At 37.0% G+C, this 144,179-nt stretch overlaps 1 protein-coding gene across 2 annotated transcripts; it reads left to right on the top strand.

The window, feature by feature from the left end:
* Window positions 1-88,805: 88,805 nt before the first annotated feature.
* Window positions 88,806-143,904, top strand: RFX3 (regulatory factor X3; the record flags this gene model as incomplete). 2 transcript variants are annotated; one of them, XM_080362668.1, is made up of 16 exons in its annotated part: window positions 88,806-88,930; window positions 96,955-97,052; window positions 108,723-108,981; window positions 118,122-118,196; window positions 123,008-123,189; window positions 123,725-123,844; window positions 130,017-130,138; window positions 131,364-131,476; window positions 132,282-132,397; window positions 132,887-133,041; window positions 137,373-137,470; window positions 137,771-137,920; window positions 139,467-139,675; window positions 140,638-140,791; window positions 142,801-142,843; window positions 143,666-143,904. In XM_080362668.1, 16 exons carry the CDS (start codon window positions 88,814-88,816, stop codon window positions 143,902-143,904), a joined length of 2,250 nt encoding a protein of 749 aa, XP_080218794.1. The 2 variants fall into 2 exon arrangements, with proteins under 2 accessions (XP_080218794.1, XP_080218795.1); XM_080362669.1 differs by having other exon boundaries at window positions 88,814-88,930; window positions 143,642-143,904.
* Between the last annotated feature and the right edge of the window lie 275 nt (window positions 143,905-144,179).

Genomic DNA, 144,179 nt, shown 5'->3' with positions numbered 1-144,179 from the left:
ATTATTTTTGGGAAGTGGAGATCAGGGCATGTCCCAGAAGACTGGAAAGAGGCTAATGTCAGCCCCATCTACAAGAAGAGCTTATAGGAGGATCCAGGAAGTTATAGGCGCATCAGTCTTACTTCAGTCTCTGGGAATGTTACAGAACAAATCCTCCTGGGGGCTACCATAAGTCAGACAAAGCACATGATTTGAAATAACCAGCACAGATTGACCAATGGTAAGTCGCACTTGACAAACCTGTTCACCTTCTATGACAAAGGAACCTGCTCAGTTGTTGTGAGGTGAGTGGTGGACGTTGTCTACCTGGATTTCTGCAAGGCTTTTGATGAGGTTTACCGCAGCCTTCTCCTAGAGTAACTGACGTGTTACAGTCTAGGCCAGTGGTCTCTGCAGTGCATGGGAAACTACATGACAGGCTATGGTGAATGGTTCCTTTTCAAAGTGGCAACCTGTCACAAGTGGAGTCCCCTACGGATCGATATTGGAGCCAATGCTGTTTGATATCTTCATAAGCGATCTGAATGATGGCATCAGGTATACCCTGATGAAGTTTGCCAATGACATCAAACTGAGTGGGGAAGTGGACACTTCAGAATGGAGAGACACCCTGCAGTATGACCTGGATAGGCCGGAAAAGTGGGCTAACAAGAATCTTATGAAGTTCAACAAGGACAAGTGTAAGGTCTTGAGGTGAAGGTCTTTTTACAAGGAGTCACATAGAAAAGGGGCAATGGGTATAAGTTCCTCCTGTGGAGATTCCAACTGGACACAAGAGGGAAATTTTTGACAATGGACAAGCAGCCATTGGAATAATCTCCCCAGGGAAGCAGTGTATTCCCCAGCACTGGACAGTTTAAAGATTTAGTTGGACAGGGTGCTTGACTAACTTGTCTAGACCGTGCTTTTGTCAAGGAAGATTGGATCAGATGATCCTCAAGTTGCCTTCCAACCTGGTATTCCATGATTCTAAGATTCTATGAAAATCAAAGCACAAGCCACTGCAGGCAATGCTTTCTAGCAGACTCTCAAAGGTGTAGGAAAGCAAAAGGGGAGAATGGCTAGGAGTTTGCTGTGAACTTCTTCAATGTATATCCTGCAACAGAGTCATTCTCCCAGCCTCCTCATTCCAAGCACCAGAGTAAGGCTGTCCAAGTCCCTTTTCCACGAGCAGAGCTGCCCGTCCAGAAGCAAAGCTCAGTGTCATGGGCAGAGGTGATGCTGACAGCCCTCTCCCTGCTCGGGCCTCCTTCTGGTGTCTCCACACCCAAACAGCCCCTGAGCCATTCTCTGACACTCCTCTACAATAGCAGCCCCGCTCTTCCAGCACCAAACCATGTGGTCATGGCTGGGAGGCAGGTAGGGGATTGCTGTTCTCTTCTGGGAAGAAGCTGCCTGCTTCCCAAAAGCCACTGCAGGGGAATGACACCCATCTGTTGATCTGCATGTCTTGGCTTGGTCTCTGTTGCAACAGCAAAGCACCAAACCCCAAGCAATCTGGGATTTCAGGGACTGCCTTTCAAGCAAAAGACATTTGTGCCATGGGGTGAAACACGCTACTTTCCCCCTCATTTTAACTATACCCATCCCAGGCTCCGATTTTTAAGCCTTTCCCCAGTCATATCAGCACGAGTGTTGCACATTTCCACAGCCCCCTAAACAGCATCCCCTCGTAACATCTGGGCAGCCCCATATACTCTTGCCTTGCATCCCACAAAGACCCCCAGCCCTGCTGGCAGAGACCCCTTGCAGCCTGCAAGGCCTCTGCGCAGCGTTTCTGCAGGTGATCCATCTCACCTTTGCAGAAAGGGACCTTGGGGCACTGAGGGACACCAAAATGCAAAACACACCAGTAGTGTGCCCTGGTGGCCAGAGAGCCAACAGTCTCCTGGGCTGCATTAGGAGGAGTGCTGCCAGCAGGTTGAGGGGAGGTGTTCCGTGCCCTCTGCTCAGAACTGGTGAGGCCACACCTGGAGTGTCCCGTTCTGGCCTTCCTAGTACAAGACAGACATGGAGCTACAGGATGGAGGCCATAGAAGTGCCACAAATGTGATCATAGCATCACAGAACCATTTTAGTTAGAAAAGACCTTTAAGATCATCAAGTTCAACTGTTAGCCTAACACTGGCAGTAAACTATGTCCCTAAGAACCTCATCTATGCATCTTTTAAACAACTCCAGGGATGGTGAGTTACCCATATCCCTGGGCAGCCTGTTCCAATGCCTGACAACCCCTTCTGTGAATAACATTTTCCTAATATCCGATCTAAACCTCCCCTGGTGCAACTTGAGGCCCTTTTCTCTTGTCCTATCACTTGCTATTTGAGAGAAGAGATCAACACCCTCTATGCTACAACCTCCTTTCAGGTGGTTGTAAAGAGTGATAAGGTCTCCCTCAGCCTCCTTTTCTCCAGACTAAATAACCTCAGTTTTCACAGCCACTTCTCAAAAGACTTGTGCTCCATATTATTCCCCAGATTCATTGCCCTTCTCTGAACTTGTCCTAGTCCAGTTGAAGGACTCACTTCAGTTCCACATGGAGCATGTCTCCTGTGAGGAAAGTTTGAGGGAGTCAAGACTGCTCAGCCTGAAGAAGAGAAGGCAGAAGGATTTCATCCGTATTTATAAATACCAGATACAGTGAGTAAAGAAGAGAGACTGCTCTCCATTGTGCTCAGTGACAGGCAGTGAACAGGAGGCAATGAGCACACTGTGAAATGCACAAAATTCCATTGAAGAAAACTGTTTTACTGTGAGGATGGTCTTAGAATGGTAAGAGAAAGTGTTGCATGAACTTCTATACATTTAATCATCATGTCTATCCCTCAGTATCATGAAGAAAATGACAAGCAGAAGGTAGGTCTTCTCTCTACAACGTCACTAGGTAGATGGTGGTGAGGTCTTACACTGTCAAAATAAGCCAGGAACCAAGTACCAGACATCTTACACTTCAAACAACAGCTTTGATGAAGTTATTACTAATTTGAGATTACCTATAATAAAATCTGAGTGAAAAATGCACTAAAACATAGAATGAAGCCAAATTACAGTTCTTAGATGGTGTGTTGGCTCTAAGCCAACATTACTGAAGCAATGCAACTAATCCTGTGTGGGACTCAGCACCAGTTCATGTCTTCACTCCTCAGATTCATGAGAAATTCACTCCCACAAAACTGCTTTCCAAAGTCATTTTAATGCTGCTCTGTCTCAGCAGAAAAGCTCTGTACATAACTTAAGATAGACAAGTAATAGAATTACTATTTTGTGCTTTAGGCACAGTGAAAAACAGTTTTGCCTTACAGTCAGGAACTCTTATGCAATAACATAATTAGGTATTATTTTCAACTTTAAAATAGCCACTGATCTCTGCATGAAGATTCAAACCTAATTTCCATCAAGTTAATTTTATGAAGCTTCAGAAGATTAAAAAAATCTTCAAAAATGCCCAGATATGTTTCTTATGGTTTTTTTTTGTTTGTTTTTAAATTGCAGTCCCCCCATGTAGTCACTAGATCAGGAGAAAGCATGAAAGATTAAGTGGCAGATGAGATAATAGACAGGATAATTACAGAGCATTAAAGCCTCAGATTTATTTTTAAGATGTTCAAGATCAATTTAGAAAAGCCCTTTGCCAACTTCTGTGACTCTAAAAAGAATTATCCTCACATATTGAACAATAATGTGACTAATGGTGTTAAACCTTCATCATTCCCTATTATAAAACAGTCTATACAATAACTGGCCACTGTTTCTCCAGCACAAAAAGAAGAAAACAAGGCTACAAGGGTTGTAGTGCAGCAAAACCTCAATATGCCACAAAAAGAGATTTGTCGTGCTCTGTTCTTTCGGTGTGGGAAGTGACAAGGGAGTCCTGAGTTTTCTCAACGAGCTAAGATGCAGAGGGAATTTAACCGCACTTCCCCCTGCAGGCTGCTCACAAGCTGCCATTTTGCTGCTGTGGCAGAAGAGAAGTGATGCTAACTCAGGGCGAGAGCTGCTGTGAGAGGCAGGTAGATACTTCTCGGAAATGGACCTGCACCAGTCTGATAAGGAGAAAAGCAAACATAAACATGTGTTGGAGAGTTTGCAGGCAAGTAAAGTATGTGGCTTCACAAAGAGACAGAAAACTGGCTTCTGTGTTGGCTTGGTTTTGAGTCTGTGGAGCTGTCTTGAGACTCCTCTGGTTTTGTTTCACCTTTCTAAGACAATTAATAAAGAAAAAACTGCTGCCTATTGTCAAAGCCATCTGCACACCTTCTGGTGCTATTACACTACTGAAATCATCACCTCTTTTCAAGAAGCTTCTAGACTCTTCTGTTTGGGAACTCTCCTCTATTCTTCGTATTTTTACAGAAAATTATAAGATAATCATCACTTTCCTCCCCTTACATTTTAAAAAAGAGTATACTTAAATTAGAACTTAAAAAAAATTAAAATAGATATATACACATGTATTTTAGGTATATACTTACATTTATTAGTATATACTACATTAGTATATACTACATTTATTAGTAGATATAATTATATATATGTGTGTGCATACATTACACAAAACTAGAATGCTTGTGCTTGACTAACCGCAATAGATTACAAAGTGTAGACAGCAGCACAACATATGAGGTGGTTTGTTTCCCTTCTCTTATTTGATGCCTGAAATAATGCCAATTAAAAATATTCGCATTTAATTGCATTTTTAAAACCGTGAATGACAAGGGACAATTCTACAGAGGTATTTGAAGATGTCCTTGGTTTCTATCACTACATTTGCAATGAAGATTAACCTTACATGTTTACTGAAAGTTCTTTCCTAGAACAAGGAAGTATGTGAAAATGTTTATTTGTATGGAGAAATAACAGACAACAAAGGCTACTACTGTGGGCAGATTAAAGGAAGGGGCTGAATTCCTGAGGGTGAACAAGTAAAACATAGGGGTTAAGATTGGGAGAAGCAATAAAAATGAAAATCAATATTTTATGGTTGGTGAAAGAGAGAGAAATTTCCAGTGTGGGAGGCTGCAGATAGGTGGTTAAACTGCAAGTTAGTGAAAGTGTGTTTGCCAAACACAAAATGCTGAAGAGGTATTAGTAGAGAGAAAACAGTGTTGACATAATTACAGTTGAAAATGAGGATGGCTCGGAGCCCCAAAAGACATTTCTTATCTATGCGGATCGATAAGAAAGGCCTTACCTCAGATATTATTCAGGAAGTATATACAAGAATTTGGGGATCTACACAGAAGACTATGTTGAAGATTATTATAGACCTTTATAGCAGTCAGTATGATCATTTGCTCTACAGTAATTAAAACAGGTATAAAGAAGGGCTTCTCTTCTGCAAAGCTGCAAAAACAGTAAAAAGAAATCAATTAGAATTACCATGGCAACAACCAGCAATCTTACGTGCAAAAATTAAAAAAAATAAAACAGGAAAACAAAACAGAAAATCAAATGAGAATTTAAACAATGATGGACTACACACTTCAGAGTGTGATTCTCAGTCACCTATTTCAAATATGACTTCAGATTAAACAAACTAATTTCATGTTCTTGGTAGTTTAAAGATTCTCAAGAAACTGAGGCCTGGTAAAGTTGGAGTACAAGAAGAAGCCACAAAATCTTATGTTTTTTAGAGGTGAGAAGAAGAGAGAACAGAAAAAAAGCTATTTTTACAAACCTATGTAGAAATAATTTTTACATGCTCGTTTTCTTGTCATGTCATAAAATAACCCACAGAAGATAAACTTAAGAGTTTTAGTCTTCATTATTTCTCTGTGCCGAATTCCCACCAACTTCAGGAATTGTTCAACAGCAAATGATGTAACTTTCCTGAGATTTTCTGAAATTGTTAAATCAAATTGCTGTGGCAAATAGACTGCTGTCCTCATTGTCATTACAGTCCCTAGCAACGGGTCCACACTTTGTTTTGGAGCAGTGTCTTCCAGGGCTCAGTGGACCCACAGTAACTTACTGTATCTCACACTGTGGCTTAGTAATAACACCACATAAGCCAACAGCAAAATTCAAGTTCTTAACTCTCTTATCAAGACAGAAGAGAGGCTGTCCAGAGGGACTTTAACAGGCTTGAGATGTGGGCCTGTGCAAACCCCATGAAGTTCAACAAGGCCAAGTGCAAGGTCCTGCATATAGGTTGGGGCAATCCCAAGCACAAATACAGGCTGGGTGGAGAATTGATTAAAAATATCCATGGAGAAGAGGACTTGGAGTATTGGTTGATGAGAAACCCACCATGACATGGCAATGTATGCTCACAGCGAACAAAGCCAACCATATCCTGGGCTTCATGAAAAGAAATACGACCAGCACGTGGAAGGAGGTGATTCTGCCCCTCTACTCTGCTCTCATGAAACCCCATCAGGAGTACTGCATCCAGCTCTGGGGCCCCCAAAATAAGAAGTACATGGAGCTGTTGGAGAGGGTCCAAAGGAGGCACAAAAATGAACACCTGGAACACCTCTCCTGTGAGGAAAGGCTCAAAGAGTTGGATTTATTCAGCCTGTAGAAGAAAAGGATCCAGGGAGTGGCCTCTCAGTACTTAAAGGGGGCCTATAAGAAAGATGGGGACAGACTTTTTACCAGGGCCTGTAGTGATAGGACAAGGGGTAATGGTTTTAAACTGAAAGCGGGTAGATTTAGATTCCATATAAGGAAGAAATTCTTCACTATGAGAGTGGTGATGCACTGGAACAGGCTGCCCAGAGAAGCTGTGAATGCTCCATCCCTGGCAGAGTTCAAGGCCAGGCTGGATGGGGCTCTGAGCAACCTGGTCTAGCAGAAGGTGTCCCTGCCTGTGGCAGGGGGGTTGGACCAGGTGATCTTTAAGGTCCTGTCCAACTCAAACCAATATAAGATTCTATGATTCTAAGAGGAAATAGTAACACTGCACAAGACGAGAAGGGGATAAAGAACTGGAAGAGATATAAGAGGCAGGAACCCAATGAGAAATTAATATGAAGGCATTCATTACATCTGATTTTTCTAAAATTAGTGTACCTCAGAAAGCATTTGTTAATATTCATATCCTTTATTCACATGACAGGAGATTTTTAGAGACCTGCAGGACAGTTTTCTGTTTTGATTGAAAACGAGTGACAAAATTTGATAAGCCTTGGTGAAAAATATTAATAAAAGATATAAAAACCGTATTTTGTTGAGCAGTGGTGCTAGCAGACTTTACACAAATGACTCTTCTAGGGAGAAGCTGTTTTTATTTTTTTTACCTTTAGCTCCATGTTTTTATATAATTTATAATCTTACACAATCTGTTTGTCTATCATCAAGGTCTGTCTTCTTTTCTGGCACCCACATTTAATCCCTGGTTTCTTGAGTTTGATCCATTCTGAAGTTATTCTGAACAGCAGCCTTGCGTCTGTGAAACTGCTTAAAAAATGTGAAAAAACCAGCAATGTTGTTTTATCCTTCTGAACATGAATGCTTTAATTCAGTTAATCAGTTGAATGCATTTATTGCACAGTGACACAACTTCATTACAGAGGAGTTTTAACATTATTGTGTTTAATCACCTGAAAAATAGTAGACAAAATTGTTTTGCCTTTGGGAGCTGCTGTATGTATCTTCCAAGGCTTTGTGCTTACAACACGTGTAGTCTGTGTCCTAGAAAACAGATGGAACCACATCTGCATAACAAACTGTAAGTACCGAGCGTTAAAGTTATGTTAACACATCCAACCTTGGACCATAATGAGTTCCTCTTGTGCTGAGCACTTGGTAAGTTGTATTCCAGCATGATGACGAACTAATGCACATAGAGCTACTCAGCAAACAAACATCAGCATTGGTGAACGAGAGTCCTGTGGCTCTGAGGCATAGAAACAGGATGTCTCTTTCAAACTTTGCTTTCAACAGCAGCATAGTTGAACCATTCTCATGCTAATCTGACAACACTTGCGATACTTCTCTGGTAGAAGTGCTGGCACATTTATCTCTTCCGTGCTGGAATTAGTACTCCTTCAACTGCCTCTGGAGAGCTATATGCACCCAAAACAAGCAGTGGCAGTGGCCTCTCTCAGGCAAGAGCTACCTATATATAGTCTCCAGCAGTGCTACCCTGGCAGGGCTGGGTCGCTATGACCCTGTTACTAGGAGGGTGAGACAGCCAGAAACAGGCACCCCCATATCCTGCCTGCTCACCCAGCATCTGCGTCACTCTTTCACTGTTGCCCTTCTCCTCTTCTCTCCCTGCCGCGCAGTGGGAGCAGCCAGGGATCCCAAGGATGGGGCGACAAGATGAAATTGTGCTGTTGATGGTGCCAGTTCTGACAGGTGACATTCCCTCTGCTCAGGGGTTCAGGTCACCAGCAGCATTTTCAGTGAAAATGAACGAGTCACTTCCTCCAGTGACACATACTCCAGTGGGCTGATGCTCAGCATAGAGTCCCCATCAGATTCCTGATTGCTGTAACCTGCTCTCTTAAACAGTTTTATTTCTGTTTAGTGAGTTATTACCTTTAATCTGTTTCCCTGGTCTCACAGTTGCTCTAAGTCTGCAAAGATTAGACGAGTTCCCTAAATCTAGCCTCCCAGTGTTTTATTTCTCCTCATCCCCTCTTTTTCCTCCCTCAGAAAATGCTTCAACTTTCAGTAACTGCAGACTTCAGATATCCCCAGCTAGACATGTGCTGCGCTCTGATTTCTCAGATATTGGCTGAAAATGTTCCTGTAGTAAGGACATCCGCTGATGGTGAAGCTCTCAGGCATCTGCCCTCAATCTGTAGGACAGTTTGCAGTTTTGATCTTTATGTATAGATCCAGTCTGAGAACTTTGTTTCTGCCTGGAACTGGGCATTATACTAGTGGAAGACATATTCATAGCTAGAGATTTTTTTTGGTGGTTTGTCAGGCACTATTGTTTTTCCAGCTAACATTTACACCACCATATTTGGCACTGGGATACTCCCTTGTTTCCACCTTTGCAGTTCTTCCTTTGAGCAAGCAAGGTTCTAACTATTGGAAGCTGAGATCAATACGTCACTACTAATTGCCTGTTTAAGCTGAATAGCCACTTATTGGATATTTTACGGACTGACCAGAGTAGACTTCATCACTAATGCTGGATAAACTTTTTTAATCTTTGTAAGTGGGAATCAGACTCTGAAAGAAAGATCCAATTACTGTAAGACACTGCACAGGGAAGAAAAAGCAGCAAGGCAAGCTTGGTTTGACTTAAAAGTTAAATTTTTTGAAGTGAGTGATTTAAGCCAAACTATACAAAATTCAGCAAAATCCGGGGGCACAGCTGTGTCATATAGATTTTTTGGGTTTTTTTAAGATTCAGGTAAGTATGTGTATTTGATATCTGTAACAGCAGCCCTCTTCCCTACCCTCCCCCAGGAAAAAAGTAGAATAAAGGTTGTATAAGTGCATTTTCTATCCACTCACTCAGTAGAAATCAGGTCAGCCCTATTTACAGCTACATTAGCATTCAGATCAAGCTCATTTAACTTTCATTCCCACCCAAACATCTTATTAGAGTGGTCCATCTAGGATCTTCACAGCACAACAGATTTTCTCATCCTTTCCACATTTGGCTGCTCAAGAGGTGTGTCAGCTCCTCTGACTTGCACTACAGGAGCCAGAAGCAGCACTCGCAAGCTTGTGGACCAAGTTGTGTGAGTCATCTGCATCCAAATCCTGAATCCACCTGAGCAGAGAGTTATCCTCCCCAATGGCATCGAGCATGCATATAGGTATCAGCCCCCAAAAGCCCTGATGGACCAAATGCAGTAATGTTGCATTGGAAATAACCATGAGAACTTTGCAGCTTCTGGAAAAAAATACTTTGAAAGGCGCAGCATCCACTAGATTCCAAAAATAAATGTTTAAGCACCTGCAACACCAAAAAATATTACTTGATCAGAAGTGAACAGATAGACATGTTATTTCAGGACAGAGCATGGTGAAACTCAAATCAATAGCTCATTTTAAACGCACTAAGGTACTGGTAGATCTCCTACTATTAGAAAGTTGTGTTTTAAGAAATTGTGAACCTACGGAATGGCTGAGTCCACCTAAGATAGAAAATATGGACCTCTAGCTTTAAAGCTTAGGAATGCCCTCTCAGTGTTTTTGGGAACAGCATTTCCACCGGGAAATGACTAGATGCCACCTCTGAGTAATTCCTCCACCCTTTAAAGAGCAGACAGAGAGAAATGTCAGTAGGTGGAGCTGCCTTTCCCGCAGCCGACAGAGAAGTTTCTCTGCAGAAAGAAGTTGCATTTGCAGATGCTCAGTCATCTCTTCACAGTCCCTGGCAGATGGTCCCGAAACAAAACATGAACATGCAAGAATGTGGCTTTTACATCATGGTACCGAAGTGCACAAGGCAGGAGAAGACAGAACACAGAATTGACAGTGTTTGTCAGCACAAGCTGTTTGTTTCTTCTTCTTCTTTTTTTTTTCCTTGTTTCTTTTTTTCCCTAGTCATGAGGAACGGTTTTATTTTAAAGCATTATGCTTAGCTCCAAAGCATTTTGTATGCAACAGTAAAGCACACTATTATTCGTGCATGGACTGGAGGTAGTGCTAATGTAAATATGTCTATTTTCATCGTCTTCAGTGCTGAGATGCATGAAGTACATCTTTGCAGATGACAATCAGGCTGACAGTTTTTTCTTTCATTATTGTTCTGCTGAAATAAATGTGCAGATCGTTTATTTATTACTAAAGAGTACTTCAGCTTAGTCTCTCAGCTTGAAGTTGTACAGCATATATAAGAAGGCTGTGATCAATCTATTGTGTTTATTTTAAAAGGGAGATTTATGAATCTGATTAACTGAAAGAATGCATCTGGTATGAAAAATGCTGAGAATCCTTCATATAATGTGAAGAATAATCATGGCAGGAATTTATGACACCTGTCTGAATAGCAGTTTATTTTATATGAAGAATGTTATGTCTGCTTTATTTCTGAGGTCCTGAATAATTATTGTAAACAAGCTTCTCTGACTACCATGTTCAAGTTTGGCTGAGTGACTACAGTTCATTTTTTTCACAAGTCAGGCCACATGCCAAAACTTTAATGTTAAAATGAGTAATTTTGGCTACGACTAAAGAGGTGATCTGGCTCTGGGAGTCATGAATATCGCTGTAAAATCAGCTCCTCTGAGTGCTTACAAGGCACATAGAATATACACCATCTTCTGATTTTATACATCTCCATATGGCCATCTCCAGCATCCTCATTTCTAATTGTTTCTCCAGTATGCCCATAAAATTCAGAGCAGTTGATGACCACATATTTGTCCATCTGATATGCCGTAAAAAGTTAGCCGGTCAAAATATTTGAAGATTTTCTATTGCTCCATGCAAAGTGTTTAATTGATGGCTATGGCAAGAAAAAAATATACAAAGCATGCTACTTAATTTCGCCATGCTGGTTATGCATGCAGTTCCTTTGGGCTCAAGTCCTCTGATACCTTTCTCAATCCACCATTTCCAAAATAACGAAGAAAGACACTTTTTAACGAGGACCTGGCATACACACCCATGTGACAAGAGGTGGTGCTTGGAAGCAGCTCTTATCAGTAAGGCTTTGTGGTGTTCAATAGACTGTGGACATGCAGGGTCCTCAGAGTGTCATTCAGCAGTTCATCTTCTTGGTCTTGGGAAATGTGGTAAGCCACCTTCCACATGTTCACTGCAACGAACACTAATGTGCAGCACTCTGCAGAGAATGGGAAATAGGAGGTGCCTGTGCTAGGCACTGCAGGACAGAATTGAACAGCACAACAGCCAGACAGGAACCTGAAGGTTCAGCGGTGTAGCGCATGACTGCAAGGCCATCTGGTAATACACCACCCATCCCCAAACTCTGGCCTTGTTAAGATCAGAAGGTGGGGACAACAATGAAACTCTGCAGCTTTGTTATTTTTTCCTATAGGTAGTCTTGGTGAAAGGAAATCCTGTGCTCCTGATCTACAGTTGCCTTTGCTGTCTCTTTTGATCATACCAGGTTTTGGTTTCTCTTATGAATGCTTCGGAGCTGGGGCACCTGCTTCTTTCAGCCAAGAGCCTCTAACTGGCGCTGACTTCACTAAACATCAAGATCAGCAGTTACATAGCTGATCATTCATTCCAGCCCATGAGGTAAAACTTCTATTTTTGTTTTGGTGGATACACCCAGAGTTGCACACTTCTCAGAAGTAACTTCGGGTCCACATTTAATCTCAATCCAACTAGTAGTTACTAGAAAAGTTTCAAGAGGCCAAGGTTACTGGTCAAGGCTACTCTTTGAGGCTTCTGGCTTAACACCTTCAGTTTGTTTGGATGGTTATTTAATTTACATGGATAGCCTGCAGCTAATACTTATTTTCAGTTCCAGGTGTTACTTGGCTATTGTTTAAACGTATCCCTGTGAACTGGGTATCCTGTGATAATGTCCTTGTAGCTATTAATCCAAACACTGGCAGCAATTTAAGAGAAAAACACAGAAGATATTTGTCTTCATCTCTCTCTCTCTTCTGCCAGGAAAAAGCTGAACCTGGCCCCACAGCTCACCAGCTGACATTAGGATCTTTGGGGGACATTGCCCAGTCATCTTTGTTATGCTGTGATAATACAAAGCCATGGGCTTTATCTAAGTTTCTGCCAAATAGCACCTTATTATTCATGACCAATCTCAAGAAAATAAAATTTGCAGGATGGGATCAGCACTGAGGAAGATTTCAGATAAAGAAAATTTACCAACTCCAAAAACATTTGTTGCAAGGACCAACATTGTACAAAATAACATTTTCATTCCCACTTAGATTTGATATTTTTATTTTAACAATTGGAAAAGCAGATGGGGAAATATGTGGAGCTCTTTATTCATCATTGTTCAATACCCAAGTCTCCCTTGTAGACCTGCTGCTTTGCCAAAAGTCAGTTTTAAATGCGTAAATTAAATGCTTCAGTTTTGTAATGATAAACTTCTGGGGAAAAAAAAAAAAGTGAAATTTCTTAATATCATGATTGATTTACCTTCCTTTCGTGAGAGTTTTAAGTATGATATGAAGACAGGATCAAAATCACTATACCATCATACTGGATAACTTCAACATTTTATGTTGAGATCACATATTTTTGAGCAGCAAAGACAGACAGAAGGCAATAGTCCCATGAGGTTTCAATTTTAGTTGGCTAGGTTAACTGCATTAACATAGAAGCCTAATTTCTGAACTTATTGTTATCTGTTTATGTTCCATGTTTTAACAAAAGCTCTACTACTACTTCTAAAGGTAAAGAGAACAGATAATGAGAGAAAATTAAAAAAAAGAAAAGAAAAAGAGAGAGCGCGATAAGGCGGATAGAAAAAAATAATGTTTACTCTTAATGAAAAATTGTTTAGCTTGAAGACCTAGAAAGCATTGTGCATTCCAACCTTAGCCATACTTTCCTTCTTTTATTTTATATTATAATATTTCATTTTATTTTATTTTACTCCCAATTCATTCATTAACATGTGTCAGGAATTTACTTTGTTCTAATGTTTTTTTACCTTCATTTTCTGAATCTTAATGTCCAACTCAAAAGACAGATAAAAATGTGAATTTCAGCCACTCAGTGTGAATATGATCTGTGAAAGGTTTGAATTATTTCAGTTGCTATGCGCAATACAGTAATTTTCATGAAGGCCTAGGCAGATTTCACCTAACCTGTAGCTGAGGAATAATTTGCACTAATGACAAGCTACTAGTTAATTTCTCAAAACAGTTTTAGCCTGTAGTTTGGCATATATAGATCCTCCCAAGCACTAAGGAATTTCCTTAAATTCCTATAATCTATTAATATGTTCTAAGGTGCCTTCTTTATTTACTGCATAGTATCTTTGGTAACTTGGGAAAGGGTGAAACGTTTCAATATCCTCATCACTGCTCTTCAGAGGTAAGAATAAAGCATGATAAGCAGAAATGAAAGAACAGAATTCACCTAAACAGCCAGATTCCAAGTGTACTCAGACTTAAATAATCCTTGTTCTGTAGACTATACTTCAGAAATTATACATGTATCAGTATATTTAATGCACAAGAGACTATCACTTTACCTTTAGGTCCTTTGGAACAAAGCTCAGAAGCATTATAATATCTTACATGTGAATCTAACCCACACGATTTGTTTGGGTCTTAAATATCAATTGTCTATAAATCTGCTGAGGATTTTTGCACTTCATTGTATTATCTTTTTGCAGACTTGCATGTGTTCAGTATGGCTTACTGTAAAAGGTAACTCTTTCCTGTATGTTAGAGAATAGGTTGCCTTATTGAATTATTTGGTACATCGCTTCTTGTAAAACTTGTTCAAAAACTGCTCACATAGAATTTGCTTAGCATAAGTAAGTTTGCATAGCACAACTTCTGCAAGTCGTGAACTTTTGATACTTTCTTCTTTGTTAAATATAAAAGGCCTCAGAGTCTTCAAGACAGAAGATAAGGGGAGATGTGTCCCTAGAGATAAATAAAGGAACAGAATGGCAGTGAAAAGAAGACAAAATAGAAGAATGTTTTGGTTTGTCAAGAGCTTACTTTTCTCTAGCTGCAGGTGAAAAATAGCAACTAGAGGTCAGGACTTCGACAGCATGCCTGATGAAAATGAAGAGATCCAATGAAGAATGGGGAGACCCCAGACTCTTTTGCAAGTGGCTCAGAGTGATGCATGAGGGGGTGGAGGGTATAATTGTCTACATTTTTTTCTGATGAGGATTCTTCTTCAGGAGGCAGCAGCTGAAGCTGCTCTATGCGGTATCTTGCAAATAAATTATTTATTTTTGAAGAATTTCTGAAACCCATGCCTGAGTCTTTGCTGCAGGAAACCTAGAGAAAAGGAACTTCCCTGACACATATTTAGGCTTGTTTGGGGATGGCTGTATGATGTAGGAATAACAGCTCTAACAATGTGCTATACTTCCAACACTGTTGATAAATTTGATACTATATATTTGGAGAATTGAAGATTACTATAAATACTTTGAGGAAAATTCTAAAATCAATTACAGGTGTCCAGGAATGAAAAGAGCTGTACTAGCTATACTTAATGACTGAGACTAAAATACAATCTAATTTACCTTTTTCACACAGGAGGGCTGGATCTTGCTCTGTTACAAACAAACCAGCAATTCCAAGACAAGGTGAAGATGCTATTCAGCCAAACAAGAAAGTTAGTAAAGATTAAAGGACATATATATTCATTTAAACTGGTGAAGTTCCCAGTGACTGGAAAAGGGGAAACATAACCCCAATTTTTAAAAAGAGAAAAATGGAAGACCCAGGGAACTACAGGCCAGTTGATCTCACCTCTGTGTTTGGCAAGATCGTGGAGCAGAACCTCCTGGAAACCGTGCTAAGGCACATAAAGGATGGGAAGGTGATTTAAGACAGCCAACATGGCTTCACTAAGGGTAAACTGACAAATTTGGTGGCCTTCTACGATGGGGTTACAGCATTGGTGGGTAAGGGAAGAGTGTCTGACATCATGTACCTGGATTTGTGCAAAGCATTTAATACGGTCCCACACAACATTCTGGTTTCTAAAATGGACAGACATAAATTTGGTAGGAAGACCACTTAGTGGATAAGGAATTAGCTGGACAGTCACACTCAGAGCTGTGGTCAACTCTATGTGTGGGTGGAGATCAGTCATGAGTGGGGTCCCTCAGCAGTGTGTGCTGGGACCAGTATTATTTAGCATCTTTGTCAGGGACAGGGAGAGCGGGATCAAGTGCACCCTCAACAAGTTCACAGATGATACCATGCTGAGTGGTGTAGCTGATACTCTAGAGGGAAGGGATGCCATCCAGAGGAACCTTGACAGGCTTGAGAAGTGGGCCCAATCAAACCTCATTAAGTTCAACAAGGTAAGGTCCCGCATGTGAGTTGGGTCTATCCCAAATATGGATACGTGCATTCAGCTCTAAGGCCTCCAGCATAAGAAGGACATGAACCTGGTGGAGCAGGTCCAGAGGAGGCCACCAAGATGATCAGGGGCTGAAGCACCTCTCCTATGAGGACAGGCTGAGAGAGTTGGGGTAGTTCAGCCTGGAGAATTTTCAGGAAGGCTCTGGTGTGACCTTATTGCAGCCTTTCAGTATGTAGAAAGAGCCTACAGGAAAGGCAGGGAGGGACCCTTTATCAGGGAGTGTAGTGGTAGGATGAGAAGTAATGGATTTAAACTGAGAGAGGGTAGACTTGCATTAGACATTAGGAAGAAATTCTTTACTGTGAGCATGGTGAGACACTGCCCAGAGAAGCTGTGGTTGCCCCATCCTTGGAAGTGTTCAAGGCCAGGTTGGATGGGGCTTTGAGCAACCTGGTCTACTGGAAGGTGTCTCTGCCCAAGGCAGTGGGGTTGAAACTAGGTGATCTTTAAGGTCCCTTCCAGCACAAACCATTCTGATTTGACAAGTGTGCAAGGAAAATGAATGGATTTTTGGATCAGTCCTAATTAAACATTTGTATAATTTTCATTTTTAAAAAAGGACTCAATCACACAGCTTAAAAAAATTTTGCAGGCTTAGTTCTGAAGCTGTGATTTAAAAAAAAAAATATATATTTTTTTTTTTTTTTCTTTAAACACAACAGTCATTCCAGTGGATTTAGTTGAACTGTTCTTGTTCTTTAAAATATGCTTGTTCGTGTTTTCGCAGGATTGATGACAGTTTCGTGATGGAGTTCTTCTGCCATGTGAGCTCACCAGGTGTGATGCCAGCTAGCTCACAGGTCTCTGTGTAAGACTGCAGAGGTCAGGCTCCCTGGTGACAGCTAGTGCTTAGTTCAACCAGTTTCCCACTCTCCATTTTAATATAAAATCATGGCCTTTACTCTCAAATACTGAACTAACATTCATTTTAATACTGTGAAGGAAATGAAATAATGTCTCTGCTAATTATTTCATTATTAATTTCACATCTGTGGCCAAACAGTTTCCTGGCACAGTAAATCCAATATTAACTGTAACACAGAAGTAATTGGGAAAGATCAGACTCGCCAGGACTCAAGGCCTCCTCTTTCACAGCCCCCATGGGAAACAGTAGGAGCTGGTTGGAGGAGGGATTTTGGCTGCCCCTTGGAAGCTTCTCAGCTTCTCCTATGCACTCAGGGCCAGCATGGACAGACCACAAAGGCTGTAAATTACAGCTTCATCTGCCCCCTTCTCCATGGTCTCTCAGGCCTCAACCTGAGTCCTTTGCTATGAAAAATTGAAATGCCAGTGAGAAATCTCATCATTTACCGAATTCTGACATGCTGTTTTTGCTGGTTGTGTTAAGATCTCTTCTACCTCTCTCCACCCTTCCTCACTCCTTCAGTAATTTCCTATAATTATCTCCTCTATTGCCACAGAAGGAGAAAAATAACCATGCTTAGTTTAAAATTTAAGGGAAATTTATATCTAATTAAATGTGTTTATTGCAAGGACAATAAAATGACAGTATTGCCAACGCTATGGAATTTTGCTTTATCTATCTCCCTTCTCATCTTTTGGTTATGATTTGCCTTGTCTAGATCTTTGTGCCAAAAGGATTCTTCTAAATGCTGTGAAAAAACTGCGGCTGCATCTTACTGCAGTAGCAGTTACAATCATGGTAGTAGGTTTTGTCCTAGTCACTCCAAAAATTCTTATTTGTTTCTTGGGAGCTAATGGCATTTAAACTAGTTAGGAGTGGAGAGTGGGCTCCAGAGCAGTCTGCTGAGCCCCAAGTCAGGCTCAGCTGATGAGACATTCCTTTTACACATCACAGCTGGTAATGGATGACACAGATCAAGTGCAAAGGTAAACCCTTAGTGAGCTCTAGCAGGGCTTCCTCTAGCATTAATTTATATAATCTTTCAGCATGTAGAAAACCCTTTGTAATTTTTTTATTTTCTGGACTATTTTCACTATTTCAATGTTGTCCTTAGGCCTACATAAATGCTCTCATTTGTCTCCTCCCTCAGTCAATTTACATAATCCTCTTTGAAAAGATATGGTTAAATGCTTCTTAGTTCCACCTTGGATTGAATTTAAAGTGCTTTTATTATTATTATAATGCACCAGGTTTGCACCTGGACAGGCTCCAGCTTTTTTCCAGGGCATTCTAGCTCTTTACCTCCATTCGTTCATTTATGCATTGCAACCCTAATGACAAACCTTGGTGCATGCACTTTGGATTTTAACAGGTAATTTTCACCAGTCTCCTTTTCCACCCTGCCCCCACAAATGTCCACACATTTGCATTACTGTCTGAAGGGCTGAAGTCAACTGAATGGACAAGTTTTCTACACATTTCTCCAAAAGTGAAAACATTTGGTTTTTTATTAAGTCATGCAAGCTAATACTGTTCAGCTGAGAATTCAGACTGCAAAAAAGCATGCAGGTTACATATATGAACTGAACTGAAAAAGATATCATTATCTATGCATTATATCAGCAGCTTTTGAACTTTATGTCCTGATATAGATCTTTTAGCTTAAAAGCAAAGCATTGCTTGTCCTGAACCAGATCATTTTCATATGGACACCTACATGCACTAAATCAGTGTAGAGTTGAATTTTCAGTAAACAGGCCATTTTAGAAGTTGATCCTAAGATGCTCACTACCATTTTTTGGTTTTAATGAAATGAGAACCATAATTACTAGCACGGGCTGTGATTTTGTGCACAAGGGAGGACAAGGGATATGAACAGCGCACTGTGAAATGCTTCTAAGAAACAGGAAGTGTGAGGAGCAAAAGAGATGTTGGAAAGTGTACACTGGAAGCCTAAAGTGAGATGAACAGATGAGTAAATGAGATACAGGAGCACGAAGAAGAAATGACTGCAATATTATTAGAGGCAACACCAAGTAAAATGTTGTAAGGGACTAATCATGTTTAGGAGGCTAGAAAGGCAGCTGAAAATTTTGTCTTGAAAAGGCTGAGAATTAAAAGAGTTGTCCTTCAGCAACATTAGGAATTATCTCACATGTATTTAAGGCTGTATTTCAGTCTTTAAAAGTTACTCCATTTTAGGGAGCGTGTGGCTCAGGAAGAATATTTGCAAAGGTAAACTGAAGCTGCACAAACATGGTCTCTAAAAATCCTAAAGATTTGAAACCCAGTATTTTTCAGGGGCGCTGATGAGTTATATTCACTCGCCTAGGTTGGCAATATTATTTTTTGAAATCAGCACCCACTAATGCCATTATAGGGACAAGTAGCGTGTAAAAGATCTGAAAAAGCATTTTCTTAGAATCTGTTTCTTTCATGTCACTTTGTCTCCGGAGTGACATGCTGTTACTTCTGTGAAAGTGGAAATATTACTACTAAATTAGTGTTCTCCTGTTGCAGACACCTTCTGGCTGGTTAACTTATTAAGAAAAACATGATGATACACTGTCATGCTGCTAAATATTTCTTCCTACATTAGCTTTCCAAAGGTAAAAAGAGATAAAATTGCTCTAGCAGCATCAGGACTACTGAAGCTTAATTTCTGTACTGGTTTGACCGAAAGTGAGTTAATTTTCTTCATGCAGTTAGAAACTTTTATTTTTCATAGCTAGCATGGTCATTGTTTAGATTTAGTTTGAGAATAATAAGATAGCATCCCTCGACAGAATTAATGTTTTTTCTGCAAGTAACTTTCCAGTGGTTTTGAGGTGGAACAAAGAGAACGTAAGAGCTTAGTTGTTGTTTGGGAGCTGAAGTCTTTCTGTCTCCAGGTGTGAGGAAGCGGGGCAGAGACGGGACAGATTTTGACTGCCATCCAGATTGATCAATGAGAATGTTCCATGCCATTAGCATCACGCTTCAAGTTTAATGGGTGTTGGGTTTTCTGGCTGGGAAGACCCACTCCACTTCTGTGGAGTTCTGATTGGGAGTTCCTTTAGTTTGACCTTTTGCCCTGTTGCTGTTTTGCAGAGGCCTCTGGGCCTTTCTGCCTCTTTTGGCTTTTTATCTCTCTTCACAGAATCCGCTGTTCAAGACCAGGGTGCTCTCTTTCTGTCTTCCTGGGACTGACTGCCCAGTGCAGATGGAGTGTCTGAGCAACTGCATTGAGTATCACTTATTTGATATGCTACTCCCATTTTATATACGTTAGTAATAGTAGTAGTGGTAGTATGTTAGTATTTTATTATTTTATTAAACTGTTTTTATTTCAATTAAAGAGTTTCTGTCTTTCAATTCTCTCCGCTATTTGAGTTGGGGGGAGGTGTGGGGAGTGAGCGAGCTGCTATAGTGGTTTTGATTGCTAGCTGGGGTTAAACCATGACAGTTTCCTACGTTGTTTTCCTGGAAGTCTTTTAAAATCTCTGCCACTAGTTATATTCACCTCATGAGGCTGGCATACATTTTTTTGATGCTGGCTCCTACAAGTGCTGCCATTAGGGGCAAACAGGTGGCTGGTAGGCTGTACAAACACTGACCTGCCAGGCAGCTGGTGCCTCGTGGCTGCTGGCCTTGCCAAATGGGAATGGTCAGGATTGAGTTTCCCTCAGTTTCTCCCAGTAAAGGGACACAGTAGAATCTGCACATCCATTTTCTGAAGCTATAAGACCCTTATCGAGCTACCCGTTTTAATTTGTTCCATCCTCTGTCATTTGATGTCGCTGATCCTGGATACTGTAGCAGTATTTTTTTGTCCAGCTGTAAACCAGGTGTTAATTACAGTTCATATATGTTCCCAGTAGCGTTTTTGCATGAAACTGATACCTTGGCAAAACTGCAACTATGATATCTCAAAATGCTTCCTTACACCCTCCCTGCATTTTCAGCACTAGCTGGTGTTCAGCACTACCATTTCCTTAATGCCTGTACAGTACTGATATTTGCTAGTTACATAAATCCAGCTATACATATAGATGGTGAAAATAACAGAAGATGCATCATTTCCTTCTTAGCCCACACAGAGAAATTACAATATGAGTTTTTGGTGAGGGGCAGAGGGGAAAGCTTTTCAATGTTTTATAAACAGCAGAGGCAGGACTGGCAAAAACCACCTGCGTCCTCAAGGACAGTTTTCCATGACTGAAGCTTCACATGCTATGGAAGCTTGATGCAGAAGGCTTTAAAGTTTTATGCCTAGTTTGCTTTGGACTGATCTAAGAACTCCAATTTTCTCATATTTGAAAATCAGCTCTCAGATCTCAGAACAACTTTGAGAGAGTATTAGAGCCCCCTGGGGAGGCTTAATGAAAGTGCTGAGCTGGCTGTTCTCCCTTTACTATTCCAACAACTACCGATTAGAGAAGGACTTGTGTGTCAGGTTGCAGTCACTGTCTGTAGAGATTTACTCACACAAATCCACCTTACAGAAAGAAAAAAAAAAAATAAAAAAAAAAAAAATCCAGGCTACTTGCAGCATTATGCATTCAAAATTTCACTGCAAGTTTTTTATTCTCCAGTACTACCAGACAGACACAATAAGGCAATGGAGGGGGCTAAGAGAATGGCGCTTTCCCTAAAATAGCAGTCTGCAGGGGTAGCAGCATGCTACCATCCACAGTCCAGCTGCTCAGCCCTGCAGCACCACAGGTATATTCCTCTTCTGCTTTCAATTATTTGTGATAGCTCTTAAATGCTACCCAGCCTCTGCCTTCCTGCACTGTAGTCACTCAGGCTTTAGTTGCCATTGTCAAAGGTTTCCTAAGAAGGCATAAACACATGCCAGTAAGGACAGAAAGCCAAGGAACACTGGAGAAAGTCAATGCCTGGCACATTCCCTTCTGCAATGCCTAAATACACCCGGAGCTGGCCCCAAGCCATTTGCTTCCTCTTGAAGCATAAAAACAAGCAAACACTGAAAAACCTCAGGCTCTCCCTTTAATCCTGTTCTCTTTTGGAGCAACAATTGCTGGGCTCTTCTTTCAGTAAAAGGACAGGAACCCCTACAGTGCTCACATGCACCTGCAAATGCTAGTTTTACCTCCTCTCTTGTTAAGTTCTTGCCCAGTCTCTGTGCTGCTTATGTGCTTCAGGGTTCACACCACATCTGTGTCTTATCTGTACACAGAGCCTTCCTCTCATAAAAAAGGCTCCATATTATGTAGTCACTTTTCAGATTCGGTTGTACTTTAATTATCAGTATAAACTGGAATTTTATTTGGTCTACAGTGAAAATATCATACTTTGAAATTAACTATGGTGCTAAGTAAACTAATAACTTCATAGATTTTCTAGGAATGAGGCCTTGAGACTTAATCAAAAGGACCAACACTGGAGAAATTACTTTTTACATTTTGATTAAATCTATTTGAACCAATACAAGGAAAATGAAATATATATTGAGGGAAGAATCCAATAGAATAACATTGCTTTTGCATCATATATTAAAATAAAAAATAGAATATGTGAAAAATTTATTTTCAGCTGAAATTGGCTGAAAAGGAATAATCTTGAGATCTCCAAGGAATTCATCCTACCTACAAGCCCCCCCAAAAAGAAGTGAGTGAGAAGGGAAAAATGGAAAGTAATTATAAAGGGAGCACTATTGTGTGAGAACTTGTAAAAATAAAACATTCTAGTATTGAAAACATGATGCTTTATAAGAAAGTACATAATAGAATTAAGGTATATTTAAGATATACTTCTACAGTACGTATAAGGTATATTTTTATGTACATTCTAGAATTCCACTATTAAGTATTTCCCTCAGCTACTGGGAAAGTACATAAACATGTAAACTAATTTTTTCTGAAATCAGCCTCCTGGCTCTTGGGGTTTGCAGACAAACAGAGAAATACATAGGATCATATGTGGGCATTTTAAAAACCAAAGAGACCCTAGCTGTCAATGAATCTACATGACAACAGAGTTATATCTAATGCTTATTCTTTTGACATTCCCTACTTAACCAAAAAAAAAAGTTGAAATAATATTAAAAAAATGAAGTCATGCTTGGAATTCCAGAAATACCTGAATCAAACTTCAATTTTAAACATAGATCTGTCTCAGTAGCTCATGTGTTATACCAAAATCTTTATATACAAAAGGTGGTGTTAGGGATACAGCAGCAACCCCACACTAGATCATTTATGATCACCATAATGATGTCGCTGTTCACATCAACAGCAACATGCAATGTCAGCATCCTGCAACTAAAGGTAACACACAGCATAGTTCCATGTACCAAAAGAGGCCAAGGGTAAGAAGCTTCAGTAAGTAAAACACCTGTCATAGGTAACAAAATTTGATTTTTTTTTTCCTTATTTATTGTCCTTGAAGTTACACATGCTACAAAATTATCTGACAAGATCCTCACCATTAGAAAGCATTAGACCTGCTGCTGATGAGGCAATTTGTTGCTTTAGGGCATATTCTCTCCATCCCCCTACAGGTCTCTTCATTCTGACCTGCAGAAACTCATATCTTAACGTCGCTTTTTCTCCCCTTCCCAGCATTTTGCTCTCCAACACCCAGTGAGTAACATGAGCAGGGGGAATCAGTCAAGTGCCTCATGGCTCTGCTGATCTATGTTGTCGCCTTGCAGGGATGAAAGACTTCAGTGCACAGCACTGTGGACTGTGCATAGGCTGGAAGCTGCATGAGTTTCAGCCTTCAGGAGGGACAGGGAATCCCTCCTGTGGCAACTAAATCTTCCTGTAAACTCTATTGGCGCTCCAAATGCAAGCTAACTCTAGATTCTGCATGCTCACTTTTGCAACACCTTTATACCTGTGTGGATCCAACTGCAAATGTCTTTCCTTCCACCACGACTCCCTTTCCATTGCCTAGACATGAGCTACCCACAATTTCAGCCAAATTCCTTCCCTTCTGTCCTCAGTGAGACCATGAATGTCCTGTAAAAGCTGAGGGGTTTTGGGCTGCATGATAAAATTCCTTCATGTCTCACTGCAGCCACTGAACACAACTCGCAGATTGTACGCTGTGAATGGCCATAGAGATGATAACAATGCCTGATCCTTGATATCATGAAACGCAAGAGACGAAGTTTGCCATGAAATGTCTGCTTTTCGGTAGTGCCTTATAAACCAGCGTAATAATTATCCAGTTACAGGAGAAGTTAAATATTATTACCAAGGTGCAGAATACAAGAATCCAGATTTCTTTATCTTCTCTTGTCTTAGTGCATGATCCTGGAAAAATCTCTGCACTTCCTCATGCTTCTGTTCTCCTGTTTTCAAAAACTGTGTTTGTTCTTCTTAGGATGATAACACTGTATTTGAATAGAGACTGAAGTTGGCAGTGAGCAACTTGCACAGTCTAGATCTTACTGTTCCCCCTACATCTTGCCAAAAATAAAAGATAAAACATGCTACAGTTACTTGAAATAACTTCTAATTCGTGATACATGTACTTAATCACGGTCATTTTAAAATGCGTTTATCTAAAATCTTAGATTAAATTCTGTAGAAGGGATGTCTATATTCAGAAATTATTCTCTTGTTTTTATTAAAAGCCATGGAAAGTAAGACTGCATTCTTATCACATTTATTGCATTTAATATCTTGTGAAATACGGTCCAAGTACTAAAGTGTAATAGGATTCAGATGATTCACAAAGATGAAGAATAAACCTCAGCCATCATGAAAGTGACAGTCACTTAATGCTCAGAAGCATTAATAGGCAGTAAATATAAGGCCTGAAACAAGAACTGGCGCTCAGTGAGAATGTTGGGACAGCTCACACAACCAGGGTGCTGCAATGGGCAGAAATAGGGCTTGAAAGAAGGACAGACTGGACAGGTCAGATAGGGACATCACCTTTTATGGGAGAGAGCAGTGGGCATGCATGGATCTCTACCTTGGGCTGGATGATGAGGTGGCTGGGAGCTGATGGGCAAGGACTAGTGGGCAGACCCTAATGTTAGGAAGCGTGTTTATGAAGGGTTAGGAAGATTGACACTGATGAGGGATGTGGGGAGAAAAAGAAAGCTTTCTATAGGTAAAGGAAGGAAAAGAAATACTGGGGAATATGTGGGCCCACGGTTGAATGGGTCAGGGATCTAGAACTAACAGACATGGGAATGGTCAAAGTAGTCAATGCCTTCCTCACTTCAGTCCTTAGAGATAAAGCAATCCCAGGTCACTAAGACCAGTGGGACAGACTAGGGCAAGGAATAATTAGCCTTAGTTGAGGAGGATCAGGTCACAGAACATTTAAACAGACTGGATACTCATATGTGCACAGGACCTGACCAGTTGCATCCACAAGTGCTGAGGGAGATGACCCGTGTCATTGTGATGCCATTCTTAAGTGTCTTTGGAAGGTCACTGCAAATGGAAGAGGCCCCTGAAATCTGGGGAAAAAGCAAATATCCAGCCTATCTTCAAGAAGGGCCCAAAGGAGGATCCAGAAAACTACAGACTGATCAACCCCACCTCAGTCTCAGAGAAGGTGACTGGGAGCAAATAATCCAGGACACCATTTCCAGATATTTTGAGGAAAAGGTGACTGGGAATAGTCAGCATGTATTTACGAAGGGCAAATCCTGTGTGACCAACCTGGTAACCTTCTATAATGAAATGACTGGCTTGGTGGACGAATGGGAAGTGGTAGTTGTTTATCTCCACTTCAGCAAGGGTTTTGACACTGTCATCTGTAAAATCCTCAGACAACCTGACGAAGCATGAACTTCAAAATGGAGGCTGATTGACCACTACCTGAACTGCCAAGCCCAAAGGGTTGTAGTCACTGGCACAAGGTGCAGCTGGCGTAGGGTCATCACTATGGGTATGCTACAAGGATTGAGACTGAGTCCCGTGCTGTTTAATAATTTTATCAATGGCCTAGAGATGGTGGGACAAGAGTGCAACCTCAGCAAATGTGCAGGTAATTCAAAACTGAGATGAGTGCTGATATTCAGAGGGACCTGGACAGGCTAGAGAAATGGGCCAACAAGAACATCATGATGTTGAAGAATAGAAAATGCCAAGTCCTGTACTTGGGGAGAAATAACCTCCCACACCAGCATAGGCTGAGGTCTGACCAGCTGTAAAGAAGCTTTGACAAGAAATGCCTGGAGGTCCTAGAATTTGAGTATGAGCCAGCGACGTGCCCTTGCAGTAAAGGCAAACAGCCTCCTGCATTAGGAAGAATGCTGTCACCAAGTGATGCAATGTCATTGTTCCTCTCTGCTCAGTGCTGGTGAGAGACATCTGGAGAACTGTGTGCACTCCTGGGCTCTCCAGTGCAACAGAAACACAGACATACAGTAGTGAGTCCAGCAAAGGACCACAAAGATGATTAAAAGACTGAGGCTTCTGTCATACAAGGAAAGGCTGAGGGAGCTGGGAGTCTTCAGTCTGGAAAAGAGAAAGCTCAGGGAGATATTATCACAGTATATAACTACCTTATGGGCAGACTAAAGAAGATGGACCCAGACTACACCCAGTGGACCCAGGGACAGGAGAAGCAGCAACAAGCACAAATCAAAATACACAAAATTCCATTTAAACATAAGAAGGAACTTTTTTTTTATTGTGAGGGTGGCTGAACACTGGAACAGGATACTCAGAGAAGCTGTGAAGTCTCTATCCCTGGAGATAATAAAACTTGAGTGGATACAGCCCTGAGCAGTCTCCTGTGGCTGTCCTGTTCTGGGCAGGGGTGGGACTGGGCACTGTCCAGAGGTGCCAGCCAGTCTGGATGCTTCTGCAGTTCTGTGGTTGGAATCTTGGTGAGACCCAATGTAGCACAGCACAGTCTCAGAACAAGAATTAGCCATGCTGTGCTACTGACAATGGGGTCTCAGCAAGGAGGAACAGCATCTGAAATCTGTGTTAGGAAATTACCAGCATCACGTGGTTTGAGCAAACTCAGACACCACTTGAGGAAAAAAAAGAAAAAGCCTAAAGAGGGATGAAACCAACATTTATTTCTGTCTCTGTTTTCTAATGGCAGTCTGAGCCACTTTTATTGACCATCCATGTTTTGGCTTGAGTTTTGGCTTTTGCCTTTCCTAGTTGCTGTGTCAGGGGACACAGTGCTGAGGTATCCCCTATGCCGGCTTGGCTGCTGAGCTGCCACGCGCCATTTCTGCCCTGCAGTTCTGTGGCCAGCAGCCTGGTGAGAGGGGTCTGCGCACCCAGGGTACCCCTGCTTACTGTGGTCCACAGGCACCCACATGGCTGGTCGCTTGCTGAGAAATTGCATGTGGTGCTCCCAGTGGGGAAGGAGTTCACACCCATGTTTTTCAAAGCACTGGAACCTGCTTCATCCCTAGGAGGATGAGCCAAGCTTATGGAGCAGGCTGCTGACCTGATTATGAGGCTCTTGGAAATCTTACTTCTTCTTGACTCCACCTGATTGAAAGAAGCACCAGGTTTGTTGCAGTTCAGCGGCCCAAGTCCCCTGATCAGCCTCTTGGGACAGCCCTTTCAGGCAGTCACAGCCCACCTTGTTTGACCACTGCTGCTGCAACAGACGTGTCTGCCCCCATATCACAGCCCTGCAGCCACCACCAATAGGCACAGCCAGCATCTTCACCTGCCTCACACCTCCATGAACAAAGACATGCTTGGTTTGCTGGGGTGCAGCTCAGAGCCAGCAAGGAGCTGCAAGCGCGCCACAAAGACTGATGTCATTGTGTCAGGCGCTGTGTGATAATCCAAGTATGTGCACAGCAGCCCACACGCCTGTGGTTTGCACACAAAGCAGTTGTGCCAGCTGTGAGGGCTGTGTAAGATCATCCTCCAGAAGGTTTCCCAGGACAGTGACAATGAGTTGAGGAACCCCATAGAGCCTCTGTCAAGTAAATGGGACTGTGCTTGTGCAGAACGGGCCATGCACTTTTGAGTCTTTTTACATGATTGTAATTTTGGATGCTGCCAAAAAGAAAAAATAAATCCCAAAATAGCCACAGATTTTAAGCTCTAGTATATAACAGGTTTTGACAGATTTGATTGTACCAATTAAGAAATAAATGAAAATACACATAAGAGGCTTGAATAAATGTTTTCTCTAGTCTCACTGTAATGGGGAAAAAAATGTCATGTGAAACCTTACATATTTATACCAAAAGCAGGCCACAATACCCTTTATTGTATATCACAACTCCCACTGAAAATTTGTTTTTCCATAGCATTGTATGTGTTTCGCTAACTGACTCAATATGTAAAGTATTATATCACAAACAAAATTGTATACAAATGTCAGGCCTTCCTGGACCCTGGACTGGTCTACTCTAGCCCAGCCTAGTGACGAAGTATCCCCATTTGACTACAGCAAAGAGGCCCAATCTATGTAAACAAGGGGATGATTTTGCTCATGATTGCATGCTGAATTTAAATTAAGATCTACTAGGCATATATTCTTGAGGGTCGATGGTTGTATTAGAGCAGCTCTCTATCAGATTTTTAAAATTCATTTACTAAATTAACCACCCATGGAGTAGGTAGCACATTTCTCACAGACAGTCGTGTTGTGTGTTGCATTCTCAACAAATATTCATTTACTACTTCAGCCACCTGAACTTTTTTTTTTCCTAGGGAGGGCAATGCTTACTTGGTCTTCACAGCTGTTACGAAGTCCAGCCACAATCTGGTGAAGGCAAGGACTTGCACTAACCCAGCAGGACATCAGGGTGCAGAAAGTGACAATTAATTACTTTATCCTTTGTCACTGTCTTGAGTGGATCGATTTAATCAGAACAGATCAAGGGGATAATTCCATCTAACCCACAGACTTTCATGCCATGGCCTTTGAGCACAAGGGAGAAATTTTAAAGCCTCATGTGTGGCCAGACAGTTGAACACCTTCCCTGGTGTCTGCACAAAAGACAGTGCTTAGACTCCGAAACCTCTGGCATTGCCACATCTGCAATGGTCATCAATTCAACATTGTTCTCTGACATCAGAAAGTCGGAGCAAAATTATTTTTGTAGAAATTGTTTAAATGACTGTCCTAACTCTGATTAAACAACTACAAACCCTGAATTCAGTAATAAAAGGGACTTCTTCCATGATTAGGGCTGGAGATTTCAGGCATTTTCCTAAGGAAAAGTGGATTCTCAGTGGCTGGTGTAATCTCAGATTTCATATGGCAACAAACAAATCTGTATGTGTTTATTTAAGATGCAATGTGGCTTAACAGATGCCTACTCACTGTTTTTTACATTTGTTACATCAGATACTGAAGAATGATTAATTTATTTTATACTGGATTTTTACTCATTATATAGGTAAAACTGTTCTAGGAATATATCTCAGTGTGATTTTTAAAATCATGACTGATACTTCTGGTTTATTACAAACTCAGTGTAACGAAACTGTGAGAGACTTTAAATACCAATTAACACATCCAGCTTCTAAATTAACTATGGATATGCCTACTACAGCATTTTATTTCATATCTGCAGTGCATTGTCAAGGGAAATGTCCTATCACTCCCACTTATCACGTTTGGATTCTCTTCATGATACAGTCTTGGTGCCTGCAGACATCCTATGCCTTTTCACAGTACCTTTCCAATGCAACCAAACTGTAAAATGCATTCTTTTCCTACAGTATCCAAAAGAACCATCACAAGCAGACAGAGAGTGTAGCCTCCATTTGTACACTAAATTGCCTGTCCCTTAACATCAACATCTACATACATCTTTTTTGCTTTCTCCCCCTTACTATGAGCACTCACAAGAATGGCAAAGACAGAAACCAATAGGACTGGAATTCAGAGAAAGTAAAAGGCTTGGTTCTTCATATAACAGTTGCTAGACAGTTGGCTCTTTCTGACAAAAGATGTTGCAAATGCAAAGCTCATACATGAGTTTAAGGGGACACTGGACAAATTATTGGAACCGATTCTCTGAAGGTTATAAAAAAGACATATCGGTCATGCAGGGTTCAGAAAATCCCTGAACTGAAAATGGTCCTAAGGTGGCAAAGTTAACAAACAATTGAAATCCAGGTACATGCTTGTTCTTGCACTTCTCTAGGCATAAACTCATACTAACTGGGCCAATAAGATTTATGAGATGTACCCATAGTCTTAATCAGTTTTCCTGTTCTCACACACTTTAATATTGTGTATTGCCTTTATACTGTTTCATAAGACATATAGATATGTGTTCTGTACAACACAGCTGATAAGAATGCCTTATTGTACGTTTCAGATATGCTACAAATAACAGACCATATCTGAAAACCATTTGGAAATGCCAACAACCTACAAAGTGGATTTAACAAAAAATGGGCTAAGTTGTGTGAAATTATTAGACAGACTAATTATGACCTCATAAGAAATACACAAAATCTATAACATTCTGTATTTTGGAAAAGTCCTGAGGCAGCATAATTTTCTTGAAGATCAAAAACTGAAAGCATTACATATCCAGTATCAGAAAAAAGAGTTCACAGGAATAGCCTTTCTTCCACTGTCATTCTCAACATAAAAAAATGAAGGATAAATTCCTGTATGTGAAACCAATTATCTTTCAGAGGTGTTAAATTTTTGATTCTGACAACAAAAACAATACTTTTCAAAGTATATGAGCAACTTCCATCCAACTCCATTTTCGTTCAGTGGTGAAAAACTTTGATTATATTTTTATTAAGAAGAGGGCATACTTTTTTTTTTTTTTAGATATACAGTACATTCTGCATCTAAATATGAAATACAAGGCTTTTAACAGTACAACCACTTTTAATCAATAGCTTTTTAATATTTCAATTCCACATATTTTTTAATACTGCCATTAATTACAGAAGTTCTGTGTTGTGACTGAACATTTATATTGATGATCTTGCAACGGGTAAGTGCTCGCAAGTTTAAAAAATATATAATTTCTTCACAAATTAAGATGAGATGTACATTGATAAAGATCAAATTGATAAAATATTGAGAGGAAAAATTGTAGAAACATATTTAAAATTATTTTGTATCTTTATTAAATTTCTTATGGTTGTGTATCATCTTACTGTTCCTGGGTACTGTTGCAGGTGTGAGCTCTTGAAACACCCAGAGGCTGAAGATCCCAGCAGAGCATCCCAAGATTAGGTTCCACAGTGAGTAGTAAGACATAGCTTCAGCTTTAGAAGTGCTGAGTTTTATTAATTCAAAATTGTTGCTATAGACCTAAAGCTTCACCAGTTAAGGTATTATTTTTATATACATATAGACTTTTCACTGTTTTTTTGTAAGTTGTTGCAGCCAGAATTGTTACATGCAGCCTTGAAAACCACAGTAAGTTTATTAATGTTTTGTAAATGCTTCAGTGGTTTGTAAGAACAATTTACATCTGTTCTTGTAGGGACAGGTGTAGTGGTGTGGCTGTAGAGTATGCAAGGCAAATGTCAGGTGCTTATAGCAACAGGCATGAGAAACATATCAACATTACCAACCCGCGTGTTGGTAACACTTGTGATACAGACCAGTACACTGGAACAGTAATGAATGAACTACGGGGTTTAGAGACTATTGGCAAGCATTACTGGCTACACATGCAGCAACAGCCTAGCACGGAGCTGCAGAGATACTTAGCAGGTCAGTGAAGAGCCGCAGGTGCGAATACAAAGCGGCAAGAGATGCACTGTAGCGGCCATGGGATGTGTGGGCATTGTACACATCCAGAACACCACCTGTGCCTCGGAGTCACAGGCCCCGAGCCCACACGTAGAACGGAGGCTCGACGGGCCAGGCAGCGAGCAGCTGTTTTCCGGCGCTGTCAGCACCGCTCGTCGGGCAGGGCCGGTCGCTTGGCAAGGCCAAGTGCACCCAGGGCACCTACCGCGCGCCCCGGGCCCCTGGCTCGGCCACAGCGTCTCCCAGCGCCGCCCGCCGGAGGGGCCGGGGAGGACGGGGCCACGCGGAGCCGCAGGCCCGGCTCCGCCGTTCCTCCCGCTTAAAATGGCGGCAGCCGGACAGCAGCACCAGCGCCGACGGCTCCTCGCTGCCATTTTCCGAGGGAAGGAGGCGTGGGGCTCCTGTGACAGGCTGCGCTGGAAGGGGGAGGGCGGCCGCCGACGGGCCCAACTTCCTGCTCGTCCCGCCCGGCGGCGGGGGCTGCGCGACCCCCGCAGCGGCCAGCGCGCCGCGGCCCGGCACCCTCCTCCCGCCCGCCGGAAGTGGCGTCAGGCGGCCGCGGGCACGGCCCAGGCAGCACCCGCGCGGCCACGCCCCTCGCGCGGGCCTCGCGCCGCCTCCCGCTCGCCCCGCCGCCCGTCCCGCCGCCTGCCCGCCGCCCCGCGTGCGCACGGACCCCCCGCGCGGCAGCGGGGCCCGGACGCCGCCCGGCCTGGCTGGAGGGGCCGCCCCCGCCCGCCCCGGCCTGTCCGTTAGGGCAGGCCCCGCCTCTTCCGGGCCTCTCAGGCTGGGCCGCCGCCTCCTCCTCCCTCGCTCGCTCTCCCTTTTGTGAGTTATAGCAACCGTTGCCTTGTGAATCAAGCGCCATAGTCACCGTAGTCCTGGCGACTGTTACCCATCAACAACAACCGCTCCTCTCCTGCTCCTCCTCCTCCTCCTGCTGCTGCTGTTCCTCACCCCCTTCCTCATCGTCACCCACAACAACAACAACAACAGCCACCTCCAGCAGCAACGACAGCGGGAACGCCGCCGCAGCCCGCCGCAGCCCAGGTGAATGTCCGTGTCGGGCGCACGCCAGCCCTCCCTCCGCTCTCCCTCCCCCTCCTCGCAGCATCCGGGCCGGGGCTGCTCCTCGGGGCTGCGCGCTTGGTTGCGGTGCAGCGGGGGGAACGTGGGTCGCCCTCCCGGCTCCCCCGCTTTCCCCCGCGCCTCCCCCACTTCGTCCCTCTTCCTCGTTCTTCTCCCTCCGGCTCCCTATCACCCCGGGCCCGCTGCCCGACACCCCCCCCGGGGGTGGTTTGCCGTTGGGTGGGGAGCGGCGTGCGGAACGGGGCGGTTGGGATGGGGGTGTCTGTTGGGCGGGGAGGGGAGCTGGCCGCGGTACGGAGTGAGGAGGAGGAGAGGCTTGGCGGTGATGGGGACGGCGGCACGCTTCTGGGACCTCCAGACAATCGCTTGAATGCGGTGGGTATGCATCTTCCTTGGACTCTCGTTTGCACGGATGAGGGAGTGTGGAAATCGGGGAGCGAGGCTCTGGCCGCAGTCTAAGGTTACTGACTTTAAACCCCCAAAAAACCGTGGGGGTGGGAGGGAAGATGCAGCCAGAGACGGGTCCTCTAGCCCACCGGGGAGCAGGGGGTGTTTTTCCCCTTTCACTTGTAGGGGCCTTGTTCTGATTTGATGTGACTGCTGAATGCTGCAGATATTTGTGAACTCGCTATGTCTTTTAATGATGCTCTCACCATGTTGATCATATCAGTCACATTTCTGTGCTTTAAATTTTTCTTTTATTCATAATTAATGTTGCTGGTTATTTTAGGGCAAGCTGTATTTTCTTTGTACTGTGAAGTGTTTTCTTGTTTACTCAATGCCTCCACCCGTACACACACAGAGTATCAGGGTTTTTTTCTTGCACTCCTTCTGCAGGGGGTTATTTTTTAAATGATGCTTTCACACTGCCAGTGTAGTATGGAACAGTGCATGTGTAGATCTAGTTTGTGCACAGTGAGTTATATTCATGTGGAGAGAATCCATTTCCGTTTCCTTAAACTCTCCACAATGAAGGAAATCCAAGACATGGACTGTCAGTTTGTGTGCTGAACACCGAAGAAAGGAGAAAAAAAGACATAGTATTAAAAAAAAAGTCTTTGTGATTTTGTTGTTACTACTATATTTTGAGAGTACATTTGGGAAAGAGAGAAGAGGCAGATCTTTACCTATCAAGGAGCTGTAGTAGAAATTTTATTATTAATGAGGATGTTTTGCATTTTTTTCGTCAAAAATGCTTGAGTTTTTTTCATATTTTTGTGATTGCTTATTATGATCTAAAGATTTGTGTTGTCAGCGGTGTCAAATCATACTTTATATACTTTTAAAATTCTTTCAGCTAAAGTGAATTTTTGGCATCTGTTATGGGAATGGAATTCTCTTTTAACTCTCCATATCCAGTTGCACTCTCCCTTTTTGACTTGTCAAACCATCTGTCATTGTGGCAAGCTTTTTTCTTTTTGAAGTGATGACTTATTTACTTTCTTATTGCCTTATTTATTAAAATAGTTAGGAAAAAGGATATTCTTATTTTTAATCTAAACCCTACATTTTAATGGTATATATGCTTTTTTATATCTGTAGAACCTGGTGTAAAATGCAGAGTTTCTCATTACAGTTTCAGCAACAATATATTTGTCTGTCTCACGCTGGAACTACCAATGAGTTTGACAGGGACAATTTTTCCAAGAGGCTGTCAACTACAAAATGTGCTAAGTGTGCACTGTTGATATTACTATTTCTTAAGCTACGGCATGTTGGCTTTGTTTTGTTTTGGTTTTGGTTTTTATTTTTTTTAATGTATATTTTACAGGCCAACAAAAACTTAGAAAATACATTATTTTGAATAATGACCAAAGGTCTCTACATTGTAATCTTTGAATGATTTTGCTCAAGATGAAACCACTGAGTGCTAATTTTCTAGGTCCTGCTGTCAAATAAGTTCTGAAGACATTAAGAATTTTCAGGGTGAGTTATAGTGCCATATCACTTACATGGCACATTTAAATCTTAATGTATTTGTTATTAGTTTTATTGAGTAGTTTATGAGATTCATTGGTTGTGAAATCATTGCTAGCATCTTCTGTTGTTGAAAAGAGAAGATGTCAGTTCTGCACCATGCCTTTCTTGAGTAGCCCTCTTACAGCAGGACAGAGTACTACTCGGGATTGAATCCTTCCTGGATGTTGAAATCTGTCTTTTCAGAACAGGTATCTTGACTCCTGGTAGCAAAGGAAAGTGTGTCCATAGGCTATGAGACAAACTCTCTGTTTTAACTGTGTGAGGAGAGCTACAGAAGTTTCTTAAAAATTGGATTAAAAGTACGTGATTCTGTCCAGAAACAAAGGCTGGTTTAGTACTATTTAGCCACATTTTATTTAGGCAATGACCGCAATTTGGAAAATAATAATGCGTCTGTAATCACCTCTTTTAATAATATTGACTGTACTGAGAAAAGTATTGACTCTTTATTCTCTCTGAAATACTGTAATGATCACAGATGAGATCTGGATTATGCATTCTGATTCCCTGATGCCTTCAGCTATCAAAATAGTTGGTGTTTGTGATGGTAACCAGTGTTTGAATGTGAGGTGGCTTGTGATTTTTTTTTTCATTCATTGGTTTTCATGACTTGGACTATGTAAATATCTGATTGTGTCTCAGCATACCCTAATAGGCCTTTCAACATCATATGCTCTGTTGTGGTGTTTGTGAACTCACCTAAATTGTGCTACTGTGGAGAAACCTATTCCAGAATGTAGTGTAGGTAAACGAAATGGGAATCAAAGGCACAACGCTGTTAAAGAGTTTAAAGTTCGTGTGCTTTATTTGATAATAGGTTCAGGTTTGTTAGCACTAACCCATTTCTTGTTCCTGTCTGGTAGAGTATGTTAATCGCAAAACTATCTACAGAAATAGATGTTACTGTTTCTTTTTGTTTACTAAACTCTACATTGAGAGGGAAAGCTGTTACTGTTTTCCTCTCTTTTTAGTTAAAATGTAAGCAAGTATCTAAAAGGCAACAATCTTTTATCATTGTAGTTCCTTTTGGTGTTCTAGCTAGTATTGCAGGTTTTCATGCTTTACTTTGTCCTCCTATGAAAGGCTTCCTTCACCCTAAAAATATTCCATATTAGTTGTATTTTTACCTGCAGTCTCCAAAAGCATATCAGCTGCAGATATTGTCATGTATAATACTTAAAAAAATGAGTAGGTTGTTAAAAATATAAGATACATGACTCCTGAAGCCTTTAAAAAAATGTTTTCACTTGAAATGACATGTGAATGCATCACAAATACAGACAGCTTAAAAAATAAGCTTTCAGTGGTACTGTAGTGTCCTTGTAGTTGGAGTTCCATTTCAAAATCAAACTTTGTCAAATTAACGTATTAGGATACCAAAAGCAGTATATTTTTAAATTATGAATGAAACTACTTACTTTTTTTACTAAAAATGAGGGCTGAAAAATTAATGAGGCTTTTAAAATGAATAGGCTAACATTTAAAATGATGTTTTTCTGTTAGCCACAAGTTTATTATTTATGTATTGCTGATAAAGTTGGTTGTCAATTGTAACTATATTTCTTTTTTCTCACAGATGCTATATGTACCTGTATTTTGGAAATATAAGGAGCAGTACATATATTGATTTGGCTAAATCTAGTTTGTTAGGGACAGATGGCTGATTTAAACAGGTGTCACTTTCATTTCTTGTGCATTGTGTTGAGACTTCCAGAGGTTTACAAAAGAGCTGCCTAAAGCAGGTGGTGAGCTCTGCTTCTGCCATTAGCAAAATGTACTTTTGTAGGCAATTATTTTCCCAGTGACTAGGTGCATTTTAATAGTTAACTTGTCATATCAGAGTTTGAAGTGTTCTATATAGTACAATCATGTTATTTTTTAATTCTTTTCTCATTGGACTTTTAAAAGAGATGTGACTGTTTGAGTGTAAAATTTAGTGCTTTATGACTGTGTGGTTAGCTATAATCCTAATAATTTTCATGCTCACCAAGAGAAGATACATTGCTTGATGAAATATTTTGTTTCACTAGATTACTTACCTTTATTTTTTTTCTTGAAGAATATTTAACTTAAGAATATTTTAATAAGAATAGCCTATTATTTATAACATGGAATTAATGTTTATTTTTAGTTAGTTTCTTTAAAATACAAAGAGGAAAGAAAATCCTAAAAATTCTGTCATTGAAATACATTGATAATGTATATAGGAGTTGTTTAAATCTTATTGAAATATTTCTACTTTTTTCTTCTTTTTTTTTTTTTTTTTTTTTTCCCCCTGTACATTGCAATATAGCAAACTTACTATTTTGGCAATATTTTGCTAAAAATGTTGAGATAAATGAGCTGCTCCATATCTGAGTATTTGTGTGTCTGTACACACATACACACTTAAAATATAATCTCTGAACATATAGTTACATGTAAATTGCGTAACTTATGTCTGTATAGCATATAGATGAAACAGTTTTTACTGACTGAAATGAACTTTTGCTGATCTGAAAAGCTAGGTGAACCTGAGAGATGCATGCATTTTGGAGTGGTGTTTATTGTATGTTACACATTCTAGGAGAGAAAAATATGCACCCCTCAGAATAACCCAAACCATCAAAAAACAAATAAAACCCACCAGTTTAAAAATTGTATCCTCTACATATATATGAGTACCACTATGTTTAATTCCAAGAATTTCTATATGGCTATACATGAACCCGACAGATTAGAAATTCATTCTTGTAAGTTCTGTAGTTTAATAATATCTATTATTTTGCCATACACTGTGAGATTAATACAGCAATGCTTTTTTCATGCGTATGGGTGGATAATAGTGTCTAGTTCAGTGTAGTTTCCTTTTGGAAGTATTTGCAAAGGTGGATGCCAGAATTGGGAGAGTATACCTAAATTGCTTGGTTTTGCACACTATCTTCGATTGCTTTTCCTGTTCCATTGTGGTAAGGTTTTTGTCTTTGGTCCTCTAACTATCCAATATAGTGGCACAAAATCAAGAGGTGATGGACTATATTATAAGTTGTATTTAATAAAGTATTTTCCTGTTTTACTATGTGCATTTTAATGAGACTTGAAAGTTTAAATTCTAGCAATTCAAACTTCCTTTGTAAATTCCTAACTTAGTTCTAACTCTACTTTTTAAAATTCTTACATGACATCCATAACAATACTATGGGAACACTAAAGATTGTATATTAATCACTAAATTTGAGTGTACTTGTAGCATTTGGAACTTTTGTTTGTGAATTACAAGAGAAAAAAATATCTAGCACTATTTTTAAAGGTCATTTCATCCACCCACGGACCCACTACATTGAGTATAGCTTATCTTCTTGGATATTCTCTGAGTAAATAATTTCTTTAGTTCTTTCATGTTGTTCTTATTGAAGTCTTATTTCAAATAAGTTTATACGGTCTTAAAGACAAGAACTGTGTCTTTAGATTGTGTTCAGGATTTGGATGCTACCACTACAACTTATGACTCAAAGCCAAGTAAATGGCTTCTCTCTTCTATTACTTCATAGTAATTAATCTGTGTTTTCTCTTACATACCACTTCAGGGATATTTTCTAAACACTTAGAGGTGTAGTTAAGTCATGTGACATTGCAAAGCAGAAACAGAAACAACCAAATCTGTTAGAAGGTACAGTATGTCACTTTGCAGGTATCATTGAGTCAGTTTATTCTACTTCAGTAAAGGTGTTCTCTTTTCTTGGCGGATTAATCATTTTTCTGTGTTGTTAACTATATTATCTTGAGAAGAATGAAAATGTTCAATACGAGCCAGAACTACTTACAACACAGTTCCTAAGGCTATAGATAGTTATTTATTATGTTTCTGTGGAGTTAAAATTAGAAGATACATTTTTATCTCCAACGAGTTAGTCCATGTCTGCTGAATTTTGATGCATTGTATAATGTTCCTGGAGTACCCTTGGTCTGATTTTCTTCCCCCTCCAGGATAGCTAAATTCTGGAAGGGAAGCAAGGGAAAGCAGTCTTGCTTATGTAGCTCCTTTAATCTGACAATTATATTGGGTGTTAATAGGCTATCTCAAGGGTTTACTTGCTAGTGGATTAGATGACCAGGATTGTGAATTTGAGCTAATGTCTTTTGGTGTGACCAACATTATCCACAAGACATTTACAGAAGTTGCTATTGATCTGTGTAGCCTCATCTAAGCAAGAAGAGATACTATCACCTGAGTGTTTTCTGCCTTATCCCTTGGTAGTGTTTTGGACTTTGAACAGCTGAGAGTGCAATTTGACAGTGCAAGTCTTTGATGACTGGAACTGCAAAAAGGAACTGGTATTTACTAAGGAGGACTAAATCTACTCATTATAGGTAGGTGAAAGCAAAAATAACAAAATAATTGTAGTTCTCTTACCATTGGAAGAAGTGGTAAATATCAGGATTTCTGTCTTATGTTAAAAGTCTCATAAATTGGAAGATTCACCTTCTATTTAACTGCTGCAAAATGTTTTCAGAATTCTCCACTAACTTCCTTTTTTCTAGTAAGATGTATGCTGTATTCCTACCTTTGTATTGTTCTGTAACTTGATGTAAGCAGGAGAGACAACAGAGTTACAGCTTTAGTGAAGGAAGAATGTTTCCCATGCCACATTGTTGTTGACAAGATGACCACTTCCTCCTGTACACTTTCATCCTACATTGATAAGGTGTAGTTTTTTCCATATGAAGGACATGTGGCTGTACACAAGGGGTTTGTAATTTGTATTTCTATTTAAGTTTTTACACAATATGTTTATTATTAGGATTCAATGTTAATTGCTTTGGGTCTCTTGGAGAATTTGGAAAGATACAGTAATGAAAATTTAGAACTACTCACCTTAAAAACCCATGCTTGCTTTTTAAAGTGCGTTTTAGGAAGAGTTGTTCCATAATCACCATTGTTAAACTAAATTTACTTAAAATTTCTGATTAAAAAGTAAAATAATTATCAGATCTTGCATTTTACAATTATTGAAAGTTAATGTTTAACTAAATATCTATAGCTCTACGGACCACTGTGCTCATTTATAAAATTAATATCGGATTTATGAATACTGTAGAGATTACTTCTGCAGAAATGTCTGGCTGTATTCAGAGTTACATTAGCCTTTGCTGGTGAGGAACAGTTGAACTATCTGCATAGTGGCTGACTTATCAAATTGTTAGACACGAAGTGGAATTGACATGCTACTTTGTTGAGCATGTTGTAGCTAAGGTAATGTCGACAGGTTTCTGTTTAGTATTTAGTTCGCTCCTATTTTATTTGGTCCACTCTTTGTTAAACCACTTAAACTGAGTTGCTGTTTGCAAGGTAGTTGATAAATAACTCTTCTATATGCATTTTATTATTTGCTATCAGATTTAGTGAATGGAAAAATGTACAATCCAGGATGTTTTAAACTTCTCAGAGTTGATGCTGGGAAATATTAGTAGCAGTTCCCTGTAACTTCTAGAAAGTTTACTCTTTGGACTTTTGGAAAGGTGCAAAAGCTCTTCTTTGAACTATACCATCCTTATGGTTGTTTTAGGGACTAGAACATGCTTAGCTTTAGAATGGAGATATGTTGTACAGAAATGTGGCTCCATTCCCTTATTTTGTGGAAATCCTTTCACATTCACATTCTGCTTTGAAGTGAGGCAAGTGTAAATGAGCTAAGATAAAAGCACAAATTGCCTCTCCTTAGCTTTCCAGGTGCTTCCTAACTGAAGGCTGTCCTACATTTCTCTGTTTTTCTACAACTGCTCTGAAACTTCTTTGTACCATAAGGAGCGTAGTCCTGACAGACTATTGCAAGGAACAATAGTGAGCAGGTAAATTCATAGAGGTTTTGGTGTACTAGGTCCATAGCTATGTGGAGATGATAGAGGCTTAGGGTTTTCTCATCCTCGGACGGGTTTACAGAATTCAGGTTTTGTGACTGGAGTTCACTTCACTAGCAAACTTATGTCAAACCCAGGGAAGGTTTAATTGCAACAGACTGAAAATTAGAGCTAGTCCTACAAAGCAATAGCATAATTTATCATGCTGGTTTATGGAACAGAGATTCTCTTGGTGGTTTAAAGGTTGTGTTTTTATGCTGGTTTGGTTGCAGTTGTTTGGTGTGTTTTTTAAATGGTGTTTCAAGTAAACCAGATGGTCCGTAGTGTAAGGGTATAACCTTATGAGCTGGTGCTGTCCGGAATGTTCAGATTTCAGGTACCATCTCATATCAGTAGTTGTTCAGGGAGGCAGGTCATACTAAGATTTAAATTTCAGATACTAAGATTACCTGCCATGATTCTGATAAAAGCCGCTTCCTTGACTCAGTTGAGGGATTGTGGTGAATTAATTAACATCTGATACTGGCCTGTATTTTTGATTATGGATGATCCAATTCCAGAAATTTGTGAGGATAGAATTTTCTTATCTTTTACAGTCAAGGCTTGAAGGTGTTCAGGATCTTCACTGATTGTCCTTGCCTTAGTATATATATATTCTTCCCAATTTAATTCTGAAGAAACTGAGATTTCTTGACTAAAAGGAAGAACTAGACATGGGATCATGATTTCAGTGCAGTGACCAACTTTCATGACCTAGTGAAGATATATTATTCATGTCATGTGTATGACAAACACATTTCAGGCAACTGAAATGAAGGGGAAATTTAGGATTACTTTATGTATGGAAGACTGCCTTTTAGGGATTCCCACTGCTTGATTTCAAGATGACATACTAGGTTGTATGGTGGGAATCTGCAAGAACTCAGTGCTGTAAATATTAGCACCCCGTAATGACTTGTGTCCTGACCACAGTCATAAACTTGGGATACTCAAAGGTTCTTATGTCATCTTAGTTGTGCTCTCGGTTACACGTTATGATCCAAGGACAGTAACTCTTCAGACACAGCTGAATTTTTTAAAAGCTCAACATCAACAGGCAGACCATCTGTAGCCTACTGAAACAAGGTTAAGCTGTAGCCAGCAGTTCATTTTTTTTTTTGTACTGTAATGAAAATAACTAACGTTTTTAATAAAGTGTAAGGTTTTTTTTTGCACATTCATAATATAGGAAAAGGTATAATGGCAAGGCAGAAAAACAGATGTATCTGGTGGATAGGAAATTGGGAGTTATGTTTTGGTAATCTTTGATAAAGGTAGGTCTGTGTGAAGGAAGTTTGGATCAGAAATGCTAAAGGACTTGTTCCAAAGTTTGTTGTACAGGAAGGGCAATGTAGCAGGGTTTCACCACTAAAAGTGGCTTGAAAATGTAAGTGGGTATTAACAGTGGGAATTGAGCTGTTGATTGATAATATGTTAAGTCCTTTAATAAAATTAGCTGTGTCATCTCCATAAACTAAGCTTCCTGGTCACAAGTATAACTTTGTTTTATAGTTGGCTTCTGAACTCACAACAATCTGCTCTCATTGGCTAATATTTATGTTTTGCTTTTAAAAATATGTTTGTTCTACATGGAACACTTCTGCCTTTCATGTACTGATTCAAAAGCTTTTTACGTACTCTACAGCATTCAACCTGCTAGTATGGAAGTGGTTAAATTTGCCATGAAACCAAAGGAGCAGAAGGTGCTTAGGGCACTCAGTGCTGTGTGGTGTCCTGTTTGTTTGTTTTTCCTCAAAGAGTGAAAGAAATGTGGCATATAATTTCATGGGAATAAGAATGATATAGCAGGCATCTTTTTTTAATCTAGGTGGCCCAGCCTTGTCAAATGGAGTTACTTGTGTTATGGGAATGGATAAAACTGTTGATTTTGACATCACTCACTGCTGTCATGCTGTTTCTATATTACGTATGTTTTCTCAAATATGGTTGACTGTACTTCACAGAGTGTTAGAAAGTGCGTCTTTATTGGCTATGAATATGGTATTTTTGTGCTACTTAGTGAAATCTAGTACAAAAGTGGTCACTGAGAAAAGGACTTTCTTTTGACCTGCTTCTACAGTAATATACTGGCCAAAAGGCAGAGAAATACCGGTCCTGTGCAGCTGTCTAGATCTTCAGGCCCTCAGCCAGTAATCTGTAGACCATGGGCTGGGGAGAGTGTGGCTGGGAAGCAGCTCAGTGGAGGAGGTGCTGGGTTCCTGGTGGCAGTGAGGTGAACGTGAGCCGCAGCATGCCTTGGCAGTAGGGAAGATCAACAGTGTCTCATGGGCTGAATGAATAAGAGTATAGGCAGGAAATTGAGGAAAATTATTATCTCGCCCCTCTCCACACTTACTAGGCAACATCTACATCCATATCTAGTTTTGCCTGCACCCTCATGCCATTATGGGAAAGATGTTGGTATACTGGAGTAAGTTCAGCAGAGGGCCACTGAGATGGTCAGGAGCTGGAGCACACGTCTATGATGGGACACTGAGGGACCTGAGCTTGTTCAGTCTGGAAAAGAGAGAGTTTCAGGGATCCTAAGAGCAGCCTTCCCTAATACCTACAAGGAGGTAATCAAGAAGAAGCAGCTAGGATTTTCACAGCAGTCCATTGTGGGAGCATGAGAGACAATGATCATAATTTGAGACAAGAGAAGTTTAGACTGGAGATACAGAAAATCTTTTCCCCCATGAGGACAGCCCAGCAATGCAGCTTGGGCTAAGTGAGATTTTGCCATCTCTGTCCTTGGAGATTTTCAAGCCCTGACTGGCTAAATCCCTGAGGAGCTAGTCTGATGCCAAGTCTGAGCCTGTTTTGGGAAGGAAGTTGGACTTGAGAGTTCCTGAAATCTGTGGCAACCTGAACTATGCTATGGTTTTATTTGTGATTCTCGCTGTACAGCAGAAGTTCTAGGCTGTGCTCTGGTTTGTCTTCTTTTTCTTGTTAGCCCGTTCCATTTCTTATGGGCTGCAACTGAATCTTCACCTCTGGAGGTAAATGAGGAGGGATTGTTGTGGAGTCTCCTTCCCTGGAGACATTCAAAACCCACCTGGACATGTTCCTGTGTGACCTCACCTAGGCGTTCCTGCTCTGGCAGGGGGATTGGACTAGATGATCTTCTGAGGTCCCTTCCAATCCCAAACATACTGTGATACTGTGATTATCTCTAGAGTTAAAATCACAAAACCGTTGTCTTGAGATATATCACAAAGACCATACTTTGAGTACCCAAGAGACTGTCTGCCTAACAGCACAGAACTCTTGTGTTCCTTTTTCCTTCAGTGCATTACTACAGTTATGTTATTTGGTCCAACACTTTATTGTCTAGATTTCACAGACTTAGGACTCGACATTGACTGAATTCCATGCATTTATTTATAAAGTATTTTACAATGAAACCTTGAGAGTTTTCACCGGAGCCATGCAGAGTTAAAAATAATAACAGTAGAGAGAACTACAATAGAAGGAAAACAAATAGATATCTTCAGGAGAAGACAACTATGAACAAAGAGATTTAAAAAACAAGAAAGGAAGATGTTGAACGCTTGGCAAAACTAAATCCCAGTTGTTGATTTCTGTGGAGTTTTTGTGCTTATTTATTAGAATCTTTGTTTGCAGTTCTTAATGCTTCTGCTGCAGTGAAAGAGGAAATTTAAAAAAAAAAAAAAGAGGAAAACGAGCAAACTTAAAATTTTTATTGGAAATTATTTAAATGTTTTAAATAAATTGGATAATGTCCTTCCTTTATTGAGACAAGTTTATGGGTGTTCTGTATATGGCTAACTGCCTGGTGATTGGTAAGTGGTATTCAACAAATATAATGGCCAGGAATCTGAAGAGGGTTTTTGCTCTGACGAGGATATTTCAAATATTTTTCCTATAACTAACCTGTATTCCTATTAATTTTGATAAGAACTGTATTCTGTCCAAAAAAGGATTTGGGAGTCGAGGATGATAGTTTCTGATTGTGGGTAAAGAGATGTTTGTTTAGAAGAATGTTTGGTTTATCATATAGCTGCAAATATGAAATGAATGGCAGTGATGGAGATGAAGAGCAATGGTCTGAGGAAGAGGATATGGCAGTAACTGCTATTGGTGAAATGAGAAAAATAGTTTCTATTGATTGAAGTGGTTCTGTTTTGGATTTTTTGTTTATGTGCTTTGACTGGGGTTCTATCATTGTGGCCATTCAGATACCGAAGTCCATAGCAAAGTTAATGTCTCTTTTATTCTTGTTCAGCACTGCCTGAGGGACAAGCAAAGGCTTTTGTACAAGTTACTAATTGTGATAAATATAGTCTTGATAATCAAGGCAGTATTAGAAAGTAATGCCTTTATTTAAATGCAGGTGTTTCATTGTTAGCTGAATCAAATTGAATGATTAAGGCATAAATAAACAAATACATTATTCAAAACTGCCATTTTGATTTTATTTGTAAGTTGTTAAACTTACCTCCCTCAAATTCGAGGATTTTAAGTGGAAGAGGGACATAAGGTTTCCATAAAGTGTTTGCAGTCCATTTTTTCTTGAGTAAAATATTTTTGCTTCTTAAACTAAATAACTGCATGCACATTGAAACTTGAAGTGTCCTAAGGGATCTAACACCTTAACATAGTCAGTACTTTTTTCAAGTATCTGTATTTTACTGTGCTTGTCTTTAAGAACATTCCTGTCAAGTAAGGTTACATATCTGATTTTTGCAAGTCTCTGATTAGAATTAATACCAAGAAAATTAAAGTGATATAAATTCTGATGAGCAATACAAAGAGTAAGTAGTATTTAGTGTTGGTGGTATATGTGTCATAGTTTAGATTTTTATGTTCCCATATTATAAATGGGATAGCTAATGGTATCTATTTGATAATATTATTTTACTGTCACTTGCCAGTTATGGAAAACAATCAAATGATTTAAGTTACGTAGTCTTACATCCTTATTTTAAGACTTACAAATAAAATCTGGTTTCTGCTGTTCATGGCGTATACGTGGAATATATATTGTCACTGAATGTTCTTTATATTTGAATTGTTTTCTGATCCTCTATATGTGCAGTAGGATAGACCCTAATAAAACGAATCTTACTAAACAATTATAAAAACTATTCAAAATTACCTTTCTTCAAACAATCTTTTGACAGTAATGGTCTTTACATTACCTGAGCATCAAGGTTTTTGTCAGATAATATGAAAATTTCTGTTAGGAATGTTCTGTAAACTTAGAAGCCAGGAAAAAAGTGAACAAACATGCTTTGGATCCAGTTGCACAATTCTCTGTATTCCATTTGTATTTTAAGTACAATGACTGTAAACACAGAGATTTGTTAAGTATTCACTATTGTACAGCACTAGCTTGATTAATGACATTCTTTTCTTCTTTGTAATTAGTGGAATACCTTTTTTTTTTTTTTTTTTAAATTTCTGCATGCTGATTTGCTGTTCAGTATTTATTACTTCAGTTTGGTTTTATGCTGAACCTCCTATTTTTTTCTGTCTTGGTGTCTTTGGTTTTGAGGAAAAAAGCCATGCTAGATAATCCTAGCTAAAGTACCATTATGCATGTTTTTTTTCACAATTTCATGTTTTCACATGCTTTCTAGAGTCAGTCTTAGCTAAGAGCTCAGAGAGCTGTTTCTCTGAGTGAAATGCAGTGATAAGTAAGGAGGACTTAATAATTTTAGCATGTTGTTTATAAATATATGCCTGTAATCTAATATAAATGTTGAAATGGTAGGTTTTAAGTCACGCATGGAGCAACAATAACAATATTTATATCTGTCCAGGAAATATAAGCTGAGACAGATCACTGTGTCTAAGGTGCTGAGTACTGTCAGGTTGGAAAAGCAGAACAGAACACACTGTTTACAACTCAGTGTGTTTCACTAAAAGTAGACAAAAAAACATATAGGAGTTTTTTGGAGTGTTTGGCTTATGGAATTTTTTGGTTTATTTCTGTATGTATGATTCTATTTATATTTTTACAATAAAATTTTTTATCATTTCTTGAGACAACAGAATCAAACACTTTTTTGGAAATATATATGATAGTAACAGTGTCTTGTGAGTAAATATTGCTTGTGAAAGCTGAGTTACTAGGAAAAGTCACATGAGAAAGCAGGCATGGTTAATATAAATACCCTAAATGTTGTCCAGTGTGATACTGAATTTCAGACATGTTTGGTAAAATGATGTTGTTACAGTGGGAGAATTTCTTTGCAGTTGCTTCCAACATAACATATTTCTTGTGTATTTCCTATAGAATTGCTGCTGCTGGATTTGCTCCTCAATTGAATATGTTTCTTAAAAAAAAAGGAAGATCATTATAAACTCGGTGAAATATTAGTTGCCTCCTAAAACTATACCCAGATGTCAAAGGACATGAATACTTTTATCATCGGTTACCATCTGTCTTTGTGTGTTGTTTTTTTTCCTCCTTTTTTTTTTTTTTATGCTTTTATTGAAGCTGAATGAGATAGTTTGATTTCCTTCTGAGCTAACTTTAATACTGTGTTAGGAAAATGATAATTTAATTTTACAATTAGTGTACTTCAAATATGTGGATACAAAGCTAAGTGGTAGATTTTTAAAGAGATACTTAAAACTCTTGTGATGGGGCAAAGTGAAGAATATCTTTAGGACATGAAACAGTATTTTAAAATAAGGTAGCTTTTTCTAAATGTACCCAATTTTGTAATTTCTCTGTGAATACTTGTTTGAAAATTTTATGTATAACTAAAGATTGATTTTCATTTTCTTTTGTTTCTTTTTCCCTAGATGGGATATAAAAGTTTATGCTACTATTTAAATCTTCCTTGATGTCAACATCTTTTTTCCTTTGCAATTCATTATTTAGTCCTTTTTTTACTACCTTATTATATTATAATTGATGGCAGTGATATCTCTTTATGTATATTTTGTAATTAAAATTATATTTTCATTATTTTATAACACTTCTTTTTAGTTACTATGCTGTGCAGTTCAGTATTTACTGTTTTTTCCTGTTCCTTCTTGGATGCCTGACTTGCATGTGGTTTAATATTTAACAGTTTACCTGAGATGGTGGAGTGTGACAAGGCTGCTAAGCATCACGTATTGCTCACATATATCTGGCTGGGCTTTAGGGGTAGCCTACAGCTACTGGTCTCTGCTTCCAGGGGTTTCATGATTCTTTTTTTGCCAGCCTTCACTTAGCTTTCTTGTTTGGTAGTGTCTAGCTTTATTTCAGGGCACTTTAGCCTGCTTCATGTCAAGGTATACAAAATCAACACTTCAAAAATATATTCTGAGGAATATTCTTGTAGCCAATTTAATATAAATTGAAAGAATATGTATTGAGAAGTTCAGAATCTGTTTCTCTTACAAGCAACTTGAGAATATGAAAGTCTCAAGACTTTAGGGGAAAAAAATCATACTGAGGAGCGGGAAGCTCTGAGATTATCTTAAAATCAGATTTTCTGTCGTTTGGGGTTTTTTTTTTGTTGGGTTTTGTTTGTTTGTTTGTTTATTGGTTTTGTGTATGTTGTTTTTTTTTAAGGTGTGCTCGTTTCATAGCTTCTAAAATTTCTACGGAGCCTGTTGATAACCTTGTGGAGCGACAAAGCCAAGCTCCCAGACTTGGTAGGGCTGTCTGAGGAGCTGCTGAGGAGGAGCTGCTGATGATACTTCTTTGGGGTTGTCAGAATGTCTCCTGGAAAAAAAAAAAATATGTACAATACTCCAAGGCAATTAGGGGCTAACTATTGAAAAATTTGTCTGACTAATCGCAAGGTATCATCATAGTATTTACAGCCATAATTTTCTACACTTCTGTCCACACATAGTTGCTTCTTGGTCACAGTTTTGAGCAGTTCATCCATAGTAGTTTAAACATTTAAGTGAGTCTAATCATATTGATCAGCTTTACGGTGCTAGCTCAGTATTGCTTAGTTCAGGAGAAACTGGGCTTTAGGATTTGAAATGTTCTGATTGCATAATTCTCTTTCAGTACGAAACTTATTTTACAATGAGATGAGAAGCTATGCGTGTTTAGAGATCCATGTTTCTTTAAGAGTTGTTCTGGATTCTTCCAGTCTTTTATATTCATATAGTCATATAGATATTCATAACAATTTATATCCTTTATATGTGATAAATGTTAATCTGTGTTTTCATATTTGAGTGCACTATCCATATACTGAGGTCTAAAGATAGTTTTTTTAATTTACAATCATAATTTTCATTTTATGCCAATTATTTTGATAATGTGACATTGATAATTTAGACTATGACTTCTATTAGTGTTATGAAAAATTCAAGTTTTCAGGGGAACTATAACAAATTAAAATTAGCTTTCTCTGTTATTGATTGTTTATAGAATATAAAAGTCTTATTTAAGGCCAACATTTTATGTTTGGAGAGGTGAAAAGAATAGTATCTTGTTTCCTATAATTGGTTTGAATATTGAATAACAATTATAATTTAGTTTTTGCCAAAATTTGTAATAACAGAAAGACATTACTTTTAAAGCCCCATATATGTTCAAAATTAAAAGGGCAAGTTTTTATTTCACTGTGATCACTGTTCATGTAGTCTTATATCTAATTCTGTTTTTTCTGAATATGAAACTTCTAGCTCTCATGGTCATTAAAATTTAATACCTACTGCAAATGATAAGTGATATGACTGAGCACGACAATGTAGTTTTCATAAATGTAGTTATTGAGAATGTATTACATTTCAGTAAAAATTATAAACAATTACTGAAACACATCTAGTCTTTTTTATTCTTGAGTGAAATATAGTTGTATTATTGTAAATTTTGGACACTTCTGACCTCTCTGTATGGAAAATCAAACTTGTACCTGCAATGTGCCTGTTTTTTTTCTAGTATACATTACACCAATTTTACAATCATTCCAAGGATATATGGATAGTGTCTTTCAAAGTATTTTCCCTTCTTTTTAGCTTTAAAGAAGGAAAGGTGGGATTTTTCAGAAAGCTGAGAGCTATTAATGATATGCATTAATTCCCACTGTTTTCCCTGCCTTTCACTACTAGCTTTCACTTGCATCTCAGCTAATGACTCTTCCTCTATCCTTCGCGCTTCTTCTCCTTATTGCTCTCCTATGTGCTTGGCCTTTTACTGTTACTCATCCCGCCTTTGTTCTTTTGTTTGTCTTCAACTTCTTTGTGCTGCTTCTGTATTAGCTGTGGGAGTGTTGGAGATACAGGAACAACAGTTTCTAAATCATTGACTTTAGGGCTAAACACCTTAATAAATTTGTAGGAAGGCAGTTTGGGAGAAAATCATAGCTTCAGCTAGTAGCGTGTTTACTCATCTGAGGGTGTGATGTCAGTAATCTGTATGTGGAAGATGATTATTTGAGTGATTTGTACATTGTTAAACAGTATCACCAGAGAAATTTAGCAGTTTAGTTGAGTCACAGATAAAAGCCTGATATTGCCAGTTTCTGGTAATGAAGTTTCATGGCTATGTCATTTTTAAATTCCTGTTGGAATTTCTGCATTTACTAAAACTTAGTATTGAAGTAGCTGGGTTTTAAGTGTCATAAAATATGTATGTGTTTAAATACATACAAGTAAATAACTTTTTCTCCCCCTGTGCGTTATTCTCTTCTGAAACTACTTATGTATGAGAGGAACTATGTATAAAAATTATTTTTATTTTTTTAAAGATAAAATGAAATTAAAACAATACTGGAATGGAAAACGTTCAAAAATGTGAAGTATGGCTAAAAACATATGCCACTTAGTTTGGATGGCTGGGTGTATATGTATTATATATGGATGAAGCAGCTGTTTTGTATGTATAGACGTGTATGTTTATGTATATATATTTGCATGTAAAAGATATGTGTATGCAGAGTGACAGTGTCTATGTATATGTCTCTCGTTTGTGTTTACAAGGAGTCTGTAAAACCAAATGTAGTCCATCTACATTACATGATTTGACATCTGGTAGAAACTAGTGGAAAATACTTTCTGTAGGACTGCTACCCCCGTATACTGTTTCTGAAGTCTGAAATAACCTTTCTAAGCACCTAGCACCTTAAATGATACAGGGTTGGTTTGGCGTTGTGTTTTGTTTGTTGGTTGGTTTTTTGTTGTTTTGGTTTTGTGTGGTTTGTTTGTTTGTTTGTTTGTTTTGGTAGGTGGTTGGTTTGTTTGTTTGTTTAGGGTTTTTTTGCTTGTAGCAATAGCCATAGCTTATCGGTTTCATGTCATTCATTACAATTTTTTTCTTCTGAATAGAAAGCATAAGGAAGCAGTTCTGTGTGCATTTTCTCTGGTATAATTGTGGTGATAGTGAATTATGTAGGAGTTCAAGAGTTAAGGGAGACAGTAATTAACTTCTTAAATCAGCTTGGTAATGTGAAATTGTCTCCAGGAGCTTATTTGCTACTTGCCAAGTGAAGATTCAGCTTGCACAGCTTCCTTGAATGGCCAGTCCTACAGGTGAGTGATCTATGATAAAAGGATGGAGAAATACTGGGCTAGGCCTTAAGCTCATTTTGGCCAGATTCTGGTCGAATTTTTTTTATTGAGCTGTCAATAAAGACAACCAGGGTGCCTCACTAGATTTAATTAATCAAGACCCTATTCTGTTTTGTGTAAACAAAACCTTGGTGTCTGCAAGCTTCACTTGCTTCAGTGACATTGAACAGAATATCATACTTAGGAAGGGTCCTTCAAGGAACAGTGGTACATGGATCTCTGCTTTCTTTGTCAAAGTCCTTCTTGTCTCTAATAAATCCTTGAGCAACACAGAAGCACTTAACAAGCTTTAACAGAATGGTGGCTATAAAACTTAGTTCGGATAACCAAAATCTAGTTTGTAATTACAAACTAGGAGATAGTTTTACAGTAAAACATGTTTAGACTGTTCTAGCTATACCTCTGTTGATATTTTCTAAGCTGCTGTCATCTTTTAGGTCACGATTACTAGGGTTGCCTAATATTACAGTGATCTTTGCTTCATAAAATTATATAAAGTAAATTAGGAATGGTGATCATATTCAGTAAGTGTTTAGATTTATGGTTTTGGCTGTACGAATTGATGGAGCGTGCTTGATTGCGGTATTTGGTTGTGGGCTCTACTATAGCAGTGAGTGTCAGCTTTACTAGTCCAAATCCCTCAAGTGCAGGGATTGAGTCTTATCCTAACATAGGTGAGAAGTTTGGCTTTGCTTTAGAAAAGGATTCTGCAAATTTACAAGTTCTGGAGAACCAGTGAAGTTCTAGTCAGGAGAGTTTATATTAATGAATGCATTCTGATGAAGTTTGCTGTCCTATCCCCAACCTTCTGAGATTTTTGTCCTCAGAACAGTCTTCATATTTTTTACCCTAACATTTCCTTATCTGACTTCTGGAATCCATTTTGTGGCTCTGGCTAATACAGCTATTGTATAGATAATCTTAGCATTTCCAACAACTTCTGGGACAGTGTGTTTCTTTCTTAGCTTTGTACTTTTAAGGAAACAGTTTTTTCTGTTATGGCTGTCCATCTTATTCAGAAGGGGCATAGCTGTTTGAGAAAAACAGATACCAACAAAATAATTAGTTTGGGAAGGTAAGCAAAATAGCATACTACCACTGAAGAGACAGTTATGACTTGTTTTATACTCCCAGCGTCCTGTTGAGTCAATCAGCAAACACAACCTGTGCTAGTGTGTTGTAGTATGGTTCCAGATAAAGGACCAAGCTGTAGATTTACAAGCTGGAGGAAACATGGCTTTCTTAATTCTGGTGCTGTATAACAACTTTTTCTTTGATGCAGGCTGGAACGGCCTCAGATTGTTAGAAAGAGTGAAGAAAAGCCATAGTATTAAGATTTTCTGCATATCATTTTTTAGCCATACTCCAGCTGATTTGCAAAAATATTGCCAAAAGAAATGCATCTGTAGACGTGTATGTAGATGTGAAATTTGACTTGCGTAGTCTGTAAAGATGACAAAGATGCACAAAGGCAGAACTTGGTTTGATTGCAAAGTCTTAAAACCAAGTTGCAGGCCATCATCTGATATAGAGAATAAATACTTAGTATTATTCTGCCATTTAAAAGTTACTTTTATACATTATTTTTTTTAAGTACTGCTTTGTGATCCAGAGTATGAAACTTTATGTATTGTTCTGTCAAAGTTTATTATAAAATATCTGTGTAGACCATGTTGTGCAACTCCATTATACTAGCTAGTTGAAGGTTAAACATTGAAGGATTTTGAAGTTTACAGATTTTAACTTTCCTAACTTAAATGATGAATTAGAGGAAGTATTGCTGTGTACTTTGCTGTAGCATGCGATAGAGATCAGATATATTGCTTTTGTGTAATTTTTCTGTTTTCATGTTTTTTATGTTGTTCAAATCTGTCACTAACTTTTTTATTAAGGGTATGCTCGGAGTTGGGAATTGACTGAGGAGAGTGTTAATCTATTTAAATAAACTGGTTAGAGCATAGGAGGAGGCCTGCCGTGTTTTCAATGCTTCTCAGCCTGAAAGTGCTGCATAACCTTTTTAGGTTGCATAGCAACCAGCTCCTAGCAACAATAATAGATTGAATTTCCAATAGTGACCAGGCCGGATGTAATAATAAAGCAAGAGTACAAACAGTTGTCATGGTTTTCTTTTCATAATAAACTAGTCTGAATTTAGGGAGATTCTCTTTCTCAAAGCAGCAAACCTCTTTGCAAAATGAAGGTACTTTTGAAAAGTTGTGGTACTGAAACCCGGACAAAGCTGCTTAGAATTAGTGACTTTGAAGCCTAATAGTATGAACCATAGGAGAAAACAAAGAAACATTGAATGAGTTATCAAAGAAAGAAGGTATTTAATACCCATGTTAAATGGCTTGTAAATCTCAACTTCTTTTATAAATTAATCTGTCCTGGGACTTCATCAAAGGCCTTAGCTGTTCAGGTGGGTGCATGTTATGGAAGGAATATGGTCAGTCACACTTGAATTAATGAAGTTGAAAAGAGGCTTCCCTGGAGGAGGTTATTCTGTAACGGCCTACTATTTGGATTCTCAGTGTGTATCTTTGGAGCATATGGTATCAGCTACTGCTGGAGAGTGGTTGCTAGTCATAGTTGGGCTTTTCCAAAGTTAGTATTTGTTCTTTTATCTTGCCTTGATTCAGCTTTTGGGTACTATGCAAAGTTCTTGTTTTGTAAGATGCACAATAAAATAGGTAATTTTAAATCATTAAAATTCTAACATGTTATTTAGAAAAGTTTGCAAATGTCTTGTAAAGAAACTGTAAAAAGGGGTAGTGAAGAAAACAGTAGCTGCCAGACAAGTTTATCTTAGATGATGCCAATGTGTCTGTATTTCATGTTTTCAAGACCTGCTATATGTAAAAGGTAGAAATATGTGGGCAAATGGGTGATTTGGGCTGAGAGGCAGAAAATTTCTCTCAAAATAGTAACAGATGTGATTCTGGATGGTTATATTTGAGTTTAAATGTTTGGACCTGGCTAACTGGTTTGAAAATTGGAACACTGGTTGTTGGGTAAAGATGTAGATTTACACTAGATAAACAGTCATCTCTGGTTCCTGTGCCTGCTTTTGGAATGGTGGTTGAAGTGTCACTATGGTAAAGGACAATTACTTCAATAGAAAGCCCAAGTTGGTTATTTGTGAGCTTTTATATTCCATTCAGATAGCACCATTTTTTTTTCTGAGGAGATGAAAGCTTTTCTAAGAACATAAAACTTAAATTTTTAGTTAGTGATAAAAGGGGCAACTCTAGTGGCTATACAGTGTAGAAGAAGAAAATTGTAAAATGTAAACAACTAGATGTTAGAGACTTGTCTAGGGATGTTTCACTGGATTCAGCTGTTTCAGTAGATTCTGTTGTTGATCAATAATGTTTCCTTTTATCACAGGAATCTTAAAAATTGAATTCTGAAAAAAAAATCTTTTAAATTGACATCTTAGGTCTGACTCTGCAGATAGTATCCTGCGGCTTAACTGTTCATCTGGAAATGTTTTTCCTCAACATCATTTAGCACTGGAATCCTCACTGCAAAGGATATTATTATGGTGACAGAGAGGTATTTTGGATATGTTCAATGAAACAAGATGGTTTTATACAATTATATTTGAAAATTATATTAAAATGTAGCATATATAAATCCAAATCTAGAAGAATATCTTTAAATGTAGTTTGGTTCATCTGAGCCATCTTTAGGCAAACTGCTCAGCTGGTGCTAAGTTTCAGGCATGTGAGGTCTGTTGGTTTAAATTGGAGTTAAGTGCTAGTCTGAAAAGCATTCTGAATTCATATGAAGTTTGTAACTAATTTAAACCCTGGAGTTTAAAAAAAGATTAGCAGCATGATCTAGTCTATGATCTTCTGAAGAACATTTGAGTAGCATTTGTGGATTGTCAACTAATTTTGTGCATTACAAGGGTATTTACATGGTAAAGTAACTCCTTCTGCCACAGCTGCAGGACTGGGAGAGTTTGAAAGATTTAGGAAAACTAGAGGTTTATAATTTAGAAAGAGGCTAAAATCTGATAATGAAATTTTAGCTAGTATTAGAAAGCAGAAATTAAAACAACACCCCTCTCCAAACAAACAAATAAACAACCACAAGCAAAACAAAACAAAACCAAAAACCACCACCACAAACCAAACAAAAACATCATCTTTTATAGGTTCAGATTCATAGATTATACCTTTTTAAGGGTTTTTTACTAAGAATTGTTTTATATAGTACAGTTGTGACATTTTCAGAGGAGACTGAAACATTTTAATCTTACAATATAAGAAATAGTGTCCAGTATTATGGCAAATACATATTCCCAAATCATGTAGACTACTTTCAGAATTTCTCTAAGGATGTAATTTACTTTCCAGTACTGCAGTCATTATCTTTGTTCAACTCCCCATGCCTCTTCTCCTAAACAGCTGGAATTCTGTATTTTTTTATTGGTACTTATCTTTATTTCTAGACCAGAAGATGTTGCTTAGAATAGTTACTTCCCAGGATTTTTCTTACTGAACAAACCAGAATAACTATATTTGCAGGTTAATTGCTTTCATTGCATCTAGTCCTAACTTACTGAGCTGCTTCCTTCATGATTAAAAAACAAAACAAAACAACCAAACAAACTAACCCCTTCCCATTTAAAACAAACAAACAAAAAGGCAGAGGTTAGATAATATGCTGTGCCAAATATGATAGTAATGAGTGTAACTTTGATTCCTATGTTTTTAGTGGAGTTCAAGTAGAAATTGCATCTGAAAGGATACTTTGCATTTCTTAGAACTTTACCATTTTTATAAAAACGGAAAAAAACCACAGTATTTAAAATGATAACTAAAAATTGAGAGATTAGAAAAACAATTGCATGTAGAGTGTTGTAGCATGTAACAATGGAAAATCTTGGAGACTGGGAAACAAAAAGGAAGGTAAGCAAACAAGAACATAAAATAGGCTTATTCCTGATTTTATTTAATTGGTTATTTTAAAATATAGCTTTGTACATGTAGGAAATTTACTTTAGTGTTTGGAAATGTAAAAAAATAGGCTAGGATAAAGTAGACCACTGAAGTTTGAGGGATAATAGAAAATAAGTTTGGCAAAAAAAATCTTTGCAGTCTGTTTGCCTGTTTGTCTATCCCTCCAACTGAATTTCCATGCTGTTCAATGTGTTGTGGCATTGCATTATGTGCTCACTTCTAATTTTTTTTTTTTAATTACTGCTGTTCATATGCAAATTTATTTCCAGAATTTTCCATTTAATGTAAACATGTTGTATTCTTATATTGATTTAGTCTAAGAACAGTTGTGTTTAAGTTGAAACAATTCTTTATCTCATTTTTAATTTTATATCTGTATATTGAAAAGCATAGCTTGAAAAAATAGGCCAGGCACCAGTTATGAAATGAACTTTTCATCTGCTTTCTGTTTAATTTTTGTAGAGATGTCTTCCTTTTTTCAATAAACTAACCATTACTAAAATAACAAATACAAACAATGTTAGTTTGTGTGTTGTTAGTGTAATGCTGTGTAAAACTGCAAGGTGTTTAAAAATACAGGGGTTTTAATAGGTAAAGAAAGAGTTTTAAGTAGTGAACATTTTTCAAGCAAAAGCCTATATTGGCATTAAATGTACTTGTTATATGAAGGACTACAAGATGTAATAAATTTTCTGGGACCCGGCTGCTATTTATATGCTACTAGAGCATGTATTCTATTCTTCTTGAATGAATTTACCAATATACAATATTCACTGTGGGATCATATACTGTATTTATGGCACAATTATCTGCCAAGAAGTGCGAAGAACGTAAATGAGCTCTTTTTCTGCTTAATTAAATACTTAAGACCAAACTTAATGAGCCTACATCACATAAACATAGCATTTAATCAGATGTAAGTACAGAATGCTGTTTGCATTTAAGCTATATTTGTGTTATGTCTCTCTTCTCGATATGCCCTTGAAGATTTTAAAATGACTTGTGTGGGAAATGCAGGCGTAGGAAGCTACAATGCAGTATTCTTGTGAATCAGCCCTGCTTTTATCTAGAGAGGACAGAGGTGTACAAAAATGTTTGCTGATGACCCTTTGAAGAAGTAGCTGGAATTTTCAAGTTGGTAGATTTATGTCTGTTAGTTCAGAAAAAAATAATATTGTAGGAAATGGGCAAAACAAAATGAATTTCCTTGTGAACCTGGGAGACATGCAGAAAGAATGCAGAATTTTCAGAACACTGTTGGACATTTGTGCAAATAGAGAACTATTTGAAAATTTTTTTCTGAAATTATTTTAGTTTAATTTTTTAAACTTCAAAGAAGAAACCTTTCCATTGGATGAGGGTATCTCTCTTGGCTTAATGGAATGTGAGCATTATGTGAGCACTTTTGTTTTCTCTAGTATGTGTGAAGACAGGTCATCGTTAGGTTCAAGTTCAGGACAGCACTTTATGATCAGAAAAGTAACTTGCATTTAATTGCTAGAAATGCGTGTTTGTGTATGCCTGCTTTCTAATTGTTGGGAAAGCAACCTTATTGTTTCTAGCTTTTCAGTTGCTAAGAAATGACCACATATTTCAAATGCTAATGAAGCAAAAAAATTCTGTTGGATTATGATATTAATAAAAAAGTGTGAAGAATCTTCAAGTATAATGTGGGTTAATTTTTAATATTCTGTATTTATAGTACTGACCTTAGAAGGGCATCTGGCGGTTTTGTATGTCAGTTGTATTCTCTGAAAGAGAAACAGTGATGACAACAGTGGTCTCACAAGGCTTTATCTGTGCACAAGTAGAAATTAGAGATGGATGAGAGTTCAAAGGTGCAAGTGAAGATTGACATGCACCCAAAAGTTGTAGGGTTTCCTTTGACTCATTTAGGTTGAGCAACCTATGTTCAACTTTGAGTAAGTGTTGTGAAGTTTGATTGTGAATGGTATTTGTTCAGATATTTAAGTCCTTTTTGAAAACTGTGCTAGGTGTGTATGTTTTACTGGAAGCCAACAAAAACTGTTTTTTTTCCGAGCACCAAAAATCGTGTGGCCCATTGTGCAATGCCTGATTAGATATACTAACCACCCCAGTGTGAACTGTAGTTGCAGGAAGGAGTTGTGACTTCTGTCAGACGCACAGTCCTTGTTCAGGCCTTTGGCAGTGTAAATCTAAAGTAGACAAGATCAGCTGCTTTAAAGGAGTAGTTGCCATCTTAACCCAACTGTTTCCTTGAGTTTTGTGCTGAGGAGGGCTATCTGTGGTTATATGCCCATATGATTGTGCTCATTGTTTCCTGCTGTCTGCTCACTCATCATTCATGAACTTTTGGCAGTGATCACCAATGAGCTAGTATATTATCTACTGTTCATATTAAATTATTGTTGTTGGATTCTCTTCCATTAAATTCCTGTGTTTTGAAAGGCATCACCGTGGGTTTTCTGGGAATTATTTCTTCAGAATGCTCATGTTTTACTTTTATTACAAGGGTTTTCATTACTGAGAAGTTCTGAGGTGCCCATTCTTTAAAGATTTTCTTTGGTACTTTCCTGTATTGCTGACAATTGAGAATCTCTCAGATCCCTTTAAGCTTAATGGAATGAATATATTAGACATTCAGAAGCCAAATGGTGAAAGAATACTGTAATAAATAGGAGATATCTAAATAATACTAAGTATTTTGTATAACTTCACTTTCATACTTGTACTAATTCATTGCATTTCATTTTGTTGATGTTTTTTAATAGAATTCTTGATTATTCTGAAAATGCTAACTGTGATGAGACAATGTTAAATGTAACTCTTATGGAAAAATAATATTTGCTGCTACCTATTTTGCTTTAGTTTATCAATGAGAAAGTCTCTTTCAAACGTTTTCCAGATACAGAGTTTGAGTTGCTGTCTTTCATGATTTGATTTTTCAGACTTACCAGACCAAAAGTCCTGTGTTTGGAAACTGGGTAATTTGTAGATCTCTTTAGAAGCACAGGAATTTCCTGTTTTAGTGATTGAAGGTACTGACCTATAAGGCAACCTTTACTCAGTTTTCTCTTAGTTCATCATGGAATGTAACATCCATGCCAAAATCACAGTCCGTAACACGTGGTTCTTCATGTCTTATGAAAAATATACCAATCAACTATTTTAGGTGTATGAGAACAGCAGTCATGTACATTGTTGAAATTTAAAAAAAATTAAGCGTGCAATCATTAGAGAAATAATATTGTAGTTAATTGAAATGTCAGTAGATAGGACTGTTTTTTCCTTTCCTATAGAAGGCGCAATTGTGTTTGAACTAGAAGGTTGCACTGATGTGACAAACGTGATATTAAAATAAGTGTAGTTCTTTTTAATAATAAGTTGGCATGCCATTGCTCTTATGAAAATGGGTGAACATAGCAAGTATCTGCTGTTATTATTTTAAAATAATGTTATTTTATGACTGGTAATGCTCAGTAAAAATGTTAGTGTTGGAGATTTGTCCATACATCAGTCCTTTTAAACAACTTCCTCTTCCATAGATGTTTGGCTAAGTTATTTCATTACAGTTTATTGTCAGTTATGCCATGTGTTTGAGGATTTTTTTCCAAACAAGTTCCAATTCTATTTCAGCTTTCCATGTTATTACTGATTTTAATATGTGAAATGAAACCATTGTAGTGTTGAAAATGAAATCTTAGGCCAGGTAATGGTGCCCTGAATATTTAGTGTTTGTCTCCAAAGTTTTAGTTACTTCTGGCTGCACACTACAGTTCTTTCCTACACTTGTCTCATTCTCTATTTCTTCTTCAATATGTAAGGCAAATGTGTAATGGGTAAAGTGCATTGTTTAGTTTTCAGTTGAATAAACGAAATATCATTCAAACTGTGGTAGTATGACTAAAATAATTGCCGTATCACAATCCTATATACCCTGCAGTGAGTTTGATAACAAGAGAACAGCAGATCATTATAAGAAATAGGTCACTTTAAACACTCTCTCCAGGGACTACTTTAATATTGAAGTGTATGGAAGGGCGAAGGGGGAATGAAATGTCCAGACAATAATTGAAGATAAATTCTGAGGGTGCAATTTGGGGCAGATGTGGTGGAAAGGAACACGGAAAAGACCAAGGTATCCAATGCATTCTTCACCTTGGTTGTTATGGGTAAGACCTGCCTTCAGGAGCTGCAGATACATGAGACCAATGGGAAAGACTGGATCAAAGAAGGCTTACCCTCTGTATTGGAGAATCAGGTTATGACCATTTAAACAAATAGAATATACTTAAGTCTGTTGGACCTGGTAGAATGCACACAGGAATGCTGAGGGAGCTGGCCAGTGTCACTGGGAGGTCACTCGCGATTATTTTTGAGAGGTCATGGTGATCAGAGGAGGTTCTTGAGGACTGAATGAAAGTGAAAGGTCATGCGACTTCAAGAGAAAGATCCAGGGAGCTACGAGCAAAACATCTTCACCTTAATGGCAGAGAAGGTGATGGAGCAAATAATCGTGGAACCAATTTCCAAACTGTATAAAGGAAAAGAATGTTACTGGGAAGTAATCATATTTGACCAAACCGACAGACTTCTACAATGGGATTACTGACTTGATGGATTAGGGTAGAGAGAGCAGAGGATCTTGTTTGTTTTGACTTTAGCATGGCTTTTGACACTGTCCCGTAACATCCTCATTGACAAGCTGATGAAGTATGAGTTAGATAAGTGAATGCTGAGGAGAACTGGAAGCTGACTGAGCTGCCAGGCTCACAGGGTTGTGATCAGTGGCACAAAGGCCGGCTTTGAAGCCAGTCATCAGCAGTGTGCCCCAGATATTGGTACTGTGTCCAGTACTTTCAGACATCTTCACCAGTGATGTAGACATGATGTGGCAGAATGTACACTCAGCAAGTTTTTGGGCAATACAAAACTGAGGGGAATGATTGGTAGATGAGATGGTTGTGTTGCCATTCACAGAGATCTTGGCCAACTGGTGAAATGGGCTGCAGAAACGTCGTGAAGTTCAAAAAAAAGAAATGCCAAGTCCTTTCCTGGAAAGGAATACCCCTATGCAGCAGGACGTGGTGGGGGCTGACTGACTGGAAGGAATCTTTGCTACAAAGGACCTGGAGGTCCTGATGGACATTGGGTAGACCACAAGACAGCAATGTGCTTTTGTAGAAAAGCAGACCAGTGGCCTTCTAGGCTGCATGAGGAAAAGCATTGCCAGGGAGTGGAGGGAGGTGATCCTTCTTTTCTTCTTGGCTCCACAGTACAAAAGACACATGGACATACTCGAGTGACTCCACGAAGATGATGAAGGGTCTGGAGCATCTCTCCTACAATAGGCTGGGAGTGCTGGGACTGCTCAACCTGGAGAAGGGAAGGCTCAGGATTGTCCATAAATAACTGTTAGGATTGTGTAAAGAAGGGGAAACCAGACACTTTTCAATGGTGTCCAGTGACACAGAGTTGGCCATAAAAAACTGAAATACAAGAAGTACCATCTGAACATAAGAAAACATGCCATGCTCTGAAGGTGTTAGAACACAGGAACAGGTTGCACAGAGAGATTGTGGAGTCTCCATCATTGGAGATGTATTCAAAGCCTGTATGTATATGGTCACAGGCAATCTGCTCTGGTTGACTACTATTTGTGGAGGGGTTGGACTGGAGAAACTCGAGATGTTTCTGGTTCTCTGAGTTGTTCTTTTAAAGAGAGAGGAAGAGCATATGGAGATTGAAATCTGCTGGTATCTCTTATATTTGCTCCCATGACATATCTTTTCTTTTTCTGATGTTATTTGCAGTTATATCCAGAGCTGATGTTTGCATCAGCCGTTTTCTTTTCGGACTGTAGAGAGAAAGAAAGAATTAGAGTAGGACAGCCATCTATCTCTGTTCTTCTTAAATTTCACTCTAGGCAGAAATGAAGGAAGATATAGCCTTAAGAAAGATGTGACTGTTCTTTTGATAATAAATCTTTCCTGCAGTTAATTACCCATAGTTCATTGTTGTATAAGGATAAACAAACTTTTTTCTACTTGACAATTAGAAACCTTTTAGGAATTTTAGGCCTTTTTATGCAGACAGTTATGTGTTTTTTATATATATATATATATATATATATAAAATATTTTGTCTTTAAAATATTTCTGTTTCCTCTGAAGATGTGCTAGGCTGGTCAGATCCACTGTCATTTGGCAGACAGTACTGATTCCTGGACCTGCAAAAGGGATGAGATTTCTTACTGCTTCATCTTCATTAAAGAGAAAAGAGTGAAAGCTTTTTCTTTTTTTCTTTTTTCTTTTTTTTTTTTTTGGTGATAAGTATAGAATAGAATAATTTATTTTTCTTAGAACGATCCAGTTGGCTCATTACGTGAAATGCATGAGGCTGCATGTGAGCGCATTTACAGCAATCCAAAGACATCATTTACCCATCAGTTGCATGCAAGTCAACATTACGTTTCGGAGATTTGTTCAATGAGATGTAGGTGCAATCTAGTTCTTTCATTTTACCAGTTCTACACATCTCCAGACAACCCTGTCTGATTGGTGAAAATACATAGTAACAAAGTATTGATCCTTGGTTATTTTTAGTATTCTATTCTGAATACTGTTTCCCCTCTGTGCGTTCTCATGGTTGCTTCCACACTGGATGTGGTGTTGCAGGTAGCTCAGTATGCCTGTTCTGACTGATTAATGAGTCAGTCATCAACAAAAATCTGTTTTTCATGCACTTGCTTCCGGACAGTAAGTTTTAATATACTGGTTTTGTTGCAGTCCGGGCTTGTCTGTTGTCTGGACAATTTAACAGCAGAACACAACCCATTACTGTCCAATGGGAAAGCATGAGGCATTTCAAAGAAGTCTTGGTATGGCCTGAAGACGGGAGAGTAGAGTGGGATGTGAAGACAGGCATGCAGTCACAGCAAAATGATGAATTCTTCTGGGAAACTGTTGAACTGTGTGCTAACATTTCAAATCTGTGTCAAACTCTGAATGTCACCTCTGTGATTAATTTACAGTTTTTCACATTGCAAAATTACCTTCATAATATTGAAATCTGGAAGGTATTTTTATAAATGAAAGCTGTAGTTTTGGAGCATACTCTCTAGTGAATCTAAGAGTCATGCCTAAGTGATTTAGGTATATAATGTCAAACAGCTGAAGTTGGTATAAAGAACTGACTTACCATTTTGTCTGTATCTTCAGGTTAGTCAGTTCACAAAACATGCAGTGTGGGGATAGGGATATGAGTGTTAACTTCATTTTTGGTCCATGCTGCTGTTCTTGATCATTTATCACAGAAACATAATTGTTTTGTGTATATTATCATTAAAAATAACTACATCTTCCTCCACATCTTAGTTTATTTTATTAAACTTCCCTTACCCTCTCTCCCAGTTAATTGAGGTCTACCTAGTGTTCACTTTTGCTTACGATCATATTTACTTTCCTGATATGACACTGACTAGAGAGGGGTGCTGGTAACCTTGACTGTTTCTCTGTTTAGTTTTCTTCCATGCTGGCTTAGCATTGGATAATTGAGCTATTCAGTTATCACAGTTTGAGAAGATTGAGGTTCATTCTGGATGCAATAAGATATTATTTATTTAGAATGTTTTCAAAGCTGTTTTGAGATTTGATTCTGGTTTATTAAAACTGCTTTATGATAGTTTAGATTCTGCTAGTAAAAGACGAGTATAAGGAAGTAAACAAAGTACTAGGGTTTTCTGCAGTGAGTTGGGTTTCACTAATTTAGTCATTAAATAAATCAGTTGTAAAACCCAGTGAGATAAATCTGGTTAAATGCCAGAGCCAAAGCAGAGTACAGTGACAGTATAGATAAAAGTAAGTTTTGCAGGAACATTCTGTGCTTTTCTTTTCTGCTGTTTTGATGAAAAAGATCCCTGAACTTGTCTACATACTTGAGGCTTTGTCACTGTATATCTTACCAAGTGATCTACTGCTCAGCAATGAGCTTATGCTGACGATGGGCCACGTGGAAATTGACTTATCAGTCATAAGCATTACCAGAGCATATTTTGATAGGAAATATCTGTTAGAACTCAATTGTTCCTATTAGCAGTTTCAGTCCTAGAAATCTGAGAATGATCTACTTTGTGCTGTGTACTGCCATTTCTTTACTACTGGATCTCAATGGATCAGAGATGTCACTATATTTCCTCTTTGGACATTTCTGTGAGACAGAGAAACACACATCTCTCCATTTCAGAGACTGAAATGGTGAAACTCAGGCAGGCAAAGTGACATACCGAAAACCATGAAAAAGAATGTGGGAAAGCAGAGAACTGCATTTAAAGATCCCGACTCTTAGTCAAGAATCTTCACTGTATGGAGCAGGACTCTTATGAGAGTTATTTTGGTCTTTGTAACCTAGAGGTTCCATAGAGAATGAAATATTTTCTACTGGATATATTTCAAATTCCTTTTCTAACCTTTAGTCAGTGAAATATGTAGCATAATGTAAACCATTAAATGATTTATGGCCATAGATATTGATCAGTGTTGTATATATTACTAGAGTGTAGAGCTGAAGAGACTCTTCTGCTGTTATTTCGGAATTCAACCCTCTGATAAGATGCATATAATCTCTTTTGTGCCACCCATTAGAGAGTTGAATTCTAAACTTTTTAAAAAGTGACTTTCTAAAAATTGATGAGAAAAACAAGTGGGTTAGTACACCCATTACATACCACATAAATTGATTAAAATAATCTAAGTATTTCTTAATTATTTATGTATTTATATTTATTTTTATCACATTGCACAGTGCACCACTTCTGTAATGGTCTTGCAGTTGTCTAAATTAGCAAAACTACTGAAACAGCATAATAAGCAACCACAGTTTCTTCTAAAATGAAGTCAGTAAGCAGCCAAAATACAGTTTCCATGGACTAGAACTTCCAGGATTAGCTGCAGCTTAGCTACATTCTTAGTGTATTTAGGTCTGTGTAATTCACATGTTCATAATTAAATTTCAGAAGTGAATGTAATTAATGAAATTTTGGAAACCTATCTTTGTCGCTGGTCATAACATAATATAGGAAGAGTTAATCAGTTTATCAGCTTGTCTTCAGTGATATTGGAGTTGACCTATTAACATCTTCATTACCTGAATTTTAAGAAATAAGCTTTACATGCTTATTCACTGTAGGGGAACATTTAATGTCATCGTTTTTCTTGGTGGCCAGATAAGTGATATATCAGTGTGACCTAGTGAGAGGTATACCTAATGAAAAGCATTTAAAATTATATGTAGGTAAGAATGAGCATAACGATGCTCATTTAAAAAAAAGAAAAAAAATAAGTATTCTATCATATTTCATTAATATAAACTATTTCATGTTTTAAAGAAATTTCTGCATACTACCACAAGGAAAATCAATGAAACAATCCAGGTTAAATAAATATTTGTCATATGGCTTCGAATTCTGTGTAGGTATCAATGCTTGGTAGATTTCATACAGTCATGCATATGGAATTAAAATCTACTGTATGTGTGTAATTTCCCTAACAGATGCTGTAATGTTTCTGTGCACTTCATGTTTAAGGTTTCAGGGAGTTTAAAGACTTCTTTTGAGCTTTTCTGCCATAATCTGTTCAGGGATGCTTGTCTGAGCAACTGTTTGCCGTTCTTTGTGCTGCTTCTGTAGCTGTATCACTTAGATACTATGAGGGTAGTGATGATGGGGATTTTAGTTAAGAAATGTTAAGTTCTTTTTCGTGTGTGTGTGTGTGTGTATTTTTGTTTGTTGTGGGCTTTTTGTTTGTGTTTTTGTTTGATTTTGTGTGTGCGTGTTTTTTACTTTGCTTGAAAACATTCAGACTTCAGTCCTGATTATTTTTAGGCTGAACTGGAATACCACTGTACCAATGCAAAACTAGAACTAACAGTAAAACTCTGGAGCATTCACTGTAATAAAAAATTATCAGAAACCCTAGAATTTAGGAAAAAGTGTTCTTATTTTAAGGGGAAGACAGAACACACTTCTGGAAACAGATGGGCTTACTAAACTGCATGTCTAGATACTACTCTATGTAGAAACTGTATAGGAAATATTCATAAATTATGTGGTTACTACATTATAATATACTACCTGCCTAGTTATCCACACTATAATGAATCTGTTAAGTAAGCTATATTAATACATTGGTACCTTACCTCATTATTATTCCTAACCATCTTGGGTTGTTTGTTTGTTTGTTTGTTTTTGTCAGGCTACTAGATGAAGTGCTACTAAAGCTAGATGATTTTCTTCAAATAGGATTCAGGAATTTCTCTTGCATATTTTTTATTTTGTGTATGTGTGTCTCTTTTCTGCCACCCTGTGGGCCAATTTATTTTATTTCTAGAATGGATTTCCTCTGTTTCCTGGAAAAGAATAGTTATGTTGTTTTTTTTTTTTTCTTACAAGAACTTTTCTGCAGTTGTCTTTTACTCTTTTCTGTTTTCAGAGCTGAAGTTTAATAAAACTGTTAGTATTTTAAACCTTGGGTTAGCTGTCCTGGGAAGGTGGTCAATTCAACTTCTGTTAATGGCCTCATGGCTATCTTTTTTTTCCCAAAAATTTTTGTAAGCAAATTAATGAGAGGAAAAGACATAATTTGTAATTACTGTTCTTAAGATATATACTTCAAGACAGCAGAATATATGCAGTTCAGTTCCTTTATAATAATAACGTTACTTTAACTTCTTCTCATAAAGCAAAACCAGCAGAAATCTTTGAATAAGATACAAGTTTTACCAGGAAAATATGTAGGCATAATATAGGAATGAATTTCAACTTTTAACTGGAAATATTCTGTACTCATAAAATTCTTTAATAAGAAAAAAATGTTACAGTCTGCTTTTATCATTTGCCTCCCCTTAATCCACTATAGAAGTAAACATTTTAGTATTTGTTCCTCTTGATTCCCATGAAGATTGAGTGTTCTGGCAGGAGTTGATCTAGTGAGTTTAAATTATGTATGTAATTTTAGAAGGTGAAAAAGCATGGGTGTTTATTTTCAGCTGTCTGTTCTGGAATCAAGTTATTGTCCTGCAAAAGCATTGAAATTTTATTTCAGTATGTGTTCCAGTGGGACTCCTGACTATCACATTTGCATTTGATGCAAGTTTACCTGCTCTCTATCTACTCATGTAATCTAATCTACAATACATTCAATAATCATTTAGTTGTTAATTTTAGATAGTCCTCATATTTTTTTTTTCTCTAGATACGTAAAGATTTTAATTAATTTTTTCCATTATGGAATTCAGAAGTTTAAGCATTCCTCACATATTTAGTGTTTAAAATTGCTTTGAATTTGATGTCTGAATGTGTATGCCATTAGATTACAGTTTACCGTAATCTCACTGTGAGGTTTCTGGACTGTTGCTGATGAGCTGGCTGAAAAAAAAGAAATGTATGGAAGTAAATGATTAATACTTTAGCAGAAAAGTGTCAAGTGGAAGACCTTTAGTCAACATTCCTTGACTGTGGTAAGACACCTGATTGCTGGAAGAGGTCATTTTAATGATGGAATTGAGGAAGTTTGCTGGTTTTTTGTTCCTGCTATTTTTGCCTTTATTGGAAATAAAATGCTAGTACTAATGGCTGGAATTTCAGAGGATTCTAGCAACATGTTTTTTCTTCAAATAACTTAGTAGCAAGTGGTGTCAATTTAAGAATGAATGTTTAAAAGTAGCCAAGTGTTTGAATTCTCAGATTATCTGACAAAAATGGTCTGTTCACTTGTTGTCTCATACTTGGAGATTTTCCTCTTTAGATAGTTGATTGACTGTGGTGGCAGTTTGAAAATATAATATCTTGTTGGAAAATCAAGTTTGGTACAGGGGAATCAAAGAGTTTGTGGAGACAGACATGAGGGAAGATGGGGCCAATTCACCAGACTTTTAAAACAGGGTGGAGAACTGAGAAAGCATGTTTTGATAAGTACATGCTATAGTTGAAAGTGGGAAAAGATCAATACATTCAATGTAAGACTAGGGAAGGAGAAGTTTGAGAACTGCTGTAACATAAGTAGATTCTTACAAGTTCAGTAATTCTTTGGTTTTGACAAATATGTAGGAAAAAATAAATAATGTTTCCTGAAAGCTCTAAATGCACCAACTTCTGTAGTTTAACTGGTTAGAAAAGTGAGGACAGAAAGTGTACTTTTTGTCCTTTTCTATTCCCCCTTTCTTTCCTCCTCCCATTCTTCCCTATCCTGCTTTCTGGCCTTGTATTTTGCTGGATGAGGAATTGTTCTAGAAGAAGACAGGAGAAGAGAGTTTTTAAAGCTTACACCATGGGTGGGTATCCATAAAACTTTGTAGAGGGAGTATTCTAGATAAATTTCATAGCTCAACAAGATTTTAGTTTTCTCTTTGAAGTTTGAATTGATATATAAATGTTAATATTTTCCTTGTTGTGAGATACCCAACCTTTTTAGTCTAAAAATTGAACAGTTCCACATAACATTTAAATTACTAACCACAACTCGTCCTGTGATGATTAGACTATATTTTAATGTATATTCTTCACAACTGTCAAAATTCTAGATGTGATAATGAAAAAATGTATATTCTCATTCTGTATGGCATATATATTTTAAAATAATATAGGGATTTTTGTTTATGTTTATGGAAATAAAATCCTTATAAGTTTTATGCCTTGTATGTCTTTGTTCACTTTTGTATACTTAGTGTTTTACAATAAAATCCTGCTTTCCAGAATGAGGGAGAAAAAATGGGGTTTAAATGTGAAAAATACTTTAGCTTGTCCGAGGCTTATGTTGACTTAAATAGGTATAGATCTTCATTGTTGATAACTGCAGATAATTAGCTTTTTCTTCCTTAGTTAAGAAAGCAAATGGAGCTGCAAGACATTCCTTGCCTTCTCTGTCATCATAATAATAATGTATGTATTCAACTTCTGCAGTTCCTTAAATTGTTTTGGTGCTAGGCTGCCTACATTACATATAATGGGAGTGACAAGTAAAAGCTACAAAGCATATTTATGTTGCCAGAGAAGAAATGATTGACAGCTACATTCCTCTCTATAAGAAAAAGCTGTGTTGCAGAGCCTAAAAAATATCCTAGATGTATAATCCTTAATATTTCAGACCTCAGAAGTTAATTTTGAAAAGTGATTATCACTTTTGTCACTTCTATTGTGGAAACAACAATGGTTAAAATATTACTTTGAAAATGAGCTCAGCATTACCAGTAATGGAAATTATAGAGTAAATAATATGTATTTTATAGTATGAAATAGCATTTTTACCCCATTTGAAAGAAACAAAGCAGCAGTGTCAAAACTAATCCAAATATGTACTCTGGAAGGCACAGGGACATAAACTGATATATTAAAACCATACTGTTTTGATATGAAATAAGTTAAGATTTATGGTTTTATTTTGTGAGAGGTAGTTATGATTTACACTAATGTATTTTTGTAGTTTGTAAGCTTAGCTCTAGTATATGTCAATTCTAGTTGAAGATGAAAGAAGATCTAGAAATAAGGATGCCAGTTTAGAAACCTGCAAACTGTTCCCTGTGATGTTGATTCTCTATGTGTTGTCCAGAACAAATTCTCTAGGTCTGTGTACCCAAAAGTATTTAGGAATCTGATTCCTCTTAGCTAATCCTTAGAGTTTTTAAGTATTAGTTTGTGGGGTGGGTTGTTTGCTTGTTTCCAAAAGTGTGGTGTTTTTTGAGTTTGTCAATACACTTGACATAATTTCATACCCTGATTTTGCATCTCATGTATGTTGCTGAATTTAGAAGGAAATTACTAGGATTTAAGATAGATGAGTCTTAGCTCACCATCTTTTCTTTCCTCAGTACTTATTTCATGGAATTTTCTGATTGGATTTAAGAGCTTCCATTTGAGGAAAATAATTTATTGTTACAAAATTGACAATATCCTAATCAACAGAGAAGGCATGAGGCTAAATTGAGGGTTAAAATTGTTCATCATATATCAATCTCTAAAAAATGTTTTGGAACTGGAGTATCAGTGTGGTGTTGTTTTTGTTTTGTTTTGTTTTTTTCAATCTTATCCATTTATTTCATAAAGATTGATCCTTATCATTGTGTGTCAATGCAAGTAAGTGAATTTTTAAAGTAATTAAAAAATCAAATTGATTGTATTTTGGCATTGCATCACCTACATGCTTGCTAAGGTGCACTCTGTTCCACTATTGAAGTCATTAATTAAAATGTTAAACAGCACTGTACCCAGTATCAATCCTCACATGTACTCAACTAAAGTCTGGGCTCCAGATGGACTTTGTGCCACCTGTGACAACCCTTTCTTGCTAAAACCCAGAACTCTTATTTTAAAAAACAGGTACCACTAAATCCATCTTTCAGAACTTTGCAGACTTGAACATGCACGCTTCCTGGTCATAAGAGGTCATTAGTGGTGCAGGATTCTCTCTTAGGTCTTACTGTAGGACCTGTGTGCTTATACAAAATGCCTGTCACTCACAGGGGATACCTGAAGGTGTGTATACCCTGGTTTTGTGTTTAGTTGATAAGGATTGTATGACAGGTCTCTCTATCAAATTTATACAACATATGTAGGCTGATCCCATGAAGAAAATCCTTTTAGCCTCCAGTGGCATAAAAACAGTACACTGCACAGCCATTAGGGATTGTAGCATGAGATGCTTCAAATACATTTAGGACTACTTAGTAAAGAAACATGGCAGCTATGATATTTGTACCTGCAATTTGTAACAGAAGATTCTGAGCTACAACTCAAAAATTAGGCTCCTCTTATCCTTCAGTAATATTTGTCTCTCTTAAATACCACAGAGATGTTTATTCATACCTGTTCTTAACCTGTTATGCTTTTGATAACAGACACATTTTATCTATGCAACACAATAGCTGAAACAGCTTTATAATCTTCATGGCTCTCTTTTCACAAATCTCATATTTTAGCTTATTTTTATTTTCCTGTAATGATGGCTATGGTACTGTGTTTCTGATGACATAGTGGAACCGAATTTCAGATGTTTCTCCAAGTAATTCTATTTCTTTTTTGGGCAGGAAGTGAGGGAAGGGTCCAAAATCTTTTATATTTTTTGACACATAAGATTGTAATTAACTAAATCCATTTCCTAATCATATTAGACCTAATCCTTTCATTAACTTTCACTTCCCTTGCTTATGTTCTCATCAGTAATAGTAGTATTTTTCTCTTTGCTTTTTATTGCTTTATTAATTTATTAGCTAATTTTCTCATTTACTTAAAAATCATGAATGGAATTAAATAGATCTTTCTCAACCTTCTTTCCTCATTTCTTATTTTGAAGCTCTCACTACATCATGTTGGAGTGAACCGCAAATTCAAATGGGATCTAAGCTTTGAGAAGAGCCCAGTCCCAATGAATTGCTTGTGGTGATTGGACATCCTAGGAACTTGATGATAGAATCAGCTCTTAAGCTATTATATTTTGTTGTGCATTTGTTCTTCCTGTATGAGCTGGAAGAATCTGAGTAAAGCTTATTTTTTTTTCTCAAATACATGAGACACACTGCAGAGCATTTTTCCTTGCCAGTTTCAGACTCTGTGTTCGTTGTTAGTTACTTACCTTCTCCTCTATTCTCTCAGTCTGCTTTCTGGCTCCAATACAGTAATGCTTCAAATAATGTACTGCTTATCATAAGCTAATAACCAAAGTTTTAAATAATTTGATTATCATAAAGATACATCAATCCTCATACAAAAGTTAGACAACTCTCAAAAAATGGAATGATGAAGTATTAATACATTGTGACTTCAATGTAATATATTAACTCCTGAATGTATTTATGATGTTTATTGCAGTGTATGCTAACAGTAACCATTTAATTTATGATAGCTTACTAAAGGAAGTATAGCTCTGTTTCTTGATGTCAGATTCTGCTTTTGCATTTTGTATACTACGTGTACCTCCTGTTAAAATGCTCTACTTCCCCAGTGATTCATCTTTTTTATTTTTCCTTGCTTAAATATACCTAGAAACTTCATTTGTTGGAAACTTGCTTAAACCGAAAACAACAAAATCCATCTGATTGCTTTTTAAACTGTGCAAATTATCTGCATGCAGTAATCTAATACAAAGCAAAGATCATTTGTATTTAGAAAAAAAAATTAAAATTGCAATTTAAGTACAATTTGGTTTGGTGTCTGGAGGTCATAGGAAGTTCTTTTCAGAAGTCAGACTGAAAGTCTTGCCAAAGATTAATATATTATATTTTCATATATATATATATATATATAAAAATAATTTGTTTTTACCCCATCTGTCCTTTTTGTCCCTGGGAGCCCCTGCTTTGTCATAACTGTCCCCTTGCATGCGTGCAGAGCACCCTGGGACTGGCTGGAGCAGCAGTGCACACTGATTTGCCCAAAGAAAGGTAGAACTGGAGGTCCCCTCCTTCTTCAGAGTCAGGGCCACTACTTTGCTTTAGCCATCATCTCATGGCAGGAAGCCATCATCTCATGGCAGGAAGCCATCATCTCTGGCTGCTTCCTAACTCATATGCTTACATATTGCCCTGCCACTGGCCACCAGTACTGACACCAACAAAGGCATGTGACCTCAGCACACTCTCCAGTTGGTTGCTTATTCATCTTGGAACAGAAAGATCCTACTTACAAATGTGTGTCCATTTATATGTAAGTATATACATAGTAAACCTAAATCTAAAATGCTTTACAAAGACATAAAAATATTTATTTTTCCTGTATTTTGATATATGTTATATATAGTTTTATGTTAATATTATATACAGTATAGATATACATACTTTATATATTATGAAGGTATATAAATATATATATGTAAAAGTGCATGCCTCAAATGTGTAAAAACATTTGTTAGAACTAGTGAAATGAATTAAAATGTAAATGTGAGTGGAAAGTAATTAAATAATAGTATAAAGTATGTTGGGACCCCCTCACTTCACAAGTCCAGTGAACAAATCCTGATATGTTTATGGTGGAGGGAGGTACCAGGGGACAAGTAGCGGGTATGAGGAGGGCAGGGTGGGGAGAGGGGCACAGCTAGGTGGGAACATGCCCAGGGGCTACTGGCCTGTCCTCAGAGATGGCCCACCAAGGGGCCTCAGAGCTTCCTCTGCCATGTGCAAAGAGGAGCCCAATTCTGGAGCCCCATCTCTGGCACCAAACTGCCTGCCAGGATGGCCATGCACTGTTTATTACTGGGGCAGCTTTGAGGCTCCCTGCAAAGGTGGAAATCCAGAACAAAAGACCAACTTCAGAAGAACATAGATGTGGAGACAATAAGGACGAGCCTCAGCGGGACTCCTAAGAAAAGACCACATGAAGTAGAGGAGCCATCTGACAGGCCTGCAAATCAGGAAGACCATTTCCAGGTAGGTTTCACAGAGAAAAGGGCAAGTGCTGTTGGGAGCTGCCTTTGCCTGCTGTTCTGGTGGAACCTTGCAGTTCCTTTTAACACCACTGTGAGGTACAGGCTTGTGCTATGTCTGTTTCCTTATCCTTAGGCCGATGTCCTTACAGAACGTTTTAAAAAGCTCCAGCTGACTGACTAGCTGAGGAAGCAGAAGACGGAAGTGTTCCTATCTGGGCCTGCAGCAATCAAAGAACGAGTGAAGAAAAGACAGTGGCTTTCACAGAAGAGCAGAAAAACCTGCAACAAGAGCTTGGAAAGGCCTGACCAATGACTGGCATCCATCATAACCAGTTAATAAAATATCTCTGTGCATGAATTAAATTGTGGTGAAGTGTTTTATTTCTCATACATGTGTAGTAATGGCATGTCAATAGAAATGTTCATGCTGCCACTTCTCTTTAAAGGCATCTGCTGTGCTCCTGGGGAGATGGAAGGCTTGGAGGATATAAATCTCTTTTTAGAAGCTGCTAAAGGGCCTGACTTGACATGAACTGGAGCCAAGTGACAACTTGACTTGCAAACAAGGATACCTGGACCTTATGCAAGCCACCAAGAAAGCCTGTGAAGAGAAACAAAGTGGTTGTGGTGGTGATGGATGATGATATCAGCAGACTTGGTGGACGTGCTTTCCACCGTGGACGTGGACGTGCTTTTTGGTGGACCATGTTTTCCAAACATGACACTGCTGCTAAGTACAGCTTAAGCGTGGTGCTAGACTTATTACGCAAGCATGTCTTTGTTGTTGGTCTGCCACTCTGAGCCAAATTGCTTTCATGGGTCATTACAGTAACTAATTTCGCTGATAAAATCTATGTATTTGTAAACCTGGTTTAACTTATGTAACTGCTTTGTTGTAAACTTCTCATTCAGAATAGACAAAATAAAGAATGGAGTGTATGGAGTTGGCACAGTGTAATGTATCTCAGCAGGTTGCTGTGTTACAAGCACAAGGACTGTTACATGTGTTGATTCTGCATTTTATGGCTCATTTTAAAAGGTGCAACAGAGTTACACTGCATAGGATGATTTTATTTTTTTATACAGTCTCTCTTGGCATAGTAAATGACAGCTTTTTTATGTAATGATTTATGTAGTGCAAATCGAAATGTTATCTTTAGAGAAGGAGGTAAAATTACACCTACCCCCACAGCCAGTTTAGCATATTCACATGCAGTGTACCAAATGATTTTGAAAGACACACACTCTGAAAAGCTTCTGAATCCTTAGTCAATGTCCACAAAGCAAATAAGCTGAGCTTGCAGCACGAGGGCGTTGAAGTGTGAAATAGGTCCATGGGCAGGGCTGGCTGGGTGCTCCATGCAGCTGCCAGGGCAGAGGTGTCAGAGATCTTTGGAGCTGTGTCCCCCCAGACCCCACGGTCCTTCCCCACAGGGCCCCTTCTATCAGCAGTGACGGGCTCCTTGTTTATGGGCCTTGGACGCAGCGGTAGCACCGCTGCAGGGACCTGCTGGGCACCCTCTGCCTTGCCACGGTCCTCTGCCAGCAGGGGGATGATCCGACCACATATTCCAGATAGTTGCCGTCCACCCTCACCCTGTGCAGGATGCAGCTGAAGCACAGCGGGTCAGCAGCTCTCTGGGCAGCCCACTGCCGGAGGCAGCTGAAGCAGAAGGCAAAGGGGCAGGAATCAGCATAGGCTACGTTGTCCAGGTAGTCCAGGCAGGTGAGGCAAGGGCTGTCTGCTGCTGCCTTCCACCGCCCTGCCTGCTGCAGCTGGTTCGTGCTGGCTGTCATGGCAGAGCAGCTGTCCTGCAGAGCCTTCTTGGTGCCTGACACCACGTCCTGCCACAAGATACGCAAAGCTGTTCTGGTGCCAAGAGCAGAACAGCAAAGAAAGCCCCACAAACTGGTGGGAGAGGGCAGGCAAGGGCTTCCCGAAGGGCCTCCTCACAGGCTGGAAAGTGGCCAACCAGCCCCATGGGCTGCCTACCTCTTTTATCTGCCCCAAGCATGCTGCTCTCGAGCCAGAGACCCTGCACCCCTCGCACTGCCACCAGCCAGCTAGCATGGCTTGAACCAGCACAGAGCACCTGCAGGAGGTGGCCAGGGAAGGCTAAGGAGCTGGGAACCTTCAGTGGTACCTCAGGGCCACCACTCTGGAACAGCTGCCACGTACAACCTGTCACAGCACCTGCACCAGCCAAGTCTCTGCACTAGAAGTGGAGAAGGGCTGCAGTCCAGCTGGAGGTTGCACGCTGTACATGTGCACTTGCAGAAAGCCTGGACCAAATGCACCAGGACACAGCAGAGAGGTTGCGTCCATCACAAGTAACCATTGGTGACAGCGCAGGAATTTCTGGGGCTGTGCCCCAGCCATTGCCCATCAAGAATATGGATATTTTATCTACCATGGACCTGCATGGGCAGTGGGAGGACAATTTGCATCACCATGGTCTTCGCCACAGGCTGCAGTGGAATATCTGGAATCTCTGCTCTGGCACCTGAAGCACCTGCTCCCCCCGTCTTCTTCGCTGACTTTGGTGCTTGCATAATTGTTTCACGTTTTCTCAGTCTTCTCTGTCAGCTGCTAGTGCATAGCTTTTTTTGCCCTTTCTTGAATATGTTATTGCAGTGATGCTACCACCATTACTGATTACCTCAGCTTTGGCCAGTGATGGCTCCACCTTGGAGCTAACTGGAAATGGCTCTGTCTGACATGGGGGCAGCTTCTATTATCTTCTCCCAGATCTTCTCTTCTCTGTAGGCCCCTGCTACCAAAACCTTTCCATGCAAACCCAATACAGGAGCTTAGAACTGAAAAGAGCACTCCAGGTGTGGCCTCACCAGTGCTGATGAGACGGCAAAGATCATGATGTCCCTTGACTTGTATTCAATACTTTGTGTAATGCAGCTGAGGGTCTTTACTACAAGATAGTTTCTTTCAAGAGAGCTTGTACGGGAGGTGTTTCATAAATTCGGGGTGGAATCTGTGGTGCGTATGCACATACATGTCAATAGTTTAAACACGGAAGTATTTCCTTTGCATGCTAATAGTCTAGGTTCTGTGGCATCCAACTCTGCCAATGTTAAGTTTAAATATTTAGTATTATATAGGTGAAGATGGTTCTATTGTGAATATCTGAATTATCTTAGAAATTGTTTTAACTTAGTTGGAGGAGGCAACTTTTAAATGACTTTATAAATTTTTGGAGGGGTTACATGGTTTCATGTATATAAATGTTCATGTTCATTCTTTCTGTCCTGTCATTCAGAAACATATTTTTATTATTTCTGCACAGAACTTCTTGTCTGTTGTTGTTTGGTGTATTTTGTTTTATTTTATATTGTTTTATTTTTTTATTTTATTTTTTAATATTTAACTTTCTATGTAACAACTGATTATGTTTATGATATATAAAATAAATGAAATTTATTTACATTTTAAAGCAAATTCCTGCTTCTGGAGCAAAGGCTGAGAGAAGGATTTTAACTTCGTCACACACAGCTTGCAGTGAATACTGTAGACACTTCCTTTCATCCTAATGTGCTGTATCTGGTTAGGTGATAATTGCGTAGTACTTTCTTTGTGTGCACCATCTCTAAATGGAGACCAGAGAAAGAGTGAATTATCTCTGTTGATATAAGATGTGCCACATTTCAGACACATTTCAGATACCAAGAGGGAAAATATACAATGGATTGTTTTTCAAAGTGCAGGACTACTGGATTTTAGAGGTTTGAGTTGGGAGCAACGTGCAGGTAGTTTTCTGCAGAGTGGAGAACTTTTGTCCAGGAACCTGAGAATCTTGGGAAGGTGTGCGGAGAGATGGGAAGGGAAAGAAGAGAAAACCAGTGATTCTTGTAGATATCACAGAACTTTGATAAGGATATGATTGTGGTATACTCTTATTTTAGAAGATTCACTGTGTCCCTCCTTGTAAATAAAGAAGGGAAGGGAATTTCATCAGTGTTTTGTTAGTGTATTTTCTTGTACTGTGTGATAATTGTGCAGTTCATCCTGGTGTTCTAGATTCATGTAATTTGCACTTCGAAAGAAAATTTCTGTTTTGTTTGAAGTACTTAAATACAGTAATTTAAAAAGTAGCAGATATGACTGGCTGCTTCTTTGATTAAGAAGCAACCCTGACATTTCAAGTGTGAATAAACCATTTAGATTTGACTTCTTTGCAAACATGTTCATAATGAAAATAAAATTAACAGGAACCAGAGCATGAATCTGTCCATATGTTAAACTCCTTCAAGTACTGTCACTTAACTCATTTTATATATTATATCAGTTGAACTACACTTATTTCTCCTGCCTCCTCAAAGCAATTGAGGTAGTTGTGTCGTTATCTTGTTTTACCAAAAATGGAGAATCATTTGGGAACATACAGAATCACAGAATCACAGAATCACAGAATCGACTGGGTTGGAAAAGACCTCAGAGATCATCGAGTCCAACCCTTGGTCCAACTCTAGTTCGTTTACTATATCATGGCACTAAGTGCCATGTCCAATCTCAGTTTAAAAACCTCCAGGGACGGCGAGTCCACCACCTCCCTGGGCAGCCATTCCAATGCCTGACCACTCTCTCTGTGAAGAATTTCTTTCTAATATCCAGCCTAAATTTCCCCTGGCAGAGTTTAAGCCCATGCCCCCTTGTCCTATTGCTGACTGCCTGGGAGAAGAGACCAATCCCCACCTGGCTAGAACTTCCCTTCAAGTAATTATAGAGAGTGATGAGGTCATCTCTAAGCCTCCTCTTCTCTAGACTAAACAACCCCAGCTCCCTCAGCCTCTCCCCACAGGTCTTACATTCAAGTCCCTTCACCAGTCGTGTTGTTCTTCTCTGGACCCGCTCCAGCACTTCAATGTCTTTCCTGAACTGAGGGGCCCAGAACTGAACACAATACTCCAGGTGTGGCCTCACCAATGCAGAGTACAGGGGAAGGATCACTGCCCTTGTCCTGCTGACCACGCTATTTTTGATACAGGACAGGATACCATTGGCCTTCTTGGCCACCTGGGCACACTGATGGCTCATGTTGAGCTTCCTGTCAATTAGTACCCCCAGGTCCCTTTCTGTCTGACTGCTCTCCAGCCACTCTGCGCCCAGCCTGGAGAGCTGCAGGGGGTTGTTGTGACCGAAGTGCAGCACCCGGCACTTGGCCTTATTGAACTTCATCCCATTGGAATCAGGTTCTGACATTTTAATTGATTGTAAGTATCTTAATTATGGTTTCAGAGTTCTGTGTGGGTTTTTGTTTGGTTGGTTTTGGTTTTTTTTCTTAGAATAGAAAAGGGAATTCTGTTTGGTTGACATCATAATACAGGGAACTGTTTAGTATTTCACTTGGAAAATTGGAACAAAGACAAAATAAGTATTTGGTCTGGGATTAGTGTTGTTTACTTTGGAATAACACAATGCAACACAGCAAATCACTATTGATGCTCCTAAGCTGAAAATAAATCTTGCAGTAGCAAAGCACTTTTTTATACTTTGTAGAAGAAACTTGAGTCACACTCCACAGAATTAAAAGAAAGCTGCTCTTCACCAGAAATCAAAAATCATCACATTTCTAGGCATGATGTAGACAGTGTAGTACCTGTCAATTGATCTCAGATATGAAAATGTAAACGTAATAGCTGCATTGGATATATACTGTGAGCAGTAACACTTCAGCAAACTTGTTTAAAACACATAGCTAATCATGTGCCGTCTGACAGGCAAGTTTTTTTTTGCTGTCAAATAACTCCTCATATAATGACTGATAATTTTTGTATACTTCAATGAACCTTAGTAGAATAGGCTGTAGCGTTTATCCCTCTCTATGCTAAATAAGTGTACTGTTGAGAGCAGTTGGAGCATCATTTTGGTGCCCACTATTCTTCTGTGTACAGCGCAGTGCACCTGATGCAGACAAACTGTTTTAATTTTTAAAGTGCAGTAGAATCTGGAACCGAAGTGTCAGTAACTTCTTATAGTTTTATTTTGAGTGCATTCTGTCCTTAACCAATCTTGTTGGCTGCTGCAGCCCATCGGTATTTTTCACTTTCTATGTATGGACTTCTTAAATGTAAGTGAAGCTATCTATAAGAAACAAAAACATTCCAGATTTTCTGATTAAATCTCCACTCTTTTGATGCCTAGAAAATTGCAGTGGCTAAGCATCAGAGTGGCCAGTTAACCTGAATATAGGTTAATGTATTATTCAGTAGCTACTGACTTATTTGTTTGTTCGCCAAGATATGAGATGAGTTAAGAGATAAATGAGTTATGGAAAGAATGTCATTAGCATTGTTTATGTTGGATTAAGAAATCTAGGCAGTCTGCTTAAGTGCCTCTGCTTTTTTTTTGAGTTGAAGTCTAGGTTGTCTAAGCAAAAATACTGGGTTACTGGTATACTTGAGAATTAGAGTCACTGTGTTACAGCATAAGCATAATCTTTACCATTTAGAATACACCTCATCTGGAAATTAGTACCTTTCAAGACTGAGTGTGTGGGGAGTCTATCTCAGAGAAATTCTGGTAACCGTACAATAATCTTATTTACTGCTAGAAGTAGTTTGATGCATCTTTTCTGAAGTTATAAAGGTATGTCAAGAAATGTGTGAGGCAAACAATTTACCTGTGCATCTTTTCTTCAAGAAATTGTGCATTATGTAGACTTCTCAAGGCTGAAAATCCAGTTTGGTCAACCTTTCCTCCCACATCAAGTATTTTTGGTCCCTTACCATCTTGACCCTCGGCTAGACTTAATTTTGTAATTTATTTTTCTTACTGGGGGTCCAAAACTGGACAGAGCATTCCAGATGGGGTGTGAAGGTGCAGAACTGTGGCACTTGCTGGCTATACCTTTCCTAATACAGTCAAGGCTGCTTCCTGTTGGTCTTCTTTGCTGCAAAGATATATCTATCTTTTAACTTCCCATTTTCTTTACAGAGTGTTTTTTAGTTGTATCTAAATACTCAGTAGTTTTTAACATCACAGCACTTAATACATGTTACAACGAGGTTGTTTGGGGAGATCAGAAAGACTTCAATGTGTATGTGTTTCAGTGAAGCAAGTTAATGTCATGCATAATTACAGCTACGAGCACAAATAAAGCATATGTGAATCTTTTTATCTATGATTTTTTTTAATCTATGATTTACATTAGAATAGTACCTTTTAAATTGTATAGAAATAAATTAACAGATATTCCACTGTCAATCCATTAAACAGTTCCGTCTTTGCAAATTCTATTTGCAATACAAAAGAAAGCTTTCAAAGTATCTTGAGAGACAAATGCTCTACTGCAGTAAATGCTCTCAAGCCAGGGACAAATTTTCTACTATAGCAAATGCTGTCAAGCCAGGAACAGTCTTAAGTAGTCTTAAAAAGAGAGAAGGATGCTGTCCATTGATAAATGGCTTAAAAACCTACAAGCCACCTGATAAGTAAGAAGTCTCGAGCCACCAATTTGCTGTTGGTTTAGGACCTGAAATCATTCAAAATACCAATTTTTAAAAATTCTTCTGTTTTAAATTCCAAACTTTTGGGTTCCAGAGCTTCTTGTGAATTATTTGATCAGGTCTTTACACCAAAAACTTTTTTTTTCCCTTGAGATAGTTAAAAAAATGCTTTTCAGTTATGGTGGTTCAGAAGATACATTTATATGATAGAGCACAGAGATCAGGAAGCTATGCCAGTGTTCAGGGCTAACTAAAGCTCCAGGTCTGAGTTAACTGCTCTGGTGCGAAAGAAGAATTCACATGCTCTGCCCACGGCATTCCAGATAATTTGTGTCTGAATGTGATTAGTAAAGAAGCTTTGCACTGAAGTGATTTCAATTCACAAAACTTTAGCTCATTCTGTACATAATTCAATGTAATTTTCACCTTTTTTCCAGTGCTTTTTCTTCTTTTTAGTTAGTGTGTCTGAGCAGAACAGATTTCTATGCTTTGGAATGCTTTTAATTTCAAGTATTAGGTTGGTGCAAAAGTAATTGTGGTTTTGAACCATAAATTTTAAAACATTATAACTGGTTAAAACACATCTTTATTAATGAAAATAGGAACTATTACAGTCAACACATTTTTTTGCCACTGAGAAATGAGTTTTATTCCTACAGTGTAAAAATCCATGATTTGGAATTTGATGAACTCTTTGAAAGCATTTTCTGCATCCTGCGGGTCATGGAAATGTTTTCCCTGCAAAAAGTTGTCAAGGTGCTTCAAGAAGTGGCAGTTGGTTGGCGAGAGATCAGGTGAATATGGCGGATGAGGGAAAACTTTGTAGCCCAATTTGTTCAACTTTTGAAGCATTGGTTATGTGACGTGCGCTTGGGCATTGTCATGGAGAAGAATTCGACCCTTTCTGTTGACCAGTGCTGGCTGCTGGCATTGCAGCTTTCGGTCCACCTCATCGGTTTGCTGAGCAGATGCTCAGATGGAATGGTTTTGCAGGGATTCAGAAAGCTGCAGTGGATGAGAACAGCAGCAGACCACCAAACAGTGACCATGACCTTTTCTTGCTGCCTGTTTGGCTTTGGGAAGTGCTTTGGAGGTTCTTCCCAGTCCAGCCACTGAGCTGCTCATCACCAGTTGTCATATAAAATCCACTTTTTGTCGTGTGAGAAATTGTTTGTTGTTGTTGTGTAGAGTAAGAGGAGACAACACTTCAAAGCAACATTTTTTTTAATTTTTGATCACCTCCTGAGACACCCACCTCTCGAGCTTTTTCACCTTTCCAATTAACTTCAAATGCCAAACGACTGTAGAACAGTTGATGTTGAGTTCTTTGGCAACTTCTCATGTAGTTGTGAGAGGATCAGCTTCAATGATTAGTCTCTGTTGGTCATTGTCAGCTTCTGATACCCGGCCACTACACTCCTCATCTTCAGGGCTCTCGTCTCCTTTGTTAAACTTTTTGCACCACCACTGCACTGTATGTTCATCAGCAGATCCTGGGCCAAAGGCATTGCTGATGTTGCAAGTTGTTTCCCCTGCTTTAGGACCCATTTTGAACTTGAGTAAGAAAATCACTCTAAATCAATTTTTGTCTAACATCATTCCTGTAGTTGAAAATAAATATAAAAGAAACAGTGAGTAATAAGTCAGTAGCAAAAAAACCATAAAGCGACAAAGGCATATTAAAATTATGTATATCATAACCACATTTATTTAAGAATATATTCCAATATCAGACAGCAAATTTCAACAATGTAAAAAACACAGTTCCTTTTGCACTAACCTAATATTACATAACTTTAACCTTCTTTTGTTTTGTTTTGGTTTGGTTTTTTGGTTCAGATGCTCTTTCAGCAGAAACACAAGCAAGGGTAAAGGTAATCTAGAGTAGAAGGGTAAGTTAGGAGGAAGGTATAAGGAGAAGCAAGGCTTATTTGGCAAGACAGCTATCAGGTGCAGAATGACAATATATAGGTGAGTATGATGAAGTTACATCTGGACACAACTAACTATGTGTCCTTGTGCCCTTTGTATTCCCTGTGTGTTGACATCTTAAGTCTGTTTAGTTGCATTGTAGTTCAGAGTTATCTTGCATTCCCAGTGCTTTCCTCTCCATTTTGCGGTGAGTTGGCACCATACCAAGCAGATTTCCTGGTACAGCTGTGGTGTGAATTGTTGCAGCTATTATCGCTGGGTAATTGGGAACTGCTGTAAAGAGAATATTCTGAGAGGCACCAACCAAATCTCCAAATTTCAGGCAAGCATTTATATATGCTCAACTACTACCCAATTAGTCTGTTTAAAAGCTAAGAATCAAACATTAATCAAATACATTAACTAAGCCATAGGCTTACAGTACTATGAATCTGATGATTATTGTTGACTCTGATGGCCATGGTCTTTGATGGTTCCTAGTCTCTGAGATCAAGATGACCAGGCTTATGAGCTCTTTGACACAGAAAGTTAGAATGAAAGTGGGCACTTTTTCCCCAGACTCCACTGGTTGTCACTGGCATTTGAACATTTCTGTGTGGGCCAACGTAACTTCGATGGGCTGGGATAAGCGTGTACTTGATCTCCCAGAAATAATTCTATGCATAATGATAGTTAATGATAGTTACAATACCTGTAATTATTTTTCATTCTTTTGTCAAAACTTGTTTCTGACTAAACACAAAAAAATACCCACCGCAACAAGGACGTTCCTGTGTTGTCTTGTCACAACAAAAACTCTTCAGAAGTTTTGTTTTGTCCTTTCGTTGTGAATGTAGTCCTGTTGCTGATGTGTACTGATGTGTAGGGCTGATGTGATGTGTAATATTGATATATTGTCCACCAAGACTAAATACAATTTTGAAGTTTTTGCAGGTAAAATTAGTAGGTAGGTCACAGTGGGAGAGTCATAAAGTAGTCATTGGGCCTAACCATCCATGTTCTGTCTATGATCTGCTGGAGATACAAATTTAATCATGACAATTGTTGACTAGTACTTTTCTTAGGTACTTAATAATCTGATTGTCAAGACATTGTTTTTTGATGTTATGAACTTTCTCTGAAGGAGTTACCAAGAGTTGCCACTTATATATTGGTCCCTTCCAGTGTATCTCTCTTTACTTCCCCTTTTTGTTCTGCTATTGTAGGTTTTGTACTGGAAATGATATGTGAATCTGGAGAATCAACTTATATACTTCATTCTATGCCATTCGGTTAACTATTATTCCTTCCATAAATCCATGAAAAGCTGGACAAAACATAATGAGATTCACATTGCTAACTGGAATATTTAGCAACTAGTCCTTTTATCAGCGGTCCAGCTGCCTACAGTGGTATACCTGAGAACCTTGGCAGGGGACAAACAATCAAATAGTGTTCAGTAAGAAACTGATGTTCTGACATGAAAATACATTAGTATCTAAAAATGATTTACAGTATATATTTTTTTTCCTATGAATAGCATGTATAAACTGCCTTCTGCTTTACTGTTAACACACATCAATTATTTCTTCGAATTCATAACATCACTTGTTTGAAGGCAATTGTTCATAAAATTTTTGTTTACACAAAAGTTGAAAATGAATTCCTATCTAAAACTCCAGTGTATTACTGAAACTTGTTTCCATTTATACTATTGTTCAGGAACCAAGCATTCTGCATTACTTGTTGAAACTTTATGTTCTGAGTAGTTTTCCTTTATTGTGAAACAAATTATGTTGCCTGAAATTCTTAATGATTGTATTGGTGATGCACCATTATAAATAGATAAAATCTTAAGATTACCCTTTTATTCTGACCATTAAAGCCTGCTATTACTCCATGTGATTATGAGATCTAGTTCACTTTACCTTCTGTGATGTTTTATTTAGCCTTCTAGAGGAGAAAAAAGAAATTTCCTGCTGCACTTGAAAGTAAATTACAGGCTTTCATTTTCTGCATTGAATTAAAGCTTGCTACATTATTTGATCTAGACAATAAAGCGTATGAGCTGAACTAAACTTTGCAAACACTGGTAGCTTAAAAAAAGTAAATTAGTTCGGAGTGAAGTCGTCCAGGAACAAAATAAGCAGTAATCATAAATCTGACAATTTGATAAGTAATAGATCAAGTTAGACTCTTTAACCATTCAGTCTTGATATTTCACATCTAGAAGACAGAAGGATTCCAACTCAGAATCTGAATGTATTGAAACATCTTTAGGGAACTTAGCAGACAACATGAAATTACACAGAATATACAGGAAAGGGGTAATTTTCAGCATAGTAGCTTTGCCTGTGTTCTTCCCATTAGACTGAAGAATTACTAATCTTGTCACATTCAGCAGCTGAGCTTGGGCAGTATCTTTTTCCTACTTGGAGGGGTTAATTAGCCTTCTTTCAGAGTGTGGCCTGTTTAGCTTACATTCACATACAAAGCAAAACCATTAACAGATGGGTGTGTCCAACTGCTTAATTAGCTAGAGTAAAAAGAATCTTTGTCAAACATTTATCTGTTGCTAGTCATACACCTGACAGTCCCATTAGGCAAGGATGATGTCTTTTCTGTTGTAATGTGCATGTTCTTTACCTATATGCAGTATCTGTGAAAGAGATTTCGTTTAGATTATAAAAATATATTAATGTAACTGCTCAGTATTGATAGAATGTAAAAGAATTACACTGACTGCTTCACTAACATGGTGCTAGAAAAACTTCCAGTGAATAGAAAGATGAAAAAGCTTGATTATCAAACATATTGTATGGCATCTACAAGGAAAAATCTATACTGTGTATTGAGCTATAGTGAAGAACTGCAATTAGAATAGAGACTTAGGCGGAATAATGGAAGCAACCTAAACAATTTTGAATAAATTCATATTAAGTCAGTTAACCTGTCTCTCAGATTATTAATAAAAGTGTATTACAGTTCTGAGTTAGAGAAGCACATCAGATTGTATACTTAAATATAAGGTCTCACCAAATTGACAGTGTGAAGGTAAAATGCACTCAGTCACCGAAAAACTTTAATGAAAAATGTACATGCGTGTTACAGGTTGCATGGCTCCCCCATCCTGTGTAGTCTGAAGTTTGGTAGGTCAGTGTAGCAGTGCCAGCTGTACTGTGGATAGTCCCAGCCTGTGCTGTGGGGTCCTCTGGGGTCTCTCAGTTTCCTTCTGGGTGTTCTCTCACCTAACCCTGGATTTTCTGTCATGTGTCCTGACGTGTCTTGGGACATGGTGACTTCCAGGACTGGGCAGAGAATATCTGACTCCTGGCTATTCCTGTTCAGCATCCCTCAGTGCCTAACAGCGGACTGCCGGCTGGCACTGGCACTTGCAGTCTGCTCATCCCAGAGCTTCTCCACAGCTTGACTGACAGCTGGTTTACAGCCAAAATGAAGCTGCTCCCTTTCCCTAAAGGGCTGATGTGAATGTCAGCCAGGCACAATCCATGACAACTGCCACAAGGAAGTGAACACATTATGTTCCTCACTTCAGTGAGAGTACCTGGCTCTGGTTTCTTGAGCATCTTGAACTGCAGCTGTACTGATCCCGTGCTGCCTGAGATGTAACATAGCAATTAACAGATAAATGGCAATACAGAGCGGTCTTTCACCAGTCAAAACTCTGACTGTAGTGGCATTCCTGCTCTCTTCCAGTGATTGACATGTTTATAAACTGTTACCACAAAACCAACAAATAGCCAAGTAAAGCTAAGGGCTGGTATCAAGTAATGTCTTTCAATTCTATTCAACTGTTCACTTCTGTTTCCCATTAGAGCTGCAGTATATTAAATGATTGTTGGAACTGGTGGCTTAAACTGACCCATTTAATTGTGCTCAGAAGCTGACTCGAAGTACTTTTACAGCAGGGAGGTGATTTAGGAAGCTGCTCAGCACTTAGCTTTTGATTTCCACTATTCTGCCAGCTTCTTGGTGTTTTTGTCTGGGTTATGTATGACAGCGGGTGCAGGCTTGCTCAGACAACCTGGTGCTTTTTTTTTACTTCACTTTTGAAGAAATTTTCCAAGTCAAGGGTAACAGGTTAAGGACTAAGTACAAATGATTAATACCTTAAGGTGAAGGTACATCCCTAAGTGAGTAGACATATCCATAGGATTATTCTGATGCTTTTCAAAAATTTTAAATTCTGAATTGGCAGAACTGTTGTTTGGACCAATCACAACAGGCCCTGCTAGAAAGTCTTTCCCCATATTTAAGTGTTGAAAAGCTGCAATAAAGTCTCTGTGGAGCCTTCTCTTCTCCATGCTGAACAACCCCAGCTCTCTCAGCCTGTCCTCACAGCAGAGCTGTTCCAGCCCTCGGGTCATTTTTGTGGCCTCCTCTGCCCCCTCTCCAGCAGGTCCATGTCTGTCCTGTGCTGAGGGCTCCAGAGCTGGATGCAGGACTCCAGGTGGGGTCTGATCAGAGTAGAGGGGCAGAATCACCTCTCTTGACCTGCTGGCCACACTTTTTTCATATGCAGTCCAGGATACAATTGGCCTTTGAGGCTGCAAGCACACATTACCAGGTCCTGTCTGTCTTTTCATCCACCAGTACCCCCAAGTCCTTCTCAGCAGGGCTGCGCTCAACCCCGTCATCCCCCAGCTTGAACTAGTACCAGAGTTTGCCCTGGCCCAAGTGCAGGACGTTGCATTTTGGCCTTGTTGAACCTCACGAGGTTCATGTGGGCCCACTTCTCAACCTTGTCCAGTCCAGCAAAGTGATTCAGGGGTAGTTGGAGGGAGCGACTGCAGAACCCCAGCTTTAAATCAGATTAAACTGCTGTGGATCCTAGCCTTGAAAGGAAGGTCTGTTGTTGCAGCTGGTTCAGTTTTCAACCAAGGAGGATGTTGTATATTCTGAGAGGCTCTGCATTTTTTTTGATACAGCGATGAATTCCTCCTACTCTATGTTGTTATGCCCATGAATAGACAAAATTTTTTTTATGGTTTTGTCTCAAAAAATATTTTAAGGTTTTTTTGGGGGAGAGGTTGTTATTTCCCTGGGGAAGTGGGTGAAGGTGGAATTAAACTCTAGTTTCTTCTCTGTCAGCCATATAGGTTTGTAGAGTTAAACTGAAAAATCACTTGATAGTTCATTCAGTACTTAGAGATTTTTTTTTCCCATAAACCTCTTTCATTATGCATGGCAATACTATTCATTTTTAGTGATACAAGTCCTCAGGTTGCCAAAGCATTCTGTAGCCAATATACATTAAAGGCAGTAAAATTTTTAGATCCCAGAACATTTGGTTTACAGACTAATAATTTGTATTTGCTCTAGTTCTTCACAGAAGCATACAACCTTCTGTTTTGAAGGTACCAGGTGAACCTTCCTTATCTGGTTATTATTTTCACATGTTAATCATCCATTCCTTAAACAATTTTTTTTTTTTAAATTTAATTCCTGATTTTGAATTAACTTTGGTTTTGGTTGGTCACCCAGTCAATTGTATTGTTATTTCTGCTTCGCAAAATTGAGGAATTTTGTAGTTCCCAATCTATGTTTCGTGTTTAGGTAAGGTGTAAGTCATCCATGGTTGTCTTTCTGATTAAGTTTTGTTTGTAAGGCACTTTGCTTAATTCTCAAACCATTTCTGTATTCTGTACAAATTTCCATTGTTCCTTTTAAATGTCAGGGCTCCGATGCAAGGCACTTTTCCACTGCGTGTGTATTTCTATATGGTTTTAGTGCCGAAACATTTATTCTTCTCAGATTTTAAGTACAGAGGTTGCTTTAATACTTACTACTGAAAAAGGTTATTAGAGTTGCTTTGTCACTGTGACTCATTAAATGCTTTTCAGAGTTTGCTGTCCAGATTACAGGCCTTCATTCTGAGTTATTCCTGAAGTGACAAAACTCAGAGAAGTGATACATATTTCTGAACATGTAAATAAAAGATATTTTGAATATAGGTAAGATAAAAGTAAAGTAAAAACCCACTCGTACTAACTCATATGCTAGTAAGGGGAAAAACCTTTTGGCTCATACCAATTTTGAGATCCAAATAGAGATAAGTATCAAATTAGTGTGCTAATAGAAGTGACAAAATTTAAAAAAAAAAAAAAAAAAAGTAATGCACTAACATTTTTTTTATTTCTTTATTTTCTTAATTTTATTCAGAGATCACAATGCAGACATCAGAGACTGGGTCGGATACAAGTTCGACTGTGACTTTACAGACATCTGTGGCTGGCCAGGCAGCAGTGCCCACACAAGTAGTACAGCAAGTACCGGTGCAACAACAGGTAGGTGACCTTAAGCTTTGGGAAGATTAAAAAAAAAATCAGGAAGGATAGTTCTTCGCAATGTAGTGGAGAACTTGATTTTGTACAAGACTGCTAAATGAACTCTTTTGCTTTGCTTTTATCAATTTTATTTTGCTGCAATCAAAACAGCTGGAAAAAGGCAAGCTGTTTTCAGGATCTGTTCCTTAACTACAGCATCTGACAAGCACCAGTAGTACACATACATGTTTCTAACTGAAGGTTATTAAGGAATTCATGTAATAGCTTGTAGAAATATAATTTATGTTACTGAACATTTACAATTTTTTGCTTTAAATAATGAATATATTTTTATATTATTTGCTATATAATTTCTCCTTTCATTTGGACATCCAAGTACAAATGTAAAAATTAAAAGTACTGTTCTTTGCATCTCTATGCTTGACTCTCTGCAGATCTTTGCACAATGTCATGAAAGTATTTTTGATATGACAGTAGGTAATTAGTGATGTGCATTTGCCAGGTAAGTAAGAAGACTTCTGTAGCAGCCAGCACTGTGCAGATCTCTGTTACATTAGACAGTCACGCACCGATGCAGCACACACAAGCTTTGAAAGGAGTGATGGCTGAATAAAATAGGGAGGAAAAAAGGAAAAGTATGGAGGTAACGGACTGCATGTGAAAGCCATGACAGCTGTACAAGACTTTTTCGGAATACACAAATGAGCTGTCCATGTGACAGGTACTCTGGGTGACACCTGATGCCGTTTTTCACCAACAACTGACTTCACAGTTTCAGAATCAATAATACGAGAACTGAAGATAGTTTACTAAATAGCATAATTTGTGCTAGTGGAGAACATTTCCCTCAACTAAATTCTTCAGCATTCATTTAGTTCTAAAATTCCAGGTGGTGCATTTTTATATATGTATTCCACAGCCATGTACATTTCACTGATACTTGTTTCCAGATGTACAGACTCAATTTATAGTGCCTCATAGTTCCATTACTATTATTTCTGCTTGTATCTTCATGTATTTTTTAGGATTAATGCTTGTTTTTTTCAAAAAAACTGACTCAGAAAAGCATTGAATTTGGACTAGTAAAATTGTATATAAATGTTTTTGTGTGTTTGCTTAGAATTACCACTTGTGAAACATGAATTTTTTGAAGGATTTTCTCCTGAGTTCAGACTGTTAAATAATCCTCTCAGAGGCTTCTGAATACTATGTTAGGTTTTAATTGAAGCTTCCATGATGCTTGAACATAGCTAACCGTTGTAGATTTTGGCTGGTTAACTCTTTTATAAGGTTTGTGAAGCGCAAGACTATACTTCTATGTGAAATAAGATGTGGATAATTTGTGTGATTTTTATATTATTTCATGGTTACAGATGTTTAATAGATGTAGTTCATGTGATCTCTTCTTTGTTATTCCTTTATTTCATCTTTTCAGCTAAAAGGTGGCAATTTGGTGGTGCTACACAGTTGCTTATTTTTAAGCAAACAGGATATACATACTATGGTCTAATATTACATGCTGAATTTTATCCATATGAAGTACTTCAGCAGTATGAGGGTTTGAAGATTAGGAAGCAATTCATGGCACATAGAATACTTTATAGTGTTGCAGTTCTAACCATTGGATTGATTGAATTGTAAAGGTAGGGTCTCCCATGCGTTTCTGCCCTCATTTTATTGTAAGCAAATGAAGAATGAGCAGGGCTTTGGTGTTCATACACTTTGCTTCTGCAAAGTTTCTACCTTTCTGAAAACTTCTAGAATAGATTTGGCTCCTTATTTTCCCACAGAAATGATACATTAATCTTTGGCACTGACTGTATCTTTTCTGAAGTTATTCCAGTTATCTTCTATTAATGTAATACTCATCTCAAAACACAGAAGTCCAGAAGTAGCTCGCAATTTTTTCTTGCTTGATTATACCTTAATGAGAAAAGGAAACTGATTTTTTTTTAAATTGTTGCAATGTCTATGTAGAACTGTCTCTGATCAGGTTTACATACATCTCCTTTAGTACTGCTGATTTTGAGTATTCACTCCATCATTATTTTGGGTTATTTTTCTCTATGGAGATATTAGATTATATTTCTCCACTTGACTCTTAACACTCGCTGTAAGGATTGGCACAATGTTTCGGAAAGGAAAGCTAAGGGATCAACCCAGTCAAGGAAAAGGAGTTTCTCCAAAATTTTGCAGGGATTGAAGATGTAACAAGGATGTTTGGAAATCCAGTACAGACAGTGTTGCAGTGATTATGCAGTATGGGTGGAAGATTTGTGTGGAGAGAAGGTACATTATGGAAGTGGATGTGAGGTGAGGAGAAAAGGAAGAGTAAAGATGTAAATGTGGTGTGTCAGCAGGAAATGCGATGAAGCATGTAGGTGGGATAGGTAATTTGAACTGTAGGGTTAAAAAAGAGAGTATCAAACGTGGAAACAATCATTGTGTTGAAGAAATTTTAGGTATGCTCTGCCCTGAGGAATTATTTGTCTACAGATAGCATTTGCTTAAAGTTAATTTTAGCTTTATGTACATTTGATAGGAAAATCATAGAAAGACTTTTGATTTCATAAAGTCATACTTTCATTGGCAGAGTGAGTGCTTATTATTTCTGAAGATTTGAAGTTACCAGTGTTGAAATTTGGAAGAAAGGTTTTAGGTGCATAGTATATGAGGTATCGTTTGGGTTTTTTCCTATGGTTTTTAAGACGTATACTTAATACTGTCAGTTGTATCCAAAATAAGTGTGAATATTCACATTTGAATTATAAGCTCTTGTGATTATACTTTACTAAAACAATAGGGCACTTGACTGTTGTTAAATTCGAAGATGCTGTAATGTAAGTGTCTATATATGCAACAATTTGGTGTAGCTGAAACGTCTGTATTATGTTTACAGTAATGTATTAGTACTTGTACTGAATAATTCTGAATAAATGGAAGGATGGACTAAGAGCCTTTTTAGTACAGCTGTTTGTACTGAAGCATCCTGTCTTTTGAGCAAACAGCAAAATAGTAACTTTTGATATTTTCAGCTAAAACAATTCCCTAATTTGCATATAACTAGTATAAATATTGAGCTCATGAAACTCTGCTGTGATACTCCAGAAATAGGAAAAAAAAAAGTACCTTTGGTGGAAACTTCGGCTTCCCATCTGGTAAAGCGACACTATGGCAGCTGGTTTCATGCAGCACAGCAGCTGTCACTGTTGAGTTGGGATAGAGGGGAATGGTAAGGGGACAAAAAGCAACAAAAGTAAAGCCGAAAAGGTTGGAGTTTAATCAAATTCAGTTTTAATAGCCTGAGGAATTTTCTTAGTCTTTTGCTTCCGCCGATACAGGAATTTTTCACTGATGTAGCATCGTTTTTTGAACAGGCGGTTTTTACCACAGTGCAGTAAGCTTCTGAGGATCCAAAATTACCTTAATTTTGCAGTTTGTACCAGGCAGTGTGGAAGGATTGGAGAAATAAAACTGCAAATATAATCTATTTTATGAAAGTATATCCATGCATCAGAAGTTGAACAAAGCATTTCTGCATGTTTACCACACATCATGGCCATTGCATTCACAAAGCATTGTATCATTAACTGGAGATACAGACTTCTGCTGATCAAAATTGCTCTTAATGCAAAATCATGTTTAGCATATGAAAAGCATAATCATGAACTGGCATTAGCCTTTATATAAATATGAATGTGCTTAGAATATTACAGCATGTGCTATTTATATGTTGGTTGCCGAAAGTAATCCAGACTAATGAACATACAAAAATTATTTTTATCTCTGAGAACAGAAAACTATGCACATTCAAGTTGTTTGCTTAGGCACTGTGGATAATTACATGTTCTTTTTTAAATGGCATTTTAAAATCCTTACATATTTTGCCCTATTGTTCTACTCTTTGCTTAGTAGTACTTTAAGCATAAGCAGTTTTTATTGGAAATCGAAATTGTCTCTTAAATTTTGTTTTTATTCCTCAGTGTAATTTCTCTATTTCAGTATGCTTTTATGGACTTCTGTTGACAAACTCAGATACAATGTAACTTAGTCCCTCATTTGTTCCTTTGAGGTGGTGTAATTAACGATATAATTTGTTTTCCTTTTTTCCCCCCCTTGAACTAGTAGTTATAATTACATATGTATTTTGAAATAAGTTTTCATTAGCCTCTTGTTCTCCTGGAACATTTCAGATGCTTGCTTCTAATCTTAGTCCAGTTACTTATTTCAGGCTAGAATCACGGAAGCAAAAGGAGTGAAAGATCTTCTGTCTGACCCTACTTAACTCATTATTTCCTATACAAGTCAGTTAATTTTCTGCTTTATAGACAGACAATAGTAACAATTACCGTGACTAGCTCACCAGTCCACCCTGATGGACCATAACATTTCTGAACTTGCCTATTGTCACTTTTTAATAAATATTTCATTATGTTCTCTGTTTTGCACTGAACTATTTGATTCTTGGAGTACTTTTAAATACAAGAATGCCATTTAGGTTTAGATCTCTATTGAATGTTCTTTCTATGATCTCTAATTTCTGCTCTGTCACAGAAGCTGAAGACCATAGCTGATACAATTCCTTTAACAGCTTAAGAAAAGGTACAAGAAAAAGATAAATAGAAAAGAAGAATTTTTTATTCCACAAAAGCTATGTTTGATGGTCTTTTGATTCCTCATAAACAACCTATTCACAAATAATTTTGTGCTTTTAGAAAGTATATATATATGCATTTCATTTCTTCCTGTTGTTGAAGATTAAAAAGGTAATCCAGTGGCACTAGATTTAATTCTCATAAAAACATTTTTCCCAAAGTGCAATAAAATAGGGAATAAAATTAGTATTGGAGATACGTAACAAAGATTTTCAGCATGGCAGAATTTTTGTTAACAAGTCCATCTTAAAGGCTACTCATTTATTTTATAATTCTTTGACATGAAAAATACCTCTAACTTTCTCTACTTTAAGGTTGCTACGTACATTGCAATATGATGTAGTGACTAAAGCTTTCTTGGTCCCATAATCAGTTTAAGTATAGTAGTACTGACTGTCTGAGAAGCTGAAGCAAAATAACCTTTTTAATAAACTGTCTTTTTTATTAACTTATTAGGGAAAAATTAACCTAATACAGTGACCCTTTTGTATTGAACTTCATTGTGAAAATTTAAAGGAAAAACATTTTGAACTACAGATGTAGAAAAGATGTTTTAATAGCAGTGTAGTGTACCCATTCTTAAATGTTGATTTAAAAAGTAAGTTTCTTTGTTTACTCAGAGTAATGACTTATCTAGTAGTGCTACATAGTAGGCTACTAAAGAGTTTTTATAAAATTTGTTGAAAATTTGAAATTAATCCATGAAAAATTGAATTTTAGCAATTTTTGATATTTTGTTTTATCGTTAATTAATTTCTGTTGTTGTTTCAAGTCAGAATATTGGAATTTTTTAATTTCCTGTCCCATAAACACTGAGCTTTGACATAGTATGTACCACTTTGTCACTGCAGTATCCTCTCAATTCTATGGTAAAGGTGTTGCACTGTGCTGATCTGATGTTTTTGAAATGGTAGCAGCTTGTATCCAAGAATAATGGGAGAATATAATACCTCTTATAGAATGGAAATGTGACCTGCATTTACTGATAGGAAGTTTTTAATGTTGTGTTTGTACATACTGTAGAGTTCCATTTTATCAATATGCAGGTTACAGGGACAAAAATCACATTTCCTTTATTAATAGAAAAATGGCGTGGGGTTTTATATAGGGATTAAGACATATCCAATGTGTGTGAATAGGGAACAAAGTGCATGTTGTGAGAGGCTGGACAAGAACATGGAATTCATACTGACAGCAGCATCATTTCCGCAATGTTTCCCCAGCTACGCTACTAGATCAGAAAAATTGAGCATATCCATCACATGGCAGGTGACAGATGACTGGTTTTAAAAACAAAGCCTGCTTTCAAGATGTTTTCTCACTGTATAGGTTAAGTAGATCAGTTTGGTGTTCTGTAATATACTTATCAACGACTCCCCTTCTCCTGTTGGTTAAAGGTCATAGAACTTGACTCACTCAAGACGAATACATACTTCTAGAGTCAAACTTAAAAACCTATCATAATATGTTGAATATGTGCTTTACTGTGAAGGATATATGCATTTTAGTCAATAATTGCGTGAGTACATAATTTTGTCACAGATTGGCAAATGTGAATATTGAGAGACACTAATTAATTGCAAGCTTGCAGGCATAACTTTCTTATAGTGGATTTGGGTCAAGCTCATTCCATCAAATTATAATTAGTTTAAGTTATGAAGTCAAAGGTGATGGAAATAGAAGTAGTTTAATTCTTTGAAAGGAAGTTTGCACAGTACAGCTATTTATGGTTTTTAATTCAAAAAAAAGTTCTAAAGCCTAGTAACATGCATAATTTGGGTCAGAGTGTTTTGTGTTGAGTTTGAGAACTGAATCTTTAAGTTAAATATCTAAATATTATTAGGAGAGGAAATGTACACAGCAGTACCTTACCTTATTAATTAGAAAACATCTTTAATTTTTTTTTTAAGTTGAGAAATAGTATTTGATGTATATTTGTCAATTTATATAATGATTCATGTAGGAAATCAACAAACCTTGGATTTTAATAGATATTTTAACTATCATGTTGTGTCTCATTGCTGTTAATAGGCAGAAACATTTGATTTTCTAACATGGTAGTATAGCTGCACTCAAAACCTTGAGTATTTTGTGTTTTTCAGAATTCATGTTTTCATATCAACCTAAGGTAAGGTTTCTGTGAAAATCTAGGTTTTCCTTTCACAGTCTCAGACAGTGCTATGAAAGACTGGCAAAACTGTGCTCATTTACAGAACTTTTAAAAATACAGCAGAGTTGAGTGTATTAGGATATTCTCTAAAAGCTCTTGGAGATGATCCATCAAATGCAGGAAACCCAAATTCACCTGGGATGATTATGTTTGCAGTCCTTAGGACCAACTGGATCATGCTGAATTTGCCTTATAATAAAATATCTGAGAAGAATAAGTTGCTTAAAAGTAATTTATATTAAATCTATTTACTAAATTTGTACACTTTCTTTGTCCAGTCCCTTAGGTAAAATTGTGCCAGTCTGTGAAGTCTCTAAGTCCTTTTGTATCTTTTGGATTCTGGATAGCTCTTGAACCAAAATACAGCTTTTCTAAATGATTACAGGTGCAAAATATGGAATTCTTAATCCTTAATGTGGCAGAAGACAAAAAATGAAAACTGGAGATGAACTTTGCATAATAAGGAGCTTCCCTACGTAGTATGTGACTCGTGGGAATTGATTTGTGTTGATGTGATTTTACAAAACAGGCACTCTGTCTCAGCAGTGTCTGTGAATATAATCCATGCCTTACTGTCTGTTGCTTAGCTCATTGACGTAAACCCGGTTCTGTCAGAGTTTGTCATAGCAGATGAAATTCTGGAACAGGGATACTCTGATGGCTTTAATGCGTAATTCTACATTGGTTCAAAGCATTACTGGGAAAAAAACTAATATCACTGTAGTTTAACGCCAGTTAAACAAGAGCTAAACCATCTTAATGTGAACCTTTATTTCTAAACTTACTGCAACACACTTGAGCTGTGATTTTAAGGTTTGTACTTTTCAGGGCTGAAATGGAATAAGAAAGGCATACATATGGCCAAATACTACTTTCTTCCATAGTATATGTAATTCTTCAGCTTGGTGCAAAGCATAGTTACACTTCATTTCATCTTTATTACCCTTTCCTGTTATTTCTGTCTTTGGCACTGAGGATGTGCATGATCCATGAGCATGCATCTTCAATGTTAGGGCTCCATTTAACAGACTAACAGCACAAATATTGTGTAAGAACAGTAACTATCTTTGCTGTGATTACAACATACCTTTAGTAATCATGAGAACAGAGAAATCCCATGTTGTTTCGAAGCCATTAGGTGCACTGAAACATGTGTCCTTCTTTACAATATCCCGAATTTCTGGTGTTCTTGTTTTCAGGTTCAGCAAGTGCAGACCGTGCAACAGGTACAGCATGTCTACCCAGCCCAGGTTCAGTATGTGGAGGGAAGTGACACAGTCTACACGAATGGAGCTATGTAAGTTGGCAAATGATTGAAATTTGAATGTTTGTTAAAATGTGAAGTAAAATATATATTTTCACTTAGAAATAAAAACTATTCAATTGGAATTCCGTTTTTTAGAATTTTTTTCTTTTTTTCTTTTTTATGAGAAGCTGAACTCATTCTATTTTTATTAAGGCAGAACTCTTTTGTGTGAATAAAATTTTTGTGATTGTTTTAGTTGAATTTACATGAAATTACATATACAGTGTAATGTTGTTTGAAAAAGTGCTTTTCAGTTTATGTGTAGGTTCTGTGCATAGGACATACTGTGTAACTTCTGTCCTCAGGACAGAAGGCAGGGCTTCTGTCTTCCTGGCTGCAGTTCTAGTGGCAAATGCATAGGAAAGGTGCAACAGCTGTCATTATTTAAAGAAAGTAGTAATGTAATTTCATGCCTATGTTTAATGAAATAAGTATTTTTTTCCAGAGGAATGAGGAAAGGCAAAAGAGAGTAACATTGTCTCCTTCTGCTGCTTCTTTAGCCTCTTTTCTACATATTATTGTGTATTTCCTGAGCATGCTTTTCCATCTTCAAGTTCCTTTCTCCAATACACAAGCTGAAAAACACAGAATAACCTAGGTTTGATGGGACCCCTGGAGGTTACCTCATCTAATCCCTGGTTTGGCATAGCATCAAACATCAAAGTAGGATCATGTTCCTTGGGAAGGAGCTTCTCTGCCTCTTTTTTCATTCACCTACCTTTTGCCATTTTTTCTGTGTTACTGGCTTTGGCAAGAAATACAATTTTGAAAACTTCTTCATTGTCTGAAGGTACTTATTTGTTGATGATAATCTGAAAGTGGATCGGAAGAGCAGTATTATTTGGATCAGAAACTTCTGATATTAGAACTGGCCACATTCTTTGATCATCACTACTAGCATATTGTGTTTAATTTATTTTTCAGATACTGCCTTCTCTGTTTTCTTCTCACTTGTAAATCCTAAACAATTGGTCTTAAATATGCATTAGATTTTCCTGTTGTACTGGTTTTGGCTGGGATACAGTTCATTTTCTTCATAGTACATATTCTGGTGCTATGTTTTGGGATTGTGCTGCAAACAGTGCTGTTGTCACAGGGATGTTTAGTTACTGCTGAGCAGAGTTTACACAGGGCCAAGGCCTTTTCTGCTTCTCAGACTGCCCCGCCAGGGAGTAGGCTGGAGGTGCACAAGAAGTTTGGAGGGGACACAGCCAGGACAACTGACCCCAGCTGACCAAAAATATCCCAGACCATGTGACATTGTGCTCATCAATGAAAGCAGTGGGAAGAAGGAGGGGTGACATTTAGAGACATGGCAATTGTCTTTCCTAGTTACTGTTATGCATGACGAAGCCCTGCTGTCCTGGAGATGGCTGAACACCTACCTGTCGTTGGGAGGTAGTGAATGAATTCCTTATTTTGCTGTGCTCATATTCACAGCTTTTGCTTTATTTAGTAAATTGTCTTTATATCAATGCATGACTTTTCTCACTTTTACCTTCTGATTCTTCCCCCATCCCATCATGGGGAACAAAGCAAGTGACTATAAGGGACTTCATTGCTGACTGAAGTTAAACCATGACAGTCCTTTTTGGCACCCATCATGGGACTGTAGTCCCTGGCTGTGCTGTAAAGCTTATTTTTTCGCGTTGTCCTCTCCAGACTGGCCCAAGTGCTATGGCATGAGCTATCTTCCAGGAGACTAATGTGCCAGGCCATCGCACCCACCCAATCCAGTAAACCCAGTTGTGCCTTTCCTCCTCCTGGCCAAAAGGCAGGGCCCCTTTATTCCTGGTCAGAGTATTCATTACTTGATTTTTGTAATTGCAAAAAAAGCCAAACCTGGTCTTTAGCGTGTACAGCAAAAAGAGGAGTATGGCAAATATTAGGGCTGTGTTTCCACCTCTGCGGCAGTCAATTCTAGGTGCACTAGATACCCCTCCAGGTGAAAGCAAACCATGACCTGCACTCTGCTGTTAAAGGGATCAGGAGGAACATGTTACAGGTATCAGTTGTAGAAGACTGCTTGGCTGTCTTTAACTCCAGTTCATACTGGAGTTCTAGCATGTTCCGTACAGCAACACTCAGCAGCAGTATGACTTCATTGCAACCATGATAGTCCACTGTTAGCCTCCAAAATAAATCATTCTTAAATAGGCTATTATTCAAGTTTCTCTTTTCATTTATCACTTGTAAATTCTTATGTGAGCTGTTGGCACATGCACTTTTGGCAGTGTATGAGTCGTCCAACAGATGGCTGTGTAGAGTCCTTGCAAAAAACAGAACCAGATGTTACTGACTGCTTAGTACAAACCTTTACATTTCCACTATTTTATTCTGTTTCTGTATCTGAATCCCTCTGTCAGTTTCTGCAAAATCAATGGGATATGAAAGACTTCCTTAACACAATCACAAAGCTCTCCTTAGGAAGTAAGCCTAACCAGATTGTCTTTCCCTCCTATAGAAGAAGAATTAAACCTATGTTGTTGTGAAAAACAGCATTGTGAACAGCCAATTTGTTATTCAATAATTTTAGGAACATTAACCTTTCTAAAGATTTTTATTTCATTCATGGAGAACAGGACCAGTCTGGTTCTGCTCAGAATTTTAAAAGATTATATATTGTGAAACACCTTTTCACACATGCACTTATACTCCAGATTAAGAATGGAAGAATGTAATATTTGTAAATTAGAGTTATTGAATATATGTATGACAAGTTATAATGCCATTTATTTGATAGGTGAAGCTAATGGCTAGCTTTCTTCAGAGATTAAAGATTTGTTTTTCTGTTTGCTGATTTTATGATTACCTAGGATCTGGGTTTTGTTTCTCCTCTTCTTGTTTTGCCACTGGCTTAGCTTGGTCAGAGCTGTATCAATGTGGGAGTGACATTTCAGAGTATTTGGAATTGCACAAAAAACTTACCATATCCCTAAACAAAGCTGGCATAGACTGTGTCAAGTTCTGCTGTCACAGAAAACACAGAGATGAGCCTCTCTTGTTCTAAAATATTTACGCAAGTGTTCAGATTGCAGGTTTTTTTGTTTTTTTAATTCTTCATACTGAAATCTGTGAAAGAAGAGCCTTGTGGATCCTGAAAGATTCACAAGAGTGTTTTATGGCTAGTTTGACCACTTAACTCACACTCTGGAAATTGTTTCAGAAAATCACCTGTTTCAGAAAATAGGATTAGGTTTGTAAAGGATGCAACTGATGAGAGTGATTGATCACTGGTTTGTCTTTTGGGTTGTCTTCCCATGGTTATATGTTTTATTTATTTTATGACCATGCTAAATCAAAGTCTTAATTCTAACTCAAAATCAGATATAGGATGATTTCATAGTCTATCAAGTAGCAGTACTGCTCTAGCAATGGAATACGAAGTTTGCAACCCATAGTTAGGGTGAAGACATTAGATCTGTGTACAGGCATCTCTGGAATAGATGTTACAGCATGTCTGATGAAAGAATTATTCTTTGTTTCAAAATAAAGCTCTTGTAAACTAGCATAGATAGCAACAAAAGATGCAGCAAGAATATATAGGAGGAAAGAGTTATCTGATTCTTTTGATTCTAAAGATAAGAAGTAAGTAAGTGCTTCCCACGCATTTTATATCATGATTTGTCTATGCTTAAACGTTATTTGGTTTTATTATAATTGGAGGCATAATGATAATACAATGGGTGTAACCTACAACTTGTCACATACATTGTATGAGAATATTTGAATTATATTATCTACAATTGTGCCTGCTTAATAACAATTTTGCTTGTCAAGCATGTCACTCTATTGTGAAACAAAAGTGCTTTGTTGTTGTGATGACATGTACAGACTTACCTGGCAGCTTAGAATAGATAAAGAATATCATGGCTGCACCCATATTAAGAAGCCATGTGAGTCCACTACACTGGACATGACCTTTCTTCTTACCATTTGCCTGATAATTCTGGTTTGGCAAAGAGGATTTTAATTGCTGGGATTGTCCAAGAATTGCTGCTGTGTCCAAACCTAATTCTTAACCAGTGTGTTGTACTGCAAAAGCTGTGTTTTACATGGGCAAAACACACCTTCTGTGCAAAACTAAGAATTTATTATTACTCTAATTGAAATCTTAACGGTCAAACCAAAGAAATAACTATCAATACAGTTAAAGTTATTTTCCTCATACTTCCTAGTATCCATCCCTTTTTCCCTGTTGTTATGCTTATTTACCTGCTGCATACAAGGTCAACAGCTTCCATCTGAGAAAGTGTTACAGTGAATTACCGTCACCATAGGTCTTATGCTTGGAGATGTATAATAGGTGGTGTGGGGCTCTCTGCTCACACTGGGTCCACTTGTAGTGATTTTTAATATGTTTTCTAGCCCAGTCTACAAATTATTCATTCTTCATTGGTTTCCATTTCAATATTACAGCTGAATTTACTATATATGGTGTGTTTTACAATTGCTGGATGCTTCTTGAATACTGGCATCCCATACCAGTGATCCTCTTTGCTACATTTTTAATCTATGTTCATGGATTGTGTATCCTATGGCAGCCAAGCTGAAATGGAAACATATTAAGTGACCTTTGTCTGATTGTTCAACAATTACTGTTACAGATAAGCTAGAACAAAGCTTTAGGCTAGCACAGACAAGTCTAGACAAAGGAAGCCTGACAAGCCCAAGTCTTGAGGTCTTGCAGATTTAGTACAACCCTTGTGAGTGTGTTTTCCTCCCGTGCTCCCACATAGGCAAGTGTAATATTCCATGCATATTTGCACATGTATTTCTCCTCACAGGACTGCGAGCGTATTATAAATTTACCCTCGCACAATCGCGAGTGTACACTTTCCATACTCAATACGCATACGTGTACCTCTTTAAAATAATCCCACACGGTGTACAGGCAAGCGCGTACTCCTCCCGGACTCAGGGACGGCTCCGGCATTGTTTTGGTGAAGCCATGTGCATGCACTCTGTGGACCGCCTGTTGTGTTAGTTGCTGCCCCTTAATAATTTTCCTCAACTGATATCCGAACCTGTATTTAAGTCACTTTGGAGTGCTAAAACCCTGTTTCTCACCAGTTTAATAAAAGTTGTTTTGGACCTTTTTGTCCCTTAAACTAACCTCGGGGTGCCTCTGTGACAGTGTGCTTTTATTGCTTTATTTCCACGTGGAAAAATTTTTGGACTGAGTGTTGAGAAACTTTTTTATTGATAATGAATGTCTGTTATAAACATTTACTTTAATTTTTGAATGTGGCAAATAGGATTTTTTTATATGGAAAATTCTCTGGTAAATTTTACAAGGCTTTTCCTAGACGGTATATTTTAAGTTGTGTGTATAGATAAACGTATATGTATACAGCAGGGCAATTATTCACTATTATGGTGGAAACCTTTGCATTTTTGCTCTCTAGTTATAGATGCATTAATTACCCTTTCATAGTGTCGGTTTTGATATTTGGTTTTAGCAGTTCCATTTGATAAAGGGAGACTGGTGAAAGGTAACGATGTCTTATCAGGTCTTCCACCTCTATCTTTAGATCAATTGAGAAGGCTTTTGTGAAATAAGGTTATGGCTTCTTTGGGATTTGATCTGTAATTAAAAAGCCCTGAATCAATATTCTGGTTACAGGAGTAGATTTCTTTATGGAGAGACAGGAGATTGTATGAGACAAGGTGAGATAGATGATTCAGCCCTCTCCATTGTCATGTGTTCTGTTGGTCGTTGTCAGGGTATATGTGACTCCCTTCCCCCTCCTCCTGTTGCTCATGAGGCACCACCTCCAGAGGCTGCAGTGATGCACTGGCTGAGGTCAGGCCTTCCCTCCATGTCAGACAAAGGATTCCATTCTCTCTAGTTTCTGTGAAGCTCACTATCAGCCTTAAGACTGGAGGATTATACTGAAATCTTAAAGGAGCTTGAGGGTATTTTTCGGACATGAAATACTTTTTTGGCTTTCATGCACAGAGGTTTTCTACCGTATTGGAATACCATAGCATTGTCATGAGCATTATCTATTTTACATATAAATGAAATTAAATATTTATTTTCTTTTCATCTAGTGTTTATAATATTTATATCCCAGGAAATAAACCTTGTTAATCAAGTACTGTAGAACATGAACTTTCATTACAGTGAAAAATACATACATGCCTGCCTGCTAAGCTATGTGGGTAATACATAGCAAAACAGAGAAGACTAATTCTGAAGTTATTACTTGATGAGTAAGATAATAGCTATTTTGTTACCTGTTTGTTTGAATTAGAATTACAGAAAAATTAAAAAAAAAAAAGTCAGTGGTTTTCTTGTTTGCATTAAGATGGTTTTCTTCTACAGCCACTGTGAAGGGATTCTGGTATTTCAAGTTACCGTATAAAAGGTGTACATCTTCAAGTAAAGAAAAAGGAGATTTGTGTGCATTTTAGCCAAATTTGAGTTTTCCAAGTCAGTACGTACAGAGAGTGATAGGAACTCCATAGTTAATAACTTTTTTTGCAAGACACAGAAGTTACTTGGAATGTAATTTCAACCTAAAACCTGATTTGAGATTTTTTATTTAAAGACACTCTAAATTTCTCAGTTTCCAGAAAAGGAAATAAATATGTTTGGGTTTTTTTACTAAAACACAGAGTGGTGGAAAAATCTTGCAGCAAGGCACACATTTCTAAGAAATTCATAAAAGCAGTGTAATTCTGTAGATGATGTTTTCTGGGCAAATATAATCATGGGAAAGGTAAGTCTGTCCCATCAACTATTTGCCCCCAAAAAATCTGGGGCTGTGATCAGCCTATGTAAATTACTGAGACGTGATGGCATAGCAGGAACACTGATTTATAGTAGTCAATAGAGCAGATTGTTGAGATTTACATAGAAGCAAATCATAGGTGCAGGTGGTGTGAAAAATACAGTTGTGATTCGTGCTAAGATATTTAATGTTTACAGATATAACCAAATGAGGCACGGGCTCTGAACCTGGAAAAAGGAAAAGGTGGTTAAGCTCCATGAAACTCGTATATGAAGTTATATTGACAGAGGGAACTAACATTTTAAAGGTTAACTAAAACTTATAATGGGTGCCTACTAACGAACTAACACTTTAAGGCTTAGTCACACAATAAACGCTTAGTTTAGAGCTTTATGTTAAGAAGAACAGAACCCCAGTGAATGCCAAGATAAGTTTTACTGCACCTAGTTGTAAACTTGAGGAGACAAGATAACAAAGATTTACAGCAAAAGGGGGCGCCAGTCTGGTTTCAATCGACTTGGCAGCTTGGGTCCCAGTCAATTCAACATAATGAGCCAAAGGTAAAAAGTTCACTGTGACGAAGCTGAAGGAGCCTTTATCCAAAGACCCCCAAAGACCCCTCCTCAAATTCACCAAGTGGCACTACACAGGTGCAACAGGGGAGGGTCTATGGAAATGGTTATCTGAGACTCACTTTAATCAGAAGTGGGGAAAGGTTATTAATATGTATAGACATTCCTGGGGTCATTATGAATATGTAATACCATACTGTATTTAAGCACACTTCTTATTGTTTAAAGGTGTGCGTGTTGGGCGGAGCGAATCCCCCGCGCACCCAGCGCTGTTTTGCTTATGCTCTAATGAACACGTGTTTAAGGAATACAAGGAATTGGATTAAATGTTGTTTATCTATAGAAAAAGCGTAAGTTATTTATTTCAGTGGGAATAAATGATTTCCCATGTGTGCATGTGCGCACTGAAAAGTAAGGGTGGACAACAGCATGTTTTACTCTTTCTATACCATTGCTTTTATTTGTCTTCTTTCTTCAAACTGTCAGTGTCTTTGAAGGAACAAAAGTGTCTTTGAAAGTGAAGCTTGGTAACATTATGTCAGTGTCTGTAATATATTGCAAGGCATTGCACTTAATTTGTGTGTTAATGCTGAGACTTACTGAACTTACATATTTTCTGTTTTCATGTGCCAGAAATACTTTATTAACAACTTTATAGCACAACTCCATGTGTTTTATTCCTAGCATTGTATTTGCAGATCATTGCAAAATGTATGTAAGCAGTAAGGCATAATAGACAATTCCTTGAACTGTTGCACCTTGCATTCCTAGCCCAACTCATGCTGGTCTCATTAATTCCCAGTTGGGAAACTTAATCTGGGTTTGCTTAATTAAATTGAATTCATGCAGTGTCTTACTATGTGTGACTTGCTCTCAGGGCAAACATCATCTAGTTTGCACAGCCTTCTGGAAACTAGGATTCTGCAGCCTAACTACTTAGACTTCAAACTTATTAGTAACTGTGATGAGCTTTGTAATGCCACATTCTAGTAAATATTGCATCGCCAGTGTTTTGATAGGAGGAACTGTTAGATTCTGTTGCCTAACTTGTATCTCAAGCCACAGTATATCACCAAGGTGTTCTCATAAAGAGCCAGAAGGCTTCAAGTTAACGCTGAGGTTAGTCCCTAGAACATCTTTATATTCAGCTGTTAAAGAGAGGAAGAGCTACGAGTTCTTTTACAGCCTTTGCAATGGTAAAGAACTGATTGTATGATATATGTCAGATTATTTGAGAAAGTGTGGCATGTTTGTGCCACAAATCCTATGCAGAGAAGATCACTTCCATATTTCAGGTTATCCCTTGTGTGTGTCTGAAAGATATAACATTGTATTTTCCTCTTTGCTACAGCTTTATGTAGAGGGGTCATGTTATTGTATGCAATGACTTTAAAACTTTTAAGTCACTGCTGTCCAAAACATCATCTCATCTTGCTGCATTTTTAATTTCCAGATGAATATGTTCATATTATGGCTAAGTTAAAAGGCTATTTGCTAAGATGCAGTTATTATTGCATGCAGCAATAACAATGATTTATCTCACTTTTAATTATCCTGTTGATCTCTACTGCGGAGGGTTTGCTCAATCATCTTCAATAATCAGGTGTTCTATAAGAACTTGCTGGTTATTAGAACAAAGGCAAGAGTGTGTTTATCTTGGAGTGTGACCCATTGGTGTACCCCAATGATCGCTCTTGATCCATTGATAAGAAGTACTGTTATAAGCAAATGTAAGTGTTCTGACACAATCAGTCCTTACTTAGAAACTATACATGATATACAGATCTAAACAAGGTTAAAGCAAACAAGCATTTCCTGTTTTCTCCTTATTCCACACCTAGGCTGTGACTTAATTTTTGTGTGAAATTTTGAGTGTTCTCTAGGGTTTGCATAGCTTCAAAATCTGCTTCTTGAATTCCACTTCAAGTGAGATTTGTTCTCCTCACATCTTTTGGACAGTCTTTTTCCTCTACCCATGTCTATTTTTACTGTCAACAGTGGCTTTGTCCTTTTCTTCGTTTCCTTACCGATACCTGATACTGATACCAAGTTTCTCTTTTGGGAGAAATTACCGTGTTCAATCCCTTGACAGTATTTTGCATGAACTGTTTCCCCTGAGCTTCCATCACTACATTTTCCTAAATTGTCCTGTGACATTCTGTAAATTGTGTGATTCTGAGACAGAGCAACACCAGCTCTGCTAGTGTTTATCTTGCTTATCACAAGATAAACAATATCACAGTGGTATCACAACATGTCACAGTGATACCTTGGCTTGGTAAAACAGATCAGTTGGGACCTGTATGGTACCCAAACACATGTGCAGGTTACTATTAATAATACAATATAAAGACCAACTGATTTTAGCTCTCCCAAAGAAATGTTAATAGATTAACTGTCTGCTTGAACATTAATATCTAAAAGAACTATTTTGCTTTGTTTTCAGTAGACCACAAGGCAATTATTTTATATTAGACTCAAGTTTCTTGCAGCTGATCTTGAGGCTTTTGAAATATTCAAAATAAAAAGGAAAATGTTTAAGTAGCTTAAGGAGGGGTGTGAGCAAATAATGTAGTATGAGCCATATAAAACATTTACAATTTTAAAAGTAAAGTTTTAGAGTTTCTAAAGTATCTGAAGAGGACGGGGTAATCTGTTGTGTCCATAATTAATACAACAGAAGTTCTGACTTTGGTTGTTGATAAGGTGCCATTTGTTCTTCACTTATTCAAAGGTAATTATTTTCTGAGGCTAAGTCATTCTTACTCTTCTTACTATTTTCTGACTCTATTGTTTACCAATTAGTTAATCAATCTTGTGTAACTTTTCATAATTAAAAAATGACAACAACAAGCAGTAAATTGCCACAACCTTTTCTATACATTGATAAGAAACTAATCCCTGCCTTGTTAAAAGGAAAAAAATAAGCCTGTCTTCAGGTTCCTGGATAGGTATATTAATCACCACCTCACTGCATAAAAACGTGGATGCTGCTTCCTCCTCTTGTGTTCTTGGACAAAAATATTTTTGTTGAACTTGCTTAATTGCATAGTGTGTTGCATGATTTTGTATTTTGGTTGATTATAGTAAATGAATTGGAGACTTATGTGGAGATTGGGCACCTCTCTGTTTTCTCTGAATCATAATACTTTTACAATATATTTACTTGGACTACGTACATCTCAGCATATGAAACTCCAAGTTAATGGAGAACTTTGAATTTCAAAATGGTGTTGCCTGTTGATTACAAGCAATATTACATATTTTTTTGCTTAAATAAGAAGATAAATTGTTGGGTAAACTGAGTAGGTTTTATCTTTTTCACCTTTCTGTTGTCATGCTTGCCAAGATGCAAAGCTTAGCATTCATAAAACAGGATAAAATTTCCAAATAGACTTTTCCAAAATGAGGAATCTGGCCTCTGAATCAATGAATGCTGTTTACTTAATGATTTTGAAGATCAAGTTTAGTACATGGGAACAAATACGTATTCAAAAACTATAAATAAACTATGAAGAGTAGTTATTCAAGATGGTGATTAAGAATGTGAAACATATGATACAAAGATTCAGTAACTGAATAGTTTGTTAGAGTAAACTGGCTGGGTAATGAAGCAGGAATGGTTGAAAGATGAAAGTAAATGTTCAAAATGTTACTGTTGCATACCTTAACTTCTTTCATCTTTGTGACCTTTTTACAAGTCATAGTTCTGTTTTGGTGCTATTCCTTAAATATTTTTTTAATCGTAATGTGAATTCATGTCAAATTTTGAATTCACCCTGTAAAAATAACTGCACTTTGCAAAATATCCATGAATTCAGAATTTCAAGCTTCAACTAAGAGGTTTAGTGGTTTAAGAACGGTGGATAACATTGGATTCTTGAACTTAGGACTCTCTTGGCTGACATTTGTATGAGTTGTTTGGAATTTTGCAACATGCTCAATATGCAAAATATACAACATCAGACTAAAATTCAAAATTTTACTGTCAGATTAAAAAAAAAGTGAAAGCAGATAGAGCTGAATAAATTGCTTTGCAATACATTAGTAATTGGATGAGCTCTTGTACCCGTCTGCACAATTCTTTGTCATACTTCACTTCTCTCCTTTTCAGGTAAGATTAATTATTTTTTCTTTAAGATTTGGCACATACTTGGTTTGCCACCATCACTGAATTAGTTATTTAATGCTTTGACTTGATTAACTGTTATTTTCTGTGGAAGAAGGGATTGTTTCCCAGTCTCATTTGATTATAGCTATTGTACACACACTTTTAGAATTGTAGCATTTCCCTCAGCTAAATGAACAATACCAATAATTTTTTTCCTTTTTGTTTTCTTTTCTTGAAGCCGATCAACAACTTATCCTTACACAGAAACCCAGATGTACAGCCAAAACACTGGGGGAAATTATTTTGATACTCAAGGAAGTTCTGCACAGGTGACAACAGTGGTCTCGTCTCATAGCATGGTGGGCACTGGAGGGATTCAGATGGGTGTCACAGGTGGACAACTCATTAGCAGCTCAGGAGGGACCTATCTGATTGGCAATTCAATGGAAAATTCTGGTCATTCAGTGACTCATACAACGCGGGCCTCCCCGGCGACAGTAAGTATTTCAGACTGATGCAAAATCTTTGAGATTAGTTTCTTAGTCACTTAGATGTTCGTGCAGACTGACACTTTTTTTCTGACAGAATGTATAGCAATATTATGCTGTCAGGCTAAGTACTATATAATACTTTTTATAAAATAAGTAATAAATATATATATATCCGTAAGATATACAAGTAAGAATAGTGTAAAAACAAACTTGAAGGCAGACCTTTCCCTTGACAGCTTGCAAATATTTACATTTCATACGTTAAATTTTTGCATTCAGCTAATATCAGTGAATGTTTTGGGAATGCTCACATAGTAGTTTGTCTGAGCTGAATATTTGTCAGGTTGGGAACTAAACCAGCCTCTTTTAACATTTTGTATTTTTCCTGAAAACGTAAGAAAAACTCAGTGTTGTCAAGTGTAACTATGTTAGATGTAAATGTTAAATAATGTCAGTTACAGAAAGGTATCTGTAACTTCTGTGCATGTGTTTGATTTGTTTTCTCAATATTAGTGTAGGTTTGTTCACTTATTTCAAAATACTTCAAGTTGTTCAGTGTATTGAGATACTACCTTTTAACATGTTGTTCTTACTTATCTCTAATATATCTCCAAAGTCTGCTCCAGATTAAAAAGCTAATTATGGAACTGTCTTATAATACTATGGGAAGATACATTCTGTTACGACTGTGATAGATAATATTGTGGACACTTAAACATAAACACGGAACTTTCCCTCAAGAGCTTATTCAATAAGGGTTTATACCTTTTCTAGCTTTGCTGCATAGCCCTTATGAATACTTTAACTTAATTCTGTGTATTCTGGTCTATATGCAGAGATTTGGAAGTAATGGGCAAAAAAAATGTGAAACATAGAGTAGGAAGAGTTGAAAAATATCGTGAAGGAGATAATGTATCATTAATAATACAGATTCATCGGTACTCAAAAGGGCAATGAAATTAGGGGGCTTTATTTTTAGCAACCAATATAATAAGTAAAAAATTTAATATTCTATTTGAAATTGTGATGAACATTTGTGATAGTGTTGGATAATTTAGGTGATCTGATGGAATATCGTAATTTTTATTATTAAGGTGGTTGGTATAGATAAACACAATTTTTTTGTACAATGGAAAAAATAGTTAATCTAAAAACTGTAGTTTTCTTTTTTGAGGATAAAAATTGTAAAGAATCGTAATTAATGGATAGTATAAATATCAGTAACATTTGAGCTTTCAGCTGGCAACAGAGAATTTTATGTTTTAGTTGCAAAATGAAAAAAAAGTGTATATTAACATTTGCCTGTACTTTATGTGACTTTAATAGAATAATAGAGTTTCCTCTTAAGAGAATAACAGCATTCCTCTTTTGATTCTTTTAATTAAAATAAAGTTAACCATTTTGCTTTCTTCTTTAAAGTACTCTCTCATTTTACCTATCTGGAAGATATTTCTTGGAAATTTTCACCTGACTTTATGATTGCCAAGTACAGCCAAAACAAAGAGTTTATGATAGGCATAAATAAGGAACAGGTCTTCTAGACAAAATGAAATTTGAAAAGTGATGTTTCTTTAAATACTTAAATGGTGATGATATTCATATGTTTGTTTTCTTAGTTTTTAAATTGTTCAAACAATTGTTTTAAATTGTTTTCTTAGTTTTTAAATTGTTCTGCCATTGAACCCAAGTATTGCCTCTTTTAGAGATCATGCTAGCTTTCTCCTTAATCAAATATGAACAAATGCTTTTTTGTTTCTTGCATATCGTGCTGTAAGTTTTGTTTTATTCACTGACAATAGAATTCAGTTGGTAGATATGCTTAACTGAATGTGAAATCAAGTGAGGCTTAAATACATCCAGTAAACACAAATGAAAAGTAGCAGCCTTACTTTGAAGTTGGATATCCTAGAATTATTTGAATGATATCATAACTACATGCTATATTTTGCAAATTAAAAGATTTTTTTTTTTTATTTGCCCAATTTGGAAGTAAAATTTGCCAAAATCTAAGGGTCATGCCTTCAGCAACCTCTTTCTCTTGCTTCATGTGTCAATAAAATAGCCTGTTTCAGTTGCTGCAAGTGACTGCTATACTGCTGTATCACTTGCCTTTAGAAAGAAGTTTAAAAAAATACTTCCAATTAGATTACAATTATTAAATCAGATTTTTAACACTAAAATAGTTTCCTCTGTGTGTTTAAGGTGCTGTTTATTATGTGTAGTGTAGTTCTGTAAGTATGAGACTTTAGAATATACTAGCACTACATTCCTTACTGAGGAAGTGAGACACAACATGATTTTTGGTTTTATAATTTTAGACTCTTTGGTATGCATGGTACAGCTGAAATATTCAAGAGTCTATTGAAACACAAAAGGTTCCACTTAAACTGTAATTTTAAAAGCACTAACTCTGTGTTAGTTTTACTAGAGGGCATAATTAAACTATGCAAAGTAGAGCAATGTAGGATTTTATTTAGATTGCCTGTTATATAGGTAGAGCTTGTTTCACTTGTGATCCTCGTTTGATCTTTACCATCATGACTTTTTTCATTCTTGTGTAGAGAATTTATTTGAGATATCAAAATAATATGTGTCCAGGCTAGTTTGCTAGTATAATTACTCAGAAAATATTTCTGAATTTTGAATTGGTTTGGAGAAGTTTCATATGGAGACAAAGGATATAGAAAAGAATAAGAACTTACACTAACACTTGTGGTTGTCACAAGCGCTCTTTTCTTTTGCCATAGAGGTACAAGTTCTATTTATTCTTTTCAACTGATAATGTCATTTGTTTTGTTGTTATTCACTCTAACTGATGAAATCATTACCTTCTATAACAAATGAATTAATTGTATTACTGATGTTGTCTACTTCTGATAGATCTACCTTAAGTTAAAAGGAACAAAAAAACCAAACCAGTTTCAAGTTAAAAGTAAAAAGTATAAATTAGGTCCATTATATTAACTAGATTTTAGATAAACAGAACTTTAAAATCTATTTCACTTTTCACTAGATATGTTATTTGGTTTATAAAAAATTCAATAAAAGAGGCGTAGATGCTTTTTACTTTCAGTCTGTCTTCACTTTATTATCTTTATGGTTTATTGTAATTCCGAATTCTGCTTTGGGTTTAATGAAGAGCTAATATTTCATTTGTAACATTTCATTCATTTTAATTTCTGTTGAACATTGATTCAGTAAAGGTATCCTGCAGCTGTAGCAGGCAATAGCAGTGTTTTAATAGCCAAAATATTAAGAATTGTGCATTGTGAAAACTATTTGAATGTATCTACAGTAGTGGTTTATGTTAGTATGCATGAAGAACATTTGTTAGCATGGTCTTTACTATTTTCCTTTCCATCAGTTTCATTGCTTCCTCCCATTATATCCTTTGCTGACCTATTAAACTACTTGTCTACCTACTAAAAAGGATTTTTTTTCTCTGAAACAGAAAGGGATTCAGATTATAAGACCTTCTATATAAGATACTAGGTACATAAACAGCTTTCTAAAATGGCCATTTTCATGTGAATATATGTGGATTAGTCAAGAATAAATTGTGATTGCATTGAAAAAGAAGTGATTTAACCTAAATGGATGTGTATTTGAAATGAATTTGCATGTTGAAACCTGTATGAAAGAGTTGTCTGGTTGGCTTATTGGCAGCTATCATTAAAAAGGGGGAAGCTATAATTAAGAGACTAACTAGAAAATTGTATTGCCCTGTTAACAGTGAACTCTAAATCACCTTCCATTTTTTTTTTCCATATGTAACTGCGTGAGGACTTATCTTGTGATAAAACAGGATTATCTAATCATCATATTTCATAATATCACAAGCTTAAAAAAATCATATGGTTTCCTGTAATAAGACTGCTTTTCTGCTTGCCAGCCAGTTAGAGGCTCCCATCTATTAGTTTTGGTTTTTAACAAGTTTTATGACTGATCTGCAATTATAGTTGTCATTCATCAGTCATTTACAATGATAAGACTTGTGCTGTTGCATACATTTGTCCTCTTTCAGTGCAAATCTAACTGTCCATGAAAATAAAAGTAAAATTAATATGGATATAATGTATCACTACAAATTATTATTTCTGGTAGTAAGCACAGTGTGCAAAAATTGCTCTTAACTCTAAAGGAAAGATGGTACCTATGCAAAATATGTCATAATTAATGGAGGAAGAATAAGAAGGCGGCCCAGTGTAAATATCATATCCTGTTACTATGGTTTCAGTGGAAGTATAATTGTTTTAAGAACAAAAAATAACACATATTTCAATCATCCATTAAAGGTGGAGGGGTTAGCATGTGGAAAATAGTTTGAGATGAGATTTTATTCATTAATATCTTTCTTGGTAGCAGAACTTTTTCCTCTTCCATTCCCCAGCTTTTCTTGTAAATTTTAGCTGGATCCATCTTAGTGTAACACAAACCGTATCCAATCCAATCAAAGATGTACGGATTTTTATGCTACAAAGGATTATTTGATCTGAATTCTTATACTAGCAAGACATTTACTTCAATTGAGCACGGTGACATCTTTAGTGAAAAAAGCCATCCATTTCTGGATACAAGTAAGCAGATAATGGGTTTTTTTAGTTCTTCTTGGCTTTTTTCTGCTTTTAAATGAGCCGTAAGAGTGGTTAATCACTAATGCTGCTAAAAACACAAACAAAAACTAAAACCCAGCATTTCTGTAGTACGAACTGGAGGGCTGGGAAGTTTAGAGGATTTGCGGACCTGATGCCTTTATAAACGTCTGCCTCCAAGACTTTTCCTCCTGCTTTGGTTTATCATCCAGACCTGTGGAGCATCATAGCTTCTCCTTTTCTCTTCCAGCCCAACAGAGGGATTTCAGTCTAGCTCTGTGGCCAAAATGATTTATGTGTTTCTTTGCCACTTTGAGTGCCTTGCTGCTCCACTGTGATGTCTTAAGTGGAGACTTTGCCCTTTTCACAAGGCAAAGATTGTGGGGAAAAGGGAGAATGACCCTAGAAAGGTCAGGCACACCTACCCTGTCTGCATTCTCCCTTCGCCTGCTTATGTTCCTTGTTTCTCTTCGGATACAGTCTGGTTTCAGCTTTCAGTCATGGGCTCATGGTGTGTTTTCTGCATAAAAAGCTCTGTAGCATCTCATAGGTTGTTTCCAGTTTTGGCAATTTAATATTTTTTTCTGGTATTGATGGATCAAAAATGAAGATGTAGTGTTGTTGGAAACCCAGTTTATTCCATTGTAGCATTCCCATTACCAATTAAAAAATAGTGTAAGAAACACATTTTTTTTCAAATCATAAGATATTAAAAATAGGCATAGTTGAATTTATGAGAAGAATTTCTATTAATGCCTTTTATTTGAAAATGTGTAGGCTGGATGCAAGGTGACTTGCTACTGATGTTCTCATAACGGTTTGATTATCATTGGCATAGAGGCATCACGTTTCTGGAGTTTTTTGTTTCTGATTAAATACACTTTTGTTCTTAAATGGCCACTTTACGTCTCTCTACGGCTGTCTTGCCATGAATGTTTTCAAATGCGGTTTTAAGAATTATCTAAACTAAACTTTACTTTTAACTTCTCAACTTCATTTTTCTGGTGTAACTCCAGTGCATTTCCATGTGTTCTTCAGTGGTAGGTGGAATATATATGTGCTAGAAGCCCGTACAATCAGCTTAACAAGTGTCCTTTAAGTGTTTGTACCAAATATGTGGAAAATAACTGAAGAAAGGAAGTTTAGAATCCGTTTGAATATGTGTATAATAGAGATGAGGTATACAAATAATCCAGGGGAGAGATGGTGATTTGACCGTATGTTTGAAAACGATCTGCAAGGAAGATAAGCAGAAGCAGCAACGTTTCATTCAAAAATTTGGGAAGGAGAAAATAATCTGACCTAAACTACAAACACTTTTTATTTTTCCAGCCTATGGCTATTCGGTGCACTATTTCCCCAACATTGACTTAATATATTAATTTGTAATAACTGGAAAACATACTATATTCATTGGTCAGTATGTGTACCTTCTGTGCATACAGACTGCTGGAGGTGTGCATTTGCAGCAGATATATTGACCAACATCTATTATGTATATTAAACTTGGATGTTGTAACTAGAAATTAATAAATTTTAGGAGAAAAAAGCTTTTTTCTAAGTTTTTAAGGTTTATCAGCATTCTTTTTTAAGTCAGCCTACCACTCCTATTTTACATCTTCTTGTATTCTTTTCTGTGTATTCACATTTCTTTCATTCTGGAAAACTTAAAAGTGTATCCTGCCTTTTTTATAGTACTGTTTCATTCCCTTGAGCAAAATTTTGTAGAACCTTTTTAAAAGTGCTGCTACAGATTTGTTGTGAGGCATGCAAATATTTTAAATATAATTCCTCCAGCTGTAGACCTGAGTTCTCTTGATGTGGTCAATACTATTTCATTTTTCAAGCTTCTTTTTCCTGGGTAAGCTTGTCTGCCTAACAGAGCCCTCTGGCATAAGTTTCAGAAAACTGTATGACGTACATGAAAACTCTGTCCTGAAACAGAATTAAAAGCCACTGTAAATAATATTTGTGTCATCCTAAGAGAAAGTGTCACATTTTTGAAAGCCCTGAGTCCAATTATCCTGTAGCTTCAGGTGACTTCATGATGTATATACACCTTATGTAGGTAAGCACAGTTGTCACAAATACGTAGGATTGAGCTAGCTGCACCAAATTAATCTTTCTTGTACATGTATGATGAATTAGTAGTTCCTTCATAATTGAGCATGTGATGTAAGCTCCCTTAGAATTTCACATCCTGTGGAGATAGACAGGAGCTGTCTTTTTGAACATCATGCAACGATAAATTGAATTTTAAGATACCACCTAAGGTTGTCTGCTTTGCTGCTGGTGGAGGGTGGTTTGCAGATGCAAGCAGGGAAAGAAAATAAATTGTGGGATATCCAGATTAACAGCAAAACCTTAGGGCTTAAACTTCTGTAGATTGTTTTCTTTATATCCTGACATCCTCAGAACAACTTACTATAAATAATCTGTCATTAAAGAGATAGGTATATGTTAGATAAAGCTGAAAGTTCATTTTATCAACATTCAGACTAGAAATACTGAACAAAATACTTAGTAGAAAAAGTAATTTCTCTTGAGAAGATTGTCATAGTAGAATATGGGGAAGACTCATTTTAAACAGATCACATGTTTTTCGGAGCTTGATGAATTAATTTAACATGTTTTCATGGTGACCAGCACTGCTTGGCTTATGCTGTGCAGTAAATGTGAACACAGATTCGTTGTCTTCAGTGGCCGTACTGGTGAAATCTACTTAAAGGAACCCCAGGAACAAAAATCCCCCGAATGGCAAAAATGAAACAAAAGGCATTGAAACAATATGTCATTGAATAATACGTGTCATTGGTTTTGCCACTTTTTCAAGTACAGTTCTGACTACTTTTTAACAGAGTGGTTCTCTGAGCAAACAGTGCCACAAGTTGCGGTGACAAAATGACAGCCGAGCAGCAGGAGGTGTAACTTCAGTGCTAATGTACTGCTATGGGCTGGGCATTTTGGAACAATAGCCTAAGATCCAGAATTCAGATTTAAATGTGTATGTGGTCTTTGTTGTTTGATTGTACCATTATGTTAAGAAGTGAGATTCTATGGCTACAGTGTATAGGAAGTTGACCATACTATGATGATGTTTAAAGCTTGTAGCTTTTAGCATGCTTCATGCTTTTAAAATTTGATCTTTCATGTGTGGTTGAATACTTTTGCCACACAGGATTTTCCACTGAAGCAAGAAGAAAACAGAATATTAAAAGAAAACATTATTGTCATGTAAAAATGTTTTCTTACATAGTAATTACCTATTTTCAATAGCATACTTTTTACAAATAGGCTTGTATAGCTAATACTAAACAGTTGTAAGAGAGAGACAGAAGTGATCCCTCACAATTATTACAATAAGATACTTGCCAGTTGCCACATAAAAAAGGGAGAAACTAATTTGATATGTACAGTAAATTCAAATATCACATGCAGTATTTTTCAGTTTCTGCTATACAGAGTGTGAATTTAGCCAATATTGATAAATTGTGCCAGTGAAGTTATGGGTAATATTGTGATATATGAAGTAGGATAGGGAGGGGTCATTAAAAATATCTATGTGGAGCATGATGAGTGTGTTGAAAAGTACAGGTGGTAGTTTCCATTGCTTTCATTTTGGCCATTTAATGTAGCTAATTAATTGCATGCCTTTTCTTACTGTGCATCCCATGGTCATTTTCATTGTTGTTTTTGCCTGTCTAGCTCTGCAGTTAAATTACAGTTAGGTTCTAATATTTTTTTCTTCAATGCTGTTATTATCAAATTGATCAAAATATCCATTGATATTAAAAAGGAAAAGAATGGGAAAGGATGTGAAAGTATTTGCACGTTTTCGTTTGAATAAATGAAATACTACTTTGTATTTTAGTAGTGATGTTTTTTCCTTTTAAAAGGCAAAATTATTGTGAACAAATTATCTTTTCCAGAGGCTGGATCGTGAAGTCTGTATAACTCCTGATTTTCTATTTACTTTAACAGCTTGGGATATTCAAAGAGTGCTGTCAGGAGTAAGGGTGATGTCCTGTCTCAGTGAAGCTAATGGTGGAAAAGCTATTGAATTATTTTGGTTTGGGATTTGATTCCAGAGTGCTGAAGTTTTGTTTCTAATTCAATACTTACTGCAATCTGTGCACGTCTCTTTATGATATAGTTGGAGGGAAAACATATGGAGGCTTTTCTTAAAATTCTCTTTAGGGATGTATTTATTTTTCTATTTTATTAATGATATTTTTGTTAAATCAGGGTTATTTTTGTTACAGTGCAGCTCACCGGTTAATCTACTTATTTAGTTTCCTGAGCAGGTTGGAAGGTAAAGCAGACTTTGAGGCTGTGATCTGGCAGTATATATACAAGCAAAATGCCTTTCTGTCCTCACTGGGGAGGTTTGTGTCCACTGAGACTCTGGAACGAGGCCTTTTAGTAGAACATATAGCATAGCCAGGAATAAAGAAGGCATTTCTATTGATCTGTAAGCAACCTGTCAAAACTTCTCTGATCAGGCTTTTTTACTATCTCGTCTTGAGTCCTTTTTTTAATGACATCTATTATCAGATTGAAATGGCGATTGAGACACTGCAAAAGTCTGATGGTCTGTCCACTCACAGAAGCTCTCTTCTCAACAGCCATGTAAGTTGTCTCTTCTTCACATACACTCTCTCTTGCTTGTTCTGCATGCTTAGCCTGCCTCTAAATGTTTGTTTTATTTTTTTACTACTTTTTGCTCTTATTCTTCTCATCTTAGTTGCTTATAACCTTCTACTACATCTCCCATGGCTTAATTTTGTCAGATTAAATGTCTTTATGGTATATTGCAGAGTGTTACTTGTTTCAAATGCTCTACACCTGTGTTACAAGAAGTTAACACATTTGACTGTTTTGCGGATTGCAGTGTAAATTTCAAGATAAAGTTCAAACAATTCTTAATTGTCTGGCTTGTGACATTTTAAATAAAGTTGTCTACAAAGCAAAGTCAATGTACTCCATATTAATTTGGGGGCATGTGAAGAGGAAGAGAAGAAATAAACAGCATGCATAAGCAATATATTTAGATTATTTTTCATTGTTTCTTCATATATTCTGAATAAATGAATTTTATTATGTTCATTATGAAATTACTTAAGAATCCTAAAGATCGTTCTGATGACTTGGAAAAAAATGAAAGCAATCTCTTAGCTTGAAGTACACAAATATGTCTTACTCAGCTTTTTCTTTGTTCTTACTCTGCAAATCTTACAATTAAGAACTTTCCATTGTGAAACTAAAAGATATTTGGGTAAAAACTTGATCTCAAAATGTATTGATAAACCCATCGTATGTAACTTTAAAGGAAAAAGGCCAAAAGTTAATTTTAAACTTATTACATAACTAATAATAATGCTTTGTAAGTTACTAGATTACTAGCCTTTCTTGAAATGTTTGTTTGGTTGTTGTTTTGTTTTTTCCCCTGTCTACATTTGTGGCTTTGTATTTTGTATTTTTGCCATGTTAATTAGTTTGTATTCATGTTTCTTTTTTTTACCTTCTCAGCCTTATTATATTAATTAAAATTTGTTTATTGTTTTAGAGAAGAAATTTAAGTTTGATTTGTGATCCTAATGTAAGAATATGGCAGTAGAAGCTGTCCCTCAGAAATCAAATTAAAAATGTATGTTTTAGCAGGTTTGGGTTTGGCGTTTGGATTTTTTCTGTATGGCGCTGATTATGTCCAAGGCAAAACTAGAATTATTTTGTGGAAATTTTAAGCAAACTTTTTTCTTTCACTTGTAAAATGCCAATATTGAAAGAGGAAAGTTGTATTACAGAAATTATACAAAATGTTTTACAGAAGATTCCACCTCGGATGTTTACAAAATAATTGTTTTGAATAATAGAAAGTATCAAAATTATTACTTAAATAATAGTAGATAGATAATACCAAAACTATCATTTAAATGTCATTTATTAAAGGCACTGTAACTTTTTTTTGTAAAGTGTCAGAAATACATGTTAAGAGTTGGAATATTTAAACTATTTATAAGTTTGCATTTAATCTCATTTTGAAGTGCAGAGTCTTCGTAAAAAAACAAGAAAAATTGCAAGATAAGCTGCTGGGCCCCAGTAAACTATGTTGCACTCATTCCTGGTCCTATGTACAATTCACAATTTGTCCCAAGACAAATGAGATTCATATCCAACCGCTAAGTCTTGTTATAGTATTTATTTCTTGACTGTGAAGGCTTTTTCAAAATTTTTCTGGTATCTTTAACTCTGTGGAAAGAAAAAAAAAACCCACATATTTTTGTGGCAATCAGTCTTTCCTAGCCATGGTCATTTTGGAAAAACTTAATCTAGCTCAAATGTAATGGATGTTTTACCTGTTTTTAGAGCAATGCTTATTGTCTTTGAACTCAAGTAAGGGCAGTATGAAGAAAGTTCAAATTTAGTCTTAATCTGTTCTTGATTTTGACTTCAAATGGTGTAGCATTTATTTAAATAATTCGGTTTAATAAGATTTAAAATATAATTCTAAATTTTGTGTTTAATTAACTTTCACTTTACAGATGCTACATTAAGTAGTGGGAAAATACTCGTTTTGGGATTGTGATTTTCCCCTTTGGTACTTCCATGAGGTTTTTAGAATTTTTTCTTTGCCTAAATTAATGTGTGCTCATTTTAAGGAGTTTGTAATTTCTCCTCTGTTTTCTGTTATTTCCTGATTTATTTCTGCATGAGATTGACTTGTTTAGTTAATTGATAGTTGAATGCTTTATAAACATTGCAGCTTAATTGCAGTCACAGTCAATTTAACAGGTCCAACTCTGTAAATATTTCATATGTTTACCCATCTTAACCCATACAGTATGGTCAATACTACAAACTACAAAGCCAGGATTCAAACCTGAACAACTCAGTTTTAGAATTGTATTTCATCTTGGTAGAGAAATAGGGGGGGTTAAGTTGTTTACAACAGTTTTCTAATGTTTGGAGATAATTTTTCTTTTAAAATCATGTATTAACTGCACTTTTTCTTTCAGGCTATAATGTAGCAAGTAATTACTTGAAGCCTTTGCTACTAACTCCACCCAGGGCCAAAATTATTATATTCCCCTTATCTTTTGATTTGTTTTGTTTTGTAGGGGGGGGTTGTTGGTTGATTGGTTCGTTGGTTTTGTTGTTTTGGGTTGGGGTTTTTTTTGAAGTTACGGTTGAAGTAACATCTGTTAGAAATTCATATCATTAATGAAGTGCACTTAAAGTGATTCATAATAGGTTAGAAACCATCTGGAGGAAAATGTCTTTAATGCTACATACAGAACTTAATTGGAAAGTAATTATTTTTTGTTTGTTAGTCTTTTGGGATTGACAAAGCTTTTCCCTTTAGGGAAAACAGAAATACTTCACATTCCATGTCTGTTCTGATTAAATTAGAGATTTAACAATATATGACAAATGTTATATAAATATGTATTACGTAAATATAGATGTCATAGTAGACTTTAAATATACATATAATACAACAGTTGAAATATATAATTACCTTTGTTTCTAAGCCTAGACAGGCTTACATCAGGTCGTTAGTGAAATTGTTTATTACATTCAGATAAAATTTAATGTGTACAATTATGCTTTTTCTTCAGCTTTATTTCAAAATGGCAGAGACTCAATTTGAAAGCAGTTGTGAATGTTAAGGCTTTTAAAATAATGATATGATAAATGATATATAGAGGACGAACTGTACTTTTTCATTTTGATTATTTGAAATGAAAAATTACCTGCAAAATGAGCTAAATATTATATATTTTGGAAGCATTTGCATCGTATACCTCTGTGATTTTCTAGAGCTTATGTTTGAGAACCAAAGGCTATGAGCATATTTTTCAGTAACAACCAAATATAGAAATGGGGTTTGAATTGTCTAGACTAAAAATTGTAGGAATGTTTTTTGAGTTTGCATTGGTGAGTTTCTCACTGTGACTATAAATTCAGTATACTTGTTATCATCTGTACTGTAGTACATAACAGTTTAGTAATAAAGAAAATGTCCAGACCGAAACATTTCATGACTGTTGCACACAGAAATATTCATGTTCTCTGCATGATAAGTTACACTGAACATGGATGGAACAGAATTTGTGCACTGTTATAGCACAAAATAACTCTGCAAAGGAATTAACACATAGACCATGTGTATTTTTTATTGTCGCTTAATTATTTGTGTTTTAGTTATACCAGTTGCTGCTTTGCTGGACCAAATTGAAAATTATTGTGCATTTCTGTGAATATCTAGCTCAGCAAAGTTTGTAGGAAATCTTGAAGAGGCAACATCCTCAGTTTGCATTTTCACTGGATAATTGAATTAAATCCAGAGTTTTGGTAAGAACTTTGATCTTAGCAAGCTTGAGTATTCACATTGTACTATTTTGGTAGAAATACTTCGGAAAACAGGGAAATAAAATTTAAACAGAAGATGAGATTTGTGAATCATTCAAGCTATATCTAAAGGAAAATTTGAAGGAACTGAAGCCATGGAAAGTACTGGGTAAAGACAAGGAAAACAGTAGCCTATCCAGAACAGTGGAATTTAAATGTGTCATCAACCTATATTATTTTTAATCTATTTTGTCATTCCCGTGTAATGTTAAAGCTAGGATATTAAACTGTCCTTTCTATTTTTTTGTATATCAGTGACAGCTAGAGGTGTTTCGTGAGTGTGCACTACTTAGGAAGTCCCATTATCTTACATAAAAAGTCTTTCCTTGCATGTGTCTAGAATTAACTACCACAATTACATGAAAAAGTTAATATTTTTTCAAGAATCTCTTCCTCCTGAAAGTCAAAGGCAAACAGGCTACAACTGAATAGGATTGTACCCCTTCCAATCCCAACCATACTGTGAAATGTACCAGTTATTTTCAATATTATCTAAGTTGCTCTTTGACTTACATGCAATAGCCTTTTTTCTGTGTGTATTTGAGAGTATAAAATATTCTATTTGGATAAGTGTCTAATATTTTTTTATCATCAGGCAAAGAAAAACAGTAACATATTCAAGGTTTACAAATACATTAACTAATTATTGTTAGTCCAAATAGTTTGTTTTCTGCAACTGATTTAAATTACACTCACAATTACTTTATTTCTTTGCAGTACTAACAGTTTGTCTCCAAAGCATAGGTATCTTTATCAAGTATTGGTGTGTGGTACTGAATCAAAAATATTTTGAGAAGTGGACACTTATCTGAGGTCACAAGTGCAATGAGTTCTGCTGTTTCCTGGTAATTCTGAAGATCCTAAAGCACTATGTTATACCTAGCATTTAAGGAATGTTTGAAGAAGAAAGTAATTGTTTAATAGATCTGAAAAATTGTTTTAGAGCTGTCGTAAGTTAATGCTGTATGGCTAAGAGATTTTTAATGAAGTAATAATGATTTGTTGTTGTTGTTTTGTGTGTGATATAGCTTCAGTGGCTTTTAGACAACTATGAAACTGCAGAAGGAGTGAGCCTTCCAAGAAGTACCCTTTACAACCATTACTTGCGACACTGTCAGGAACACAAATTGGATCCAGTCAACGCTGCCTCCTTTGGAAAACTCATACGGTCAATCTTCATGGGGTTACGGACCAGAAGGCTTGGAACTAGGTTTGTGTAAAGGAAATCTTGAACTATAATAGAAAATATAAGTAATAGTTATGAGTAAGAAATTTGTGTGTTGGTCAAAAAATCAGTAAAACCTGTATTTATATATTACAGTGGTTTTCTGTCAGTTTTGTCTGTTAATGTTGAACAGTTTTTTGCTTTTCCAGATGTTGTTATACTTCTCCTGGTTTTGACTGTTTACGTGTTTACATTTTGACAAATACACTGGAGATTTTCATCAACACAAATGTAGCTTCTTGTTAGGAAATTACTAAGAATTGTGTTTCTCCATGACTAGATAAGTCGTATTTACTTGCACTTTTCTTACTCAAGTGGATTGTAAGTTAAAATTCTGGATAATATTTGTTTAAGACAGTGAATTAATTTCCCAAAGGTGGTAGATTGACACCCATGTAAAACAGGTAGGAGAGTCATGCCTGATTTGTGGATTTTATTTTCCAGTCAATAGAAATCATAATGTAATGTAGTAGCATAAAACTAGTGTGACTGTTCTTTTGATTCTTGTTCTTTCGTAAAGGGGAAACTCCAAATATCATTACTATGGGATTCGTGTCAAGCCAGACTCTCCTCTTAATCGACTACAAGAGGACATGCAATATATGGCTATGAGACAGCAGCCCATGCAGCAGAAACAGAGGTAAAGTGTGGAATGAACATTATAACTCATTAATATATCTAGTTCATAAAGCCTTAATTTTCTTTATGTGGAAAACTTGAAATCCTTATGCAACTTCTGTTCAGCTTCTCTGTTGTGAAAAAATAAAATTTCGCATAGATATCCAGTTAATGTCACTGAAGTTAGGTCAACATGAAAGAGTATTTGCCTAGAACTTGTCATAATTTGCGAAAAGTAATAATAGTTGAGATATGGGATAAACAGACTCTTCTTAACTATATTGTGTTCTAATCCTACAAGCTGAAGAAAAGTAGCAAGAGTGTGAATTTCAAATTTATCTGGTTTTTTTCATTACATTTTATTTACAAGCTGCTTATAAGAAAGCATATGATTAAGTTAAATTTGATCTTTTTTTCCTCTCCTTGCGAAGAACGAATGTGACCATAATGGTTCATCTGTAAGTTGATTGAAGTGTTCTCCCTCAGCATCTGTTTTTCCTGAGGATCCTGTGAAATCTCAGCAGTATTTGAAAGCATTGGCACAATGACCACAAAGGGATACACTGGTGGTGAAAGAACATGTGAATATGCATTTGAAAACTATCTTGAATAGAAAACTTTAGAAGATGAAAAGGAAACCAGTACCTTTCTTTGAAATTAATTTTTATTTCACTGATCTCACAAGCCTTCCATGTTACCCTAAAGTCAAATATCTAAGATGTGTGATTTCATGAAACTCACAGGTAGAACAGCACCCTATCAAGCAAGGCATCTTCAGAACTATTACCTCCCAAATAAACAGTCTACTAAGCATATTTTGTGGTCTGGGACACAACTGGGACATGGAAAACACCTCTAACTTCAAATACAGATATCATTTTAATTTTAAATTATTTTACTGTCACTTCCAGAAGTAGTAACAGCCCTAAGTATGTATTAATGGTAAACACATGGTCTTAACTGTCTTGTTCTGGGCATAATACAGAAGCATGAGATGTCTGCCAATACAATCACGTAGGAAATTTTTGCTACAAAAATCATCACAGGATTGCATGGTAAGAAAGGGTGATAGATCTTTACAAAATCTCCAAGCAAGTTTATTTTACCCACTCAAGCTCATTCACTAACACGTTCATTTCACTCATAATCACATGTATACACGAAGACATATGCCACATTGTTCTAACTGGGATTGTTTCTGTGAAAAATATTGTGCTGTAGTAGAAAAGCTGGTTATGCGTTGTATTCATTTGAGGCTACCAGTAAGACAGGTGAATAGAAAAAGGAGAGAAGTGGAAGCCTCTATCACCTGTCTGCAATACTGATTGCAGGAAAGACAACCGTATTGTTATATCTTAATAATGATGATATTGTTATTAAATCCTTAAAAGCAGCTGTCCCAATATACCTTCCTAGGTGAAGCTTTATGTCTTTGCTTAGGAACCTGCATTACTTACCTTCTTGTCTCTGAAGACAAAATACAGGCTCCTCTCTTTACATCCTTGAAATCTTGTGATGTCTAGTTAGGTATACTAGAAACAGAAGTGTTGTTCATATAGTCCTGCTGGTGTACTGTTCATATGAACTAGTTCTGAGAGTCTTTTTTTTCATCTCTTACTACAGGGTGCACAGATCTCAGTAAAATATTTTTTGTATTTCTAGAATCCCAGCATCCTAAATAAATAAAATGCAGAGATCAAGGACCTAGCCAGACTTTGACAACTGCACGGTGAAAAATGTATATTGTCTCTTTTCTGCATACCATCAAACATACTAGCAATGCTGAATAGAATATAGAAATTTTCAGAATGAAGATGTTTATCCAACAAAATATAGTAAATTTTCATTGAAACTCATGAGCCACTATTACTTTAACTTATTTATTCATGCTTATCTAAACTGGAAAAACTGCAAAATTTTCTAACAGAGACAGGCACTTTTAAAGTCAAGTGTGATGATTCCAGAACATTTTTGTCTCATTGTAGCATGCTAATTATAATATATATACATATAAAATTATTCCACAATCTAACCTGTTCACTTCATTACAGACACTCTCTAGCATGTGACAATCATGAGCTTTAGTCTATTTTCCCCTATTTGTAGCCTTTTTAATTTTAGGGTAGTATTTGGTCCTACAATGTCAAGCTTTATTCCATTCTTGAAATAGAAATGTCTGTATATTTTGCTTCATTGATTTTAAGTGAAATTGAGATATGCTTGTCTTTATGGCATTTATAACAATGTATGTTTTAAATTGTATTTCCAGAAGTAAACCTCCATCTTTCCAAGATAACTTCAAATATGTATTTCTGTTCTTGCACACAACAATTATAACTTTTTGCTTTCATTTATGGGAGCTGAGTGTTCAGCTTTTTTTTTAAAAAAAATAGTAACTAAATTGTTATCTACTGTACACTGTAACACACAGCTAACACATATATTGTTGTTCAAACCAGGAATTGTTAATCACTACTTCTATAGATGTTTAGATATTAATTTTATGTAGAAAATAATATGTATTTTTCTACTGTTCTCTTTTCTGTATTCTCATGTTTCCTGGATATACTGTTCAGTGAAACATGACCTTTAAACCAAGGCACTGAGGGTTCAAAGCATCAAGTAGATATAGATCTTTTTAAAAAGGGTTTGGGTCTATGGACAACAAAGAAGTTATGCATTTTTATAGTGGTATTATTTTTGAAGATAGAGAGCAAGGTATCATAGTCCAACAAATACTGACATCTGCAAAACTGAGCTACAAATTTGTTAAGATATAATATCTTAAAATGGTAATAATTGAACATGTGTAATAAACTACTAAACAACTTCCTAATAGAGTAGTTCAGAAAAAAATCATGGTGTTTTTCTTGAACTAGCACAGATATTTTGTGTATAGTATGGTTATGATGCTGAGGTGGTTGTGGCTTAAATTAGGAGGTTCTGCTTAGCCTTCTAGATAAGTCATACCTCAGCAGTGCTTCTTGGACCAAGGAGAGATGTTTTGAAAGTACACACATGAAATCTACATTCCTTAAATTTCTTCAGAGTTTTACCTTATTTGATTTCAGATATCCATGCTTTTATTGAAATATAGCCACCACATTATTTTTGAGGCTTAATGATGTATGCACAACAGTATACTTGGAAGTATTTTTGTTTTTTTCAAACATTTCATCTACACACAAAAACTTTCTGATAGCATACAAATGCTTCTCAAGTATTTCTTTGTTACTTACAGGTTTTGTGTCCTCAACAGTTTTTTTAAGCATGTGAGATTCTTCAATTTTCCTGTCGTGAACAGCTTTAACAGCCTGTGGTATTGCAAGCTGTTTGAATCAACTCTTGCTTTTTGCTGATTTTAAAAGCTGATTTTTTTCCCCTAGTAACACCAATGGCAACATTTTGTTTGCAGGTAGTAGTAAAATTTGACATACTTTACACATTGTTATGCATAAGGTCACCATTCTTTTATGTAGTTTGGTACATTAACTCACTTCTCATGCATGTCAGTGAACTTCTAGTGATAAATCACAATATAAAGTTAAAATCAAATTGAAGTGAATCCTTAGAGTGAATAGCTTAGAGCCAGTTTCTTTCTAGGACTTCTATAGATTGTTTTCTAGCAAACCAGAAGAATAGAAACCTTAGTTTTTTAAGAAAAAGGGAGTATATTATAAATTGTGTAATAGCATGAGTTTGGTGTTTCAGAAAAATACTAACTTCTGAGACTTAGAGTAAAATCCAAATAGTAGCAGTTTCTAACAATTTCCTATGTGCATTTCAAAGCAAGCAGGCATTTTATTATAATTCTCCTTCCTGCTTTATCTTATTAATCAATATGGATTGTTTGCTGCACATGAATTTTAGTCAGGAAGTTATTAATCTGTTCTGCAGTGAGAAACTTCCTGTTTCTGTTAATGAACATATGTCACAGTTGGACTATAGAAGTCAGTGAAGTTGTATTCTAAATTAACTGCAAAGTGAGACCAGCATATCATTCAGTGCCGTTTCTGAATTACTCAATTCCGTGTTCTAATTTCAGTGGTTCAGTGTTTTGGTGGGTTTGTTTGTTTTTTGTTTGTTTTGGGGTTGTTCTTTGGTTGAATGGGGCTTTTTTGTGTGTGTTTTTTGTTTGGCTGTTGTTGTTGTTGTGGTTTGGTTTTGTTTGTTTGTTTTACTTTCATAGATTTGTGCAAATTGAGAAAATGTCTGTTGTTAACTTAAGGCTTCATAACCTTTTACTGTGTTTGTGCTAACGTGTATGTTCTAAAATTTGGAGAATTTTAGAAAATTTAACTCTTACCAGTTACGAAATTGTAACTATTTTTTCCATACACCAAAAGTGGCTCAAATTCAATTAAAGAGTTGTGGAGAGCTGTTCAATGTCTAAACTGCCAAAGCTCTACATCTGCATAAAAGACAGCAGATTTAAAGTAGTTAACCACTGCCTGCTAGTGCTTCATCTGAAGCTCCTGAAAAATATTTTTTTTTATTTTTTTTTCTCTGCGGTTTCATTTTGCAAGTGATTTTCTAATGCTGTTGAAAGTAGCTAACTCTTGTGACAACTTACCTGTCACAGTGCCAGAATTAAGAATTTTGCCCCATATATTTTGTATAAAGCACAGTGGAGTAAGTAGGTGCATAATCATGATTCCTAGCACCAAAGGATTAAGTTTGCTTTTATACTTTAATTAAAAAGTTTTTTGCATAACTGAAAAACTCTTAAAGGACTGTTGTTTTATGTATTCAAATTATTTTGAATCCTGTTTCAGGAGCTGAAGCATCTGTAAGGTAATACCTTTTGCAGAAAATATGAGTCTAGATTTATGAATATTTCTGGAAGTTGATCTTCTGCCTGGTATTTTTAATTACAATGTGTAATGAGAGAGAAGTTAAGAACTCTTCCCAGATGAACTGCCTGGATTGCAGGTAGATTTATCAAGTAATAACAAGTGCATCCAGAAGAGTTCAGTGCTGCCATGATACCAGATGTGGAATTTTATTCTTTATTAAAGTTGATTAGTTTCTCTATTGACTTCAATAGGAATACAATTTTACAGTGGACCATTACAGAAAGTGAAACCTGATGCAAATGTCCTAGAGATAGGGTAGGCATAGGTGTCTTTTTTCCCAAGCACTGAAATTCTTCAACTTTTAAAACTGTTTGTTATTTAGGACAGGAGTCTTTCTCTTGAAAAGTATACTTTCTGACTGGCTTTTCTTATTGTATATTCAGGTTCATGTCTGGAATGCCCAGCATATTGAAGGGATTTTTTTCATGGGAACTTTCTTTTCAAGTGAAACCTAAGTAATTACATGAGACAAAGCTGGTTTGTGTTTACTGGGGGGGGAAAAAAAAAGTGAAAAAAAAAAGTGAAAAGTCTTGTTGCATATCTGAGGTTAGCATGGAATTTTGCGGTCTGCACAACAATACCAGTTTGAGTATTGTTGAAACACACTTGATGGAGCTTTGAGTTTTCTCTTAATTTCTTTGCCAGTGGCTACAATTATTTTTCAAAAGTGCAAAGTGTCCAAGATGTTACCATTAAGACCCAGCACAGAGTAAGTTCTCAGTTGTCTTGGAAGTGACAGGCATGAGCTTCAACCTGTCAGACTGATGGTCAAGACAACACTTGACCATCCAAACCATCATTCCCATTTGTAAAACTGGGTGATTTTTGTCCTTTATAAAAGGTTCTGAGAATTGACTAGTGAAGAGCTTAGATTTCCAGGTAGGTTTCTCAGGCCTTCTATGTTTATGAGAGTTTGTTGGATTGCAGCAGTCTTTCACTGTCCTCAGACAGTATTGTTGTTTTTTCGTAAGGTAATGAAACATTATTTTGTAATTACATAACTATTGGGAAGTCAATCTGTTTGGAAAGGGAAAGATTTGATTCCTTTAGGTGTAAATTAGCTGGTCTTATGGTATGCTGCTTCTAAGCTAAATTCCACAAGAAATTGGTAGTGGTGCTATTAATATAACCTTTATGAATTCTGTAATTCATTGTTAATATTCTAACTCCCCTTAGTAATTGTTTCTTCTGTTATTTACAAAATAAAAATGTGTAAATTCTTTTCTTATATTTCCCAAATTTTCATTTTGAGATGGAGAAATCAATGAACATAGGTTATGTGATCTTATTTATGAGGAACTGAACAGAAATGATAATTTTGTACTTGATATTTTGTAGGTATAAGCCTATGCAGAAAGTGGATGGAGTTGCAGATGGCTTCACAGGAAGTGGTCAACAGACAGGCACATCTGTTGAACAAACTGTAATTGCCCAAAGTCAACATCATCAACAGTTTTTAGGTATGAAAGCAGGTTGTGTACTGCTCTATAAATAAATAAGATGAGCTTCATTATCACTGTGAATATCAAGTCACACAAGTACAGTAGTTGCTTATAAAGTTATCATGCCCTCTTTAAAAAAAAAAGACTTAAATTACATGTTCTGTGTTGTAAGCTTTATGGAATATTTACTATGCGTCATGTAAGTATAAAGGGAAAAATATGAAAATTCTGTATTTGTGTGATACATTTAATATTACATAAATCACAATGCAGTTGCTGTGCAAAGTTATATCAGACACGCCTATTGAAATTCGTGCCATGAAAGTTGTTCCCTGTATGTACATTACAGTGCATTTTATTTAATAAGAGGGGAACAGTGGCATTGGATTACCATTGCAGGTTAGTCATCCAGTGGGCTGATCTGAAAGTGAGCTGTAGTGTTACAAGAGGAATGAGCGAAATAGTTTCAGCTAGTACCCCAAAGTTCATGTTTAAAAATGTCCAACTTGTGGATTAATTGATCCAGCTAAGTATATATTCTCAGAAACAAATGGTCATTCAGTTATTTGTTTATGTATTATAGACAGAATGTGTTACTGCAGAAGATGTAGGCTTATTTGGTTGGGATTTTCAAGCACCAAATCCTTTAGCCTAATTTTGCTGTTATTGAAATTATTGCAATCATAAGTGTAGCATTGAAATGTTTTCAATCTTCCTTTCCATGTACGTTTCAGTTCAGCATTTTTATCTTCTATCAGCTTGTGTCTTCAAAACTTTTGTGCCAAATAGTAAAAGCACACATGGGCTCTACTTAAAAGACTAGTCAATTTCAAATAAAAATGTGTGTGGAGGCTACTAAGCCACATCATACCTGGCTACAGAGAAACTTTTCAGTTAAACGAGAAAAAAACCTGTTCAAGGATTCATCTTTCATACACTGACATAGACGTTTTCCCTCTTCCTGTAATATTCTGAATATATGTGTGTTTGCTTTTCTAAATAGGTATAATATGTACACAACATCCTTTTAATATCTTCAAGAATATTTTTTTTATTTTATTTGGATTAAAAAATACTGATTGAATTTGTTTACAAATTTAACATGCAACAGGTATTAAAGACTTTTCCTTGAACATGATGACCTTTTGGAGTCTATTTCATTGCATCATCCTTAAATTTATTCTTAATCTGTAACTTGCACTATTCACAATAGCCCTCTTTTGTTATGTTGTCATGGAAACAGATGCATCTCGAGTACTTCCAGAGTTTGGAGAAGTTGAAATATCTTCTCTGCCAGATGGTACTACCTTTGAGGACATCAAATCGCTGCAGAGTCTTTATCGAGAGCACTGTGAGGTATTTCCTAGAAAACATTTATTTTTTGAAGTTCATTATTTCAAGTGAAGGTCAACACAAGATGGTAGTGCCAAATATATTACCGCCATCTTAGTGGTATGTGACTTTCCTCCAGGATATTTTGCTTATTTCACTGGAAAAAATATTAGTAAAAAAGTTTTTCTGGAGAGTTTCCTTTACAGTGAAAAGAAGTAATATATAATAGACACTGAGAATGAAATGTAGCTATGTGTATGTTTTCAGAATGTTAGAGAAACTAGACTTCAGGTTGTACATGCAGGTCTTTGGTTTAGTCAATAGGAAATGTAAATCAGGTTAAATTATGTTTTCTTTTTCTTACATTAAAAGCAGTAACTTTTTCACATTTTAGAGAAACATTGAGATGTTTTAGCAACATTTGATATTGAATAATATGTCTTTTAAAATTATTTTTGAATGTGCTTTCAAACATATACTGAATTATGAAAATGAACAAAATGGCAGGTTTACTTTGTGTTTGCAGTAACATTAAATATTTTCTTCCGGTGAATTCCTCTGGTAGGTTTACATAGACCGTGCACATTTCTGGAGGCTTCCATGCATGTGCACTTAGCCTTACTCAAGTCTCTGTGCATCATACCTGTTTACAGTGTTGGATAATTCGTGGATATCAAACATATTTAAACAGATGTTGCTTATAACTTGAGAAATGTGTAGTTGCCTTTGCTCCACTCCACAATGAAGGAAAAAAAGCTACAGATTTAGTTCAGTTGGGAGTGGGGGGAACTGGGTAGAGGGTGATCTGTACTTGTGCTTTATGTCTCAGGCAATACTGGATGTGGTTGTGAATCTTCAGTTCAGCCTGATAGAAAAATTGTGGCAAACTTTCTGGCGCTATTCTCCCTCTGCTCCACCTGATGGCACTACTATTACTGAACCAAGGTCAGTACACGTTTCTCTTTGTTCGCTGCTTCTCATGATAATGCAAGTGTCAAATAAAAAAAAAAATTATTTTGGTTTTACTTGCAGGTAATATTTTTTCCATTTGCCAGTTTTTCAAATTAAATTTATGTTATCTGGAATTTTTGCATAGCCTGGGTGTATGCCAAAGTGCAGTCATGAAAGGCTTGTGTCATCCATTTTAACTTTGCTTAGATGACTACAGCAACGTGTCTTTTCCCAGTATACAATCCAGTTTTTCTAAGCCAAAAAGGTCATTCACACCTCTGCATGATTTGTGAGAGGTAGCAGAGATATGGAGGCATTTTGTAAATCCATTTCCATGTAACAGAACATGTAAAGAAGTTCTGTTGCATGTAGTTGACACATCTATGATATCTTCATAAAACAGTACATTTAACACTCATTGCAGGTTTTTGTATGCTGTAAATGCATTATCACTTATTTATTTGCTGTGTTTTTTCACACTAGCAATCTGAGTGAAATAGAAAGTCGACTTCCAAAAGCAAAGCTGATTACTCTGTGCAAGAATGAGTCTATTCTGAAATGGATGTGTAACTGTGACCATGTGATGTACCAGGCTTTGGTGGAGATTCTCATTCCTGACGTCCTTAGACCTATTCCTAGTAAGTTGAATACCTGAAACATTTTGTAAAGATTTTTGTGCATACATGTGTATAGTGGTGGTAGTCCTGCACCGCACAGAGCAGCTTTAAGAATAGGTTTGTAAGTTAGGAAACTGCTGTGTATCATTTAACTTTAATTTTGTTGTGTAGATAGTTGTGCTGAGAGTTGATGTATGCTTTGTATCTTAAAAGTAACTGAGGATTTTAGTGCAGTTGGAAAATCTGGTGTTCAAGGGACAGTTTCATGTTAAAGGTACTTCTTTCCCTGTGTGTTATATTTTCAGATAAAGATTTCCTTTTATTCTTTATTTCCTTTTTTTTTTTTAAGGAAAGAGCAAGTTCTTGGTAGAGATTCATGTAATTTATCTTTTCACCTATGTAGCAGAATAAAGGAAAAATGTTTTCTCAGATACATGCAATTATTGACAACCATTACTTTTAGAAATTATTTTACATTAGCTTACATTTGATGTTTTACTTTTCTATCTAATGCCAATGCAAGTAGGTAGGATAATATTTTTAAAGTATTAAAGTCTATCACAAGCAAATCGTAATGATTAAAAATAAAAAACAGAAATTAAATTACAAAGTTTAATATGTTGAATTAAAGCTATCTATTCCAAAAGCACATTATTTTCTGAATAATGAGGTGATACAGACATGGTTTTTCATGAAACCTGCTTTTTTCTCATTTTTCACTTGCTTAACCTGCAATGCTTAGCAGTCTCTAAAGAAGTTTTTATATGGTAGGTCTTTAGCTTGTGTTGTCTTCCTACCTGATTTCATAAGATGCATTGGGCATTGACAGTACAAGGTTTAAAGAAAATCAGACACAATCACTTAGTATTAATACCTACAGCCATCGGGTCTTTTTCATGCTATTTCTTTCTTTCTAGTATTACCTGTAATATTTGAATAATTGATACCTGCTGTGTTTTAAATTCATGTTTTGAGGATAGTTATCCAACTTCTTGATGCAAACACATCATCTAGTCCCAGGACAAATAAATCCCAAGAGACTGCTCTCTCTATTTTGTAAATATTCCAGTGGTTTTCTGCTCAGAAGTCCATCCACTGAGCTACCTTCAGAACACAGCTAATGTATTTTAATAGAATCATAGAATAGTTTGGGTTGGAATGGACTTTTAAAGGTCATCGAGTCCAACCCCCCTGCCATGAGGGGGGACATCTTCAACTAGATCAGGTTGCTTAGAGCCCTGTCCAGCCTGGCCCTGGAATGTCTCCAAGGATGGGGTATCAACCACCTCTCTGAGCAACATGTTCAGTGTTTCACCACCCTCATTGTAAAAAAACTTCTTCTTTATATCTGGCCTGAATCTCCCCTTCTTTAATTTAAAACAATTACCCCTTGTCCTGTAGCAACAGGCCCTGCTAAAAAGTCTGTGCCCATCCTGCTTATAGCCCTTTTTAAGGCCCTTTTTAAGTACTGAGAGGCCACAAAAAGGTCTACCCAGAGCCTTCTCCAGGCTCAACAACCCCAACTGTCTCAGCCTGTCCTCATAGGAGAGCTGTTCCAGTCCTCTGGTTATTTTTTCTGGCCTCCTCTGGACCCGCTCCAACAGCTTTATGTCTTCCTTATTTTTATCTTTAGGACCAGCTAACTAAATGGCTTTTTTGAGTCAGCTTTCCTATCATGATGGTCCATACAAGTTCTCGCTTTACTGTTAAATATTTGAAATATTATTAATGTTTAAACTCCTGATTTTGAATTAAAATACCTCCAACCATTACAAGAGACCAAGAGGAAGGCTTAAGGTTGTGCTTCATGGTTGACTATGACAATAATGGAGCTGGTCCAAATAGACATAGACAGTAGTTTATATGAAAGTTTGGATGCTGTATACAGAAGGGGACTATAAATGCTTCCTTAAATCATATTTATGCCTTTTTTTCCTGAATACATGAAAAGATACCAACAGTAGCTGCTCAAAATAGGAATACAGATTAATTTGGAGAGTACTGAGGAAAAAATTGTTTTATTTTTAACCTCTATGTTAAATTTGTCATCTGACATGTTTAGCACTCACAGAATGAATTGCTGTGTATAAAAGAGAAAAAATAATCTTCCTAAGAAACCTGAAATGCTGTCCATTTGAGTCAGGAATAAAGACCACAATTATCTAATGTCTTTGACAATGGACCAGAGCTATTATGTTTAGAACTAACTTTTTGTGGCTTCTGAGTGGCACAATGGATAGTAACAAACTTGCCTGTGATTTAGGATCATAGGTGGAGAATTTGTGCTAAACAAGTTTCCACACAGTATTACGCCATTTCAGGCAGACAAAAATTTGAAGTACTGGAAAGAATGTAAAGCCTTGATTTTATGAGATTTGCGTGTCAGAGGCTTTTCAGCTGAGAAGCTTTTTAGGTGCTTATCCAAATGAAACTCTTTATCAGTAACTGGCATTGCAACACCATTTAGTGTGTGTAGGGTACGTCTACTAACACTGAACTAACTCAGGCCATTTACTTTGCACCGTACTCATGATGCGATTCTTTGAAAGGATTTTCTTGTTTCTAGGCAGATGAACTTAAAAGGTGGCTTTGAGGATGTAGGTGCTTCAGCTTTTGGTAATGGCTGGATGTGTAATTAGCAATGGAGTATGAGAAAAATTCTGTATTTAAAATTACGTCCCCAAAGCTCATTAGAAATGCATGGTTATTCTGTACAATGCTGATGCCTGGTTATATACTTCAGTTAATTTCTTCAGAACTTAGAATTCCTTTTATTTGCTTCTCTTCCTATTTAAAGGCCTTTCTTAAAAAGAATGTGCTTGTCCATATTTATTTTTAAAGGAGATCAGCAGTATAGTGATGGAAATAATTTTGTGATATATAGTTGGGTGAAAAAGAGTAATAAGCAAATCAGAGGTGAAAAAGCAGTAATATTTTCCTTTAATTTCTAAGCTTCATTCGTACAATATTTACATTATTCCTCCCATTTTGCATTTTCTTTTTTGATAGGTAAGAAAATGTGAGTAAATACATAGTTAATTAGCAAGTGCACAGAAATAATTTACAAAGCAGCACATGACCTAGGTGACTGACAGGTTTGAAGAAAAAACCTTGGTCTTCATCTGGAAACCTCAAGGGAGAAGAAAAACTGTTACCATAGAGTGTTCAGCTAATACACATACTTTGTAAAATCAAATTATGTTCAGCTAAGCATCCAAATGTGTGGTCAGTTATATAAACCACTGATATGTATTCTGTTGCTTATCACAGCAAACTTGAAGACATGAAAAAAATGTCATGAAGAATACATTTTTTTCTCTTCTTTCATTCAAATGGTTGAAGAGGATTTCTCAGAGACAAGTTCTATCAGCATTAATTTCTCACTCGACCGAAGTATTCAGCCTTTGCTTGGACTGTTTCTTCTCACATGTAGCTAAAATAGTTTGAAAAGAAACTGTCTAGAATTTTCCTCTTCAGTTTTGTAGTTGCATTCATTCTCTACTAGTCTTAAGAAACCTGTATTTTGTAATACTTGCCTCTTCTTTGCAATCATTTGAATGCTGTTATGACAACAAACAAGAGATAGGTATGGGAAAGTGAGGTTTCTGCTACTCAGGAGATAGAATTTTCTATTTTCCAGGCACAGGTTCTTGGGAAAATACTTCCTCTCCTCCAGCTTTGAGAAATTAAACCATATTTTGAGTAGTGCAGATTGCTGTAAGGGCTTCTTCAATTTCCCTCAAAATCTCTAGTCAGCAGTTCTGTGAGTGCTATAGTAAACGAAAAAAATGCACATAGATTATACAGCCATTTGAATAATACCACTTTTTGTCAGTGAAACACACTCCTTTATCTTGCTTACTGATGATATCCTTAAGGACTGCATGTTGGATTTTGTTCTTTAAAACTGAAGTAAGCAGCATCATGACATGGCTTAAGGTTACTTCTTACTTGAGGAAAGTGCAGTACTCCTGTAACTGGAATTTTTTCCAGAGATTTGCTTTTGAAAAGAGGTGTTTACATGAAATGTGAAGCTGGAAGTTTGTGATGGAAATTTCCATCACAACAACTGCTGCAATTACTGATGTTCTTCTGTAGGAGTGCCCAAAAGAACACTGCTGGTCACAGACTTCTTGAAAGATTGTCAGGTGAGGAGGTCAGAACTGTTTATTAAGCCAAAACTAAAATTGTTATTGTGCAATCTATATCTGAATGAGGCATTTTGAACCTGGGCTGGATTTGTCTTTTAGTCAGTAAAAGCAGCAGACCTGAACGTTGAGTACGTAAGTAGTGAGGATGCGAAACGTTTCAAGATAGGTACTTTACTTCTGTTTTTATTCTTTAATGCACAGGTGCCTTGACCCAAGCCATTCGCAATTTTGCAAAAAGCCTTGAAGGTTGGCTTTCAAATGCCATGAACAATATTCCACAGAGGATGATACAAACCAAGGTAGACAAAACTGTTGCAGTATTATTCTTGCAATGGCAAACCAGGTGGGCAGTAGCATCTAAAAGCAGTAGCATTTTACCTTTAATGCTAAATTTCATGTCTAGCATCAAGCATTGAATATTGGGAGAGGAAAAAGCTTAGTTTTTCCAGAAATGATAATGAAAACATGGTTTGATCTGCTACGTGGACATATGAGGGCTCATTAATGCAGAATATTAACATGAAGGTAAAGACTCAATCTGTATAATTAATCTACAGATAAAGAGTAAAATATTTTAAAATAAATTGATTTCTTTGTAGGTTGCCGCTGTAAGTGCCTTTGCCCAGACTCTGCGAAGATACACATCTCTTAATCACCTGGCTCAAGCAGCTCGTGCTGTGCTTCAAAATACTTCTCAAATCAACCAGATGCTCAATGATCTTAACCGTGTTGATTTTGCCAATGTTCAGGTAAAGCATAGCTTTAAAGAACAGGTTTTTTTAAAAAACAAAACCAAAGCAACCTAACGAACAAGAACAGCCACAAAAACTGTTATTTCTTCTTTCCTCAATGATTTTGAACGTTACTGTTACATGTTATTATTCCATCAAAAAAGTGAAGTGAGAACATTTTGCTGATTCATATATGCAGTGATTCAGACAGTTTATACTTTAGGAATGTAAGAGCTCAGAACCATTATCCTTTTCCATTTACTGTCTTAAGTGCACATATTCTTCCAACTTCTATGCAAATGTAAAGCAATACATTCTTAGGATGGGTACCATGAATGATGTCTTACTAGTAGCATGAATTATATCTTATAATTAGATCTCAGATAGTAGCTAGCTTCTGAATGTCTCTAAAAGCTATGAAATGCATGTTGTTTTTATTAGACTATTTAATTATTTGAAACACAAAACCATCACTGTATTTTATCTAGGTGCATATGCTTAAATTTACAAGATCTCTTGAGTAATTGATTATGTTCATACAGATTAGAATTAGTTTCCAGTTAGCTGTAGCATTTAAGTTTATGTTTTCACTAAGCTTGATTTCTCCACGTGTTTCTGCTCCTCCAAGGCAAGGTATTTTTTCTTCCTTTTACCCAGCAACACGAAATGTTCCAGACTACTGGTAGTTCTATGTTTGTCTCTTTTCCTTGTGAATGGGCGTTTTAATGTACTTGTTAATAATCTTAACAACAGTCATTCAAGAGTGCTTGACTGAAGATACCATGTATTAAGTATTGTAATACGTTAATATGGATACAGAGTCTGTGAATGTTGCGGTGTTAACCTGGCATAGGATAACCAGAGTTTAAGCACATAGCTTGCAGTTAGTTAAGTCTTCATTTTTGTCTCTTACTTTCTGAATTGACTACTAGTCTTACTGAAACTTGGTAACAGTGACTAAACTGCTTATTATTCTATGCAGAGTGTGTTTCTCCATTTGCATGTAGTTTATATTCTGCTTTAAGTAATGTGTAATCTATTACTGCCTATAGTCAGCAGACAAAACAATATTTGTTTACATACGAAGCTTTCCTTTATGATATAGCAGAAATTGTCTTTAAGCTTAAATTTCTTCAGAACAAAAGGAACCTTGCACTTGATTTCTTGCTACTTCTTTTATTACTTTAGCCCCCTGTTTAACTGTTCTTTCTCCTTGTGCTGTCTGCAGTCCCAGAAAAGGTGACAAATCCTGAATATTTTTAGAATATTTTTTTAAGTAGAAAAATGATGAATGAGGAAAGTAGAAGCCTTCTTGAAAGTGAATGTGGAAAACCACAAGATACTTGTGTCATTTTCATTGTTTGTTGCGTGTTATGCTTTTCTCACCCGTTTGCTTTCAACAAAATTAAGTTAGACATAAAATTAAAAACTACTTGGTTTGTCTAGTAAGTTAAGTGGGTTATGTCCATTTCATCAATTGAATTGCTTAATATTTGAGAAAGAATTACATTCTGTGCTTTGGCTTATGTATTGTTAACTCAAGAGCTGCCATGTGCTCTAACAGGAGCAGGCTTCCTGGGTATGCCAGTGTGACGACAACATGGTTCAGAGACTAGAAACAGATTTCAAGATGACTCTTCAACAGCAGAGCACGCTGGAGCAGTGGGCTGCCTGGCTTGATAATGTAATGATGCAAGCGTTGAAACCATACGAAGGAAGACCTAGCTTTCCTAAAGCAGCACGGCAATTTCTGTTAAAATGGTCTTTCTACAGGTAGTATTTAATAGACTTCTAAAGGATTCTAACTATTCTATTATTTGCTGAATTGTTCACTGTAGTAAAGCTGACAGATGTAATATCAAGCAGTGGCTTGTTAGGTCATGAAAAATGTGGGGTTTTTGTCAGAAAATTATTGTCATTAACCTTGAACTCAGGGCAACTTGCAAATCAGCATGGACTTAAATGATCCTTGTTTATTTTTTAATGGCCCTGTGCAAATGAGTGGACGTGGAATTTTGTCCTGAGTTGCAAACATAATGTGAAATTTTTGAGTTGAATAACTGCAAAAATATTAAGCCACTATTTTTAACAGTATTTATTAAACCACTGTCTATTAGATGGGGAAGGAAAAACCTGTTTTTAATGTGTAAATGAACATTAAGACAAGCATTCCATGTTAGCTGCTTATTGACACAGTTATCAGAGTAAACCTTGTTCTTTGAAAATGACTGTACTAACTGCTTGCTGAGGATACCAATATTTGTCAATACAGTATGTAATTTTAATTTTTGAAGTTTTAAAACTGTGGCAATCAAAACTTTTATACTGTGAAGGTGGACACAACAAGAGACTAATTTAAGCATTATTTCATTTAAAATCGAATAGTTTTCTTGCCATTTTAGTTGTTTGTGTTTTCAACACAGTTTTCTTTCAAGTTAGGTTTTTAATATATGTCAAGTATTGGTAGTTATGCATATATAAAAACAAAGGAAGTTTAAACAGTCTTGTTATTTCTTATGTAGTATGGTGTCCACAATACCTTCAGAGAAAGGAGAGGAGCAAATAATGGCCTTTCCTGGACATATCTTTCCAAAAACACCATAAATCAGACATTTGTGGATAGCATTACTTTTGATAAACATGGGGTTTGAGGTGAAATGTCTACATGGATAAGTGTTTAAGTGACTATGACATATAATACATAAATATATATATATTTTTCTATTTTTGAATAGCTCAATGGTGATTCGAGATTTAACCTTGCGCAGTGCTGCTAGCTTTGGCTCTTTTCATCTGATCCGCTTGCTTTACGATGAATACATGTTTTACTTAGTAGAACATCGTGTTGCTCAGGCAACAGGAGAGACACCTATTGCAGTTATGGGAGAGGTAAGATAATGTGTAAGAGATTAGTTGATTTAGTGATGAATTTGAATATGTGTCTGAAAATTTTTTAAACATTTATTGGGAGCTGCAGGATGTTGTGCAAGATAACAGTATATCGGATTACAAATACAAAGAGCAGTTTCAAACTTGCTTCACTGGTTGCTTGTCAGAGTACTAAAACCACATTGATTTCTAAGAACCAATTATTTTGAAATGAGCTTGCTCCCTTACAAATCTGCATGCAGATTCATGTGCACAATTTGAAAAAGCAGAGTGCTGCTTACATGGTTCTGTTTACGAGTATTCGCACAAGTTTTTAATTTCCACACAAATGTTAACACAGTGAGCTGGGTACCCTCACTGACTTGGGAATAACAGCTTACATGACGAATTTTGGCTTGTACAGTACTGTTCATGTGCATGTAATAAAAACAGAAATACACAGAGGCTTGCAACACAATCGATTTTCATACATGTTTTTCAAAGATTATTGGTTTAAAAAACAGAACAAGAGTCTCAATTCATAACCAGTTTTTTATACTCATCTATGGCATCTGCAAGACAAAGTTTATCTTTTCCCTCTTTTCTCCACTAGTTCATCTAACCTTTTATTTTGAGATGGTGAGGTATGCATGAATTGTCGTCAAAGGATTGCACTTCGAAAGTGCTGGAAAACTGATACGTTTGAAAAAACACTAGATAGTTAATGGGACAGATTTGTTACATTTTTACACTTGGGAGTCACTCTATCATATTCTATGTTACTGTGAAATTGCAAGTCATTTTGCAAGTTGATTTGGCATCAGATATCTTTCTTCCCTCAAGATATATTGATAGGTTCATTAAATACTGTAAGTAGATGCTATACTTTCAAAAGAAATTGGAAATGCCCAAGATTTATATGTGAAATTATCTTATATGGCGTGACGTGTTTCAGAAAAACAAAGTTTCTGCTTAGTGACCTACCAACAGTATATTTTCTTAATCTCTGCCTCGTATCTGCAGTAATGTACAAGTATACAGTTCCTACATTCTTGTCTTGTTAACAGATATTATGTACGTTAGACATAAAGGTAGTGTAGGAACTTCTAAAATTTTATGTAAACTGAAGATGGAGATATTATCAGGAAGTAAGTAACCCAAAACTTTTGGAGGTGAGAGGGGCAGAAGTATTAAATACTCACCAAATGCATGTCTTTTTATGTTTCTGTGTATTTAATGATTGTGATTGAAATACAGTGAGGAAGTTTAAGACTATGGTCTGACAAACACCTTAAAACCAGTATAAACTGGTTTTGCAGCTGAGAAAAGCATTCTCATTTTTCTCCCTCTTCTCCCAGCTTTGGACACAGGTGTTGGCAAAATTCTTATGAAAAAGACTGGTATCATAATTTATGTTTAAAAATTCATTTATCTAAATAAGATACTGCTTTAATTTGAGATTCACTGATGCCATTTTGCTCTGCTAATTCTTATTTAAGAGAAATTTACAGGATTCAGGGAAGGACTTTTTTTGGTGTAAGTAAATGAGTTACCAGATAGCACACTCTTTCTTAGCAGTCCCTTTCATCTGCCTTAGGGGTAGTGTTGCAACACTGTGACACATATTCATTTCTGTTCCAGCACAACTGAAGTTGTCTCTGTGAAATTTTAAAAAAAGCTCTTTGCTAAAATATTTGCAGTTTAGAACATATTCCATCATAATTTATGGCTTTATACAACACAGAAATGGCTCACTTCAAGCAACAATGCCCAGATGAAGTAATCTTAAAAAAGTTTATACTTCCTCATTTTATTTTTTTTGGGGTTTACTTAGTGATAATTGTCTTAATAAGCACAAGACTAGGATGGAATGGAAAATGAATTGGTGTACTGTGGATGTGGCTGCAGCCAAGGTCATGCACTTGACTGTTATCCTCAAATCAGTGGAGCACAGATCTGCTCTGTCACAGATAGCCCAAGTTCACATTTGCTTAAGACTGTGTCCAGTTTTTTTATTGTTTATTTTGCAGTTTGGTGATTTAAATGCTGTGTCCCCTGGAAATATAGATAAAGGTAAGCATTTTCATCTCTCCAGTGCATAATTCTGTATAGACTTAATGTGTCTCTTTAAGCAAAATAAGTCCTTAGGTTTTAAAAATACGGTGAAACAGGATTTAGAGCTGCCTCGTGCATTAAAATGCATGTGTATGTTATATGAATACATATTCCAGTTTTTACACAGAGTTTAGTTGTATCTGATGGGATAGAGGAGGGTAACAGCTGTGAGAAGAAAAACAGGAGTATGCTTGAGTACGTTTATCTGTAGTAAATGTTCTGCTGAGTGAAGAAGGATGAACTGCATGCAAGTAGTTGTCAGATAACTTGTCAGTGGAGAGGACAGAAAGAAATCAGTTCCTTATAACCTCTTCATGCCATATTTTGACATACATTCTTATACTGACTAGTTGAGTGATTTGGGGTCAAGTCACCCCATAAAAATATATGTCAAATTCTGAGGTCAAGTAACCACAAATCTCTTCACCTCAGTTTCCCTATCTGTAACTAAGAGTTAAAACTTTGCTGTTCGTTGTATCTTAGAGAAGAGAAACATTTTGCAATATGAAGTTAACATTGCTTGAGATGGTTTTTGAGGTTGCAATTTTTTTTCCATGTACAGTAAGTATGTAACTCAAGTAATTAAAGCTGAGAGTCTGTTAACTTATTTAAGATAATCATTGACATTTTCCATTAAAATTTTAAATTTCCAGTTTGTGCATTATCAGATTGCTAGTTTTCCCTGTACTTTTGTATTTCAACTATTATTTGCAAAAAAAAATCACTTGTGTTAGATTTGTTTTCCCTTCATGCTAGTTTCATGGTGGTTTGTTTGTGCAGATGAGGGCAGTGAAGTCGAAAGTGAAATAGATGAAGAGCTGGATGAAAACGGAGAGCCACAAGCCAAGAGGGAGAAAACTGAGCTAAACCAGGCGTTCCAGGTGGGCTGCATGCAGCCAGTGCTTGAGAGTGGAGTGCAGCAGAACCTCCTGAACCCAATTCATAATGAGCACATTGTTGCAACTACTCAGACTATCAGACAGTGCAGTGCTACTGGAAATACATATACTGCAGTCTAATAGGAAACCTCCTCCCTTGCCCCTGACACACCCCATTACATTAGCCCTTTCAGTTTAATATGAAAAAAATAAAGATAAAAAGTTTGAAGGTTGACTGTTGTCAAATTTTAGCTGTGCTGAACGTTATTTTATTGGAGTTGTTAAACGGAATGGGTGTATGTATTTTGCCAGATCTGTTTAAAAAAATGAGAATTTTTTTTTTTGTAAACAGAATAATTTCACATTGGCCGCTCAATATGAAGAGTTTTCTTAGTATCAAATGCAAGTAAGATATT

The sequence above is a fragment of the Nesoenas mayeri genome, assembly GCF_963082525.1.
Source record: "Nesoenas mayeri genome assembly, chromosome: Z".
NCBI lineage: Eukaryota > Metazoa > Chordata > Aves > Columbiformes > Columbidae > Nesoenas > Nesoenas mayeri.
This window is presented reverse-complemented; position numbering and strand designations above follow the sequence as displayed.